General features: G+C 46.3%; 2 protein-coding genes across 2 annotated transcripts; both read right to left on the bottom strand.

Annotated features, from left to right (window-relative positions):
* Nucleotides 1-5,521: 5,521 nt before the first annotated feature.
* LOC144809121 (uncharacterized) lies at nt 5,522-73,792 on the bottom strand. Its single transcript, XM_078673689.1, has 5 exons — nt 73,632-73,792; nt 39,306-39,364; nt 34,141-34,201; nt 23,670-23,743; nt 5,522-12,087 (listed from the first exon to the last, which is right to left on the bottom strand). Exon 5 carries the CDS (start codon nt 10,897-10,899, stop codon nt 9,619-9,621), a length of 1,281 nt encoding a protein of 426 aa, XP_078529815.1. The 5' UTR covers nt 10,900-12,087; nt 23,670-23,743; nt 34,141-34,201; nt 39,306-39,364; nt 73,632-73,792; the 3' UTR covers nt 5,522-9,618.
* Nucleotides 73,793-109,238: 35,446 nt separating this feature from the next.
* Nucleotides 109,239-117,454, bottom strand: LOC144808704 (uncharacterized). The gene is given in 4 exon segments (XM_078673658.1): nt 109,239-113,163; nt 113,166-116,310; nt 116,801-116,854; nt 117,381-117,454. Coding segments are annotated over 2 exon segments (2,064 nt in total). The 5' UTR covers nt 115,132-116,310; nt 116,801-116,854; nt 117,381-117,454; the 3' UTR covers nt 109,239-113,065.
* Between the last annotated feature and the right edge of the window lie 26,725 nt (nt 117,455-144,179).

Here is a 144,179-nt window from a genome sequence, read left to right on the forward strand (position 1 = left end):
ACGACTCATGCATCGTGTTGTCCCCAGCGGCTACCTATTCTGATGACGGCATTCGTTTAGACTTCATCACTACGATTATGTGGCAGTGAAGTACGAGATGAGAGCAGCATCACCCAGGTACAACCTTCAGTGAGCATTGCTGATCCTGACATCGATGATAGCAATCATTCTCACGACTGCACTGTTGCGGCATTTTCAAACTTGGTCCAACTTTCACCTGATGTCATAGACCAATTTTTTGCGAGTCTGTCTGAAATGATGTTTTCCCCTGAACAGAAAGAATAACTTTCTAAAAACAAACGAGCACACAGCGTTCCCTGAACTCTGAATTCGGCCTTCAGCTTTGATAAACAAAAGCTACTGAAAACATTGGAACTATTTTTTCCCCTGAAATCGAAATTATTTTTTTCCCTTCCAAAATATTTACCTTTTTTCTGGCACATGTACTCTGCTTAAAGTAGAACAGAGCTTCTATTTTAGGGACTCTAGAGACAATATTTTACCTCAGCCTCTAGCACATGTACAGCATTTGTATTATTATGTGTGGGAATGGTCTCAACCTTCTTTTCTGTTTTAAGAGCCATTTCATGTGTACATTTTCGCAATTCATTCAGCTGATATATATATGCATTTTTTAACTGAATGATACCACTGCTTGAAAAGCGTACAGTACCAATACTCATTTTCATGTATTTACCATATACCATTTCAAATGCGAATTATGTATTTTGGGGTGGGATGGAAAACACATGCACCATTATATGTTTACTATTGCTTAGTTTTAAGTAATGAGGGACATTAGATCGTGGAGTGTGTGTTGTAATTCTAATTAGGACCCTAATTCGATATTCCTGATTTATGCCCTTATGTGGTTATAATAAATAATATCCTTATAAAGGCATAAGAATCATATCCATATTTAGTCGTAGCCCATGCGGTCCACATTAAGCAAAGGCTACTTCCCCAGGCTCCTAGAAAGTACAACGAGTTCTGTAAACAAACCAAACCTCCAGCAACCTGGGAATTCCCCATGGCTTTTGTTTTGATTTGTTCTAGAACTCCTGTGAGCACTCTAAGAACGGCCAGTTCTTGGTGACATCTTTATTGACGTCTTATGTCCAACCTTACGTCAAACCCGGCACCTTTCAGGTATAAATATACCAACGTTGCCTTAAGCAAACACACAGTGGTTTGGAGCTATCTACTTGCCCGAGAAGCCCAGCTGATGCGGAGAGCCCATGGACGCCGCCCCTCCCTTTTGACGCACTGAGAGAGACGCTGTCTTTTCTCCTGCCGAGAAATCCAGCTCCGGTGTTCTCAGCCACCCTTGCGGGTTGCTGGGATATTGAGTCCTGAGAGAGAGATACCAGTCCTCCTGCTTTCTATTACCCAGGTACGGAGCTGACTAAACCCTTAAAGAGAATTCTTGATTCAGATTCTTGGCAAAACCAACTTAACTTAAACTGCTACTTACTTACTCCTTCCCACGTATTAGGCTTAGGTCAGGTACACCGGGGTAGGCGTATTTAGAAGCACCAGTTGAGTACGTTAGTCAATGTATATTTGTATGTATATATTTTATCCATTTTAAAGTATCATATGGCTAAGAAACCATATCAATGCTTTTACAGTATTATTTTATAATACTCCTTTTACTGTACGCACTTTACTTCATGCTAAGTATTGCAATTGTGGCAATTCATTTCTCTTGCATGAGAAAGAAGACTGCTCATTAATAACACCTTTTATTGAAAACGCCCGTCTCTCTTTTCTCTACACTCTGGTGAAACTAAGTATGCACGATTGACTGAGTAAAATAGCTGTCTATTGTTTTCACACGACTCTAGAGATACACTCTTATTCTGAGGGAGCAAAGTTGTCATGTTTATGGTTGTCAGAAGCTAATCCCTTCTTGTCTATCCAGGGAAGTTAAACTCCTCCTTGTTTATTCGAGAAAGTTTCTAGTGGCCTCTGAGCTAGCTGGCAAAACTAATTAAGTCTAATATAGTCAGTAGAGACCTAGTCGACCTCAGTCCTACGTCTACACTGCTGTTTATATTATTCCAATGCGCAGTGCCTATTGGGAATATAGGAACTACACTACAATAGTCTGTAAGTAGCATTGGTGTACAGTTTTTACTTGCGTTTTGTAAAAAAAGGCAAGAAACCAAACAAACAAACACCACAATACAGGTATCATGTGCTGTTGGTTACATAGTCCAATGATGCATTTGGTTTGTAAATACATGTATGCGCCGTACGGTTTTGTTGGAGGGTGCGGTATACTAACATGCAATGTTAAAGTGCAGGGATTAAGGTATTTGGTGCCAAAAGTAGATCTGCCTCATCCTGCGATTGAATGTTGATGTGGTCAGAATTATGCGCTAATGCTCATATTTTGTAATTTGAAGGGCCGAGTGGTCAGCGTTAGATTTGTAAAGATTGCTCGCTATTACTTAAATTTGGTAGTTTAAAAAGCTGAGTGCTAAGATTAGTAAATTATATGGCTTAGTGACAGTCACCAAAGTGAGAGACTACAACTTATTCAAAATAATACTTTAAAAGCCTATCTGTATGCTTTTGAAAAAACTGTTTTATATTACAAAAACCTAAGTTGGAAACCATATTCCACCCTATGTTCGCTCTCCCAACTTACCTCTCCGTCGGTATCCTGTCGTGGTACAGAAGTTGCAACCAGAAGTACCGACGGGAGGATTGTGAGGCTTATAAATACCGGCAAAGAAACCGGAGTCATGCCATACGAAGACCTCAAGGTGTCCTGTTCTGATGCCTGTTCCAATTAGTACCCATGTGTAAATGCGTTAAGTCTATCACAGCGCATACTCAGTGATATAACATTTTCCGTCTGTAGTTCGCATGTGCCGACCCTAACACTGCCCTCGCTTTAATATTGAAAAACTTTATCAGTGTGGTTTCCCAAGAGGTGCCTTTTTGTTGCTGGTGCCCTACTGACTATACTCCAAGATGGGACTATTACAACGGAGTATTGTAGTCAGATATTTGATTGCTGTATCTATTCTAAATGGATCATTCACATGTAGTTATTTGGCACTGGTCTCACCGCAATATATGAAAACTATATCTGTAAGGTTTACCTAGTTGGTGAGGATTTCTGCAAAGGGTTTTAAGTATACAGGAAAAATTGGCGCACATAACAGGTAGTGGGTGAGAGTAGGAATAAAAAGACAGTGTAAGAACGGTGCTACTAGGTCAAAGTGCAACCCAAAACCCCTGAAATAGAGTGGGCAAAAGCCAACCCTGTACAATTTGAAAACAAAGTCCTGTGCACACGTTTGAGGAAATCAATTCAAGTGGACCACATGTTTCAAGTTTCATTCATACAACAGAAAACAGAGAGCAAGATTGACAAAAGGTAGTAGGTTTTCCTTGTATTTATGTGATAACTGCTCCTCCTTCCAGAGGAGACACCAAGAAATGACCAGTCGACACGTGTTTCGTCAAGCGGGTTGTTACCAGTGACTCTTCAGGGCTGGGGATAATAAATTAAAGACAAGGTGTAGTACAAAATACAAGTATGGTTCAAAGGTTCAAAATAAACAATCAAAGTGGCGGGAAATTACACCTCCTGGTGAGTGGAAACCCTATAAGTAAGGTGGAAAGAACATCATTTGTGACATCACTCTTACACAAAAGACAGGACCTGTGGTGATGTCTGAAGTCAAAATAGAGAGACTCCGTAAAAGGGGAAAACAACATTATTTAAAGGTCTTAAACGATAAGAGGAAGAACCTGGAATAAGAACCTAGAAAAGGAAAAAGTCAAAAGAGGAAATGGCAGGAAAGAGCAAATACGAACCTAGATAACAATACCAAGAATCTACAAGAATGAGACCATGAAGTATCATATCTAAAATAAATATCGCATGTTAAACCCAAGGACGCAGTGACACTAAGTGAATGGTGAGTGCGTATAGAATTAATATCAAAAACATTCTGCTGGTACTTAATGTGCGGGAGATCATACTGAAAACACGAGTAGATCCCTGTCTTAAGAGATAAACGGTACAATAGGTAGAATATCTTGTAAACTGAAAATACACATTAAAAAACACTTTCAGAAGCGACTCAAACCCATATACCGGGTCACAATGAGAAAGAAAAACATGCGCAGAAACTCCTATAACGGTCACCTAGAACTACACAATGTTTATGTAAAGTAGAAAATCTTTCAATTACACAATAATACTGCAATTGGCTTGGCGTGTATATTACCTCCTTACTGTGCATAAGCGGAGAAAACAGCCAGAATATGGAAAAAAATGAGTAAGGAAAGAGCCAGGGCTGGCGAGGATAATCGGAGGGAAAAAAAGGTCAATCAGAAATAGGCTAATAAGTCGAGGAAAATACCTGAAAAGAAGCCAATCTAGGTTGGATCTGTGAAGAGGCACAAATGAAAGACATAAATCAAAAGTGAGATAAGAGAAAACACACGCCTAAAACTGTGTGTGTGCCTCAAGAATTTTGGTTAACACTCACCGGGGAACCGGTGATAATTCCAACCCGGTTTTGTAACGGGTATAACGTGTGGACAAGCGGCCAATGATGGCAAACTGGAGGTAGACTTAAAGACCCTAGTTGGTGCCTTATTGATTGGGAGTGCCCTGCTGACTATACGCAATGATGGCACTCATGAATACTTATGTCAAAAATGGGATTGGGATATCTCTACTTAATGGATCATGCCAGACTCTATAGCGACTATTGTGTCAAGTGTCTCATCCTGAGGTATCGAGGTATATAAGGATTCAAAGTCAAAGAAGACTAATTAATCCTGCTCCAGATCAAAGGTGGTCTCACCTAAGAGGCACAGGAGATCTTTCGTATCCTGTATGTAAGTTGGTATTTTTAATACCAAGGGTTGTAGAAAAAAGACTACGGCGGTAGACAAAGGCTCAAGGATAGACCCAATACCCAAAATGATGGGTCTCCCTGGTGGTGGTAGTTGTCGTTTATGTACTTTTGGAAGTACATAGAAGTAGGGTGTGATCGGATGGGATGTGACCAGAAAGGCTGCTTCATGGGCAGTGATCCAACCTTCCTCATTTTCTTCATCCACCATTTTCTTTATTTCTGTAGAGAGTCGTTTCGTCGGGTCCATCTTCAGAGATCTATAAGATTCTCTGTTTCAGAGTTGACACAGGCATTCAGCTCTGTAGGTGGTAGTGTCTAGAATAACTATCACACCCCCATTGTCCGCTGGTTTAATGATGTTTCGAATTCAGACAGCCATTGGAGTGCTAGTCCTTCTTGTTAGATTGTTCATGTCTTGAAGCACCGCTTTCTCAAACGTGGCAAACTGTGTAGGAATCAAGTGTGCTGGAGGGTTGAAGGTAGATCGTAGTCTCAAGCCTGTGTTCCTAATATCTTCATCTTGGTCGAGGGTGTGGTGAATAAAACACCACATAGCCAACCACTGACAAAACAAATCCCTTAGAAAATAATTGTAGCAGAGACTTAAAAATAGAACCCAACAGGAAATAAAGATACATTACAATTATTTATTTTGCCTACATATAAATACATTCAAAAGAATGTTAGAAAAGTACATATATTTTAAAAATAATTGCTAGGATACAATTTGAACCTTTTAATTAAAAATATATTGTACCAATTTCCAAAATATTTTCAAACAAGTCTATACAGAACAGATAGGTGTATGGCAATTCAGTAATATAACAAATAAATACAACAATTTCATTTCTAAGTGGGATTTGTTTAAACAGATTTTTAAAAAACATTTTTAACACATTTAAATTAATAAATATTCAATTAAAAATAAGGCTCCCTGTTTTCCGTTTTTACTGAATTTTACAGATAAATACAGACAGAAAACTTTTGTTTTCTTGTTTGTATTTCTTTTTAAGTATGGATAAAAATGGAAATTGGGTTGCTTTTTGAGTAATTATAAATACTGTCTGCCAGGCCAGTAGCTGTGTGGATAGATAGGTAAGGAGGCTGAAAAAGAAAGGACTTTTCGTAAAGAGGCTTTAACAGCAGTAGATATGCACACGGTTGATAGTATAATTAACATTTTCTTCGAAGTACATTGATTTATCTTCTACGGGTGTTTACAGCACTGAAACCTAGTTGACATTCAAATATGAGTGCATATTTACTGGTTAAATAAATGTGGAAATATACTATATCAGCGTAGTTTTTCCACAAAACCCAAAATAAATATTGATAAATACAGATAAAATTAGCAAAAAATAATTACAGATCAATACAGATGGAAATGTCTAAAAAATAAATATAATAAAACCGGGAGTCCTAATTAAAATAAAACTAATTTACATTTATATTTAACATTAAGAATTTCATTTTTTTCAAGTTTAATAAACTTTTCTAATGTATTCTGCTGTGTTGAGATCCCTGAGAATTTTTTATATAATTCAGAGATTCAAAATTTTGTAGGCAAGTAAGGTTGAGAAGGACCTTTGGTAGCACTTAAGGAAGACTTGTGGGATCCACTACTATACAGACTCTGCTCCCATTTGTGACTCCCATGGGACTCCTGTGGGGGTGAGGGATGAACTCAGTTTTACACTATAAAAGGTAAACCCTAGTACCAGGGGGGATCTGAGGTCGAGTGACACCTCTATTGCAAGGAAGGCCCTCCAGTTGTTAACAGGAAGGGAAATATCCAAGTTGAAATATCTGCAGTTTTGTTCATGGTGGTCAGTTCAGGGACTAGCAAAAATAGAGCACGTGGAACACAAAAAACCCTCTTAAAATGAGGATAAACGGATTAATAAGAAAGCATCTTTGTCGTACTGGTACATGGTGGTGGCAGAGGGCAAGAAGAATCTAGATCCACCCCAGATATGGAGAAAGACCTGTGGCAGCTGGCTATGGAAGACCTCTGGAAGTATCTCGAAATATTCTGGATAAAACAGTAAAGACTGTGAAACAATCTCTTCACTCTCCACAAAGCCTATTGGACGCTTCACACACTGACTAAGTTCTCCCAAGTGGCCCCAGGTTGGAAGAGGTGTGGTATGATGTGAGCCGACAACAAGCATAAATTCATGGATTATCCTATGCTGAAACATTACTGGAATAAAGTAAGTGACTATGTAGAGGAACTCACAGGCTGTGATGTAAAGGTAAGACACTCTCTGATATCCTTTGGGGTAGACTTGGCTTTGAATAACCTCAAAGCACCAAAAGAACCTTTTGTTCTTACTTGCAAAAAAAGAAAATTGTAAACCCTGAATTTCTCTGGTTCTGCCATCTGAACTAGACTGGATTAAGGCAGCGAGGCATGTGAGTCAACTATAACTAGCGTATAACAATTAAGAAGTTGGAAGGTATAGGTCTCCTTTTGATACCCCTGGCAAGCGAATCCTATTAGTCCAATGATTATACCATAACTTTGCTGAGTTGAGGCCGGACCGTCTAGTGTATAATACCATTCAGCAAGACATGCAGCCGTACCTAGAGCAAGGAGTATCTGAGTCCATCGACTAGGGTAACTAGAGTTGGACAGTGACTGACTGTTGAATGAGGACAGAAAAGATAAATTATACTTTACTAACAATTAATGTTATAAATATTTTCTTTTTAGAAATTTTATGCCATTAAATTACATTTATTCAGATTTTGAACTAGTTTACAGTATTAAATTAAAACTTTATTTCCTAGGAGATTTTATTTGACAACCCTAATGCCATTATTATTTAGGGCGGGTGTTGCAGTTCCAGCAGATGGGTATGTGTGATTTGGAGTACATTTAAGACTGTTTAGGTACATTATGAATGTAGTAACTTTAGAAGTGTGTCTTGTAAACAGAAATGATCTTACTCCTTTGAGGGCGAGTGCTTGTCCTTCCCTAAACTCCTCCCTTAGCCTCTCCCCTTTATTCATAAGTATTTTCCATTTTACAGCCACTCCCCTGTCCCTCCCACATTTACTACTAAAAGGTATACTAAAGTGTGGAAACTGGGCAGACAAGGCCGACAACTCCACACAGAAAAAGATGGGAGAGGCGGAACGTCCACACATAGGTTTGTGAATCAGATTTTGTAGCGCTTTAGTCGTCCTATTGTAGTTCATGAATAGTTCTGATTATGGGTGAGACTCTCTTGGATGTATCTGATGTGATTCTAAAGCGAGTGAGACTGTCCCGGGCAGATAGGAAGCAGGTTCCATTTGTAGCAAAAAAGGAAATGGAAAGAGGTCACTCAAGTGGATCTTTATAATATTAGGCTGTGTCTCCTCAGAACAGAGGTGTTTAGGACTATTTATGGTGGGGCCACGAATGGTTTGCATATTGTTGGCCCTGTCTGTAGTGATACAAAGACTAGAGAAAGATGTGGCCAGATGCTGCTGAGATTAACTGCCAGTCCTTCCATCACCTTTAGTTTTTCTCAATGACCAGCCCTACGGGGCACAGCCATGAACAGACGTCGGTCCCATGGAGACCCATGACAAAGGGACTCCTGCTGCAATCCCCTGGTGAGGATCATTAAGGCTGGAAACAGTTCGAGGTTACTTGCGTTCCAGATCATAGGGGCGTGGCCTTAAAGTTAAGGATCAACTTGACCTTGTGGGTTGATGCCCTGCTTTATTAACACACAGGGAGCAAAACACTCTGAATGGAATCAGGCCACAAATAGTCACTAAAGAATAAGGTTAATTAAAGCACTTCCATCCCTATCTGCGTCCTTTTCTCAGTAGACAGTTTGTATGACAATCAATGGACCGATGTTTTTGTGGCCTCTTCACGTGAATGTTCTGCAATATTGAAACCTCCTCTCCAGGGTTGACACGGAGCACATTATACTCTCCCATACTGACTTTTCATGTCAGTAGAGAAGTGTGGCTCAATGGTTAGAGCGGCAGACCCTGATGCAGTAGTCTGGCCGGGACCAGGGTTCAATTCCCGCCTCGGCGGGTCTCGGGCTCAATTTCCTCGGACCTGATAATTCTCGCCTCGGTTCCTAGTCTAACCATGGGTCCCTCTCTGCAACTCTGGGCAATAGCTTGCTTAATCTCCACAATAGCCCCAACAACGCTGAGGATGCCTGGCCTCCGCCTTGGGGGTGCCCAGGAGTGGGCTCCTCACAGGGAAAGGCCAGGAAGGGTTCCTCTGCGGTGTTCGTACAAGCGCCGAGATGCCTACGGGTAGTCGTGCGCTAGACAAGTGCGTAATCATTTCATCATTTCATTTCATGTACTGAGGTTGAATTTATAACTGAAGTTTTTGTCACATTCAGAGCACTGATAAGGTTTTTGACCAGTGTGAGTTCTCTCATGTTGAGTGAGATGACCTTTCTGACTGAAGCTTTTCTGGCATTCAGAGCACGGATAAGCGTTTTCACCAGGGTGAGTTCTTTCATGTTGAGCAAGACTAGATTTTTTCTGACATTCAGTGCACAGATAAGGTTTTTGACCAGTGTGGATTTCCTCATGTTTAATGAGTTAGAGCTTAGAACTGAAGCTTTTTTGGCACTCTGAGCACAGATAAGGTTTGTACCCAGGGTGTGTAATTTTATGTCGAGTGAGATTACTACTCCTACTGAAGCTTTTCTGGCATTCAGTGCACAGATATGGTTTTAGCCCACTGTGAGTGTGCTCATGTTGAATGAGATATGATTTCTTCCTGAAGCTTTTCTGGCACTCTGAGCACTGAAGAATTTAGCCCAGTGTGGATTCTCTCATGTCTAATGAGACTGGTCTGATGACTGTACCTTTTTTGGCACTCTGAGCACTGATAAAGTTTGTACCCAGTGTGGGCTATCTTATGCGCAGCAAGATTCCATTTCTGACTGAAGCTTTTCTGGCACTCTGAGCACTGATAAAGATTTAGCCCAGTGTGGATTCTCTCATGTCTAATGAGACTGGTCTGATGACTGTAGCTTTTTTGGCACTCTGAGCACTGATAAAGTTTGTACCCAGTGTGTGTTATCTTATGTTGAGTGAGATTACCTTTCTGGCTGAAGCTTTTGTGGCATTCAGAGCACTGATAAGGTTTTAGCCCAGTGTGTGTGCTTTCATGTTGAATGAGATGGTCTTTCTTACTAAAGCTTTTTGGGCACTCTGAGCACTGATAAGGCTTTTCCCCAGTGTGGATTCTCTCATGTCGAACAAGACTGCCCTTACAAGTGAAGCTTTTCTCACATTCAGAGCACTGATAAGGCTTTTGCCCCGTGTGGATTCTCTCATGTCGAGTGAGATTGGTCTTGCAAATAAAGCTTTTTTGGCACTCAGAGCACTGATAAGGCTTTTGCCCTGTGTGGATTCTCTCGTGCACTGTTAGAAGCCAGTTGTGCTTGAAGGTTTCTTGACATCCAGAGCACTTATATGGTCTTTGTCCAGTGTGAGTTCTCTCGTGTTGAGTGAGACCATACTTTTGACTGAAGCTTTTCTGGCATTCAGAGCACTGATATGGTTTTTGTCCAGTGTGAGTTCTCTCATGATTAGTGAGACTAAATTTTGTTTGGAAGCTTTTCTGGCATTCAGAGCACTGAAACCGTTTGGGTTCAGTATGGATTCGCTCATGTTGAATTAAACACGCTCTCTGACTGAAGCTTTTCTGGCACTCATTGCATTGATAAGGTCTTTCCCCAGTGTGGCGTCTCACATGTATAATGAGAGAGGTTTGATAACGGAAGCTTTTCTGGCACTCTGAGCACTGATAAGGTTTGCGCCCAGTGTGGATTTTCACATGTTTAATGAGAGAGGATTTGTGAGTGAAGCCTTTTCGGCATTCAGGACACTGATAAGGTTTTTGTCCAGTGTGAGTTCTGCCGTGTTTAGTGGGGTGGGATTGAGAACTAATGCTGTTCTCACATTCATTACTCTTAATCGAGTTATATGAATCTTCATGTTGGGTTTGCTCCTGGACACCGGCCATGTTAAGACTGAATCGGATTCCAGAGTCTGTACTTGTTTATCTTAAACTCAGCATTAACTTCTAAGATAAACTACAGATGCTCTTCTTCATATTTGTATTTAACCAATTATAGCTTTTATCTGGATGATATTTTCCTACTTTTAAAGCCAGCCTGTCTAACCTGTTTTATAAACTTTCCCTGCGGAGCCCCTTGTATTTAGTGAGATGGATTCAACTTCTCCAAGTTATGCCTGGGTGAGTTCCCTCAAGTTGAATTAAACTCTTTTTGTGAGTCCAGTTTATCAGATTTGATTTAGGAGTTTTAAAAGCCGTGATAAGGTATTTGGGGTTTAGTTTTTGCTGTTTAAGTATATTTGTTTATACAAGTAATGACAGGTAATTAGGGCATGCCAGGGTGGTTTTATGAATTAGTAATACAGAGCACCGACCCCTTTTAAACTTTGTGGCAGTACATGCTATGTCGCTCTATGGCTAAGGCAGGTTCTTGATCAACTTTGGCAGTCCGGGACACTTTGAAACTACTCCGATCAACCCAAAAGACAGAGTTGGTGGGGATAATGTTTCGATATTGGAAATGATAATCCAGCGTATTTGCTGTATTGAGAAAGACCATTTACAATTTGTTTTTTTAACAATATCTTCTCAATACAAATCCCAGGAGACGTAGACAAATGTTTGCTCTGTTAAACCGTGGTTATTAGTCTTTCTTACAATTCTGTCACATCACGTCTATGGATACGATTTTTGGGAGGGTTTTGCGTCTTCAAAGCATTTCTCATAAGACAGAATTTACAACACTGATTATTCTCAATTGCACTGCAAGGGTATCAATTACAGCCAATGTTCTTTGTTCAACCAATCTTGAGATGTTTCGAAGTGAAAATATTTTTACTATTAGTAGATGCAGACTTTCAATTTACTCTTGAGTTCCATTTATAATCCAGAGGCTCCTCAATCTCAGTAACTGACTCTTCGTAAACATGAACAGCGTTTTTCTTTAAATATTTGACAACTTTCACATTCAGCAGGTTCTTCTGCTCCAAATTCATCACCATTCCTGGCACTTAAAATATGTTTCTCCTTTGAGCTCGAGAATGTTTAACTTTCCTTTAAATAATCCTTTTCATTATGTTTCATGGTGTTTCACTCAATTAAAACCTTCTTTTGTCTGACTCATGCTTCAGTCACCTGTAAAAATGGAGATAGAGATTGTAAATGAACACAAATTAAAACATAATTGTGACTTTATACTTTGCAGAAAGAAAGCATTCACAGAAACAAGAGAGGAAATCCGTTTGAGTTGCATTCCTGATAGTGGAGAAACAGCTCTGGGACAATGTGTAGAAAGGGAGCTTGGAACCACTGGAATTCAAGGATGTGAGAGCAAAAGAAGTGAATATTTAAAATAAGAAACACAAGTTGCACACACATTGTAACACAGATTCTCAGAAGCAGCCAACACCATCAATTTACACTTTCTGGTTCTAATTTTTTTTTTAAAGTGTGTTTAAAGATCTTGAAGGCCGCACTGAGTATGTGGATGTATGTGAGGAAAACACTGAGAGTTTCATATTTTTCGATTTGGGCACCAATTTGGGATTCCCCAGGGACCCCAGAATGTCTGAGGAATCAACTCAGTCAGCCCTTGAAATTAGGGGGCATCTACTATTGGGCTGGTCTCAATGAGGGCACAAACATGATGAGATGGGAAGCCATGAATAACCTGACAAAGGGGCAGTTAACAAGGTTTAAATATTACCAATTGAGTTCCTGGTGGGTGACACAAGACTGGGTGGAGGAAGAAGAGACAAGATTCAGTCAGGTGACGAGAACAGACCAGTGGAAAAAGAAATGGCATTTTGGTATTGGGCTTCCTTGGAAACGGATACGGAGTTTGAAACCGAAATTATAAAACTATGGAGTCAGGAGATGGGTGAGGGTGATCCGAAGCAAATGTGGTGTGATTCTTATGATATCTTACGAACAGTAGTAAAACCAGCAACATTTAAATGCAACCACCTATATTATTGATTTGTAGACTATGGAAATCTGAAAATCCACTGTGTTTTACTGAGTGCCTTAGAAATATCATATATACCAGTGAGTCTGATATGGCATGCGATCCAACAAATGACAAGAAAATTTGGGCTCGGTTGGTAAGGTGGAGAGAAACGACAACGTGAGCCCTATTATTAAGCCAATCCCGCTGTCTGCTACGGTATCTCCTCTTTCCTTTTTTGCCGTTCAGTGTGTTAAGGAGATGGAAGTGGACACAGCAGCTCACTTGTGGGTCATTACTAATTTTTCACCTCATGGTCACCGGTCTGGTCCCCCTTGTAAAACTTAGAGGGATTAGAGTATACCCTAACAAGAATGTTGGCAGAATGAGGACACACAAAATATACAAGAATAAAAAAATGACACTCTGTGGCAACGGCTAGCATCATATTTGGAATATTTGATAATTAATTATCAAATGCTATTTACTCCACTGCACACATGAGTGTTCATCTATTCCTTTATCCATTGATCTAGAAAAGGAAATGTTATTGAACTTGTTGTAACCACTACTTAAATGCCATCATATGAGGCATCATATTAGCTCAGTGGAATTCACAATTTAAAATTGGTGATCATAAGGACCAACTTTGTGGCCCAGACCTCATCACACTCCTCCGACAGGACCCGGTCACTGCAACACCTGACAAAGGAAAAACATCACAACTGTAAAGGAAACCAAAAAAGGACAAGAAAAGACAAACACAAAACAAGTAGAGGAACAAAAAAAACAAAAAACACTATCTTCCACTCTCAATACAGGTACCTAACACGACCCCTGAAGGGGCAGAGAAGACAGAAAAGGACTGGATGGGAGGACATAAAGAAGTGGAAGTCAGATCCAGTGCATCCTGACCTGATAAGTTTAATGTTCGATTTTTTAAAATCTTTACACTTAAAACAATTCTAAAAAGAGATCATATAAGAAATAAAGGAAATTGAGGAGCAATTTCATAGAATAAGTGGCCAGGAACAAGATTAAAAATCATTCAAGCAAAGTATTGTTTTAAAAGTAATTTGTGTGTGAGTCTCTGAAGGAGGATGGCCGCCGCTAGTAAAAACATAACAAGAGCAGCCCGGATATCTAAGAGATTTTTGTCCATCAATCAAGGGATGAAGCAGTAGCCAGACTGAGGGGTTGGGGCAGAGTAGAGGAAAGGTAAGTATATGGTATTGCAACAGGTCGATTCCCTTATTGAGTTTTTTCTCTCTTTTTTGCTGCCGTTTTAAGGGCTCTCGACCCCTTGTAAATACTTGACATTTCTGGTTATTGTGCCCTGGTCTAAGGCATTAAAGCAGGACAGGCTAGCGGCCCTTCAAGTGTGCACCCTTGCTGGTTCCATCGCAGCTGTAGAAGTTTCTGCCGAATGCCTAGGAAGTCCTCACAAAAGCAGAATGGATGGACATAATTTTCGGTGGCCTTGCCGAAATGCCTGCAGTTCGCTTCCTCAACCAAGGCATGCTGTGCGGTAATGTTGGTAAATCGCTGTAGGACTTGGCCTTTTTGGATAAAGTTCCCTAACACTTTTTTTTCCCCCCGTAGACCATTTTCCGGACAGAGTTGCCAATGTACAAGTGTTCCTGTGTAAAGTGTAATGGTAATTGGTTAGCCATGATTGGTATGTTTGCCTTACTAGTAAAGGCCCTAGTGATGTGCACTGTGTGTGCCAGGGATAGTAATGCAAAGGTGCGGAGAAGGGAACTCAGGCCTTCAGTGGAGGGCCTGCGCGCAGTTTGCTAAGTTAGCATGTTGTCCTGACAAGTGCAACCACTTGTCAGGCCTTACTTTCCCTGTTGCGTACACAGTGGGCGCCCCTGTGGTAGGTCCCGGGTAACCCCATGGCAGGGTTCAGTGTAAGTAAAAGGCAGGACATACACTGAGGGGTGTGCTATGTCCTAACAGTAAAAAACACTCCATTTCGTTTTGCACTGGTGAAAGGCCATCCTGCCCATAGGACAGAATGGGGGAGGCTGTGTACTGTGTTTTGTTAGCCTAGTTTCCTATACATTTAAAATGTAAAGGTCAAGGTTAGTATGTATGAACTCACAGTGTCCCAACACATCTTTGTTTTGTCACTGTGTTTTCAGAAGCCACTCTTTTAGAAAGTGGCTTAGTTTTGTTCTTTAAGCATTTCTGTGTGTCTCTTCTGAATGCGGATTGACTGGCTGGATCTGAGAGAAGCAGGGGGCGGTCTTGACCGAGGGAGGGGTTGAGATAGCACCAGGTCGACGGCATCTGGAGAGTAGGTGAGGAGAAGAGGCCTGGGTGGCTGCTATAAAACCACTGACCCGTCTCCTGCTGAGGAATTAAGGAGCCAGCCCCCAGTATCAAAGAGAGAAGGGTGACACTGGGTGGGAGACACCCAGAACTGATTTGGGCAGGGGTCAGGGACCCCTGAGCACAACGAGCTTCAAAGACATTTAGGGGTATAACTATGATAGATGAGGCCCCTGAATGTTGGATGAGAAATGGATTGAGACTGTAAAGGCTTAGACTCATTTTGTGGTGAAGAGGAACCTCTGCTAAGGAAGAAGAACTGAAGAGACTGCTGGGAAGGACCGACCCTTGCTTCGTGATCTGGGGCTGGTCTGCTGTTTGCTGTTTCAACCAAGTAAGAGGCTGGTGGGACTGTGCTTCGTGCGCTTGGGTCCCCCTGCTTGAAGAAGACTGTGCTTTGTGCTCTGTCTTGTTACCCCAAGGGCCCGAGGTGAGCTGGATCCCTGTTTGGAAACACAGGAACATAAAAGTTTCCGGAGAAGTTTCAAGTGACGCGGTGGGCGCGTGTTGTGGCAGCCTGAGACCCTCCAAAAGGTGTGCCCTGTGATCTTGGACACACGCAAGTGATACTCGGATACACTGGTCGCGTGTCGTGGTGCACCGGAGGCGCTGGTAAAGAATGCATAGTCATAGAGTGCACCGGAGGGGAAGTGATGCTCGGACACGGTGAACGTGCCGTGGTGCAGCCGAAGGCGTTGATGAAGAGCGCCTGGATATCGGGGCACCAGAGTTTGAGTAAGTCTCAGTGAAGCAGTGTGCGTGCTTTGGTGCAACTTGGGACTGTGGAGGTGATCGGCTGATCATCGTGTGCACCGGAAGAAAGTGAGTCTCTGCAGCATGGTGTGCGTGTCTTGGTGCCAACTGAGACCACACGAAGGAGTGCCTGGTGAACATGCACTCGAGTCGACGTGAAGTACCATCAGCGTTGTGTGTGTGGCTTCATGCCAGAGGAGACCTGGTGGGTGCTGTGGTGAAGGTGCACCCGGAGTAACGTAATCTCAGGGGCGTGGGGTATGTGTGCCCTGCGGCCGCCTGAGACCTTCCTATTAGTCGCAGCCCGGCAGCCCCGGTGGAGCTGAGCTGCCAGGCTGAGCCGCTGAGGCCCATTGAGAAAGTTCTACACGGAAGGCCCAGTTTGCTGAAAGTGGAGAGGAGAGTGAGGTCACACCCCCAGGTAATGTGGATCACTGCTTGGGCGGGGTGCGGGCTCGGAGGGACACTCTCTTGGTCTCTCCGTCCTTCTGTAGACGTGAGCCTTTGCTTCGGCTCAGATTGGGGCCCGTACTGACCAAAGAAGTGGCAGTACTGGAGCCAGAGTGAGAAGCAGTACTTTATGCCATCATTGATACGTGTGGGGGGGCAACTTATCGAAGAGGCTTATTGTCATAATACACATTGCCGATATTGCTGCTAGCGAACTGCCGGACTGTCTTATGACATCTGACATGATTTCTGCATAACGAAGTACACGATTGTAGCGCTACGCCTTGCATTATTTCAGCGGCCCGCATTGCATTATTTCTTCATTGCAAAGTACATGATTGTAGCTACGCATTGCATTATTCCTTAATTGCAAAGTCCATGATTGTAGCATTGCGCATTGCATTATTTCTTGATTTGTAAAGTACGTGATTGGGGTGAGACGCATTGCATTATTCCTTCATTGCGCAGTACACGATTGTAGCCGTACGTATTCAATTATTTCTCCCATTGCAAGGTACCGGTGTGTATCGTTATGCATTGTATTATTTCTCCTTTGCCCAGCTCAGGATTGTATCGTTATGCAACGCGCTATTGTTTGTCTATTGCGACGTGTTTGATTCTAGCATTATGACCAGCATAGCATTTTGAAAGCGGTGGTTGGGATTTGAACCTACCAGCCAGCCGAAACGAATATTACCGTTTATTATATTTTGGCCTTTGTATCGTGTGGTCTGATCGTATATCTTCTTCTATAAAGTTTATACTCATTTTATCAAACTCATGTGTAGTCCATTTGTGGAGTCACCAGTGGGTTGCTGTGCATGTGGTTGCACATTCTGTACACTCGTGCCTTGGAGATAGGCCTGGCTGCTCGTGCCAAGCTACTAAGGGGGTGAGCAGGGTCATCTCAAACGGTGTCCTTACTTGGCCTAACGTTGAGTGAGGAGTTCTGGTTCTCGCATTTGGTGACAGTGGTGCGGGACAGGGACTCCGGCCTCCACCCATCGCCCATTCAATAGATCAAATATTTCCCTTTTAGGTTTATTTATAACTCGTACCTATTACTACTGAACCAAAGTCTCTTAAACCAGCCGGATTTCGATCAATGCATGTTGTGCACTCAAGCATGAAGCTTCCCCAGGCGCGCGCTTGGACTCGCACACCACCATCAAAGGCTTCTACTCCCCCCTCACTCACACCGCATCCCCATATGCTCCTTTCTTCCCTCCCACTCGTTGGCTCGGCCGATTTTCGCAATTCGCTGGCTCGGCCGATTTTCGTTTCGCCGCTATTGCTGCCCTTGTTTCTCATTTCATTTCTTTTATACTCCCTGAAATAGGCGTAAAATATTGCCTAGCTTTATCTATTCTGCAAACCTCTTCGGTCTTTGACTGTGGTCGCAGCTGCATTGCAGCTTTCCATAGCATGAGCTGCTATATTTAATCATTGTGGCTTCTATACCGCGGCCATTTACTAACCTCCCAAAGGTTTCTCAATCAAACTCCTCGTAGTGATTCTATCGACCTTCGTTGGATGAAAGGTTACGTCTGCCCTACCATGAGTCAACATGTTTGACCTACAGTTTACCCACTCTTATCTGCAGTGGACATGGTCTCAAAAGCTCGAGAAAGATTCCAGGAGCTGTTGCATCCTTTCTGCCCTTTCAATCTGGTCTTCCAAAGGCCTTTTCTGTCTTCTGTAACTTCACGCACACACGTCCCAACGGAGCATTTGAAGTTGGCCACAGACAGCAGACTTCCACCCCTAATCACATTCAAATGCGTGTTCAAATCTTTCTGTAAACAGCTTGCTTGTCCGAGCCCGGCTGCAGCCGCAGGCAGCGCGCACATGCCTCCCGCAGCTTGCTATCAGAGTATGGCTTTCAGAGCAATCAAAGGACTGCCTGAAATTGCATTAGCAGAGACTTGTAATTAGACCGGCTATCAGGCTCTTGAAGGCATGATGTCACATTGCCTCGGGCACATCGCTCGCTTGCCACTGCCTCTGACTAGCATTGGATAACAAACGTTGGCAAAGTCAATGGGCTTGGCATGCGCATAGGGTGTGTAGGGATGTATCCTATACATGGCATGAGAAACCCGTCAAGGATTGCAGTGGTGTGAAACTATGAAAAGGCCTGTGGAGTGACTGTGAGTGGTACATTTGTGGTTGTGTTGTTTGGGAGTGTAGTCTGGCTGTGTTTTGTGTTGCAGGTGTAGAAGGTAGGATGGGACGAGGACTAGTGTTGGTTGTGTGAACTGGGGGAATATCTGTTACTTAGGCAGAGCAGATATACTGTGCATTCTATGTGCGCGGATTTCAAGTGGGGCGCACATGTGCACAGTCTGGTGCTTATATGGTAATTGCAGGCTAGGTATCCTGTGCGTAGTCACAGTACGTGCCTAGCAGGTGTTGATTGCACACATGACATGTTTACAAATGGTAAAATCATATAGCAGTCCCAGCCGCGCAACTGGGTTGCAGAATGTATGCAGTGAATGTATTGTATTCACACATGTTTTGAATTCTCGGAGATAAGGGATGTTTGTAGCCACATCATGCGCATCGTTTGACTATTTTACCTTGTATTGTAGCATTCTGTCCACCTGTTTTGGTTTCTAGTCTTCATGCGAGCAGAGGATGTTTTGAGCGCACGTGTCAAATGTTGGATGTATACACATGTCGAGGATGATTTATATGCCCTCAGAAATGTCTCCGTAAACCTGATGTGTACTATGTGATTTTCTCGGCACCTGTGTTTATGCTGCAGGCAGCGCACCTGTACACATTGTGTTGTAAGTCTGCTCTGATAATTGATTTTGTTTGACCCGTAGATACACACCGGCTGAAAATTATGTCTGTAACAAATGGTGACCATATGCAAAATGCGTGTACCCATGCTGCAAATGTATGCATAGACAATGTGTGCACACATTCAATAGATACTTGGAGTGTACAAATACCAATGCGTGCTTGAGCATAACAACTGAAAATGTGGTGTATTTAATCATTCATCAGTATCCACAATCCAATGATCAAGATGGGGGCTCTGAATCCTACTACCAAGGAGTCCGACTGGAGGTACGCCAGGGTTCATCACTGTCTTGTCTCCCCTTCAACATCTACATTTGTCCTTTGACCCAACTTTTGACCTCAAGTATCTGCAACTAACATTGTTTCAAGTATTCACTGAAAGCTCAATAATAAATAGTAGTGATTCCAAGATCTGGCCAGGACCACAAAGCACTAAGGCCCAAATGTAAGAAGCTTCCATTTTACACATCCAAAATAGCGAATCCTGAGAAATGGCTATTTAGGAAATGCAAAATAGAATGTACTAAAATTGTGATTTCCTAATAGCGGTTCCTACAGGATTGCAATCACTATTTAAGAAATACAAGACCATTCGTTCCTGTGGTTATAAGGGCCAGAGTTACAAATGGTTTTGCATTTCCGGATTTACGAAATGCAAAAGCAGTCGTAGCTAGTCTAGGGCCCTCCTTACATAAAAAAAAAGTAAAGTGATGCACGTGTTCAGCGCTCCAAGGCCCTCGGGATAAGCGTGCGCACATGGCACTGCAAAAAAGTGCATTTTGAATGCTGATTAAGCTTATTTAAAAAAATACTTTTAATCCAATAAAAGACCCACACACACACACACACACAACTATACACACACACACAATCACACCCAACCACACATACAACCACACACACACACACCCAACCACACACCCAACCACACGCAGTTAACCACACACACAACCACAACCACACACACAGCCACACATACAACCACACACAACCACACCCAACCACACACACAACCACACTCACACACACAACCACACCCACACGCACACCCAACTACACACATACAACCACACAATCTCACACACAACCACACACACAACCACACACAACCACACACACACACAACCACACACACAACCCCACACACCCAACACACACAACCCCACACACACACACACTCAACACCACACACAACCACAACCACTCACACATACAACCACTCACACATACAACTACTCACACACACAACCACACACATCTATCTATCGCCCTCACTCTATCTGTCGCCTTCACTCTATCTGTGGCCCTCACTCTATCTATCTGTCGCCCTCACTCTATCTATCTGTCACCCTCACTCTATCTATCTATTGCCCTCACTCTATCTCTCTATCGCCCTCACTCTCTATCTATCTATCAATCTAACTATCTGCCTCACTCTATCTATCTATCTGCCTCACTCTATCTGCCTCACTCTATCTATCTGCCTCACTCTATCTATCTGCCTCACTCTATCTATCTGCCTCACTCTATCTATCTGCCTCACTCTATCTATCGCCCTCACTCTATCTATCTGCCTCACTCTATCTATCGCCCTCACTCTATCTATCGCCCTCACTCTATCTAACGCCCTCACTCTGTCTAACGCCCTCACTCTGTCTAACGCCCTCACTCTGTCTATCGCCCTCACTCTGTCTATCGCCCTCACTCTGTCTATCGCCCTCACTCTGTCTATCGTCCTCACTCTGTCTATCGCCCTCACTCTATCGCCTTCACTCTATCTATCTATCGCCCTCACTCTATCTATCACCCTCACTCTATCTATCACCCTCACGCTATCTATCGTCCTCACTCTATCTATCGCCCTCACACTATCTATCGCCCCCACAATATCTATCGCCCCCACACTATCTATCGCCTTCACTCTATCTATCGCCCTCACTCTATCGCCCTCACTCTATCTATCGCCCTCACTCTATCTATCGCCCTCACTCTATCTATCGCCCTCACTCTATCTATCGCCCTCACTCTATCTATCGCCCTCACTCTATCTATCGCCCTCACTCTATCTATCGCCCTCACTCTATCTATCTATCTATCGCCCTCACTCTATCTATCGCCCTCACCCTATCTATCGCCCTCACTCTATCTATCGCCCTCACTCTATCTATCGCCCTCACTCTATCTATCGCCCTCACTCTATCTATCGCCCTCACTCTATCTGTCTATTTCCCTCACTCTATCTATCGCCCTCACTCTATCTATCTGCCTATCTATCGCCCTCACTCTGTCTATCTATCGCCCTCACTCTATCTATCTATCTATCTATCGCCGACACTCTGTCTATCTATCTATCGCTGTCCCTCTGTCTATCTATCTATCACCGTCCCTCTGTCTATCTATCTATCACCGTCCCTCTGTCTATCTAACTATCACCGTCACTCTATTTATCTATCTATCGCCCTCACTCTATCTTTCACCCTCCTTCTAGCTATCTATCACCTCACTCTACCTATCTATCGCACCACAACAGCATCACTCAGGGGCACCACAACATCACTATGCACTACTACAGCATCACTGAACGCCACAGCATCACTCGTCAACATCTCTCCGTGTCACCACAGCATCAATCTGTGCAACCATTCAACAACAACTGGTTCAAATATGTTCTCTCAATGTTTCAAGCTTTATTACAAATGTCACAAAAAGATGTTAATATTTCACTTCTGTTCTTGGATATTCGTCACAATAAAATACACTGAACATAATCTTCACAAAAGGTATTTACAAAAGTTTAAGCTATTGCCATTATAAATTACAATAACTTTTATTCAAATATTAATTTAAAAAAATTAAAAGCCATTGTTATTTGTAATATCAATACATCTAAGTCACGTCAATACAACACATATTGCATTACAAATGCTATAAGTGTCACATTTGCAAAAGTTAAAAGTATTGGCATTGTAAATGACAAAGCTATTAATTTCGCTATTTTCATAACCAAGACATAAATATAAAATGTGTCATTTACAAGACCAATAGCTCAAACTTTCCTAATGCGAGACCTATTGCATTGCAAATGCTTGTTATCCTGGGATTTAGTGCTTCCCCCAGGCACAGCTGAGGTTTCATGATTGTGAAGCTGTTTAGCACTAGCCATTCCTGTGGCCTTTTGGCTTAAATAGCCCCGTCTTCAATTGATGCTAGGATTTTGGAGGATTTTATAGCCATTTTCCTACATTGATCTTGGCTCACAGATGTTTACCATGTTTCCCTCATGTTTAGTTGTTTGACAGTGTCGTTGAGATATTTACATGCCGGCGAGTGTGGCTTCTTTGTTATTTCTTCCCATATGATGCGATTGATGGAATTTGCCACAGAGTTTTTCAATTTGTGGCAGACGTTGACAAAGGACGCCATTCTTGAGTACGACTGCTCTGTTAGCCCAAATTCAAGCCTGATTTGAGCTGGAGAGGTGCTGCGAGGAAGCTGAAATGCTCTTTCCTCTCCTTTATTTAGCTGCCATTTTGGGGGCTTTCTCAACCCCTTGTAAATACTTGACAGTTCTGGCGATTGTGCCCTGGTCCGAGGCGTTGAAGCAGAACAGGGAAGCGGCCCTGCAAGTGCGCACCCTTGCTGGTTCCATTGCGGCCATAGAAGTTTCTGCCAAATATCGAGGTTGTCCTCAACGAAGGCTTGCTGCGTGGTAAAGTTGGTAAATCGCCCACTCGATAGATATTTTCTTTTTATCCTGGGATTTAGTGTTTCCCCCAGGTACAGCTGAGGTTTCATGATTGTGTCGCTGTTTAGCACTAGCCATCAATGTGACCTTTTAGCTAAAATAGCCCCGTCTTCAACTGATGCTGGGATTTTGAAGGATGTTCTTGCTGTTCCTAAATTGATCGTGGCTCACAGATGTTGACCATGTTTCCCCCAGGCTTAGTTACTCGACGGTGTCATTGAGATGTTTACACGAAAGCAGGCGTGGCTTCTTTGATATTTCGTCCCACATGAAGCAATGGATGGAATTGACCTTAGAGTTTTAGTTTGTGACAGAAGATGGCAAAGGACGCCATTCTTGAGTACGACTGCTTTCTTAGCCAAAATTCTAGCCCGATTTGAGCTGCGGAGCACTGCGAGGAAGCTGAAAGATTTGCCGGTATATACAGGTGACTGTTATCGAGTACTGTGGGGTCTCTCCCTCTAAGTGCCTCGCTGCCGTAGGCCAGAGTGAGCTCTACCCACAGAGAGGAAATATAGAAAGAAAAAACAGCGGAAAAAGAAACATTGCAAACACAAGGAGATGGTGGGCGGAGCGCTGAAACTTTTCAGACACTCACCCCCAGTCACAGATCTGGGTTAAATCCATCATCGTTCTTTAGCTCACTTTGCCACCCCAGTTCAGAATAATTACCTGCCAGTTATTGTTTTTCTTCTTCCAAGGGTGTTGGCTGTGCCTCACAGCAAATTCTAATCATCCCAAAATACCTTGAAAGGAAGTAAAGAGAAGGTTTTACATCAGATGACAATTGCACTCCACCCTATCTTCAGAGTAACTGTCCTGAACGAACAAAACAAAATGAAGCATTGTGAAGCAACTATGGGTATTAATATATGGACTTTTTTTAGTCACCAAGACCCATGATCGTTTGCTGGAAAAGGTCTCTGAATATGGAGCGCACCCACAGTCTCAGAGAACAGTCCCCAGGAATACAGTCCCTTCTTCATAACTCCCATTTACAGCCCATAAAACTTACAAAGCATAACAATCTGGTTCACAAACGGCATGTTAAAGCCCTTGTTTATAATTGTGCCTATCCTCCATAAATCAGTCAACCACACTCTTTGGCAGCGCCGGGACACCCCTTTGCTGGGGCAGCTGCGCGCTTTAGAAAACCTATTAACATAACATAACATAACTCTTACACTTACAGAAGCCATGCTGTCTGAGCAACAGTAATTCAAGTTCAAGCTGGTGCAGTGTGTGAATGCTGAGAAATGGAAGCAACAAGGCATCAATGTGTTGGCGCTTTTAATTTATAAATTATCTAAAGGGATGATGTGGAGGGTCGGTGTCTTCTGAGCCCCAAAGTACGGACACTCAAGAGCAGGAATTTGGACTCAAACCTTCGCAGGACAAAGCTTAGTACATTGGAATGTTGAGATCTCCATTGAACACAAGGAGCAGCAGCAGACTATACAACCTGATATAGGCCCGCTGCTCTCAACATTACAATGTCTTAATACACAGCCTCTCTTTCCCCTGTCTCTCCAAAATATATGGATTGTGTGGGGGAAAGCACAAGATGGACCCTGCAGCAGGCCACACAGCAGCCTTCCTCCCCCCCTTACTCCTCTCATAGCTCACAGAGTCACGGGTGCCTCGGAAGGAGGGGGGGTTCTGCTCAGCTCCTGCATCTCCCTGGCTCACCTGAAAGATGAAAAGCCCAGTGAGAACACGGGGCGGACTCCAGCCTCCTTTCACAGCTACTGCTATAAATGTTAAACTATTACACCTTTGTGGACCTGCATGCGGCTAGTAACTACCGAACTTTCCATAACAGCTGCGAAACAAAGGTTTTGAAGCCGCAAGGTTGTTTCAACCCCCTCGGTCTCGGTCACCTTTGTTTTATTAATCAACACATTTTGCCCTCCTTGGGCAAATGTTGTAATAGCCCTATCGTCCGCAGCAGCAGACTATACCGGCTATTAAAGGACCGCTCCCTAGTTAAAGGCCTTTGGAGCTACTGCGAGCCATAGGGCCATATTAAAGATTTAAAATACTTACAGAGGACAAAAACATGGCTACTCTTTCAGAGAAATAAGCATCATAGTATCTGTGAGAGGATCATAAAAGGTATATCAATAGACAGACCAACACAACAACTGTCTGCTAAGAAATGGAAAAAGGTTCTTCTATAACATCAAATTGCAAACGGACAGAGTATGCTCAGTTAAAATCAAAGGAAAGTTCTTAAGTATAAAATCAATATGAGGACTGGCATGAAGTCTGCCTCTAGGAAACGGGTGAAAACAATCCAGCAAATATCGCAAAAACAGTACATTTTATAAGTTTTCAGACAGAGAGAACACACATTATTGACATGATTCAAGATAAGGTAATAATAACAACAACCAATAAACTTTCATGAAAACACAGCAAAACAAAATGGAATTTAACAAAAACACCTACAAAATGAATCAATAATTGTGACTAAAGGCAATGGCTTGACATTGGATATTGCATGTTCGATAATACAACACATCTCATGCTTGCATGGGACCCCTAGTACTCCTTTTAGAATGCCTGCTGAATCATTTTATCAATGACAGGTAAATTCCCTCCTCGACTCCACATGTAAGATTGAACTGAGGAGTGTTGTTGCAGGGATTCTGCCAAGTCACAGAACTTTCGTTGGGGTCGTGGAACCTTACTAGGCAGGGGCTGAGGCATTCTGCCACCTGAGTACCCATGAGCCCGGGGACTGACTCGCTATAGGGTCTCACTTGCCCTCCTACTCACTCACAGAGAACCAAGTGATTAGACACCCCAGAACTACCGAGCCTCTCAGGAATCACGGTTGCAGGACACACCCCTTCGCTCGCACTCTTGTACTCGTCCACAATAAGATCTGACAGACATGTGAAAAGTTAAAAATGTTTATTTTAACTATTGTGCTCTCGTAGAAAAATGCCTAATACAAATATGGTCAGCATAGCAACTAGTCCGTAAATTCCAAAAAGAGATGTCATTATATACGACAGGGTAGCATAATCTCCCTCCCCTGCTATAGAAGCAAATTGAGGTCAGAAGTGGCCAGAAAGGGGGGCCACGCGACCCCCCCTCCATAAAAAGTACATAAAAAGTCTGGCCAGGCCCTAGAGAATGCGGTCCCCGACCCAATAGTGGCCCGAGAGGGGGACCACCCGGCCCCCCTCCTTTATACACATGTATATATATATGACTGGAACTCCTCCCATTACTGAAGAAGTATATATATATATTTTTTTTTTAAAGAGGCCAGGCCCTCGGGGATGGGGTCCCCGGGGCCAGAAGAGGCCCAGGAGAGTGGGGCCACGCGCCCCTCCCCCTGGAAAAAATAAAATAAAATACGAGGCCAGGCCCCAGGGGAGCCAATAGTGGCCCAGGGAAGGGGGGCCATACAGCCCCTTTCCATTGTTTTTTAAATATAATATTAATAATAACAATAATAATAAAGAAATTTGTAGAGCGCGAACAGCTACCTCCAATAGAGGTGCCCCGGCGCTGTAGCAACAGGTGGCACACGAGAGTCATGCAACGTGGAGGATTCCAGGCCATTAATCTAGATTAAAAAGCCATGTTTTTGCTGCTTTCCTGAATTGTGTTTCAGAGGCAATCTGGTGCAAGGCATTAGGCAGGGAATTCCATAACATGGCTGCACCAAGCATTAAAGATCTGCCACCCATCCAAGCTGTCTTCACTCGTGGGGTGCAAAGCAGGTTCTGGGAATTAGACCTCAGTGAGCGAGTCTGCTTGTAGGCACCGAGGCTCTGTTTCAAATAGCTAGGGCACGTTCCATGGATTGACCGTAAAGCTAGGGTTAAGGCCTCACATTTGATTCTATTGGCTACCGGCAACCAATGTAGTTCCTTGAGATCCGCTGCCGGAAAGGTACATGTCTAATCAATCTCGCAGCCGCATTCGGAACCCTTTGAAGTTTCTTAACAAGGTAGGCTGGTAAGCCCAAGTAGAGGTCGTTCGCGTAGTCCAGGCGAGTAGTCACTGTGGCATGGACTACGGCCCGACGGCAATTCTCTGGCAGCAAATGTATACATTGCCGCAGGTTTCTCAAACTGCCGAAGCAGGCAGCTGTCACCTGCTGAATTTGGACCAAAAAAGATAAGTCAGCCTGCGACTTTACTCCCAATTTTTTGGCAATGCCAACTGGAGTGGGTGGTAAACCCATTTCCACCAGCCACCAAAGATCTGCAGCAGGGGGCTGTTTTTTACCCAAAAAAATCACTTCTGTTTTATCGGGCATTCAGTTTGAGTTTGTTCCTATTCATCCAGTGGCCGATATCTTTTAAACAGCTCTTAAAGCTCTTGAAAGAATCTTCTGACTGTTCATTAAAAGGGAATGCCAGCCGGGTGTCGTCGGGATAGGAAATCGCCTTCATACCCCAGTTGGCTATCAGAGAGAATAATGGGGCCAAATAGATTTAGAACAATAGAGGGCTTAAGGCCGACCCTTGCGCACTCCGCACCATAAGTGCTTGCGGTCGGACTGATACGGTTGTAGAGTAAAGTAAAAGTAAAGTCCACATTTGTAAAGCGCACAATCACCCGTAAGGGTCTCTAGGCGCTGGGGGGCCGTCGGGAAGATTAAGCGAGCTATTGCCCAGAGTCACATGGTGCTGGGCTAACCTGCCGCCGGAGCCGGGGATCGAACCGTGGTCCCCAGATTCCAGCGTCAGTCGCCCTGGCCGCGGCGCCACACCTCTTCCGTCAGAGCTGACCTTTGTGTACGCTTACGGAGGAATGACTTCAGCCACGCCAGGGCTGTATACCCAACACCAATGTCCAAAAGACGTTTAACCAGTATTGAGTGGTCTACAATGTCAAATGCTGCCTAAAGATCCAGGAGCACCAGCATAGCTGATGCCCGTGAATCCAGCGCCATCCTTACCGAGTCTGCCACCTCTAATAGCGCTGTCTCTGTACTAAAGCCAGCAAGGAACCCAGATTGGGTGTCATGCAGGATATTGTGGCTCTCGATGAACTGGGACAATTGTCGATGCACTACCTTTTCTAGCATTTTTGCTGGTGTGGCAGCAGAGAAATAGGTCTGTAATTATTCAGTTCCCGAGTCAACATTCGGTTTCTTCTTAAGGGGAAGGAGAGTGGGGTGCTTCCATATGTCAGGGAAAATGCCAGTGGTAAGGGAAGTGTTCCATATTTTGGACAGCACATAGTCGGAAATAGGTGTCAACTCTTTCCACAATTCAGGAGGGCACGGGTCCACCGGTGAACCAGACTTACAACCCTGGATCGCAGCCAGGGCCTCCACATGAGACATAGGAGTGAATACAAAAAACTGAGAGGCACCGGTCCTATCTTTACCATCTTATCTGATTTGACTGTTGCAGCTTTTGCTGAAAACGAATTGTAAACCTTACAGATTTCATTATCAAAAAAGTCCCTGGGGGATGGGGCCCTGAGGGATGGGGTCCCCAGGGTCTAAAACATACTAGAACAAGGGGGGCCACACAGCCCCCTTTCTAAAAATTCAAAGTTCGGCGTAGGGTTATTGCAATGTTCAGAAATAGCACGGCGCTCAACAGATAGTAGGTATATGGTAATTAGTGTAGTTGGTAGTTGTTGGTGCTGCTTGATCAGAGATAACCCTATTCTCTGAGAGAGAAGGGGGAGAGGAGCTCCGCCTTCTATAAGTCTGTGTGCAAGGTCAAGCGCACACAACCTAAGTCTATTCAACAGTTGGTGATGTGTCGTTTGATGGAAGGATAAGACCAAAACTTAACTTTAGTTGTTCATTTCCTTATTTATTATATCCAATGACAGTATTTGTTATACATGAAAACCAGCCGACACGTGTTTCGTCAAAAACGGGGTAGACCCGTGACTCTTCAGGGCTGTTGGGTTTTGTGCAGAGGGCAGTATCGTCGGACCGGTGATAATTCCAACCCGGTCCTAATCGGGTGTTTAGAAAATATGAGTGGACGTGAAGGAGGTGCTCCTTTTGTGTATCAAGGGATCCGTGAAGTACGGGTTGTGCCGCCGTCAGGTATGCGGTCAGTCACAAACGGGCAAGCAAATCCGCTTGGCCCATCCTTTCGGCTTGTTTGCAAGCCAATTGCGAATGGAGAGTTCTGTCGGTTCCTCGGAGTGTTTGGGCCCCACCCTCTCCCTCACAACTGTGCAAACACGCCTCTTGGCGCGTTCTGAGTTGGGGAATTAAGTCCCCTTTAATACTGAGGGTCCCTGGGGGCCAACCAGCACACCAGGTACCTCCAGTAAGCGCCACAGAGTGGGATTGCTGAGAGGTGGTCCGAGGCCACACCCCTTTTTACACCACTCTCCAAACGCACTTCTTGGCGCACTAGTGGTGGGGCGATGAGGTCCTCATCCCCTGAGCAGCAGTGCGCCAGGAGACACGTTTGCAGAGTGGTTTAAAAAGGGGGTGTGGCCTATGACCGCTCAGCAATTCTGATGGGCTTGTTGGTACCCGCATTTTAAAAAAATCAATATTGCACTAGGGAACCTTTTGTTCCATCTTTACGATCTTACCTGCTGGGTCTCTTTTAATGTACTGAGTTCTTTGGCATCACATTGTAATTGCACTCCTAAGATGGCGGTGCCCTAATTCCGCGCTCCAGAGTCACGGGGCACGCCAGACACGCCGACACTCTTGTAGCCTCGCTCGTTGCTCTCGCTACTTTAAATAGCGACCCGATGCAAGCGTGCAGCGCACGCGCAGCGGGTGCGGCAATGGCACCCCTGAGGCGCGCCAGAGGCAGAGGCAAGCCCGTCTGCGCTCTGACGCGACCAGCGGCCAGCAACTATGCCTCAACCGACACAAACCCTCTTAATCAGCTTACGTATGCGGCGGAAGACCTTTTGTTACGTCTCCTCCTCTTACATAGTGTGTAATCTATTCCAATGCAGCTTCAAATGTTCTTTTTGCTTGAATCCCTGGAGTGGGAATAGGGTAATTCCAAACAATGAACATAGATTAGGACTGATCCTAGCAGCACATGAAGGGATAGCCTCTGTCCATGCAGGTGTTACTGCAACAGTATCTTTACTAAAGCAAAGATATTGGTGGCCTGGCATTAGGAAACAGACCAAAAACTATGTTTTGGAATGTGAAATATGCCAACAGATGAAAGTCTCCATAGTGAAACGTCCTCCGCAGACACCCCTGTTAATTTCAGACAAACCATTAGCTTGTGCTTATCTGGACCACTGCGGTCCCTTGCAAAGGGACGGTAACTATAAACATATAATGGTCGCAGTAGATTTGTGCTCAAGGTTCCTATGGATGTGGCCTCAGCGCTCGGCTGACGCTGTTATAAAAGATTTGCGCGTCTTTATCGGCACAGACGCAATTGGCACACTACATTCAGACCTGCGTTTAGCTCTTGGGCTTACAAAGAAGCCATGGCCAGTTTGGGCGTAGCATTGCGGACTCCTCTCCGCAACAGCTAGAGTATTAGGTTCGGGTGATGGGTGGGTCAAACATCTTTATGGGGTCCAACGCTCATTAAATAATTTGTCAAGAAGTTCTCTGGGGGGGTCACTCGATATGAGGTACTATTTGGGACACGAATGTGGGTTCCTGAACTCGAATGTAAAGGCACAGTGGTGGAAAATAAACCCTTGGATATCAAAGATCGTTTGGCGGTTTTACAGGATCTAAATAAACTAAGATCTAAACAAAGCAATGTGTTCCTGAAGCCAAACACCACTGGGGAAAAACCGGCAGTCCCAGCAAGGCCTGTCTGGATCCCAAAAGTTTGGGATCTAGTCAGAGAGAAGATTGTGTACAAGAAGAAATTTGGGCCTTCTTATAGACAACCAGTACCTGTCCTAGCGATCCACGGAACAAGAACAGTACTTCTGCTGCCCCTTGCTGGAAAAAAGGAGAAAAGATTTGTGTCAATCAACCTCATCACACCACACTATATGGCCAAAACTCAATAGTAGGCCTGGTGGACTCCGACCTAGTAGCAGATGCCCTCCTCTCGCTACTATCCAAGGGGTTCAGACTGAAAGACTCATAACCATCTAGAAATCAGTAGTAACAAATGAAGGACTAAGCAACAATGCTATGGAACTCATCCCTCTTGAAACACAAGTAACAGTTTGTCCAGTTACACCTGTCTACACCAACGCAACATGTGATCAACTGGTTCCAGCGATTTCAACAAATTCTGATGCAATTCCAACAATTGACTGAACTGCTTCTGGCTACTTCATTATCTTTGATATGATTTCTGTGGATCCAAGTGAGCCTGAAACAACGCCAGCCCAAAAAACTTTCAGACAACAAGTACAATACTTTTTTCATTTTCTGAAAGAGACTTATCTGGTTTCACCATGGATTGAAATATGGAGTATTTCTGAAATATTTTTCTTTCAGCTTTGGCTAGCTTTGGTAATGACTTTTAGCGTGCTTGTGAGTGGCAGATACTTTGTTTGGACACTGAAAGTAAAAATGTGAACTTACTTTGAAAACCACACAAATCTTCCCATTGTGAAGCAAGAGACTTTTCAGCAGTGAACATCACAGCCGTTCCTATACAGACTGGTATAGTTTGGGACAAAACCGATTTCAATATACTCGGCCCAGACGGAACTTTTGAAGATTCCAAATTTATTTAAAATTTCATTGTAGTGACTTTATTACTTCCAGTACCTATTCTGATGATTGGGACTTTGAAACTGTTAATAACATGATGTCTGATCTAGAAAGGTCTGCTGCGCTCTCTAACAATGAAAACTTAGAGGGTTCATCAGACTACAGACAGCTTTGTTGCTATAACCACTATAGTCATCATTTCTTGCATAAATCTGCAACACCTAGAAATGTTTTTATGTTTAACCGATGGGAACATTGTCCTACACCACTAAAGGATAGTTCAAAAATGTTTACAAATAAGTTTCTATGTTTTTCAGGGTACAATACATCTGATCCAGAAAACATTTTTCTATAGAAATGTAAACACAACAGGACAGCAAAATGTTAACTAATACAAAACAGATTTATTCTGCAGCCTTTATTGCCCAACTGTCTAGACAAGGGTTTGACTTTTGGAAAGACACAATCGACACAAAATCTGTCTGGGGTTCTAAAGATTGGCAAGTGCAGGGGATAGAAGCTTTGTTTAGAGCCTGTATCATCCCACAGCAAATAATGTTTTTGAATGACACTGTGACACTTATGTCAGGACATTTCTTCACACGGGCTTGTAATGGTTCTGTAGCAAATCTGTCCTACCACCTGCAGGGTACACCAGCTGCTGTGATTAATCAGTTTGGCCAACTTTCTAACAGGAGTCACCTCATGTTCAATGAACAAAGTTGCTGTGGCATGTTGCCAGGAATCCCATATCTGGTAACGGTTAGCTCCAGGGTTACTTGATGTATGCAAGTATTGTTCCCCCAAATAGACCCAGTCAGGGAGTCGCCTCTGTAGCCTCCATTGAATGTTTCTTTTATACGTTTTGATACTTTAAGCAGAATGAGAGCAATGCTTTTGCAACAGACCGTGACTTTGACCTCGGCCAAAGAAATCTATTATCTACAAATTGCAAGGACTTCGGCTGAGATCCAAGCTCTAATACATAAAAGCTGCCCTATACATTTCGTAGAAATGATGGGACGTATCTTAAACATGTCTGATACAAGAGGGATTGTACATGTATGTAAGACTTTATGCTCAGGACTGTTAACACCTTTTCAGGCAGTCCTCGGAATCTTTCCAAACTTCATGCAGTCGGTGTTTGGTGGTCTGCCATTAATCTAGCACTCGTTCCAGGAATCCTGTTTTTATTCCTACTACTACGCTATGGCAACCCTATCCACCGGCGTCACTCCCAGCAACTTGGAGAAAGCTCTCCTAGAACGGAAGTGCCGTGAGCGCATAGTGCAACTTTTGTGCATGCCTGGTCTCGGGAACTTATACAACATGGTTTCTGTCATTTAGACCAATCTGGCAAGGCTGTATCTTATCTGTTCTATGCCGCCTGCTTTGCGGTTAAGAATGCATGCTAGACATCTGTCTAACACTCCCATCAGTCATGTCAAAGGATTTCAATACTATGCGGGACCAGAAAAAGGCCCATGCTCTGTGTTGTCCAGAGAGGCTACCAATCCTGATGATGGCATTCGTTGAGATCTCACAGAAGCTTCCTGCTGCTGCTATGGTACGAGATGGATCAGCAGGCACACAGGTAACAACGGACGCGAACATTGCTGCGGCATCCCATGCTGAAGGCAATGCTTCACATCTCTGTGCAGTCAACCTTCTAAACGAGGTGTTCCAACTGTCACTGACATCGGTTGACAATATTTTGTCTACAGGAGAGAATGATTTCATGTTTTCAACAGACCCATACACTGACTGATTCGCTCACAGTGTACAGGGAAAGCTATGAATGTGGCCTCCATATTTTCAAAACAGAACAAGACTTGGAACTCTTCCTAAAATTTTCTTTTTTTTCCTAAATTTGAAAATACAGTGCAATTCAATCTGCTTACAGTAGAACTATTCATATAGAATGGACTTCTTTGAACACCTCCAGGGACACATTGTCACCTTATTTACCCACCATTTCATTTAGTACCATGTTGTGAAATGGCTTTGGTTTTTGAATAATTGTCAACTATATCGTCATATGTATATATTTCTATTCATTCATATTGCATTTATTTCCGGTATCTGCTTAGATTGAAAAACTGCTTTAAAATGTACAGTACCTTTGCATTACATGTTTAGAAAAAGTTTTTTAAACTTCTTTTAGTATACGTTTGCAAATGTTTTTTTTTGCAACATATGGTACTCAGTTTAATGTTTAGCATTTAATGATAAGCATTTAGTATTATTGTTCATTCGAAGGTGGAGTGGGTTTTGTATTCCGCTTTAGGTGTCCGTATATAGGTTTTCCCGAAACATGTCCTTATATAGGCACAATTCGCATTGCCCTTATATAGGCATAAGAGTCAGGGGTTAGTGAAGCCCAGTTCATTTGTAGAATCAGTTTTAGGATAGCTAGCATCTCGTATGAAACAAGGAGTTAGATAGGATATTAATATATTTATTAAATAGGATTAGAGTGTAAATATTGGAGAAACTTGTTCATAGCGAATCAGTTCCACTCACCTGTTCACCTCACAAAGGTCTGCATCAAGGAGTAGAATACAGTCTTCATAACCACAAGTACCTGAAGAAAAAAGATAAAGTTTTAGTTATAAGAAATATTTGGATACTGTCTGATAATTTCAATTTAAAGCATGGTCCCGGATACCTCTGTAGTTATAAGATAAAAAGTACAGAAAGACTAATAGAAGAGAGGCTAAGCCTTAACAAAAGTGGGATAAGCGAATGCATTGAATTAGGGATAAAATAGTGTAAAAGAATAAGTTAGAGAAGCTTATTAATTTGATGTTATTTAATTGCAGTTCGCATAGAAGTGTTACTCTAGAAGAAGCAACAGTGGGTGCCTAGCGGTGCAGAAGTGAAGCCAGAAGCAAGGCAGTCTCTTCTCTGTCCCCTTCCCCTTTCCATCTGCGGGGGTCATGCGAGAGCTTGTAACTAGAGGACTCGTGTTGAGACCTGCAGGGGGACTTTGGAACTTGCATCATTCTGCTCCTGTGAGTTTTCTGAGGACGGTGAGTATAAAAGTAGGGCCTTGACAGAGTGAAGTGCCCAAGTAGTGAACTTACCCGAGTAGAATGGCAGAAGGTTACGATTTGAAGAGTCTGGGGAAAATTCTAGAAGTAATAGAGCAAGAGTTAATGGTGGTTAGAGAGGAGACTAAGACCCTGAAGACTGAAATGAAAGCCTCTAGGAGGAAAGCCTTAGAATTGGCGGTCAAATTGAAGAGTTGTTGTATTCCGCTTTAGGTGTCCGTATATAGGTTTTCCCGAAACATGTCCTTATATAGACACAATTTGCATTGCCCTTATATAGGCATAAGATCCCAGTCCTTATTTAGGCATTAGCCATGCTATGTAAATAAAGGCATGGTCACCTACATCCGTCCACCCTAACGTCACAACGAGTTCTTAGAAACCAGACCCTTAAGATCTTGGGAGTTCCCCCAGCACAGGATTATTGATTTCTCCAAGAACTCATTTATTAATCATGAACTGCTATTCCTTAAGGGTTCATTCCTGACGTCTTCCTCTGCCCGACTTTGCTTCAATGCTAACATTCCAAAGCACCTACCAGGTATAAATATACCTTCCTTTGCCCAAGCAAGTAGGAGGAGACCTTGACTTTAGAGGAGCCCGTGTCCCGGCCTGACGCACTGTCAAGGGACGCAGTCATCCCTGTCCTTAGAGAATCCAGCTTCCAGTGTTCGGACTCCCTTCGGAGCGAGTGTTAGAGTTCGAGACCCGGAAAGAGATTCCCACATCTCTCATTCTCAATGTATGGAGCTGACAAGAACCTGGAGGAACTCTTGGCATACAAACTTAGCATACAGAATGTAGCATAACATACTATAGAATACATCACCTGCTTCTTACCTTGTACTACACTTAGGTTAGGTACACTGGGGTATAACTAGTTAGAGAAGCATCTTATGAGTACTCACATTTTTAGCTTATGTTATTTATGTATATGAATGTATGTGTCATAGCTAAAAGATAATGCTAGCCCAGTATTATTTCTTTCTACTGCTCACGCTCTACATAATATATCTTGCATACTGTCTTACGATTGTAACAACTCATATCTCGTACACAAGAAACAAGACTGTTCAATAAATCCTTTCATTGAAACGCCCGTCTATTCTTTCTGTGTAGCTCTGAAGAAACTAAGCATGCACGATTAGCTGAGTGAAATTATTATCTGTTGTTTCCACAATACTGAGAGTGTTCCGATTCTAAAGGGAAACAAATGTGTCATGTTTATGCGTTTCCCAGAAACTACTTCCTTCTTGTTTATAGTGGCCTCTGAGTTAGCTGGCAAGCAAAGTATTTAGGATTAATGTACTCGATAGGGGCATACTGACCTCACTCCTACGCCAAAACTATAGGGTATATTATTCCAATGCGCAGAGCCTATTAGGGAAATAGGAACTACATTACAGAGTGAGGGCTCTGGGACTAAATTTCACCCTTCCCCTTCTAGTTCAGCTACTTCAAGTACCAGCGCAGTCCTGAATCCAGGCAGTACCACACAAGTAGTGCATTCCTTGGCCCCAGTCATTCCCCTAGCTCCACCAGAACGTTTTAATGGAGATCCCCAATAAGGCTCAGATCTTCCTCGCTCAGTGTTCATTACAGTTCATGTGCTGTCCAACCGTCTTTCCAGATGCACAGTCTCGTATTGCTTTTATCCTCTCCCATTTCAGTGGAGATGCAGCTTCATGGCCGATGCCTTGACGTTTAGAGAAAAGACTCTTCTAGGAGTCACCGTTGTAGGAAGGTGGAATCTGACGGCAGGGGTACCCCTACTTTGTTCCTGGTTTTCGACTAGTCTGGCTGGGACCCTGCTAATCAGGATCTCAGTGTATCTGTTTTCTCCCTAAATTGATTGCATGTACTTCAGGTACACTGCAGATTGGATTCAGAGGTACCCTTATAAGTCCCTAGTATATGGTATCCTATGTACCCAGGGCATAGATACCCCAGAGGCCTCCCAGGGGCTGCAGCATGTACTGTGCCACCCCTGAGAGACCACTCAAACTGACACCACAGGTCTGCCACTGCAGCCTGGGTAAGGTGGTGCATGCACCCCTCACTTAGATATAGGTTCACTATATCTACCTTATATCACTGCACATATAAACATATCAGTCACCCCTTTGTCAGGCCTTATCAATCCTGAAAGCAGGGTGCTGGTTTTATGTGAGAGGGTGCCCATGCATGAGCAGAGCCCCTCTGCACCCTTTGGAACTTATTTCCGGGGTTGTTTGTGATGCAGCCAACCATATATTTTTAAGTGCATTATAACTAGGGCTCCCGTTTTTTTTGGTAATTATTTTTTCACCATTTCCTTCTGTATTTATCCATATTTCTTTTTATGTTGTTTTATCTGTATATATCTGTATTTATTTTTGTCGCGAGCAAAAAAAGAAGTTCCAGCTAGTATTTTTGCACATTTATTTACATAGACAGTGCACATGGTTGTCACGGGTTTAGCTATCTGCTTTAACTTAATTATTAAATTAAAACAGTGTTTTAAATGGATTTTTTTAAATAAAGCACTGCTCTTGTTTTAGATGCCTTGCATAATGCTATGTACAGGCATCTTTAAAAAAAAAAAGTTCCCCCTGACAACAATCCTGATGCCGGTCTGGTTGTGCCTAAGGTGGCGAGCGCTGCCTCTCCTGTGGTGCGGAAGGTAGAGCCAATTGTACATTCAAGGCCGAGGCTCAAGATGCCAAATCACACAGGATCATAGTCATGGCTGCTACGGTCCTGGTTTGTTTATGGGTGATAATTACAGGTTTTCTGTGGACATTCCAAAGTGTTATGTCTGACACTTTGAGTGACACTTTGTTACCAGAATAACAAAGTTTGAATGTCAGAAATTACCAATTTTTTCCAAAAATATTAGTGTTCTTTTAAATTCTGGGGAGAATTGAAAGGCAAAAAATTACAAAAAGGTTTGCGCTTTCAAACTCGAGATTATCTGGATTATTCTGCCTACGTCATCTCCCTTACTCTTCACGGACACATGTGGTGTCCTATTGTCCTGTAAAGCGATATGAGCCTGTTGTTTGGGGCAGTCTTGTGGAGCGTGTTCCCTGCCTCTAATCTGCGATTTCTTGATTCGGGGTATTAAAGTCACTGCTGGGGAAGGCAACAGAGTTAGCGCAGCACACGAGGTTGCCAACAAATGAATTTAGTGCAAGCAAAAGGGAGCCGCTGGCCCAGTGCCCTCCAGGGGTCAGAGAGTCTGTCGGATTCATCCCAGGAGTATAAAAAAGACCTCAGCCTGCCACTTGCATGAGGCAGAAGAAGAAAGGGCTTTACCGGGAGAGTTTTATTAGCTGTTTAGCCCTGCCAAGTTGACAATCTACAGTCCTTGCGGGGATGTGCATATTTCACTAATATGCGTTAGTTAGAGACTAAGGGCCAGATGTAGGTAATTCCGATTTACCGACTCTTAAATACCTACTCATACCGAATCGGTATTTAAGAGTCGATAAATTGGAAGATGATGAAAATCTCAAATAACATCGCTGGCCGAGGGGTAAAATCTGCTCCATTGAAAAAAATCACCTTTCCACAATACACAGAGCGTATTGGACCCCAAAAAAGCTGTCAAAATTCAAAAACAACACAGTAAAGAAGTGTCCCAAATGTGGTGCAGAAAGAGCAGACGACCTACACATGTTCCGAGAGTGTGCGATGCTAGAGGAATACTGGGACCAGATCGGTAAGACACTTTCCAAGGTATTAGAGCAACACATCGAGGTAAGCATTGAATTGATTATCTTTGGGGTTAGAAATAACGCACACGCTAACACATGGTCCGAGGGCCAAGAAAGTATCCTTTTCTTACTAAGCCAGGAGGGAAATTTGTATCAACTGGGTAAAAGAAACACCACCAAGATAACCAGATTGGCTTAACTCAATATTAAGGGTATATAAGCTGGATAAACAGGGGAGGCAAAGTAAGAAAAACAGGTTCTGGAGTATATGGGAAAGATATAATATGGCAACATCTAGGAGGTCCAATGATTAAGGCAATGGATACAACGATTTCAAACCGGATCTTGAACCGAGTAGTCATCATGACTAGCTCCCCTCCTCCGATAATCGTTTACCTAGATATGGACAAAAGGGGGCCCCAGAGGACAAGGTAAACCGCATCTACCGAAAGAAAAAAAGCGGTCACAGTGGACTGGGTGCAACTCAGATAACGGGGCCTCTGACTCCTCCATATTCTAAAACATTTTTTTTTTTGCTTGATGAGGACTAAAAAAAATAAAAAATAAAAAAAATAAAAGACTGTATCTTACATGTTCTATGCCACCTGCTTTGCGGTTAAGAATGCGTGCTAGACATCTGTCTAACACTCCCATCAGTCATGTCAAAGGATATCGATACTATGCTTGACCCGAAAAAGGCCCATGCGTTGTGTATATAGGTTTTCCCGAAACATGCCCTTATATAGGCACAATTCGCATTGCCCTTATATAGGCATAAGAGTCAGGGGTTAGTGAAGCCCAGTTCATTTGTAGAATCAGTTTTAGGGTAGCTAGCGTCTCGTGTGCGACAAGGAGTTAGACAGGATATTAATATATTTATTAAATAGGAGTAGAGTGTAAATATTGGAGAAACTTGTTCATAGCGAATCAGTTCCACTCACCTGTTCACCTAGTCCGCATCAAGGAGTAGAACCCAGTCTTTATAACCGCAAGTACCTGAAGAAAAAAGATAAAGTTTTAGTTATAAGAAATATTTGGATACTGTCTGATAATTTCAATTTAAAGCATGGTCCCAGATACCTCTGTAGTTATAAGTTAAAAAGTACAGAAAGACTCATAGAAGAGAGGCTAAGCCTTAACAAAAGTGGGATAAGCGAATGCATTGAAAAAGAGATAAAATAGTGTAAAAGAATAGGGGCCATATGTATCAAGCAAATTCACATTCGCAAAGGCCGAAATTCGCAGAATTTCGGCCTTTGCGAATGCGAATTTGCTAAATGGTATGTATAAAGCAAAATCTGGTGAAAAACAAGGAATCGCAAATTTAGCGAATCCTTATTTTGCAATAGCATTTAAGGAATCGCAAATTTTGTGATTCCTTAAATGCAATGTATGAAGCTAAAAAAATTAGCAAAATGTCCTTAAGGAATCGCAAATTACCACCAACTTCTAGTTGGTAATAAGTTGTGAATTCCTTGAAAAATGCACATATTTGCATTTTTCAAAGTGCCATGTGACGCACATACATGCCCTTAGGGCATGTATGTTCGCCACATGTGCACCCATGCATATTTCAGGGGTGCAACAGGGTGTCCTTTGGACACCCCTGCACCCTTGAAATTATTCTCAATTTGCGATCAGCAAATTGCGAATCGCAAATTGAGAATAACTTTCCATTCATTCCTATGGGCCTCCTGCCCATGCAATTTTGTACATACATACCCTATTTGTGATTCTCAAATAGCGATTTCTTAAAAATTGCAATTTGAGAATTGCAAATCAGGTTGATGATACATATGGCCCAAAGTTAGAGAAGATTATTAACTTGATGTTATTTAATTGCAGTTCGCATAGAAGTGTTACTCCAGAAGAAGCAACAGTGGGTGCCTAGCGGTGCAGAAGTGAAGCCAGAAGCAAGGCAATCTCTTCACTGTCCCCTTCCCCTTTCCACCTGCGGGGGTCATGCGAGAGCTTGTAACTAGAGGGCTCGTGTTGAGACCTGCAGGGGGAATTCAGAATTCACATCATTCTGCTCCTGTGAGTGAACTGAGGACAGTGAGTATACAAGTATGGCCTCGACAGAGTGAAGTGCCCAAGTAGTGAACTCACCCGAGTAGAATGGCAGAAGGTTACGATTTGAAGAATCTGGGGAAAATTCTAGAAGTAATAGAGCAGGAGTTAATGGTGGTTAGAGAGGAGACTAAGAACCTGAAGACTGAAATGAAAGCCTCTAGAAGGAAAACCTTAGAATTGGCGGTCAAGTTGAAGAGTTGTTGTATTCCGCTTTAGGTGTCCGTATATAGGTTTTCCCGAAACATGTCCTTATATAGACACAATTTGCATTGCCCTTATATAGGCATAAGATGGACTGCCCTGAAGATGGCCGCCGAGTAGGAGCTCTCTTGCAAGAGCTCCAGGGTAGGGGATCACTGCATCGGACAATATCCCTCGTTTTACCCGCCATCCACCCGTTTTCCGTCGACTTACAAGCACCACTAAAAGTAATTGGATTGCATTAAGAAAAGAAAATATTTTCTACTTACCTGGACGACGCTCTACACCGATACGACCGGGACCTTCCTGCCTCATCGACACCCTCCGGGCTGGGCACCTCGAGGACGCAGGCCAAGGGCTTCTCCTTCCAGGACTTCTCCACCTCGCCGTTCGCGCTGGAGACCCGACGCTCCTCCTGGCCTCTGGCCGCCCAACGATTAATCCGCCTGCAGGGGTCCGGACTGGATTGCCACCGAGACCTTAACAGTGGGTCTGTGCTCTCTGCTCAGAGGCTGTGTGTGCTGGGCCCCCCGTCGCATCAGGGATGCAGCTCTGTTCCGATGAGCCGCACGGAAGTTTTTCCCCTGCTCCATGCCGCCTCCCTGCTGATAAATGTGCCGCTTGTTTCTCTCCTCCTGCAGGAGGCCAACAACAATTGACCTGTGACGACCGACCCAGCTGCTGGTTTGTCTAGATCTCCTTCGGCTGAAAACTGCAGTTTCTTCCTTATCTTCCTAATTACCACAGAGTGCGTGGGAGTACACTGCTCATCTCCGCTTCCTCCGAGTGCCTATGATCTGCCGGGCGCCTTGGAACATTCCAGAGCTCTGCTTCTTCCGTGGCTTGCCCAGTTCACCGCACAGCTCATCAGGCCCAGTTCGCCGCCATGATGCTGGATACAGATGTCCCGACTGCCCGACCAACATCGGATTGTGCGAGGACCCCCCACCGGATAAAATTGCTATTGGTGTGTTGATCCCACACCGACACAAGGTGAGACCTGCCTCCCCTGCGCTGCCTTGTCACAGCTCAGCGCCTCATAACCGGCATTGCTCCCGCTCTCCCCAACAAGCCTCAGCTTACTTGACTTTGTGAGTTAGGACTCACGAGATTGGCTGACTGGTTTCCGAGCGGAGATTGCAGGCTGAGCTTTGAAACTCAGCACCGGCACCTAGCGAGGCCTTCCTCGCCAAGCCCTGAAATGCCTTAGCTGTTTTGGCAATCGAATTGTTTAAATCAAGAGAAGACACTTTCTGGGAGCGCTGATTTTAAATTGGGGGTTTATATATATTTATATTTATAGTGGCAGGCCAGGTGGAATTCCAGGAGCGAAACAACACTGACTTGAATGGACTAGTTACAGCTACACCGAAATTGCGTGATCCAATCTAGCCGTACAAAATGGTGCCAAAACCTAGATTCTGACGACTTCGAGGCCCCTCAAGATGGACGCGTTGCCATTAGAATAACAACGCCACTTTTTCAACAGAAACACTCCTGATCTATTTTTCCTTTGAATTCTAAACTGCTCCCTTCCTTTAGCCGGGAGCTCCACCTTGTGGCCTAATCCTGAACTTCGTCCCCCTTTATTTATTTTATCCTACATGTCCTGTTAATTTTTCGATCTGCCCCTCATATGCTTTTTATGGTTTTACTTTTGATGCTTCTAACAAGCGCCAGTTACAATATGTCTTATATGTTTTGTGGGTTTTTTTCCTCCCCCTTTAGTTATCTTTCACTGCCAATCTTGTAGTGATTTTTGTGTCAACCTCGATACAACCTCCTATTCAATTGCCTTCCTAGCCCCCTTTTTTTACATTATGGCCCATGACCTCCCTTTGTGTATTTGTGCTATGATTATTTGATTCGCTGGACTGTTTTTAACAATGCACCCAACTTGAGAATATGTGAAGTTTGATGACCCGGTACTTTTGTTCCTGAGCCTAGCGATCCTCACCTTGTGTAGCTTTGCGGGGATTGATTGTTTGCTTTGCTGGGGATATTTCAACATTGCTTTAATTTTGCTCCCCCCATATGTAGCGGTGATGTGATTTGTTTGTTTTGATGCACTTTATTCTGCTCACTTCCTTCGTACTTCACTTAACGCATATTCTCTTCACTCCTGCCCCTTTCTTTCATATCATCTCACTTTCCCTTTCTTTGTTCTTTTCCTCTGCCTAATTCTCCCCTTACCCTTTACCAATACTGCGTCCTTCCACTCTTCCCTTCCCAAGTCTCTCTCCCCACAGCCTCAACCCACTGCCCTCCCTTGACTACGCACGTGATTATCTGACTCTCCTCTCCCCTACTTTTTCCTTTGCCCATTATGCCTCCTCTCAATATCCCTTCCCCCTCCCAGGATCTCTCTCTATCTAAACATGGTCCCAACTCCTGGTCCATCCCGTACCCCCCCAATCTTTCTAAACACGCTAGAAAAAAACTCAAACACAACCTCCTCATTCGAAATCCGGAAACACTTATTGTTGACAACTACTACAGCCCTACCGCCCCCATTAAAGCGAATTACATCTTCTACTCCAAACGCCCCTCTAAATGGAAAAGAATCTTCACACAACATCTCCCAGTCACTAAAACCTCCAAAATACCCCATGGCGACAAACTTTCCACCACTCCATCTCCAACCTTTTGTGGTGAAATCAACATCTCCATTTTGAAAACTGGTAACATCCTCATCCAAGCGTCCGTACCCCCCTCTTAACACCTTCGCACTCCATTTCAGATCCTTGGCCATCCAACTTTCCAATTCCAGCAACAGCCCCCCATACCCTCCACCTCCTCTCTCCCCACCGACCCTGTCCCACCAGCCCACCTCTCCCGCCCCTGACCTTTCAACATCCAATGACACTATGCATAAGTTGTCACCTATCCCCTCTTTCCTCACTATGACCTCCACTCTCCCCTTGATCCTCCCCTCAACCCCTCACTCCCAATTCCCCTTGCTCCCAACCAGCCCACCCATTCCCCTACCTATTACTCCACCCTCCTGGCCCTCTTTCTCAGTCTCCCCTTCCATTCCTCCTCCAACCCCCCTCACTCCTCCTCTCCCAATTCAGCCCCACACCCTCTGAATCACACTACCCCACACCCTTCTTCTCCCAACTCCCCCTCTCCCCCCCTGAACTACACTCTTCCCATTATCCCCCCTCACTCCTACACCATTCCGCAACTGTACCTCCTTGCTATCCCCAAACTTCTCATCCACAGAGGTCCCTTCTACCCCCTACCCCGACATGCCACTCCTTCTCCCATACAACTACAGCCCTCCCTGCTCTCCTGCCTTCATCGGCTCTTCCCCTCCTCAGATCAGGCCTCCTGCCTGCATCTCCTCAGAGCAGACCCCCCTCTGCAGCTAACTCCGAACCCCATTTGTCCTCCTCCCCCCCACACTCTATTTACTCCCTCACTCTCATCTCAAACTCCCTTCGCAACATCGAACTCAACATCTCCACTCTTACCAGAGATCTTTCTCGTCTTAGGAACGATTTCCTCAACCTCAAATCCAGCAATCCCCGTCCCCGTAGAAACACCGCTAGCCCCGGTCTAATAAACCCCACCACCTCCAAACCGTGGAAAACAACTCCCTTGCTTTGCCGGGCTCAAAGACCACTCCGCACTACTTGCACCCTCTCTCACCGGGAGATCTCCGACCTTCAAAATTCCTACCCTCCATACTCATCTACCATGAACACGCCTCCCCCCTTCTCAAACATCCCCGTCATATTGGGGACTAGTCGTATTCCCTTTTCAGCTGTCTCACCTAGACCCCCTCCTCTTCTCACCTCCTTCCATGCCCTCCCATCTCCCAAACCCACTCCCAAACCCCTCACCTGCATGCTTGTTAACTGCCACTCCGCTGCCCGACATGCCATAGAAATCTCTGAAACCATCCTTAGCGAATCCATCGACATTGCTTCCTTACAGAATCCTGGCTTAATGACCACTCTACAAGCATTCTTGACATACTCTCACCCCCGGGCTACTCCATCATTAGGAAAGATAGACCCATCCGAAAAGGCGGTGGTGTAGCTATCATCTTTAAAGACGAATTACAGCTCTCCCTTATCAATAACGCAGAATATGCCTCCTTTGAATACCTCGTAGCCGAACTCAAAATACAGGGTTCTCCCTCCATACGCCTTCACAATATATATAATCCACCTGGAAATCACTACCCATTCATTGATGAGCTATCTAACCTTCTTACCCAATCCTCAATTTCCAATTCTAAAAACATCTTCCTGAGAAACTTTAACCTCCAGTGGAATGATACTAAAGATCCCTCAATCTCCCTCCTCTCTGACCTTCTCGAAATTAATGACCTCAATCAAATCTGTCAGTCGCCAACCCATTCCAAAGGAGCCACCCTTGACGCTATCATAACCAGCAAAGATCTGGCCCTCCTATCCAACATCATTCGCATTGACTGGTCCGACCATCACCTTATACTGTTCACCATAACCACCTCTGCCTCCCCCCTCCTTCCAAAACTATTAAACCCATGAAACTGATCAGAAATCTCAGTCTCATCCCTCCCGACTTACTTAAATCCAAACTTCATGCCCAGCTTCTCGATATCCCTCCCTCCCGTAACACGAATGAACTAACCGAACAATATAACAAAGCTGTCACTGCTACCCTTGACCTTCTAGCCCCTCTCAAACTCAAAAAACAAAGAAATATCCCCTCCAAATCATGGTTTAACACAGACCTTAATAATGAAAGACGTAGACTCAGACTGACTGAAAGATTATGGAGACAGTACCCCTCTCCTTCTAACCTGGCCCGCCTCAGACTTGCTAGATCGTCCTATAAAAAACACATCTTTAGACAAAAAACTTCCTTCTTCAGATCACAACTAGATCGAGCTCAGAATAGGCCAAGAGAACTATTCAACATTGTGCGCAATCAAACTGCTTCCGCTCCCCCTGTCCCACTGGCCTCGACGACTAGATGTGAAGAAATAGCTCTCTTTTTTTCAGACAAAATTAAACTTATTGAGCAATCCTTCCTCTCTACTGTGATCCCTCCCACCAATCCAAACATCTCTCTTAATATCCCACCCTCCACCATAACTCCCTTACACCCACTACTGCCCATCAAAACTCTGATCTCCCTCACCCCCCCTTGCCCTCCAATTTCCTTGACTCCAATCATCCTAACTCTCTTACTAAAAATAATGCCACGTGGCTTAACTTCCAGCCAGTCGCTGAAAGAGACGTCTTGAACATCATTTCCAAACTCAAGCCTTCCTCCCACACCAAAGACCCTCTTCCCTCCAAACTTGTCCAAAACCTCAAACACATCATCACCCCTTACTGGACCTCTATTATCAACAGCTCCCTTGCCACCGGCTGTGTCCCCACTTCATTGCAACTAGGCCAAATCACCCCCATTATCAAAAACCCTTTGGCAGACCCAAACAACCTCAATAACCTTCGTCCCATCTCCAACCTTCCCCTTCTTTCTAAAGCCCTGGAAAAATGTGTTCTTCTCCAACTAGAGAGACACATTGAACACTTTAACTTACTAGACCCCTTCCAATCTGGCTTTAGGAAAGGATGCAGCACTGAAACCGCCATGCTAAACATTGTTGATGACATCCACCACTCACTTGACAATGGCGAATCTAGCCTTCTGATCCTCCTTGATCTCTTGATCTCTGCAGCGTTTGATACTGTTAACCACTCTGCTCTACTAAATGTTCTTAGAGATCGATTCGGCCTGAATGGTACGACACACAAATGGTTTGTCTCATACCTACAACACCGTTCTCAACAAATCAAAATCCAAAGTTGCCTATCTAACCCCACCTTGTGAGAAGTTGGCCTGATAGGTGATGTTTCCAATTCTGGAACCACCGATTATCAGACCAAACAATCCCTTATGGTGTCTGGTTGTAAGTCAACCTTATTAGACAAGCTATCCTAGGGGTAGCATGGACTAAGCAGCCTAAAGGCTTAACTTAAGAGGTCGTGTTAAGCGAGCTGTTTTACCACATACAATCCTGTAATATCAAATGAAAGGACACCACACAAGTATATATTATAAAAATATATGTGTTTATTACTAAAAACAATCCCCAGTATTCTTTATGAATAAAGGGGCACAAGCGTTAAATCAAAAGCACAGTTTAAACATACAAGTTGCACAATTATGGATGAGGGCGGGGGGCCACTCAAACCATATACTAAACAAGTGGTATAAGAGATACCAATCGAACAGTGGTTAGGCCTAGGGCCTAGAGAATCGCTGGGAGCAGTCAGGACAAGCAGTGCTGAAGTCGGGAAAAGCCCGCGGGATTCGGGTGCAGTGCGGAAAGCGCACGCATGCACCAATGTTAACCAATGGTGCGTAAAAGTTGTAAAGTTAAAGTTTAAGGACACTTCCGCTGAACCTAGAGGAACAAAACTTAAGACACAGACCCTAGAGGTGTGCACCAGTGTGGGAACACCGGCGGAGCAAAGTTACCTCACCCACAGGCAGCGGGTGCACAGGGTCGAAGTTGAGTCGGGTTTCGTCACGCAGGCTCTTGGTGCTTGAAGCTGAAAGGGCTGCAGGCGGGGTGAAAGAGAAGTGTCCGGTGGAGTCCAAGGGTGGACCCGAGTCGAAAAGTACCTGAAAGCAGAGGGGACAGAGTCTGGGTCACTCAGCAGTGACCAGGGTGGAACCAGGACGGAACCAGGCAATGTCGGGCGCAATCAGGTGGTCGTCGAGGAGCTTCTCTCCGCTGTCACGTGGGCTCTCGGGCATCTGCGACGTCCAGGAGCAGGTCACGATCTGTCCCACGAGGGCTCTCACCGTCGGCGCAGTCGGCTTCAAGTTTGGAGCAAACAACACTTGGCAAGAGCAATCCACGCGGAACCGGGAGATTGCTTCTCACTCGAACCAGGAGGGTCAGAGTGGGGGCTCCTTTTCAGGGGAGCTGGTGCAAGTCTGGGGTAACCAGAATCACAAGTCGTCTTCGTGGTTTCGTCGGCACAGGGACCACTAGCCAGCTGGCAAGTGACCGGGCCAACGCGTTGAGCCAAATGGAGCAGAAGGGCCCCACGCAGCACTCGTCGAGTGTGGAGGGCTGAACTTCGGTGCAAGAGTGGCTCAGGGTGGGGGCTTCTCAAACCCCGGTGTACAGCTTCGAGGGTCACTCGGGGGCTGCACGGTCAGCGTATCGTGGTCAATTCAAGATGGCGTGCCCCACGCTTCCGGTCGCCTCCACGGGTCTCAGCTCTGCAGGGACTGTGGATCGGGCGGTTGGAAGGCAGGCAAGCTTGATCTCGTCGATCTCTGTCGCTCGAGTTCCGGCGGGAACTGCGACAAAGCAGACGTCGATGGCTGGATGGTGCCTGTTTGCACAGGGTGGTCACTCCTTGACCACAAGGGAGATTCTTCGGACTTCCACGTTGAGTAGGAGGTCCAAGGGTCCAGAGTTTCGTTTCTTATGTTTCGTCAGGAAATCTAAAGTGCATTGGCACTGCTCCCACTCTTATTCGAATCTGGGGGGCGTGATTACCTGCTAGGTCCCCCCCTATGGGTGGGACCCAGGAAGTGGGTGGATACACCCCCTTCCTTTGATCCAGGCCGCCCTGGCACGAGGGCTGGAGTGCCCCAGAACCGGTTTGGCCGGATTATGCAAGGGGCAGCCTTGTGCACCCCAAGCAGTGTCTGGTTTCTTTCAGACCTCCCTGCTACAATCCACTATCTCCTGTCTGGAGGGTGGTAAAACCCCCCTGCGACAGGAAACCCTTTGTCCAGGCCCCATTTGGCTGAGCTTCGGTCAGCTGCAGGGGGTCAGACTCGTGTCTGTGGCAGAGGCATCCATTTTGTGGATCTAAGGCCCTTTTAGAAATTAACCGTATTTAAGTAAAGTAACATGTCTTACCCCTCTAGAGGGGTGGAATGCTATCCCCGTCGCCAGAACTGGCGAGGGGATAGTATTCCAAATCGTATGACACCTTACACGACATGTTTTGATAAAGCCAAACCAAAGTTGCTATATAACCGCGAGGATTATAAGGCACTTAAGAGTATATGGTATGGCATTATCCTGAAACAGCTTAGGGAGTGGTTCCCGACAGCTGCAGATAGGCTCAGCTCATGCTAGAGCTCCATCTCACATGAAACCACGCACTCTGCCTCCAGGATTGATGAGGCCTTCCATAGGAGTGGCTCACAGGTTAATATGTGTCCAGATATAGGCTTAGATATAGGTATACTATATCTAAGCAAGGGGTGATTACACCACCTTACCCCAGCTGAGTGATCAGCCAGTTGTGTCAATTTAAGAACCAGCCAGGGGTGGCAAAAGATATGCTGCAGCCCCTGGTAGGCCTTGGTGGCCCCTATGCCCTGGGCACCTATAGTGCATTATACAGGGGCTGACAAGGAGTCCATTTCCAATTGTGGTATGTACCTATAGCACATGTATTAGTAATTTAGTGAGAGAACAGCAGGCTGGGGGTCTGATCAGCAGGCCCACAGCCTCAGTAGTCGCAAACCAGTGAAGCAAAAAGCAAAAATTTGGGGTGACCATAGGATAGCAGACCCTACTCTCCTACACACCTCCATCTCCTTAGGAGTTCCGCAAGGATCCATCCTCTCTCTCTCTCTTTAACCTTTTCAAGGAACCCCTCACACTCATTCTTAAACAAGCCGGGATCAACTACCATCTCTATGCCGATGACACCCAACTCTATTATAAGATTAAAACTCATGCTGACATCCTTCAACTCAACAACACTCTCATCAAGATCCAATCCTGGTTCCACAGTAACCACCTCAAACTCAACCCTAAAAAAACTGAAATCATTCTTTTTTCCCCTAAAAATAACCAGCTCCCCATTCAGAAGTGGATCTCTGACCTTAACGCCCTCAACTGCTCCTTATCTTTGTCCTCCTCAGTCAAATCACTAGGGATCTCCCTGGACAACCTCCTAACCCTCAAGGTCCACATCAACAATTCTGCCAAAGGAGCCCTCTTCACTCTCCGCCACCTTAAGAAAATCCAGCCCTTCATCCCGATCGATGATTTCAAACTAGCAGTCCAATCCCTTGTTCTTTCTCGCATCGACTATGGGAATGCCATTCTCACCGGAATTCCCAAGATCCACCTCGCACCGCTTAAATCTGTGCTTAACCTTGCAGCTAGGCTTACCTCAGACTGCAAGCGATTTGACCACATATCCCCTGCCCTTAAAACCCTTAAATGGCTCCCCATTGAAGGTAGATCCATTTACAAAACGGCCTGCATTACACACAAAATTCTCCATCAGAATACACCAACCTACCTCGCTAGCAAACTCACTAAAGCCGGTTGCTCCCGCTCCTTGAGAAGTACTAACACCCTCCTTCTTATCCCCCCCCCTTCTAAAAAAGAAAAACACCCAGTCTAGATCCTTTTCTGGCAACGCTCCTTGCATTTGGAATGCCCTTCCAACTGACCTTCGCTGCAACCCTTCCTACTCTTGTTTCAAAAAAGAACTCAAACTACATCTCCTCAATAAATACGGGGGACCCTAATCCATATCTGTTCTCTTCCACTGGCTACATCTGTCCCACCCTAGATGCATTCGCCCTCCCTTGTTTTGAGCCTTACTCGCCCTTTCTCCTCGTCACTTCCCCCTCCCGGTTTACCGCCTTCACTCCTCCTTGCTCCCCCCTTCCCTTGTCCACCCTCAGCCCGCATCCCCGTCAACCCATTCCCATTTCTGCCCCTCCCGCTTCTCTTCCTTACCAACCTAATGGACCACTAACCTTCCTATCCTGACCCTGCAATTTTCCGCTTTTTTTCAATTTGTGCCTTTTGATATGTTTGATTGTCACATCTTACACATTTTGTTGTGCTTATTTCCCATATTTATCTTTTTGAAATCAGTCAGACGGAGACTTTTATGTTGTTTATTTACATTGATGCTATGTATGTCCCCTGTTTTATTGACCTTTCTTGTCTCTAAAATTGTAAAGCGCTCTGATACCCACGGGTCCAGCCAGCGCTATATAAAACCTCTAAAATAAATAAATAAATAAATCCCAGTCCTTATTTAGGCATTAGCCATGCTATCTAAATACAGGCATGGTCACCTACATCCGTCCACCTCAACGTCACAACGAGTTCTTAGAAACCAGACCCTTATGATCTTGGGAGTTCCCCCAGCACAGGATTATTGATTTCTCCAAGAACTCATTTATTAATCATTGCTGACATCTTCATCTGCCCGACTTTGCTTCAATGCTAACATTCCAAGGCACCTACCAGGTATAAATATACCTTCCCTTGCCCAAGCAAGTAGGAGGAGACCTCGACTTTAGAGGAGCCCGTGTCCCGGCCTAACGCACTGACAAGAGACGCAGTCACCCCTGCTTGCAGAGAATCCAGCTTCCAGTGTTCTGACTCCCTTCGGAGCGAGTGTTTGAGTTCGAGACCCGGGAAGAGATTCCCACCTCTCTCATTCTCAAGGTATGGAGCTGACAAGAACCTGGAGGAACTCTTGGCATACAAACTTAGCATACAGACTATAGCATACCATACTATAGAATACATCACCTGCTTCTTACCTTGTACTACACTTAGGTTAGGTACACTGGGGTAGAACTAGTTAGAGAAGCATCTTATGAGTACTCACATTTTTCGCCTATGTTATTTATGTATATGAATATATGTGTCAATGCTAAAAGAATGCTAGCACAGTATTATTTCTTTCTACTGCTCACGCTGTACATAATATGTCTTGCATACTGTCTTACGATTGTAACAGCTCATATCTCGTACACGACTGTTCAATAAATCCTTTCATTGAAACACCCGTCTATTCTTTCTGTGTAACTCTAAAGAAACGAAGCATGCACGATTAGCTGAGTGAAATTATTATCTGTTGTTTCCACAGTTCTGAGAGTGTTCTGATTCTAAAGGGAAACAAATGTGTCATGTTTATGCGTTTACCAGAAACGACTCCCTTCTTCTTAATAAGGAGTTTCTAGCCTCTAAGTTAGCTGGCAAACAAAGTATTTAAGTTTAATGTACTCGATAGGGGCATACTGACCTCAGTCCTATGCCAAAACTATAGGGTATATTATTCCAATGTGCAGAGCCTATTAGGGAATTAGGAACTACACTACAGAGTGAGAGCTCTGGGACTAAATTTCACCCTTCCCCTTCTAGTTCAGCTACGACAAGTACCAGCGCAGTCCTGAATCCAGGCAGTACCACACAAGAAGTGCACTCCTTGGCCCCAGTCATTCCCCTAGCTCCACCAGAACGTTTTAATGGAGATCCCCAATAAGGCTCAGATCTTCCTCGCTCAGTGTTCATTACATTTCATGTGCCGTCCAACCGTCTTTCCAGATGCACAGTCTCGTATTGCTTTTATCCTCTCCTATGTCAGTGGAGATGCAGCTTCATGGCCGATGCCGTTGGTCACGCAAGATGAGCCAATACTATATGATTATGAAGAGTTCAAAAAATAAGTTTTGTGAATCTTTGATTGAAGAAAGGTCGCTCAGGCAACAGATAACGAATTGATGGAATTAAGACAAGGAAATCATGAACTGCTGACTTATTTAGCGCAATTCAATAAATTAGTGGTAGAGACTGAGTGGCCCGAATGCAAGAGAGCAGCTTTATTCAATAGAGGTTTGAAGGATGGGCTGAATGACACCTTGGCACAAATCCCCAATCGTCCCACTGAGGTGTCCGCTTTGATAGACCTAGTCCTGCAAATTGATTACCGTCTCTGAGAGAAAGGGAGAGAAAAGAAGAGAATTTTGCCCAAGTATTCCTAGATTCAATAGAAGACGAACAGACTTCACGAAAACGTTGGATAAAGAATCGAGAGTCGAACCAATGCAGATTGGTAAAATTAGGGGCCCACTTTCCAAGGATGAGGTATAAGTGGGCATTTTGTTAAAAGTTGCCCAAAAATGCCAAAACTAAACAAGAAGGAAAAGTCGTAGCACCACTAGTAAGAGGAGTTGGACTATTGGAGGCGAATGAGGTAACCGCTCCAAAAGGTCAACAAGTTGCGAATAAGTTACAGTCTTCGGCTCCTCATCTGGTCTTAACTACGACCTTGAAGTTTAGAGAAGAGACTCTTCTAGGAGTCACCGTTGTAGGAAGGTGGAATCTGACTGCATGGTTACCCCTACTTTGTTCCTGGTATTCGACTAGTCTGACTTTTGATCCCACTAATCAGGCTCTCAGTGTATCTGTTTTCTCCCTAAATTGATTGCATGTACTTTAGGTACACTGCAGATTGGATTCTGGGGTACCCTTATAAGTCGCTAGTATATGGTATACCTTGGGCATAGGTACCCCAGAGGCCTCCCAGGGGCTGCAGCATGTATTATGCCACCCCTGAGAGACCACTCACACTGACACCACAGGTCTGCTACTGCAGCCTGGGCAAGGTGGTGCATGCAGCCCTTACTTAGAGATAGGTTCACTATATCTACCTTATATCACTGCACATATAAACAGATCAGTCACCCCTTTGTCAGGCCATATCAATCCTGAAAGCAGGGTGCTGGTTTTATGTGAGAGGGTGCCCATGCATGAGCAGAGCCCCTCTGCACCCTTTGGAACTTATTTCCGGGGTTATTTGTGATGCAGCCAACCATATATTTTTAAGTGCATTATAACTAGGGCTCCCGGTTTTATGGTATTTATTTTTTTACCATTTCCGTCTGTATTTATCCATATTTATTTTTATGTTGTTTTATCTGTATATATCTGTATTTATTTTTGTCGCAAGCAAAAAAAGTAGTTCCAGCTAGTATTTTTGCACATTTATTTAAATAGACAGTGCACATGGTTGTCACGGGTTTAGCTATCTGCTTTAACTTAATTATTAAATTAAAACAGTGTTTTAAATGGATTTTTTTAAAATAAAGCACTGCTCTCGTTTTAGATTTTTATTTATTTATTTATGTAAGGTTTTCTATAGCGCGAACATGACCCAGTGTAGGGTATCAGAGCGCTTTACAGTATTGCGTTCACGTATGGGTAACCAGTGAAGGATGGCTAAGGCACGCTTCTAGGATCTTCTAGGTAGGTTGAGTGCCAGACGAGCAGCTGCGTTTTGAACGCACTGCAGGCGTTGAAGGCCTTTTTTACTTAATCCCATATACAGTGAGTTGCTGTAATCGAGATGGGGCGTAACTAGAGAGTGGATTAGAGTTTTCCTATTAGTTGCGGGGAGGGAGTCCAAGGTTTTGCGTAGAGTCTTAAGGATTCCATAACATTTACCTGCAATTCCTCTGGTATGGTGTTCGAGAGACAGGGTTGAGTCTAATCTGACTCCTAGGTTTTTCACCTGCTCGGAGGGTTTAGGCATGGCGCCAAGTTCAGATGGCCACCATGCAGACGACCAGATGGATGGAGTCTTCCCCAACACAAGAAGCTCAGTTTTATTTGCATTTGGGCATAGACAGTTGGTATTCATCCATCTGGCCAGGTCGCTGAGGCATGCCGAGAAACTAGCTGAGGCTTCCTCGGGTGGTCGAGACAGTGTCACTATTAGCTGGGTGTCATCCGCATATGACACTATCTCGACTCCATATGCCTCAGCTATCTTAGCCAGGGGTGCCATGTACAGGTTGAATAATGTGGGGCTCAATATTGAGCCTGCGGCACCCCATGTCTGAGTGCTCGAATTTCCGATTTAAAGGGAGGACAATTAACTTGGAATTGTCTATTAGCCAGGAATGCGCGCATCCATTCGTGGGCCAGACCATCTATTCCCACTTCGCTAAGGCGTGAGAGCAGTATGGGATTGGAGACGGTGTCAAATGCCGCGCTCAGATCTAATAGGAGGAGCGCAGCTGTCATCCCCTCATCTACTCTGCCTCTCAGTAGCTCTGTGGAAAAAAGAAGGGCTGATTCAGTAGAATGGCATGTTCTGAATCCTGACTGCGTGGGGTGAAGATGGTGGCCTCCTTCTAAATGCTTTATCAATTGGGCATTAACTATCTTTTCCACCACCTTAGCGCAGAATGGTAGGAGTGATATAGGACGATAGTTGTCCAGTTGGGTTACACTGAGGCTGGCCTTTTTTTTTAATAGGGATGACCTGCTCTGTTTTCCAGTCTTGCGGGATGTGGCTCGTTTGGAATGATAATTTAGCCATGTGGCTTATATGGTTTACCAGTAATTCGGCCTGGTTTTTAAAGATCTTAGGGCGAGCTACGTCTTTGGGGGAACCTGATTGTATGCTGCGAATAATTCTCAGCACCTCAATGTCATCAGGCACAGAAAATTGATTTAGATGACAGATGTTAATTGGTTCAACCTCAGTAACATTGTTAGTAGTTATGTTATCCATGAACTTCGGGAAGGTTTTGTAGATGTTTTCTTTTGGACAAAGAAGTCCGCTATCGCTTCACAAGTAGCTGTAGAATGAATATCTGGAGCTATCGTCCTATCAGCTGAAGTAAGTTCTTTGTAGATTACAAAGAGTTCCTTAGTAGAATTTTCAGCTGATTCAATTCTTTTACAAGAAAATTTCTTTTGGCTATTCTAATCTTTTTATGATCATTTTTTATATTGGTTTTGTATTCAAGTTTGGCTATTTCATCGTATTTATTGCGCCAGATGCGCTCTAGTTTTTTGCATTTTGATTTCATAGCTTTTAAATCAGCATCAAACCACTGTGCAGATTTAAGACATCTTACAGGTGTTTTAGTTGTCCAAGGTGCAGTTGCATCTAGCGCTTTAGTTAGCCAATTTTCGAAGTCTGTCCAGGCTTCCTCTATATTGTCTTTCAGAGGAGGACATCCTGCTTTAAGGGCAAGTTCTAAATCACTTTGTTTGAGTTTTCCCCATTGTCTGCGTTTAGATGTTATCTGTTGGATTTGTTGGGGTTATTTATATTCTCCTAGGATTATGAATTTAATCAAGGAGTGGTCTGACCATAGTACCTTAATAGGGGGTTGGACCGCCAGTCCCTCCCAGTTCGCAAAGATCGGGTCCAAAAGATGCCCTGCCTTATGGGTAGATTTTAAGGACTGTAATTTAAGTTTGAGCATTTCTAGAGATGCTAGTAGCCTTTGGGCATCTTTGTTTTTTTCGTCTTCAAGATGGAGGTTTAAATCTCCTAGGATGAGAAGTTTGTTATAACGAAGAGCAGACTGGGTAATGACCTCTATCAGACTTTCTATAAAATTTGCAGCCCCTCCTGGCGGGCGGTAGATTAGGTAGCTATTGAAAGTTATATTGGGGCTATATTTAATCGCAAAGAAAGCGGCTTCACTGTCTTTAATCGTAACCATTTCCAGGGTACATATCAAATCAATTTTGTGGATAATAGCAATACCTCCTCCCTTTTGTTTATTTCGGTTGATGTTTAGTATGCCATAATTTTTGGTAGGGCTTCTAAAATATCTGGGGTGGACTCCTCATCTAGCCACGTCTCAGTCAAGAAAAGAACTTCCGGTTGATGGTCTATTAGTAAATCAAATATTTCAAATTTGTGTTTTCTCAGCGAGCGACAGTTAACCTGAAACATTGTCAGGGGTTTCGTCTTGTGCTCATCATCCTTGTTGTTCTTAGGATTGTATGAACAGGTCCTACAGCTTAAAGGCATCGTTTCAGCCTTCCATGAATGTTTGCATGTTTTCTTAGTAGATGGGCAGAGATTTTCTAGCTGGTATTTCGAATATGTCATTATTCTTGGGGGATCTAAGGGGGATCGGGCAGGGGTTTGTGCCCTTGTCCCCGGTCGGTCGCGCAGGGCTGAAAAAGGGCTGTCTCTGTCTCAGGAATGTTTTGTTTCTTGCTGCCGCACCAAGTCACGGAGGAAAATTTCAATTTACGGCCTGAATGTATATGAAAACGAATGCGGCCTAATTTCCCTAATGTGTTTATACAGCCAGTCTTTCTGACCTTTTGGGGTCACACATTTCTGCCGGTCTTATGTTAGTGTCAAGTACTCACGCTATTAACCACTCCCCACCACCTCAAATGTGTACAGCAGTAGTGGTGCAAATAGCGAAATACGAGTCCACCCCCACCCTTTCACTTACCTGGGACCTAAAACTGAATGGGGTGCTGGCGCAGTGCTCACTAGATAGCCGGCGCTCCGAAGATGTCGAAGGAAGAGCTGATTGCTGGGCAGGCGGCAAGTCCGAGGGGTGAAGGCAAGTGACATCAGCCGTCCGGCAAATGTATTTCCTCAAGCAGGGTGAGCCGATGGGGGTCGTAGTGAAGGCAAAAAGGTGAGAGTAAGGGGATGAGGCCCAGAATTTCCCGTGCCTACGAGAGATTAATTGCCCAGCAGGTGTTAATGTGACCAGGCAAACACCGCAATCGGGAAGAGGGGCGTGGCAGGCAACCCTGGGCTGGAGCACGGATTGCCGAACAACTCTTGGAATCAGAGAATCCAATATGGTTGTATTTTTACGCTTCTATTTATAAATATAGACGGAAGAAAAATATTTTTCTGTCTGTATTTATATGTAAAAATCCGTTTAAATGGAAAACCGGGAGCCTTAATTATAACCTCGTGGTAAATGCTAACTTTAAAATGGCTGCATGGAAACTGGTTTGGTATCAATCACCTTGGAATCATACCTCCACACCAATAACTGGTGTGGAGGTATGAATCCACCCTCCTAGAGGGAGAAATATGACTACACCGGTACACCCGGTACCAGCTTTACAGAACCCTGGCATCACAAGATGGATGCTGCTAGCCACAGACACACGTCTGCCCTCTTGCTGCTGGATGAACCTCCGGCAGGGGAGGCTGGACAATAAGTTTCCTGGCACAGGGAGGTGTCACCACCTCCCATACAGGCTGTAATGTATTGGAGCTAGGTGGGTGCCCTCCAAGAGTGCTTTGATGTCTGCATTGGGGGCACATTTGATGTGTGCATAGTCCAGCTCAAACCGGTTGCAGGAGCCATATGCTCCTGCTCTGGCACGAAACTAGACAAAGGACATGGGTGTTACCACCCCTCTGTCCTGACCTTCCCATAGGTGGGTCTCCAGAGTTTGTCCCACCCCTTACTTGGGTACAAAATAGGAACCCCTGACTACAGGACTTTAGATTTACCTGGACAAAACTCTGCTACAGAAACCAAGTACTTCGACTATCTACACTTCGCTGGATGACTGAAGATTCTGTCTTGGAGTAAAGGAGTTACTCCGCTGCTAAGCAGGCACCTTAAATGCATCTGACCGGTTTGCATCTCCGAAGCTCCTGAGGACTCCAAAGATTTCTGCAAAGAAGGAGGTGGGTTACCAAGTGTCCCCGAGGTCGACTAGTGCTCTCAGCACACCTGAGACCCGCATCCCCCGTGGGGACCATGCAACCCGTACCCCCGGACACCACGTGCATTTGCAGCAGCATATGCTTTTCGGCGCTCCCTGAGGTTGTGCTTTGGACTACTTGTAGTCCTGATCCCGAGCAGTGTTTCCACCGAAGATTACCGGCCTACACTCCACAAGTGTTCCGTGGGCTGGTATTTTGTGATTCCTCTTGAGGTCTCTTCACGATCCCTGATCTGTTGGCCTGTGGGTCCCTGTGAAGGCAACTTTAACTTTCAGTGAGCTTTCCTGGTTGCTCCAGACGTGCCCTGACTCTCCATCGCTTGGGGAGTCACCAGGACCTGGCTGGTCCTCACAGAAGCATATTTCCTCTGACAGCACGGGTTGCAGATGCCAAGTCTTGTTGGTGTTCAATCCGGACACTTGCCCCCCCCAACACTCAACATCTTTTGTGAGACAGCTCGCCTGTGGACTTTGGTCGTCCTCGACTTCTCCTGGTGCCCGTGGCTGCAGAGTCAAGCTTCACGGAACCAGTCGCCCGTGTGCGTGTCAATGGTTGGGTGTCTTCGATGTTCCCCATAGGAAGAGGCACGCGGCAGGGAGGCCCCCTGTTGCCAATGCTTTTCTTGCTTGCGCTAGAGCCGCTGGCCTGTAAACTTAGACAAAGGAATGCAGCGGCGGCATTACGCTTTCGGCAGAGACCGCTAAAGGTCTCCTTGTATGCCCACGATATGCTTTTATATGTCGGTAACCCTGTTACTTTTTTACCAGAAATGCTATGGGGATGTGTGAAATTTGAGCGGCATTCGGGCCTCAGTATTATCTGGCCAAAGTTAATGGTGTTTCCGCTGACAGCTGGTACTAGGGAGATGGAGCTGGATTTCCCGCTGACGTGGACTTATGATCCTGTGCTATGCCTTGGGGTGTGGCTGCACAGAGATCCCAATAAGGTGATATGAGAGAACTATGGTCAGGCTATTATGCGCATTACTGAACAGGCAGAGCGGTGGGCGCGCTTGCCCCTCTCCCTCGCAGATTGGATTGCCGTTATAAAAATGGCTTTCTTACCTAAGCTGCTTTATTTTTTTGTTAACATTCCAATCAAGTTGAAAATTGCGCTGTTTCGAACGCTCCAATCTGCAATCCTTACATTTGTATGGGGTGGGAAGAAGCCTAGATGTAGGTGGGATGTTGTGGTGCAGCCATTTCACCGGGGTGAGTTTGAGGCTCCTGACCTCCGACTATACTATAGTGTGCGCAGGTGCAGTATGCGCAATATTGGCATTTCCCACAGCGGTTTCAACTTCATCTTGCTATTGAATCCGACGCAGTTCTTCCAACTCCCCTGCAGGCAGTGACCCTTTACGGGGGTTCGGGAGGACCTAGGACTGAAATTAACCCTGTGCACAGCACTGCTTGGGCTTGGAGGGTGCTTGCAAAAAGGGCGCAGCTCTCGTATCTATATGCCCCTCTGCTGGCACTGGCTTCGCATCCTGACATTTCTGCGGCAAGGGAGAAACCCGCTCGGCGGTAGTTGGCAGCTATAGGTATCTCCCGGTTGGGGGACCTGTGTAAACAGGGTAATTTAGGTCACTGCAAGATGTACAGGGGGTTGCAGATCGTGGATTCATGTTAACCCCTTGGGTGCTCATGACGAGGTCAGCTCGTCATGAGCCACGGCGCTCCGGTGCTCATGGCGAGCTGAGCTCGTCATGACTGCACCCGTTCCGTGGAACGCGCTCACGCTGGGTTGTTTCCCCTACTGTGCTGAGTGTTCCATGGGAACGGTTGTGGCCATGATGAGCTCAGCTCGTCATGAGCACCGGAGCACCGTGGCTCATGACGAGCTGACCTCGTCATGAGCACCGGGGTGCTGTACGCGCCCCCCCGCCCCCCAGCACAGCGGGGGGAAACAGCCCCGCACAGAAGGGGTTACGTTTCAACTATGTCAGAGTCCGGCAAGCTGTTATTGAGCTGCAACCGGTGAATTGCATACCTGAACTCTGCCTGCTTGGATATGTGAAAATCCTAAAGCCTTGTAATAGACGCATAGTTGCAATTTCCACTCTGTTTGCCAAAAGAGCTGTCGCAGTATGTTGAGGAGCGAAAACGGCTCCCACTGTAAAAAAATGGGTCGTGATTTACTTTATTGTAGAGATCAATTGGGGGGCTATGCTGAAGAATTAACCTTTTGGTGACCTGGGGAGCTTTAGTCGCAGAGGTAGGCACATTTGTTCTTGCCTCGCGTGTGGGATTAGTTGACAGTCCCGAGTGGTATATGTATGGACATGTGGGGAGTAATGCGGATTCCCTCTTGTTTGTTTTTTGTTCTATCCCCGACTACAGGTGGTTCCTGTTGACTTTACCGAGGTTGTGTGATACGCCTAGGTGGTCGTTTAAATACACACCCATGAAATAATTTGCTCTGTACACCCAGAATTGATAATTTTGGAGGTAGGCAAGACTTTCGCATGTGGCATGGTTTCTCTAATATTAGTCTAAGTAGGAGATTTTGTTAATGCACTAGTACCTATGTGTTCTGAGTTTTGCAGTCCATATGCGTGATAGATTTTAATTTTGTTCTCTCCTTATAGTATCTAGGAGAGATCGAACTGTTTGTCCCATAGGAGGAGGTTGGCTGTATCCTTCAGGGTGGTATCCCCTCTTCCTGGGGGGGTCGCTTGTACATCATTTCTAAGGTACATAGACCTCGTGGTGGCTTCCATATTTGAGTCCGATTGGGTTGATAACATCAGATTGCATGCACCCACAGATACCTGACTGGAGGCACGTGGTGGATAGAAGAGTGTGTTCTTGGTGAATGGGTTTATATATTTTGTGTATTCTTTTCACCCTTTGGATGATTTGTTTTTTCGTTTTGTTTTTTCTTTTTTAAGTGATAGAACGATTTTCTGGGCTTTGGAGTGATTTCTTAAGTTTCACATCCTTTGATTTCTGGTGGACATTGCATTGTCACAAACGGGTGAGGTGATTTTTGCGGCATAGTGTGTTTTTAGGAATTGTTTAAATTGCATTATGTGTATATATTTTTCCAGTACCCTTGTCCTGATGAAGCCACAAAATACTACTGGCGGAAACGCGACCGCGACTGCGTCGACAGATAATTAATTGTGGTTTTTTTTCCCTGTTTTTCTTTTTGTTTAGGGTACACATTTGTATATATTCTGTATATATTGCAATTATAAGTTTTGATTACTGTATATATTCTGGTCACCTCTTTCTCTGTGATTCATTATATTGTCCTTCTTAAAAATCATATCATTTATTGCTGATAAAAATATTGAAGAAAACAGGTTAATAAACTGTATCCTGTTTTGAAGTAGCATTTGCTTTATTTTTCCCTCAGTACCTTTCTTGCTACTTTTTCCTCCATGTGATGTTCCTTGACTAGGTATGGGAGGGTAATTTGGGCAGAACCCCTGTTCATTACGTAGAAGAATTAACTGAAGCCTCATGTCCCAAGGCTATTTGGGCCCCGTTTACTGCATATTTGCTCACCCATCCAGATTTGATATGAACTGTTTTATATAGGCCTCTTAATGTTTGTGGGAGGGTTGCCTTATCATGTGAGTCCTATCATTGAATGTGTTTCTGATACTCCACTCATGCTTGTCTATGATGTACAGAATTCTTCCAAATGCACAATGTATTGTCGCCTGTCCTGTTGGGGGGTGGGAAGGGGGGTTGTTCATTACTCAATATTGCTATTTGGCTCATTTATTTGGTTGTCACCATGCTTCCTAAAACCAATAATCATGTATGCAAAAAGGATGCCTTTCAGGAGTGGAGACACTATCTTTTTGGGGCAAAGCATATAGTGACAGTGTTTACGGACCACAGGAATTTGCAATTTTTTAAATCAGCCAGAACCCTGACTCCTCAACAACTAAGACTGTTCCTATACTTCGCGGACTACGACTTTGTCATCACATATCGACCAGGCAGGAATAATGGAAAGGCCGATGCCTCATCAAAAATTGATACTGAAGGGAAGAAAACGTGTTTGGAGGAGATGCGAATCATTCCAGAAAACAAAATAATTGGGGCCACTGTGAAGGTCAAGATCAAGAAAGAAATGACGCTTGAGGAAATGCGAAAATGGGTTGAAGAAGGTCCTGGGAGAGAGATACGCCAGCAATTGCCTTACCACGCAGAAACTTTGTATTTGCCAATTTGTGAATTCCAACAGCAAGCATTGTTTGACTGCCATGACAGGCCCTTGGCCGGTCATCCTGGAATTCCTCATACAGAAGAATTACTTCAGAGGCAATTTTGGTGGCCCAGCATGACAAAAGCTGTTCCAACAATATGTAGACGGATGCAAGACTTGTGCACGAGGAAAGTCGGAGCGGCATGCCCCTCAGGGCCCTTACAACCCTTACCTTGGATCTGATAGTGGATTTGCCCTCTATTCAGAGATACAGTTCAATATTAGTAATGGTGGATGCTTTCTCTAAGATGACTCACTTTGTCGCCTTAAAGGGAAACCCAAATGCCAAACAGTTAGCCATGCAGTTCAATCAGCATTTGATTAAGATTCATGGAAACCCTAAGAATTTGATTACTGATCGATGATCTCAATTCTTGTCTCATTATTGGAAGGACTTTACTACAAAGCTGGGCATAGAAACTTGGTATTCCATACGTTTTCACCCACAAACTGATGGTCAGACAGAGAGAACCAATCAGGAATTAGAAAAAGTTCTTATGGTTGTTTCTGTTATATCAGGAAGGTGATTGGCCAGATCTCCTTTGGGCAGCCAAGTTCGCACACAACCATGCTAAAAATGCTTCCACAGGGTTTTCCCCTTTCTATATAAATTATGGGCTGCACCCAAACTATTCTGTAGCATTTCAAAAGGTGACAGTGCCTGCCGTACAAGATCTAGTTCAACATCTAAAAAAAGTTCAAGAGTCAGCAACTAGAAATTAGGCTCTAGTGAAAGAACATTACAGATTATGTGCGACTAAGACGACGAGACCAGGGGCAAATTTGCAGGAGGGAGATAAGGTGAGGTTGAGCACTAAAAATCTGAGGCTCAGAAAAAATAGGAAATGTCATCCCCGTTTTGTAGGTCCATACTCAGTAGATCAGAAAATAAATCCAGTGACTGACAGATTAAAACTCTCTTCGCAGGTCAAAATACATCCAGTCTTTCAAGTGTCTCTGTTAAAAACGGTGTCAGCAAATTTTAAGGAATCAACACCTCCAAAGCCATAGTTGATTGAAGGCAAGCAAGAATATGAGGTTCAAAAGATTCTAGATAAAAAAATGGTTAGAGGAAAAATATTACTTGATCGATTGGAAAAGCTATGGACAAGAGGAAAGTTCTTGGGAGGAGAGATCTGAAGTTCCTGCTCCTAGATTAATACGAGCCTTTCATCATTAGTATCCTCACAAACCCAAGCCAGGAGGTGTGGCCGTGCAGAGGGGTACTGTCAAGGCTCCCCGTCCGACTGCCGGTGCGGCACACTGTGTAACGCAGTAGGATTTGGGGATGCAGATTTGGCTATGCTTTGTCCAGATTTGAACGCGCCCCCTGCAGTGATCGGAGAGATCAGTGCGGACATGCTTTAAAGACTCATAAGTTGCAGGTCACCGCCTTTGAGTGCGCGAGGAGAGACGCACAGCAGTGATGTGCATTGGCAGCATTAAAAGCCGCGTACTTCACCAACGGTTTGAGACAGAAGGCGAGATCAGGAATTTTCTTAGTCAGGGTTTAGTGTAGCTCAAGTTCATTTGTAGAATCAGTTTTAGGGTAGCTAGTGTTTCATGTGCGACGAGGTAACGTTAGATAGGATATTAATATATTTATTAAATAGGAATAGAGTGTTAATATTGGAGAAACTGGTTCTTAGCGAATCAGTTCCACTCACCTGTTCACCTAGTCCGCATCAAGGAGTAGAATCCACTCTCTATAACCGCAAGGACCTGAAAGAAAAAAGATAACGTTTTAGTTATAAGAAATATTCGGATACTGTCTGATAATTTTAATTTAAAGCATGGTCCCGGATACCTCTGTAGTTATAAGATAAAGGTACAAAGAGACTCATAGAAGAGAGGCTAAGCCTTAATAAAAGCGGAGAGGATGGCAGGGGGGTGGGGGGGAGGTGCCGCAGCGCCGCGGTGCTCGTGACAAGCCCAGCTCGTCACAACCTCGCCCACTGATTGAGTTTCCCGCACAGGCGGGGAATCAATTTCGTGTAGGAGGGCCGCGGCCGTTATGACAAGCCCAGCACGTCATGAGCACAGCTCCACTGTACCTCATGACGAGCTGGGCTTGTTGAGCCCATTGAGGTCATAGCTGAATGCCTGCAACCTTGTGCAGCAAACCTGGGATGACGTGGGAAGCACAAAAAGTCAGCTCTACCACTGATGGCGCTATGAGTCTCAAACAAGAACAAATCTTTAAAAAAGCTCTAATTTGTTGCCCTCCTTGCTACAGGATTCCACAAAATAGTCCATGACCTGGTCTCTTATTTACACTGCACATTATTTTGCAATGCGTACATGATATCTGCTTTAGTCTGTATGCTCTGGAGCGTAAGCATAAAACCCGCCTACACGATAAAAAGAGACTTGCATACCCTGGTAACTAGAAACCTGACCTCAAATTGCTTCTCCGGCTGTTAAATCTGAGCTCTCCACTTCGGTACAACACGCATCATGCGTGTCAAATGCCCCACCCCGGCACATATACACACTCCCGCCACTTCCCTTCCTGAAAAACTGAGCCAAGTGATGCATTTTCTGACCAGTGAATGAAGGGCTTATGTGAGGATAAACTCTACGATCTAAGAGGGAGAAAGTTTCCATAAAGTTAACATTATCCTAACCCTCCCCTAGTCTGAATTTGTAGGTGGATTTCAAGGCAAATGGAAATAAGGAACAAAGATAGCAATTGGCAGCCAAGATGCATCTTGCATCACTCCAGGAAGAAGCAGCAAAGTGTATGTCGTGCCGGCTGAAGGCGTGTGCTTTTATGTATTTTTCAGAGTTTTATATAGCGCAAACTTGACCCAAAGGTATCGGGTATCAGAGCGCTTTACATAGCACTAGTTGCGTTACATGAGGACACATTCATTTTTTTGTTAGGCACGGGGAGATTCCGTGATTTGCCCAGAATCACAGGATGTTCAGTATCACTGCCGAGACTCGGACCCGGCTCCCCAGATTCAAGGTTGACCGCCCTAGCCGTTGGGCCAACTCCTCTCCCCTTGTGTGGGCAGTCCACGTTGGTGCCGTCATGCGTCTCTGACAGGTACATACCTAGTCTTCAACAAAAATCAAAATTAGGGAGTGAAGAGGTGGTGCTGATCAGCACCAAGGTGGACGCACCCTCCTCCAGTAAATGGTTCAGATAATCAAAAAGGTCCAACCTCAAGTAGTTAACTGAGAGTCCAGATATTGTTGGCATACACAGTGTTTGTTAAAATACCCCTCACACACCAAAAGGGCCCTTGGTGTCATGCTTCATCATCGGGGTCTTCCCGTTCCGCTGCGGGACGGGGCGTGCTACGACTAGCGACTACGCTGGAGCACCTTAAACAATTGTGAGTGCTATGTGAGTTGGAGTGAGTGTAGGTAGGGTCAGGGGTGTTTGGAAAAGGGAATCTAAAATGATATCTGGCTTTGTGGAAGCAAAAAACTATTTATTAGTCACAAGCTGGTATTGTTAAAAAAGGTGTAGCGGAGACTGATAGGCTTGACAATGAGCTTAATCTCCTGGTGGCGTCAACATGTTTCGAGGCAGAACGCCTCTTCGTCAGGACGGGGTCTGATCCCTCTGTCACTCACTAATGTTGCTTCACAGTATGTGCAATGTGTATATACAGGTGAAGATAATCTATACCTATGCGGTATGTATTAATTCCTATAGTGTACAGTCCTATCAGTATTGCTGAATAGTGGGCTGTCACAAGCAGGGGTTAATGCCCCACGAGCCGATAGGGACGAGGGGTAAATGGAACTTCCATTAGGCCACAAATAGTTCTCGCATCCTCCCTCGTCCTCAGCTTCCGTGTTGTCGCTAGTCGTAGCACGCCCCGTCCCGCAGCGGAACGGGGAGACCCCGATGATGAAGCATGACACCAAGGGCCCTTTTGGTGTGTGAGGGGTATTTTAACAAACACTGTGTATGCCAACAATATCTGGACTCACAGTTAACTACTTGAGACATACCGAGTCTTGATGTGGCATAATGGCCAGAGCTGCCAACTTTGGAACGAATTATGCTGGAGTCCCAGCCTCGGCTCAACATCCTGTGATTCTAGGTTTGCAGAAATATAGAAAGATGATGAAGGAGAATGATGGGTCTGTGAGTCCCCTCAATGACAGGACATACAACACTTCTCAATATGCTGCCTCAGCTTCTGGTCTGTGTATGTTTATTGACATTCCAATACTGCTGACACGCATGTGCTTTGGGCAGCCAATAAAGTTAATATAAAGAGCGGAGAGTGAGCTGGGGGCACCCTCACAGTGCCTTACCACAGGGTTTGGGTGGGCAGGCGGCACTGCCATTGTCGGCTGTGTCTGCTCATCTTTGGTGATTTTCTGCTGTCCCGCTGCCACTTGTGGAGTTTGACGGACAGCAGTAAATATGAGACTGAATGCAGTCTTCTCACCCTCGTCCCAGACATGCACAAAGTGCGCCTGTTATTGCTTGTTGAGGAGGGAGTGCACGGGCCTGTACTCCCCAGAGCTGTGCTTGTGTAACAAGGCCCACGTACCCCAATGGCAACAGCAGCTGATGAAACCAGACCTCAGTGGTTTCCATGCGTCTGTCTGGGATGAAAGGGGTCCAGGACCGGTGTCAAGGCTCCCCGGCTGGGGGCTCCCCAGGAGCGCGGTGCACATCACAGGAGGAGCTCGGGTTGCACGGGCTGCCGACAGCACACTTGCTACAGGAGACACTGCATGCACAGTAGCAATGCATGGGAGACTTTGTACTCACTGATTGGGATTGAATTACTTGCACTGCTAGTCAGGGAGGCAAGGGAAGAGCCCCGCGCTGAAAAAGAAGGGCGTGTGGCAGACATGCTGAAACTAGCTCAGCACTTGCGGGGACAATTGCTGCTGCTGCGCAACCGCATGAAAGCTTGTTGTGTTTGTAGGCGATCCATAGACATTGAAGATGGACAAGAGAAACAAGCCGGGTAGGCCATGTTGGCCGAGAACAACATTGGCGGCCGTCTTCAAAGAGAAACATTAGTAAGAAAATTACTATACTAGAAACAAGGTTTACAAATCTTTGCTGTTTAGTTTAGCCGCTTAACCAAGGCGGCTATTCCGCCGTGGTGCAGCAGTTTAGCGCAGTGGGCGGGGCCGAGACGGCTAACGGACTGCACAGCACTATGGAGGTAGGGAGTGCGACGGCCATTGGCCGTCAGAAGCAGCGATGGGGTTACAAAGCACAAGACTTTGTTGCCTCGATCTACAAACTGTGTATTCAGAAAAACATTAACCTCCTAAATGAGTAGCCTGCTGCCATAAACGGCAAAGAATGGAATATCCTGGTGAGAACAACAAAGCAGCATGGACGCAGAGGGAATAAACAAGCGGGCCGTGTAGGATAAAAGAAAGGATCATGGCATGGGAATCCGCCACCAGGCGGAACAAGGGAGAAATGGAGTGGCTGCAATGAATCACGCTCAAACAATGGGGTGACCCTGTGTCCCTCAGAACCTGGGTATAGTCTTGCAAAAAGTACAATGGTTCTGTCGGGTGTAACCAAAATATTTCTTATAAATACAATTCAATTTAGGAACAAGTTATTTTATGGACAGGTTAAATGTGAAAACATTTTCTGGAACACACAATAAAAGCAAAGAATCAGGGTTTCAAGGTATTGGGATATTTTATATAAATTGCATCATTTATATATACCCACATATAATAAATTTCATATGCACGGCTGCCAACAAGGTGAAAGTCAAGGTGAGTTGTGATCAAGTGACATTCTGTGCTCGATGACATGTTTGGATGCGTGATATGTACAAGGTGATTAAGATATCTACAAGTAGCAGAAGAGGCCAGGGTATTAAAAAAATACAAAACAATCACCCTGCTGCTCTATTTCATTTCAGTATTTCTGCGAGCAGGGCCTTGAGCTGGACCGGGGGGTATATCGTCGACGTTTCATCCCTATATGCGGCATATTGTGTAGTCAAGGCGGGTCTTTGTCAGGATTGTGGTGGGGGGAGGGATGGCAGCCTGCAGAGTCAGATAGAACGTGCGTTAAGGACATTTAATTAGGGAAGTCACAGTGTGTTACAACAGCCAAAAAACGTTATCATTGTAATGACAAGGTGGGAACAACTCACCGAACGATAAACGCAAGTAAACTAGTGAAGTAGTGTGGCTCACTGGTTAGAGGCGGCAGACCCGAGAGCAGAGGACGGCCCGGGACCAGGGTTCGATTCCCGGCGCGGCAGGTTTCTGGACCAGGGTCAGCGGACTCGATAATTCTCTCGCCTCGGTGCCCACTCTGATCAGCGTTCACACTCGGCAACTCTGGGCATTAGCTTGCCTCATCTTCACTAACGGCCCCACCAGACCGCCGGGGATGCCTGGTCTCACCCTGGAGATACCCATTAAGGGACCATCTCTCAGGGAAGCCAGGAAGGGTTTCGCAGCGGTCGAAGCGCCTTGGGACCCTACGGGTAAGTAGTGCGCTATATAAATGCCTATACATTTACAATGAATCATGGGCTCTACGGAAAACAAGCCCAAACCCCCTTATAAGGAATCCCAAAATCAAACTAACATCTAACCAAAAAAATCCCAACTGACAATCGACATGAAAGATTGCCAAAATAGTAATAAAAAATACGAGCAACGGAGCGGGCAAAGGCGCGGCAGGCAGCGCTAATACAACTGTGACATTAAGAAGAGATGAGAGGGAGGAATTGTATAGTACAGTGTAAGCAGCAATGACTCTGAAGCTGAACACAGGCAAACAGTAACAGAGAAGGGAATCAAGAAAAAATAGTCCCCTAAGGAACAGATACAGAGCAACAGAATAATGATACAGTACTTAGGGCCATATGCATGAACACATTTTCCCATAGACACAGAATGGGCAAAACCCTTTCATGCATCTGGCCCTTAGTCCCTGCTGCTCGGAAGAACGGAAGAGTAAAGGGAGAGTGAAAGAGGCAGGAATGACCACTGACAAGCAAGGACTTTTGAAGGACACTGAAACAAGCCAACATGAGAAATTACAACAGTTCTCAAATGCTCGACCCAAAAAAATAAAAGTAATGTCTTTAAACTGGTAAATTGCTAAGCAGGGAAATGGCTGGTCAAAGGGGCCCTATCAGAAGAAAACAGTCTCATACACATATTTGGGTTTTATGCTGGACTCAAGGGCCTCCTACGCGGCAAAAAAAGGAAGTATTAGAGGGAAAGCAACTGCGCTCAAATTTGCCTTTTAACATTATTGAATAGCGCCTGAGGTCATAACCTTAAATCGTTCATCACAGTGACAAAGTCAACGTTGCTCCCGACTTTATCGTATGGCGGCGCAATAATGCTTGGTGAAGATGCACAGCTCTTGCGTAAGCGCATAATATGGACCTATAATGAGTCCTTCAGTTGCATAGGTCGGCCTCGACTGAACACTTCAGACTTCAGTTTCACTGGTAAAGCAATCTTTAGCTAGACAAGGGGCCTTCTGAGAATGCAGCCACAAAGAGGAGCGCTCCTAATGACTCGATGGCACGTTAGGTTTGAATGAAATTAACTTACAAAGAGTGAAAGGATGCTTCATTATGTATTTACAGGACAGTAATGAGAACCATGGCGATTTATGGCTTCTGGAAACAAGGAGCACGTTTTTAAGAAAGCAGGGCCATATTATCAAGGAATGGCGTTAACCTTATCGCCGCTTTAGCTGGAGGAAACTGATGCTAAAGCGGCGATAAGGGCCTTGATAATATGCGCTTCTGAATTCCCATAGAAGCCCAGGTTCTGGTCTGAAGGACATCAAACGTGGCCTGCTTTGGGAATTCACAAGGGCATATTATCAAGGCCCTTATCGACGCTTTAGCTGCAGTTTCCTGCCGCTAAAGGGGCCATAACGTTATTGCTGTTCCTTGATAACATGGCCCCAAGTGACCAATGTATCCGGCTGAAAAGTCGGTTGGAGGATAAAATGGTGCTAGCCAAGCTACCACATGGGTGGCTAGTGTTAAACGCCTACGATGCCAGACAGCAACAGCCCTATTCGAAGCAGCTTATTCTGTGACCATCAAGAGGAAACTTATGTTAATGAGATTTGGGCTCCTCCCTAGCCTGGGCTTTAAGCCTAAGTGGCCGGAGGACGGACACTTGGAGGATGAGAGGTGTCACTTATGCCACTGGACAAAGGAGACAGTTGTGCCCATCCTCTGCCCGCGCCCACTGGGCCTCGGGGGGACCTGCTACCTCATGAATTCTTAGCCTTAGCAATAAGAACCTGCCGGTCAGCAGTTGTGGGGTCTTTAAACCCCCGAAACATCAAGTTGAACATTGGGCAGGTGCAGTTTCTTGATAATTTTAAAGGCTTGATTAGGGTAAAGGACCTCTCTAAGCAGGGTCTGAGTCCATCTTCATTCTGGAAGGGTGCCAACAACCTGGCACAGATGGGCACAGCGGGTCCGTGAAGACGGGCTGCTAGGGGGCGCATGAGGTCTGAGACGAATTCTGCACCCTCTATCCCGGGTGAGGTGGCCCCAAGATCCTACATGCTCTTCGCTCCTGGGTTCGGGAGGGGAACTGGTAGCACTTTGCACCCAGTCACTTGGCACCCGGTCACTTGGCACCCGGTCACTTGGCACCTAGTCACTTGGCACCTAGTCACTTGGCACCTAGTCACTTGGCACCTAGTCACTTGGCACCCAGTCACTTGGCACCCAGTCACTTGGCACCCAGTCACTTGGCACCTAGTCACTTGGCACCTAGTCACTTGGCACCCAGTCACTTGGCACCCAGTCACTTGGCACCCAGTCACTTGGCACCCAGTCACTTTGCACCCAGTCACTTTGCGCCCAGTCACTTTGCACCCAGTAACTTGGCACCTTATTAACATTTTACTTTAATAAACACTTGTCCATGTTATGACGGAGAGGGACTCTTTGGGTGTTTTAACATGATGAGGCTTAAGCCCTCTCTGCAATATCTGCTGCTCTGGTCGAGCGGATGCGCCCAAGCCTAGGTTTTGATTATGTTTTTGCATTTGTAAATGATTATTTACCCACCTGAGTTAAATCCTGTTATGGGCCCCTGCACGTGTCATGGGTCCCTGCACATGTCATGGGCCCCTGCACGTGTCATGGGTCCCTGCCCGTGTCATGGGCCCCTGCCCGCGTTATGGGCCCCTGCACGTGTCATGGGTCCCTGCACGTGTCATGGGTCCCTGCACGTGTCATGGGCCCTTGCCCGTGTCATGGGTCCCTGCCCGTGTCATGGGTCCCTGCCCGTGTCATGGGTCCCTGCCCGTGTCATGGGCCCCTGCCCGTGTCATGGGTCCCTGCCCGTGTCATGGGCCCCTGCCCGTGTCATGGGTCCCTGCACGTGTAATGGGTCCCTGCCCGTGTCATGGGCCCCTGCACGTGTCATGGGCCCCTGCACGTGTCATGAGTCCCTGCACGTGTCATGGGTCCCTGCACGTGTCATGGGCCCCTGCACGTGTCATGGGCCCCTGCCCGTATCATGGGTCCCTGCCTGTGTCATGGGTCCCTGCCCGTGTCATGGGCCCCTGCCCGTGTTATGGGCCCCAGCACGTGTCATGGGTCCCTGCACGTGTCATTGGTCTATGCCCGTGTCATGGGCCCCTGCCCGTGTTATGGGCCCCTGTACGTGTCATGGGTCCCTGCACGTCATGGGTCCCTGCACGTGTCATGAGTCCCTGCACGTGTCATGGGCCCCTGCCCGTGTCATGGGTCCCTGCACGTGTCATGGATCCCTGCCCGTGTCATGGGCCCCTGCACGTGTCATGGGCCCCTGCCCGTGTCATGGGCCCCTGCACGTGTCACGAGTCCCTGCACGTGTCATGGGTCCCTGCACGTGTCATGGGCCCCTGCACGTGTCATGGGCCCCTGCACGTGTCATGGGTCGCTGCCTGTGTCATGGGTCCCTGCCCGTGTCATGGGCCCCTGCCCGTGTCATGGGTCCCTGCACATGTCATGGGCCCCTGCCCGTGTTATGGGCCCCTGTATGTGTCATGGGCCCCTGCACGTCATGGGTCCCTGCACGTGTCATGGGTCCCTGCCTGTGTCATGGGTCCCTGCCCGTGTCATGGGCCCCTGCCCGTGTTATGGGCCCCTGCACGTGTCATGGGTCCCGCCACGTGTCATTGGTCCATGCCCGTGTCATGGGCCCCTGCCCGTGTTATGGGCCCCTGTACGTGTCATGGGTCCCTGCACGTCATGGGTCCCTGCACGTGTCATGAGTCCCTGCACGTGTCATGGGCCCCTGCCCGTGTCATGGGTCCCTGCACGTGTCATGGATCCCTGCCCGTGTCATGGGCCCCTGCACGTGTCATGGGCCCCTGCCCGTGTCATGGGCCCCTGCACGTGTCATGAGTCCCTGCACGTGTCATGGGTCCCTGCACGTGTCATGGGCCCCTGCACGTGTCATGGGTCCCTGCCTGTGTCATGGGTCCCTGCCCGTGTCATGGGCCCCTGCCCGTGTCATGGGTCCCTGCACATGTCATGGGCCCCTGCCCGTGTTATGGGCCCCTGCACGTGTCATGGGTCCCTGCACGTGTCATGGGTCCCTGCACAAAGTGCTGTGTCTGCGATACTCTGCATAGAGGTGCTGTGTTTATCATCTGCTGCTGGAGTTGGACGGATTGTCTTTAGTTTTAGGCCTGGGCTCGGGTCAGGCCTTTAGTCTTCTTTAGTGATGGTTGAGTGAAGCTTTGATGGTTTCGGGTTCTATAAACCAATGAACTAAAGTGAACACAAGTCCTCAGTAATCTCTGCTTCTGTAACCTCCTCCCTCCATGCTTTTTACATAAACTCCACCTTTCATCCATCCATTGGTCTCCTTAACTCCACCTTTCATCCATCCACTGGTCTCCTTAACTGCACCTTTCATCCATCCACTGGTCTCCTTAACTGCACCTTTCATCCATCCACTGGTCTCCTTAACTCCACCTTTCATCCATCCACTGGTCTCCTTAACTCCACCTTTCATCCATCCACTGGTCTCCTTAACTGCACCTTTCATCCATCCACTGGTCTCCTTAACTCCACTTTTCATCCATCTACTGGTCTCCTTAACTCCACCTTTCATCCATCCACTGGTCTCCTTAACTCCACCTTTCATCCATCTACTGGTCTCCTTAACTCCACCTTTCATCCATTCACTGGTCTCCTTAACTCCACCTTTCATCCATCCACTGGTCTCCTTAACTCCACCTTTCATCCATCCACTGGTCTCCTTAACTCCACCTTTCATCCATCTACTGGTCTCCTTAACTCCACCTTTCATCATTCCCTTAAAGTGAACACAAGTCCATCTTTACTTTTGTGGTGTGCTCACTTGTCATCTTCTCCTCATGCATCATTACTGTTCCTACTGTGAAGCCTCCGACGCCTTCGGGTCCGCGCGAGATGAAAACGCATCAAAAGAAATGCAATAAATAAATACTTATATAAATAAGTGATATGAAGACCGGGGGGGGTCGGGGGGGCTGCACCGACCTGGAGTGCGGAGGATTCACCGGACGCCGCGCGCTTCTGCCGCAGAATAGACCCGCGGGGGCGGCTCTGGGGTATTTATAGCGCCTCGGAGCGAGGGCTCGGGGGTCAGGGCGCTTTATAAGGCAGCAGAGCCGGCGAGGGGGAGCGGCCATCTTTAAAGGGCTCCGACGCAGACATGGAAGACGGACTACAGTGGAGCGGCCATCTTTAAAGGGCTCCGCCGCAGACATGGAAGACGGACTACAGTGGAGCGGCCATCTTTAAAGGGCTCCGACGCAGACATGGAAGACGGACTACCGCCGGAGGCCGCATGGGAGCGGCCATCTTTAAAGGGCTCTGGCGTAGACATGGAAGACCGACTACTGCCCAGGCCCGCGAGTGGAGCAGCCATCTTTAGAGGGCTCCTGCGCAGACATGGAAGACGGACTACAGAGGCGCGGCCATCTTTAAAGGGCTCCGACGCAGACATGGAAGACGGACTACCGCCGGAGGCCGCATGGGAGCGGCCATCTTTAAATGGTGGAGAAAGAGAATAGATGACAGATTGGAAGTCACTCAATAACAATGTTCACGGTGTCTCTTCACGTTTCTATTGAGCTGTACAGCAGATGAAAGACTCGACTCTTTATCACAACACACTTCAAACCTGTGTCCATATTCATTCCAAAGCTCACTTATTCACACATAAAAGAATTATGTTTTTGGTCCTCTGCATCCTCTAGAGTTCTTGTCATCTTAGAGGTCATGACCTGTGAGCTCAAGCAGACTTCATCATATATCAGTCGTCAAATGAGAATTCCCTGTGACATGCGTCTTGTATTCTTCTAGTCCAGCTGTTTAAACAGTGCGCGCTAGTGACGCCATTCCCTCGCAGAGTTCAAACCTTTCCTTATGTTGTCTGTTCCACAAATCCATTGATTCTCCTTCAAGCTGAGGGTTCGGTCTACATTGATCTGCCTGATTGTTGGTTTTATAACCTCCATCGCCCAGCAGAGCATGTCTTTCTCTGAGTGTTCAGTCTGAATATAGTGCCCCACTGAGGGGGCGTTATCCACTGTGCATCTGATGTTGTAGAACACAGTTTTTGACGGTGGGGTTTTGCCTATAAATGAAGGCCACACAGACATTGGATGTAATAAACCACACTTCTTGTGTTACAATTGGAGAAGTGTTTTATTGTGGTCTTTTGCCGTTGATCTCAACGATCTCAGCCACAGACGATGAGAACGGTCCACACATCTTCACATATGAGGAGGACCCCAGCACTCGGGCAGCTCCCAGGTGGATTTGCCTACACCTGCCGCAGCGACTCTACAGATGGCAGATACCCTCATGGAGCTGATTCGTGACTCACCTGTGCTGAAGATTGCATGGAGATGCAACACCTCTCTTTTTAGACATTAATGGGCAATGCACCTTCTCTGTATCAGGCACACGTTTAGCTAACCCCATGATCCACTAGAGCATGCTCCACACATTCTGTTTTGGCGTATCGCCAGTTGCGGTAGGCCCAAAGTATTAGGAATATCCCATCCCCGGTTATTGCGGGTTTACCTTACTCTTCCCATCCCTTCACCATTAGCACTATGGTGGGTGGGTGTCACCAGACTGAAGGGATTTTATTTATTTATTTTATTTATTTATTTATGCGTTTTTATATAACGCAGACTTTACCTGAAGGCGTCAGAGCGCATCACAATAGGAACATAACTGATACATGGTGCACTGGCACTGGGGAACCGTAGCCTTACGTGTCTTCGATACACTACTGTCACTTCGTCATAGCTTCACCAGCTGCCACCCGTCTTCTCACCCTCAACATCTGAGGCATGCACGCTGCTTGAAAATGCTATGCTGTCTACTCCTAAAACAAGCACCTGCAGGCGCACATACTCTTTCTGCAGGACACACACTTTACCACTGAGGTGCTGCACTGCCTATGTAAGCGATGGAGAGAGGTTCTTAGTGCCAAGACCTATTAACCATATGAGCAAAGGGATATAATATGGATCCTCCCTGGGGTAGCATTCCAGGAGACTTGCAGGGTGGTCGTCAAAGACGGTCGGTGCGCCCTCCTTGAGGCGCATCTGGACAGCCAGCCGGGACTCCTGGGTAGCATCTATGCACCAACCACTGATTGGGCACATTCTGGGAAACGCTCTCCGGCACGCTGGCCCACTATACAGCGTTCCCATGGATATTAGCAGGGAATACAATTGCGTGCTTGACATATCCTTGGATGGATCCCACCCTCCACTTCCGCACTCCCCGCCCCACACACAGATGGAGCGCTTCCTCCCCTGGGTTCACCGCTGGACACTTACGGATGCTTGGCGGTCCTGACACCCCAAATCCAGACTGTACTCTTTCTATTCCATTCTGCACAGCCTCGATGTGCGCCTTGAGCGCTTTCCCTACTCACACCCAATTGTACTTAAGTCAAGAATACCTTTATTCGATTTAAAATGTAAATCATAAAAGCACAGTTTTAGCAGACATTTAAAAACATTTACAGACAAATAAGCATAAACAGCTAATACGTTAATAAGATATACAATGACGATTAAGAGCCAATAATCGTATTCCACATTGTTTTCCTAGAATTAATAACACTTTTCAAAAAAGTGACAATGAGAGGTGTAAACATTTAATTTTCCAAAACTTGTAAGGCCACACGACATTGTCTCAAACCCAAGGTTTTAAAAATCAGCACTAGAAATCTTTTTCTTGAGATGGAATAAACCTTACAAAATAAAAGAATGAGCAACCTTGATTGTTGTGATACGTCATCACATGAGCAAACAACCAGATTCTCAGATCAGTCATTTGTAACTGGGAAACTAGCAAGTCTATAAAAAGACCCCAATAAATGCGAGTCAACAGCATTCGATCATAGCTCCCAGGTACACAAACTAGATAGGGCTGGATACCGTGACATGATAACAATAACTGAATATCCAAAACAGTAGGTTTAACAATTTCTTGAGAGAAACTGATTGATTGTAAATGAGCGAGGCAATCTACTGTTAATGTCTTTCTCGAAATTGATACAATCCTATCAGGCCTCCCAAAATATTCAGTGTCCAATGTCCCTCATGTATTGTCTGATATAATTTAGCCAGGGAACAGAAGAAACCCTATGAAGCTTTAGACAGTCGTTAACACTATCACGATTAAAGCTAGTGTGCATAGACGCCCCTACCTTGAGTCATAACAAAACTGGTTCAATTTTGATCAAACCCGAAATGTAAGAAATTTCAATCTCAGAATGACATATAAAATTGGCAGTGCTATTAGGAACAGCCAATAGATATCGTGTAAATGCATTCTCAATCAATTGTAGCGGCTGGTCATCCGTGTGTGGTAAGGCACTTGGCTTTATAAATTTGAACTAATTCTGGCACTGGTCTTCTGCCAAATTTTCTAGCAAAATTGACCAGTGCACCAGTAGCTCTAGAGAACAGCAATTTCCTGGCCACCAATGCAGAAGCCCAAGTTCCCCTATAATCAAAGACGATGCCCAAATAGGCAAATGTCTTGGTGCATTTCACTTTAGTTTTATTAATATTTGGCGCTATTCTTGCCGCATTTCATTATGCAAGTTTTGTCTGTATTCTCATTCAAGCCCCTCGATTGCATAAACATGGTAAAACTAGTTACAACTCTCTGCACCCTAATTGAGTGCGGGCCATTAAAACCGCATCATCTGCGTATAATAATGCTGAAATTGGGTGCTTATTAATAAAAGGGAGATCCTGGCATTCATCTGTTAAAACCTGGCCGAGGCCATTAATATATAATGTAAAAAGGAAGGGGGTGAGCACGCAACCTTGTCTCACGCCTTTTCTAATTGGGAATTTAGCTGTGCATTCACCACGATTTCCATACCGAACCCTTGCACCTGCATCTTTATAAGGTTGTCTCATAAAATGTACGAGGAGGGTCAACCCCCATATCTGCAAGTATGCTCCAGAGTCTATCATATCTCACGCAATCGAACGCAGAGCTGAGATCCACAAAGGCTAAGAATAGCCTTCCTTCCTTGGCCTGGGTATATTTACCTATCACCAGGTTTAAGTTTAGCCCCTGTTCATAGTCCCCAGACCCTGGCGGAAACCATATTGCAGATTAGAGCAACGCCTGTATCTTCCGCCGACGTCTGTACCCTATTTCAAATGACACGCACTGCCACTTTAAGAAAAGATTCCACAAGGGAAATGGGGCAATCACATGTAGGCTAATTGCGATCCCCCATTTTGAATATCGGGTCCCCTACCGAATCGGACCAAGATGGAATAAGGCCATGATGGCAGCAAGCTGTTCGCACATGGGTTAATAATGGGCCCCAGAGCGGGAGGTTAGATTTGTACACATCCACAGGAACCCCACCCGGGCCTGGAGCTTTACCCGCTGCACTAGCATTTATGGCACATATAACTTCATTGAGAGAAAAACATAAATCCAATGGGAACGTACAAAGCTGATCACTCTGTAAAGAAGAGTCCGATTCTACAAGGAGCTTGGCCTGGTTATCATCATGATATAAAGGAGTGAAATGCCCCACCCATGTTTCCTCAAGAATTGCTATTTCGATTGACGGTAAGTCTCTTGGAGCTAGGCAAGGTGCGTTGACCGCCTTCCAAAAGCTGTTGTTATCTCTACATAGGCAAGCTTCATGCAGGGCCGTTACGCATCCACTCCTAATGTCTCCTTGCGTCTTTTAATGCTCACCTATAGGCACCTCTTGCTACTTTTATTTCTAGTTGACTTCTATCCTGCTTATGTAACACTTTTTTTAAATGTATGTGAGCGTCCGTCCAGGCCGAGTCGAACCACCCCTGCTCCTTATGCTGTCTCGCCTTAAGTTCCACAGTTGGGCACCTCTTAATCTCCGCAGAAATAAGACAGAATGGGTCCAGAACCTCTTCATTAGTAGCGGACTCATTAAGACAAACTGTAAAGGCCTCATTGCACTTGGTTATTAGTCGCTTAGCAAAAACAGTCGGGTTGACTTTCGACCAGCTTAAAGAGTACCCGTAAATTCTATGAAGGGAGATGTTCAAAGCAAATTGGTCCAACAAAACCCCCTTACTAGACGCAGAGCTCAATAAGTGTAAAGAAATGCTCATTGGAAAGTGATCACTCATTGCATTTAAATAAGTTACGAAGTTAAGCCCCCTATTTGAGTGACGGTTTGTGACTAGGATAAAATCGATTATGGGGCCGCATTCTCTGCCATTAAATGTTCCTCTAATGGGACTGTTGGGGTGCATAAGTCGTTGGCGACCCCCAAATCAAACTGAAACACAAGAGAATTCAACAGGTCCCTGGATGTTGTGTGTGGAAAATGAGGCTGCTCAACATCTCTTTAGTTACTTAGACCACAAATGCCCCGCGTAGTATGTTGGCACAAAACATGATGAAAGTCCCCACCCCAAATAATGCACATATCTTTAAGCATGTCGTCCTGTAGTTTAGAGAGATCGGTCTTTAATTTAGTCAGTACACACCCTGCCTGCTCTTTAGGAATGTTGATGTAAAAATGTAACATAGCGACACAGTACTTCTTTTCCACATACAGTAATACCACCCCGGGGCTTTCTGCTACCTTCGCACAAACCTTCCCTTGTGTCGGAGACTCCTCAACAGAGTTTATTTGTTGTTCAATAACCCCCATTGCCCCCGTCAAACACTTCATCAAAGATTGCTGTCCACCCACTGCAGAATTAGAAATGGTTCCCGCCTTTCTTTTACCCATCCTACTCCTCCCCAAGTCGGTATATATCAGGTAGTTAGAAGTACTGTACTTAACGTACACACTGCTTATAAAGTATAATGAAGGATACATACCCAGAGGTTATGACCCCTCTCCTATACCAGATCCAATATGTCCGTACGATACGGTACAATGTCAAGCCTCCACTGCGTTCCATCATGCCGGGTAGTAAATAACGTGGCTTGTACCTGATTTATAGTCACTTTTAGTCTATGAATAGTTTCTGTAGATGACCTAAGAATAAATAGATCACCCCCACACGCCGCAGTCAGCTTTTTAGAGAACGTTTCAGGGGGGTGGCCCAGCCCGGCCTCCTTAGGTCTCTGACGGGCTAAGACGGGCCAAGCCCGGGCACACCCCGCAAGTGTCCCGCGCAGGGGGAGTACCGCGCTGCATTTTTGGCGTTCTCTGCCAGTGCCCCCCCTCCTCCGGTCTCTGATGGGCTAAGACAGACCCGGTCTTTGTCCGGGCCGAGCCCGGGCACGCCCCACACGCGTCCCGCGCAGCGGGAGTGCCATGCTACTTTTACGGAATTCTTTGCCGGTGCCCCTCCTCCGCTCAGCAAGGGGCGGGTGTAAAGTGTGCTGTGCTGGCCAAGTCAGGCAAACCAGGTCCAAGGCAAAGTGGCGTGTACAGGTAATTGTACTCATGATCCAGCACACAGATTATTTAGGCGGGGTAATATCATAACCATGACGAGCACATTATGGGCCCGATTCACAGAATGAACTTAAGACTCAATCCTAAACTTACTACTACTTTGGTATTCACAGAATGAACTTACTACTTTTGGCATTCACAGAATGAACTTACTACTTTTGGTATTCACAGAAGTTAGGATTTTGTCTTAAGTTTGTCTTAAGACAAACTTAAGACAGACTTAAGACAGACTTAAGACAAAATCCTAGCTTCTGTGAATACCAAAAGTAGTAAGTTCATTCTGTGAATACCAAAGTAGTAGTAAGTTTAGGATTGAGTACTGAAGGACTGGACTTTTAACAGTACCAGCGGTGCCAGGGAACAACACCTATAACTTTCATGGGATACCTGTTTCGGCACACAAATTACAGAGACACGGGAAACTTCCTTCGGCGTCAAAGATCAGCGTTTACTACTGCAGGGAGGCAAAAGTCACAAGAAGTACAACAGTGTGTAGTTTCTGAGAGTCTGCTTCAAATTGAGGTTGTAGGTCGCTCTCTTTTATACAGAGTGTTACCATTGCATAACATGTGGACAAAAGATTATAATCCGGTTCCCACAGTAGGTTTAAAAAAAAAAAGGTCGCTTTCATGTGTTCAGAAATCCCGGAACATCATTACAATAGCTATGCCGGTTCCCAACTGTAAAAGTACATCTTCCCACCATTAGGCACACCCATTAGAGTTGTAAATGACAAAGAAGAAGAGACAAGAACAGCTGCAAGGAAGTCAGACACGTGTAGAGAAAAGAGTGTGGGGGTAATATCGGAAGCATGATCGTAGGATCAAAGAGTTGGATCCATCGCCTGCAAGGCTGTCACAATAAGCCGGCACGACCAGATTACCCTCAAGCTGAGCCATTTGCCTTTGCTGTGTCATTCCTCCCGCCATAAAGACGCATGAAAGGAATATGCGTCTTCCGTAAGGCTTGGGAACTAGAGGGTCAGGGGGCGAACAGTTATATGCTCGCTGACTACGTGAGGGCAAGAAACAAAATGGATGCCGTATCTAAAATGGAACCCGAGGGTTCAGATGAAGAACGCGTAATATTAGACGAACCCTGGCAGGTAGTGTAGCGAAATTTCGCACACTTGCCGAACTCGTCATTTGCGGTTCGTAGATACCAAACTTATCCATATTCGGCAATGCCCAGAACATCGTAATAATTTTTACGGAACCTCAGACGGTCCTTTTGCCCTCATGTAGGCAAGCACTAGTCGGAATCATAATCGATTTCGATACTCATCAGATCACTCAGATGTTGTTGATACATTATTCGATCCTTCAATGCCTTTTTGGTGACAACGGGCTGTCTTATACACGTCGTAGCACAAAGGCCACATAAGGCAGGACCACATTGCACACAAAGACAACATGAGAACAGAAATGTCACAACAATCCCTATGATCATCAGAATCTTCCAACCCCAAGTCGATATCAGACCCCAAAACCATCCCAGAAGCGTCCAATTTCCTTCGTCCACGTGTATGGACTCCGAAATTTTGTGCAACTTAGAGATGGCTAGATAAACCGTTGGAGCGTTATCAGGTATGAATATGCAGCAGCTCGAATGGATGACTTTACAAACCCCACCTCTATCTGCTAGAACGATATCTAGAACCATACGGTTCTGCAACGTCATCAGTCTATCCGCCTGGACTTCGGCTGTTAAATTTCCAAGGGCATTTGCAGTTATGTTGGCAGTTGATTCTACTACACGAGTTAACTGTCTCAGGTTCCTGCTATTAACCATCGGTCCCCAGAACGGTAGGAAACCCTTAAAGAAGTCTCCCGCCTCTTGTCCGGAAGTATCTTCTTTGCTAATCACACCTCTTACAATTCTATTTCTGTGATAATCAGAGGCCACAGTGAAGGTCGGAGGCAAAAGATTTGCAATATAGCAGGTACCCGAGAAGTCATGAGGTAACCACGTATAGGCTCGATCATAACATACAAAGTAGGTACCCTTGGCAGGTAGGAAGACAGGGGAGGAGAGTGTCGGTAAGACATATGTCTCGGTACAAGCACTCTCCCCAAACTGAGCTCTCGGATTTCGACCAAGACCTTTCAAGCAGAAATTACCAAGGTGAGGTACAATCCATATCGGTGGCGAGCTTTTAAGCTGCCTCTCACCCACTGATAAGCTGTACTCAGCTTCACTTAGTTCCTTATATGCTCGCACCTCTTCCTCTGGGATGAGTGATGCGTCAAAAATATCTCTATCTAAGTCTGCAATAGCTCTCGCCAGAGTTTTGTGGTACGGGCCAGGACCAGAGTTTGCTGAGCGTGATTCTCGATTGGGGTAGGAATCTAGTGCGCTACGGAACATAGTTTGTAATGCTCGAGCTGACCCTTGTGCACTATAAGGCAGAACTAGGTACGGAATACCTTTATCCATAGTATGTGGCATTAACCCACACACCCAACAATTGGTAGTGTTTACCACTAACTGATGCTGATGCAGGAGTTGTATAAAAGAGTTGCTTCTGAATTCCGCACGTCTGATTTGTTCGTGTTGAGGCAGAGGATAAAAGGAATGTGGAGAAACAGTAGAAATGAAATATTGATCATGAGATGGAAGAGTAGGTGTAGCAGAAGACAATAAGAACTGAGACCCATAATATATTCTTCCTACCAATAGCATAGATATGGTGAGAAACAGTATGATTACTTGTGAGAAAAACCATTTTGTATGACATATTTTCTGCAATGTAGATCTTTGCGCCAACATTTCTTCTCTTTTCGACAGCTCAGACAATGATGATTCCATCCCCTAACGACCGTCCACGACGTTCTTGACGCACTTTGTTCTGAGTAGCGGTTATCAATTCCCAGGAATTCCCAGAAATTGATAATAGAAACCAACCTTGTGTCGATAGCTGCTAAACAGAAGGAAGTACCCGCACGGCCTTACGGTCAACCTGGATGGTAGGTTCTAGCTAGATAATGTTCTTGGCTGTACGAAAAAGAAAAAGATACACAATATATATATAATGTCCACTGTTTTCAGAGTAACGTAGAACCTATAAACAAAAAAATCTTTTTATTTATGGCTTGTTCGTGGACGAAGAAAATATCGGCTACTTCCAGGGCGAGTCTGATCTTCAAACAATGGATTGGACGGCAAAGGAGTGTTCAATTGTTCAGGCAATTGTTCAACAGTCAAATTTTCCAAGGTTGACGTGGAGGAAATTGTTTGAGAGGAGTCAGCAACGGTGTCAGATACAAGCCGAGCTTCGCTGAATGGAACGAAACGTGGTACAGTGTCGGTCTCAGATGAAGAAAGACCTCTTCTTATCCAGGTGTCCGATGGCAAAGGAAGCGGGACTCTCTTCGTGTGGGTAGCATGTACCCAGTTCCGACGTCCGTGTAGTCGAACCGCCGTTCTCGTAGCCAGCTGTACCTGAAACGGGCCCACAAATCTTGGTTCAAGGTTTCGTTTTCGTCCGTAGTTTCTGACGAGGACCCAGTCCCCTGGTTGAAGTCGATGACCAGGACCCTCTGTTTGTGATGGCAGAGACTCAAAGACCTGTTGATGAATCAAACTCAATTTAGCAGTCAGATCATAGAGATAATCAATCAACATAGGGTATTCAATACTGTCAACTTCCTTAGGTCTTGGGACTCCCCATATATTAGCAGGACGACCGAACACAATCTCATATGGGCTGAGCCCTACTCGAGAGTGTACAGTTGCCCTGGTCGACAGGAGAGCCAGAGGCAAAGCGTCGGGCCAAGATAAACCAGTTGTTGCCTGAATTTTAGCCAATTTCAGTTTTAGAGTGCCATTATATCCCTCCACCAAGCCTGCTGATTGTGGATGGTTTGCACTATGAAATTTTTGTACTATCCCTAAACCGCGACACACACTCTTCATCACACTCCCAACAAACTCACTTCCGTTGTCCGACCATACGACCCGAGGCATTCCGTAGCGGGGAAAATACTCTTTGAGCAAAATTTTTGCCGTGGATAAAGCCGTATTATCCTTAAGGGGGTAGGCCTCAATCCACCTAGAGAATGCACACACCACAACCAACACATACTTCAAGTTATTACATCGGTCCATGTGGATAAAGTCCAACTGGATAACTTCGAAAGGGTACGTAGGAGGGGCAAAATGGCCAGGTGGAGTGGGGGTGCCCTTACCAGGATTGTGCATCAAACACACCATACAATTTTTAACCACTCTCTCAGCACACTTAGTAATCCCATCATTCTTCCATACATGAGACAACAACTTGCATATACCTTTCGTGTTGATGTGCGCCATACCATGAGCCATTATAACAACAGCGAGCACATACGCATCCGGTAACATCCATCTCTGTTTTTCTGATAGATCAACCCAACATCCATTCTCATCTAATCTTCCCGTGCTCTCTCTCCATTTAGTCCTTTCCGTCTCAGTGGCTTCATTCTGTATTCCTTTCACGCTTTCAAATGTGTCTTTACACATACCAGTCTCTGTTGGCCATCTCACTGAGCTCGTAACATACATTCTGTTTGTCAAATCTTTAGCCGTCTCTTTAGCCGTTTCATCCGCAAACGCATTACCACGACCCACATCGTCCGTTACTTTCTGATGTGCACTACATTTGACTATGGCCACTTGTTTAGGCAATGTGAGTGCATCTAAAAGATCATTTACAAGCTGACCATGTTGAATCTTCGTGCCATGCGACGTAAGGAATCCTCTCTCTCTCCATAGTCGTCCAAAACTATGTGCCACACCAAACGCATACTGACTATCTGTAAACACATTCACCCGTTTATCTTTAGACAACACACACGCTCTCGTCAAAGCGATTAACTCGGCAGCCTGAGCCGAATTCTGACTTAGTCTTTCGCTTTCCACAATCGTTCTCAATGTAACACAGCATATGCAGTCGTCACATCACCGTTCGGCAACTTGAAACAAGAACCATCCACATACAAAGTACCATCGGGATCTGTCAATGGAGTATCTTTTAGGTCAATACGACCCTTAGTTTCCTCCTCAGTTCTGAGATAGCAGTCATGTACTGCTTCACCATTTGATTCTGTGTCAATCGGCAGCAATGTTGCTGGATTCAACACATTACATCGTTTTATCCGTATGTGACTGGCCAGCAACGTCAACTCATATCCAGACAATCTTGCGCTCGTCAGATGTTGAGTTTTCGTTCGATTCAATAGAGTGTCAACTGCATGCGGAACCATTACCGTGAGCATATTATCCATAACTAAACCTGCGGACTGTCGAATGGACGCCGCAGCTGCCGCTGTTGCTCTTAAACAACTTGGCAAGGCTCTTGCTACTGGGTCTAAAGTCGAAGAAAAATAGGCACATGGGCGTTGCTTACCACCAAAAGGTTGTGTCAGAACACTCAACGCACAACCATCCCTCTCGTGAATGTATAGTGTAAACGGCTTACTGTAATCAGGAGTGCCCAACACAGGAGCCGAACACAACGCATCACGTAATTCAGAAAAACTTTTCCGACACTCTTCAGTCCAAGGCAATGGGGATGAAACATCCTTGCACGTAAGGGCTATCAATGGTTTCGCCAACAGTGAAAAATTTGGAATCCATTGTCTGCAATAGGACGTAATACCTAAAAAGGCACGAACTTCTCTTTGGGTTTTTGGCACAGTCATTCGGGTAATCGCTGCAATTCTCTCTGGGGTCAACCTTCTCCCTTCTCTTGACAATAAGTGACCTAGATAGGTAACTTCTTGACAACAATACTGTAGCTTTGAAGGCGATACCTTGTGGTGTAAGTTATGTAGATAATGTAACAATGATACTGTAGCCGTTTTGCAAATAGCTTCTGTATCAGCTGCCACTAAAAGATCATCAACGTATTGAATCAAAGCTGCACCTTTAGGTAATACAAAGGCATCAAGTTGACCTTTAAGTGCTTGGCTGTAGATTGACGGACTCTCACAGTAGCCCTGTGGAGCGCGTTTTAACCTAAAACTGCGACCACCTAATGAGAATCCGAATAGGTCTCTGCTTTCCTCTGCAATTGGGATGCTAAAGAAAGCATTCTTTAGATCGATCACTGTGAACCAGGAGGCAGATGCCGGAATCATTGTTAGTAAAGCCGTAATGTCGGGAACTACAGGAAATTGTGGAACCACTATTTTGTTTACTTCTCTTAAGTCTATTACAAAACGATACACAGGAGGTTTAGTTGGGTCAGTTCGTTTCAGAATTGGTAATACAGGGCTATTACACACGTTTCCACGAGTTTCTTCAACAACACCTTTTCCAATGAGATCATGAACGATTGCTAATAGCGCTCGTTCGCCCTCAAGAGAAATACGATATTGAGGTAAACGTGGTAATCGCGCATTTGGTTTCAATTGAATCACATAGGGTGGAATGTCTAACAGGCCCACATCATTGGGACCTGTGGCCCATAAGGACGCAGGGAGGGAATTCAATTCCGGTGGGAATTTATCGACCGATAAATACATTGGAGAGATCACTCTCCGTCCCAATGTAAGCTCCACTCCTTCGGGGGAACAATACAATGTTGCATATAATCGTTTCAACAAATCCAGGCCCAAAAGATTTTCACCACAACCTGTAGATAGAATCAGTGGAGCCGTTAGCTCACGAGGACCAATCATAAGAGGCAAAGGATTAGAGACTGGGTTGCTAACAGGGGCGCCAGAGAATCCAACGGAAACGTTCGTTAAGCCAGACAAAGGTGCGCCAGGGAGTTTCGAATGCATGATGGAACTTTTCGTCGCACCAGTGTCTAACAGAAAAGGCTCAACTACACCCGATGTAGCCACTGCAACGTAAGGCCCACTCTGATCGACCGGAACTGACACTACTCCCTCTCTTTGTCGTTGGCTGTCCTAGTAATGGTCATTTACAACAGTCTCATGCTCTACGTAATAATCGTCCACATTATACTGTGCAGATCGGACTGACCCTGCATTTCGCTGGTCAAAACAATTATTTGCATCTGATTGATTTTGATAACGATCACTCTGATTGTGGGATGAACCACGACCTCTACCTCGTGATGCCTGTTGGGGACCACTACCACGATTTCCTCGTGCTGACACACCATTTAGGCGGTCCCGTAAGGCAAGACAATCATATTTTAGGTGTCCCTCTTTCTTACAATATGCGCACTGATTATACCCCAGGGAAGATCTATAATCAAAGTTGTCAGAACGCGGCTGTGTCCTATCGGGCTGTGCTCGTGGTCGATACTGCTGTTGTGAATCAGTTTGGTTTGATCGTGGAGGGTATGCTTGCTGTAACAAAACCTTCGTTTTTAGCTCCTTCGTTTTCTTCTCTACACGATCACTTTCTTCCTTTTCCCTATTCTCATAATACTGGGCTGTTGCTAGTATTTGCGCAGGGGTTGAAACTGCCCACGCACTCTCAGAATTTTTCAGTTTGTTGCTTAATTCAGGCAACAAATTCGACACAAATTTGTCAACAAATAACCGCTGGCCTCCCTCAGCTCCCATGTCCTGACCGCTGTGGTCGACAAACGCTTCCTCAAACCTTGTAAAGAAATCCGAGACACTCTCGTCTTTCTTTTGCTTACAAGCTGATAACTTATCCCAGTTCACCTTCATCGCTGGCATGATAGTTTTCATGAGCGTAATGATTTTCTGCGGCAAGTCTAAGATTAGCTGGTGTGTATCACTTACAACGCAACTTTTACGTCGTAATGCTGTTACAACGCAGCTATTACAACACAGGATCCATTACATCGGATGCCATTACAACGCATGGCATTACATAGCAGATGGTATTACAACGCATACCATTACATCGTAAGTATTGGTAAGTATATAATTTTTATTTATTTTATTTAATATTATATAATTGATTTAATTATTATTAATTATAAATAAAAATAAATAAAAATATTTATTTATGTTTTTAAATATTATAAATTAAAATTAATAAATTAAGTAATTTTTTAAATAAGTATGAGTATAGGAGTATATGTTTTGGGGTACTGAGGTATATGTTTTGGGGTGTTTGGGTATTTTTAGGTTTTAGGACAGGGTTTGGGTTTTGGGGTACAGGGGTGTTTTTAGGTTTTAGGGTTTTGGGGTACAGGGGTGTTTTTAGGTTTCAGGGTAGGGTTTGGGTTTTGGGGTACAGGGGTGTTTTTAGGTTTCAGGGTAGGGTTTGGGTTTTGGGGTACAGGGGTGTTTTAGGTTTCAAGGTAGGGTTTGGGTTTTGGGGTACAGGGGTGTTTTTAGGTTTCAGGGTAGGGTTTGGGTTTTGGGGTACAGGGGTGTTTTTAGGTTTCAGGGTAGGGTTTGGGTTTTGGGGTACAGGGGTGTTTTTAGGTTTCAGGGTAGGGTTTGGGTTTTGGGGTACAGGGGTGTTTTTAGGTTTCAGGGTAGGGTTTGGGTTTTGGGGTACAGGGGTGTTTTTAGGTTTCAGGGCAGGGTTTGGGTTTTGGGGTACAGGGGTGTTTTTAGGTTAAATTAAATTAATTATATTATATTAATTACATTTCTTAATTAAAATAATTAAATTAAATACATTATTTTAAATAATTTAATTTAATTACAATCAAAAAAATATTTAAATTAAATTAATTTAATTATATTAATTAAATAAAATTAATTACAATTTTTATTAAAATTAATTTAAATAAATAGATTTAAATGTATTAAATAAAAATAATTACTATTTTAAAATGTATTTTAATTAAATTAATTAAATTAAATTAATTAAATTAACGTAATTACATTTTTTTTAAAAAGGTATACTTACCTATACTTACGATGTAATGCCATGCGTTGTAATAGCATCTGCTATGTAATGCCATGCGTTGTAATGGCATCCGATGTAATGGATCCTGCGTTGTAAAAATTCCGATGTAACGGAATGCGTTGTTATAAACAGCGTTGTAGTGACACCAATCCGATTAGCTGGTCGGGCTTAGCCCCACCAACTTGTAATGCATCAGCCGCTAGCAGTGCAGCCCAATCACCCCCTAATTCAACTGCGTGGTTGGCTTGACGAATTTTGGCCCAAACTGGTTGCGGTACAACATTGCCAAACAACATGTCGATGTCGGCAAGGTTCATAATAGAAGCTTCCACCAGTTGTGATAACTCCTTATAATAACCAGCCGGATTTTTACGCGGATCGGGTAAGGATTGCTTCACTTGCAAAACTTCCGATCGTTTCCATGGAAGATGTATCCATACCCTTCGAAAATGCGGTAGAACCACAGGGTTTGCATTAGGATCACCAGGCACCCACAGTGGCGGAACCTCTCTCATGGGATATTGACCAGGAACCGCTTTCCAATTCTCGGTGGTATCATCTGAGGACACCCGAGAATGTGCTGTGGATCTAAATGCTAATAAGCGTTCCACGGCACGTCGTACATCTTCACCTATGATCATACCGTTGGAAAAGTGACTCTGAAGTTCAATTATGTCGGACGGTACATTATCTACATCATCATTATACCATTCTTCCCTCAAAAAGTTACACATCTCCTCAAACACGAATCTCTGCGTAGGCTCATTAAACTGAGAAAATGTATCAAAGACCACACGAGGAGTGTAATTAGCAGGATGTCTTATCCACCTATGTGCCATGGTTATTAATGTCTCTTTCTCCCTACCACTAGGGATCTGACTCCGTCTCTGAGGAGTTTCAGATGAATCAGACGAAAATAACGGACCAGAAAGAGGTGAATAAAGGGTAGCAACAGAGTTAGGAACACGCTTACGAACAGAAGGGGAAAGAAAAACAGGGGCAACAACACTGGAGGTGAAAGAAGGCATAGTAGGAACTGACAAGATAGTTGGAGTAGCAGAAACAACAGTCTGCGAAGGTACAGGTACAGGAGCAGTAGGAACAAGGACAGGTGGTGAAACAATCGTAGGGTTAACAACGGGCTGGCCCGCAGCCACTGGAGCAACAAGGGGAACTACAGGAGGAATAACAGGAGCAGCTACGGGAGCAGTAGCACCCTGTACATAAGGAGGTGGTGATTTCATCAAATATGATAACAAGGAATCCTCCTTTAAATCTTCTTCTTTCTTTTCTAGATTATTCGGTAAAACCGGGTAACATTTATCTATTTTCATATGATGCAATCTAGTAGAGATTTCCATTTCCTTTTCTTCTTTGTCCTGTTTACATTCTTTTATAGTTTGCATTATCGGAACGAACCCTTGCTTTTGATCCTTTTTAAGTTGTTTGATTTCTTTCTGCTTGGCCTCTTTACGCCATATTCGAAAAGAATCAAACATAGCTGGCCTAGCTTTCTTTAAAAATAATTTAGCCTCAAGATTATCTAAAATCGAAAGTTCAAAAGTTCCATGTGGTGGCCATCTAAGGTCACCGTCTTTCTTTGTATAGCGGACCCAGTAATCATTATATATTATAGGACCCACCCCATGTCGACTATAAAGATCATGTATCGGAGTTCCAACTGGAGGTATCGGACACGAGTCCTCCAACCGGGAATCCATTGCGCAACATTGGAAAATATGAAACAAACCACTATGGCTAGGCATCGTGCACACTAACCTAGTATCAAACTTCAAGGATTACCGAAGTAATTAAACCTCGTGTAAGTCAAAACCCTCGGTTTTTGGCAATTGCAACTGTCAAATAATACTAAGGACCAATACTAAGAACCACAAATGCAATGGATCCATGCAATACAACAAAGCCTTAAGGCTATCACAAAGTTCGGAGAGCTAACCACAAAGCCTGAGGAGGCTATTACAAAGCTCGGTGAGCTATTACAACAAAGCCTTAAAGGCTAACAACAAAGCTTTCAAGAAGCTAGAACAACCACTAAGGACTGGGAGCGACCCACAAAATACTTAACTCAGAACTTCAATGGCGTCACCAGGAAGGCCCGTCTATCGTCTCGCTTGTACGTAAGGTCTACGCCGGGCGTCGAAGACAGGTCGACAGTCAGGGCATCGGTCCGTCGCAGCCGTCAGGAGGCGGGAATCTTCGCAGGGAAAAACTTCGGGCCACTTATTTCGACAACAGGATCGATGAAGCGGGGTGCACCTTCCCTCAGAGATTTCACACGAAGTTCCTCACGATCATCAGGCTTTGGACCGGTACCGCTGAAGTCGCCCCACGTTGGGCGCCAACTGAAGGACTGGACTTTTAACAGTACCAGCGGTGCCAGGGAACAACACCTATAACCTTCATGGGATACCTGTTTCGGCGCACAAATTACAGAGACACGGGAAACTTCCTTCGGCGTCAAAGATCAGCGTTTATTACTGCAGGGAGGCAAAAGTCACAAGAAGTACAACAGTGTGTAGGTTCTGAGAGTCTGCTTCAAATTGAGGTTGTAGGTCGCTCTCTTTTATACAGAGTGTTACCATTGCATAACATGTGGACAAAAGATTATAATCCGGTTCCCACAGTAGGTTTAAAAAAAAAAAGGTCGCTTTCATGTGTTCAGAAATCCCGGAACATCATTACAATAGCTATGCCGGTTCCCAACTGTAAAAGTACATCTTCCCACCATTAGGCACACCCATTAGAGTTGTAAATGACAAAGAAGAAGAGACAAGAACAGCTGCAAGGAAGTCAGACACGTGTAGAGAAAAGAGTGTGGGGGTAATATCGGAAGCATGATCGTAGGATCAAAGAGTTGGATCCATCGCCTGCAAGGCTGTCACAATAAGCCGGCACGACCAGATTACCCTCAAGCTGAGCCATTTGCCTTTGCTGTGTCATTCCTCCCGCCATAAAGACGCATGAAAGGAATATGCGTCTTCCGTAAGGCTTGGGAACTAGAGGGTCAGGGGGCGAACAGTTATCTGCTCGCTGACTACGTGAGGGCAAGAAACAAAATGGATGCCGTATCTAAAATGGAACCCGAGGGTTCAGATGAAGAACGCGTAATATTAGACGAACCCTGGCAGGTAGTGTAGCGAAATTTCGCACACTTGCCGAACTCGTCATTTGCGGTTCGTAGATACCAAACTTATCCATATTCGGCAATGCCCAGAACATCGTAATAATTTTTACGGAACCTCAGTCTTAAGTGCATTCTGTGAATCGGGCCCTATAACCCTTAAGTGGATGCCCCCTGCATGGGAGTCTGCCTGTATTGTAATACTTGCAACCTTCATGAGGGCAACCACCGAAGAGCCCGGATGGGCGTACGCTCCCAAGTAGGCTTCTGGAGGACAATTCCAAAAGGCCACATAGGCAAGTTCGCCCTAGAAACAATTGTCATTTATACCCGCCTCCTATATTACTTCACAAATCTTCTATTTGTATCACCTCACTCTTACTTTAAAGAGCTGGATGCACTCTGTGTTCACTCATTTGGGGGACTGGACGTCAGCGAGTTACCTTGGACAAGATGCAGCTACCGACTGATCGGGGAGGCATTGGGCACCATACTTCGAGGCATATTTCCTGGTGACACAGCTCCAATGGCTCTCACTGGATGCTACCTTGGGAGACCTGCACGGAGACCGGGGCCCCAGTAGCTACTGTCAATCCGCCGTCTGTTTCTATTGGGAGCCCAGCCCGTCCCTACCTATTCCATACAGGTGGCAATGGCAAAGGCTTGTATATCTAGGATACATCGTCTCTCCCTGAACCCTCCGTTCTATACTCCTTTGCTGCCCCATCTCAGCTTGCCTTGGGGCCAGGGCTATTACACGGCCAGGGCACAGCACGCCTTGACCAATGGCTCGCTACTGGAGGTGGTTATCCAGCTTCTCCCCTTCGCTGATTGGGCTGAAGAGAGCAGGCTCCCTCTGGGGCAGTTCCTTCTTCACAGGCAACTTATATAATCCTGCGAGTATCTCTGGAAACTATCCGGGTGTGAACCAGCGACACACACATTGCTTCTGGCCATGCTGACCATGGGATCAGGTCACCATCTTATCACATGGCTGTACAAAGACATACAGGAATTGGCAGCCACACCGCACAACACACTTCGCCAAAAATGGGAGTCGGCGTTCAGGAGGGTGCTTCCTGATAACGAATGGGAAAAGGACTTGGAATTCCCAAAGACGGTCTCCTGAAACTCATATTTCAAAAACATACTGTTCTTCCTCCTACATCGGGCATATCTAACGCCAGCGCAGCTCCATCGCCACTTCCCAGAGTCACACTTTGCTTGCCCACGGTGTCACACGCGTTATGCGTCACTTGTACACATGTTATAGTCCTGCTCGGCTCTTCAACATTACTGGGGTGCCATCAATATTGCGCTGCAGGAAGTCACAGGTCCTCCAGACATATACACTTGGGAAGCCTGCTTGCTAGGAGTTATCAAACCCTGGCTGTTAGCCAAGCAAGCAATCACACTACACTGGCGAGCACCAGCAGCTCCCCCAGTGAACGTATGGACTGGAGCAGCACGCAAATGGGGTGCTGCAGAGAGGGAAGCACCTTGGCATGAGGAGGTACATCAGATGCGTTGACGCCTCATCTCCCCACATTCAACTATCTTGCTCACGCATTTCCGCAAAGATTCTGAGCCCCACAGTTCTAGCGCCCGCTGGAGGTACCAAGGTGGGCACCTTTCCCAGCAGAATTGACTAACCCCAGCCCCCCATGAGTGCTGCCCTGCCCAGCCCCCCATTATTCTCACTCGTGTCTAACATCCAGAGATCCCATTGCCAGTTACCTGTGCCTCGACCCGCGCTCCCTACTACCATCACAGCACTAGAACCACACCCATCCCCCCCTTACCATCCCTCCCAGAATTCACTTCAAGTTAACAGTTTATTTTCATTTGTGGGTGGGATAACACAATGCAGCACTTATCACAACGGTTAACTTAAAGCTCCTAGACTTGCTTCTTGTCACTGCCTGTTGTTTAATGCATTGACCTGCATAACACGTTACACCTTTAGCCTAAAACAGCATATTCCATGTAATGGCACTTTGGTGCATATGCTATAATTTGTATTGCTATTGTACCATTAAAAAATCCAATAAAAATGTTTAAAAAATACACAAAGGGAGGTAGTGGCCAAGGCGTCAAGATGGCGGTCGCACTCTAAGAGTGCTCCAGACCCCTTCGTCATCCGCCTCGAATCTGACCTGTATCGGCAGACATCTCTGATTCCTAACTGCATGTGAGGAGCCCCTGACATGGTGGCATCGCCCTCCTGGGTCCGACATTCTGGTGCGGAGACCGTGGAGGCGGCTGGGACCTGAGGCCTACGGCGGCCTGTTCATCCTGTGGCGGCGCCCGTTGTGTCCTGGAGCGGACCCGATCCCTGTTTGCGGTGGTGGCTGGGTGGCTGCTGGAGCCCTCACCCAGACGGGCGGAGTCGATCCCGTGGAGCTCTGGGGTTCGGCTGAACGCGGGGCTGGTGGCGGCATCAGTGACACACGGATCCTGCATCCCCCCTTTCTGACCAGCCAGCGTCTCGGCTGACATGAGACGCAAGGTGCCTGTAAGGCCGACTGCGGGTGGGCCCTGGACTGCAGGCCGTGGTTCAGGACTTCAGCGGTGAGTGGGGCCAGGGTCGGCTGTCGGCTTGGGCAGCAAGGCTGGTGGATACGCCTTCTCCTGCCCCCCCCTTCCCGTTCCGAGAAGTGCTCCCTTCGTCCTCCCCTGCTACCAGCTCTGTACCACGTCTGAAGGCCCTATCTGTCTGAGGGTACTAGGAGCATCCTGGGTGAGGCAGGGACCGGCTGTCAGTCCGGGCAGCAGCACTCGGGCTAGAAGCATGCCCCCCTCCTCATCTGGGCCTGGTGCGGTGGGCTCAATGACAATTGGCTGTGCAGTGCCTGCTTCTGGACTTGGTGGGGCCTGGTGTTTCCCGCCGCTCCTGTAGTATGAAGAGCGGTGGAGCATACAACACGGCTCGCTGTGGGGTGCGGTTGGGCCTGAATGCTTGCTGCGGTTGTGGGCATCCTGCTGGGACTCCAAGTGGCCAGATCCTCTGGTAGGTGGGGGTGGAGATCGGCTCTCTAGCCGAGCAGCTGCGCGCATGTAACATCACGTGCCCCCTCCCCCCCCTGCCCTGGCATAGTGCAACGCTTTGCAGCCCCCCACCGCTGTATGTTGATTGGGGTCTGAGGTCTGGAGGGAGTCCTGCTGCATACGAGGTGCTGGACCTTTTCCCTTTTCTGCGGCCGGCCTCATCGGCTGGTCTCCTGGCGGGCCTGTGGGTGTCTCCGTCCACGTACTGGTCGGACAGGTGATCATCTGCCGTGTCGGGCAGCGGTGCGAACGGGAACGGAGCGAGACGCAAGAGACTCCCCCCAGTCTGGAACTGTCCCAGGGCCGGGGCGGCTTGGTAGGTTGTGGTACCCCTCCCGTCACCTGATCTGTGAGGCCTGAGGGCGGGCGGCTGTCCCATCGAGCTTTCATTCCCCACCCCACCCCCACGGTCTCTTGTGGCCATAGTGACGTTGGGACAAGCCCATGGGGAAGGATAGGGGCCCCAGGTCTGCGTCGGCCTCCATGCAGACCTATATGGACTGGTTTACTACCTCAGAGTTGGAGCCTCCTGGTAGGGCAGCGTGGGGACCTCCCCCCACAAGACAAGGATCTGGCCACCATCCTCCAGGCTATCAGTTCCTCCCAGGCGTCCATAGAGGGGAATATTGGGGAAATCAAGGTAAATGCGTCCCTCCACAGGCAAGACCTTCGCAACATCACCGCATGCTTGACAGAAGCCGAGTCCCGCATATCCACGGCCGAGGATGACATCTCCCGACTACATCGACCATCATGCTCCGGGGTCACACGCTGATGGGACGAGCAGTGTGCGACCTCATGTGGACTATCTCCCAACTTAAAGATCAGGTTGCCCAGCTTCGCGCTCGCACCGGGGAGCTCCATAAGCGTGCCGAAGATGCTGAATATCGCGCACGGCGCAATAACCTCCGACTGGTTGGGTTTCCTGAGGGAGCGGAAGCAGGACAAGCGTCCACTTTCATTGAAGAATGGTTCAAGTCTTGGATGCCGGAAGATGCTCTGTTGGCATGGTTTTTGGTGGAAAGAGCCCAAAGGTACTTGGCGCCCAAGCCCCCTCCTGGCTCCCCACCATGCCCCATCATCCTAAAAGTCCTCAACTTCAAAGACTGTGATGCCATCTTATGGGCGGCCAGGGTGAGGGGCCCCCTCAGGTTCCAAAATCACATCATCATGGTATTCCCAGACTACACCAAGGAAGCCCAGGACCTCCGGTGCTCCTATACAGAGGTCAAGAAGAAGCTGCGCAACCTGGGCCTGCAATACCAGTTCCAATTTCCGGCATGCCTTTGCAACATTTTTCAGAGCAAAATGCAATTCTTCGAATCTCCCCAGGTGGCATGGACATGTTTGACAGAGGAACGTCCCCTCCGCTCCCCTCACGAAGACCCATTGGAGCACGCGGGGTCGCAGCCTGGGGGGTCAGGACGCCAGCGCCGGCGTCGCACGAGGTCTCGTAGGGGCGCCAGCCGCGTACTTTGACTTCCAGATCCCTCAGTGTGGCGGCTCCCGACAGCCGCGACTCCTCCAGTCAACGAGGCGAGAGGAGTTGGCCTAACGGCTAGGGCGCTCGACCCCGGACCTGGGGATCTGGGTTCGAGTGTCAGTAACGACGCCAAAACCTCCTGTGATTCTGGGCAAATCACTTAATCTCCCCGTGCCTAAAAAAAATGAAAGTGTGTCTTCATGTAACGTAACTGGAAAATATGTAAAGCGCACTGATACCTGATTCGGTTCGGGTCTAGTTCGCGCTATATAAAACTCTGCAAAAAAAAAAAAAACGAGGCTCTCCGCCGCACGGCAAGCGCCGCTCTGCTGACAACCCACCGGGATCGTCCCTACAACAAGCCCAGGTGGACTCGCACCTTTATCGCAGTCCCACCCTTTAGTACCCACGTGGTGGGCTCTGGACACCTGACCGCCGCTGAGTTGTGGCGCTTCACCAAGGGGGTCATCAGACTCTGATGGACTTGCATGCATATTTACATTGTTTTATGCCGATACTCTGCTTATCCGTTCTTCTGGAGGGGTCCTCCACACTACAGATCAGAGCGTTTTAGTTTGGTTTAGTTAATTGGGGGATCGACAGAAGCTTCCGTTCTCGAAGTGTAGGGTGGGGGGTGGGGGAGAAGGATGGGGTTGGGAAGGGTTTCTTCCCCTGTTGTTCTTTCATTTGTTCTGCGGCTTCCGCTTCCATGGACAGGTACATGCCTCATTGGCAAACATAGCTCTACCTCTTAGTGCACATGACCATTCGCACACATATCGGCCCCAGCATGCAATCATACCACCCAATGGGGTGGTGTGGCCCAGCCCCAGACATCACCCGCCATGACCGACGGCTCCGTGCCAGGGCTTCCCTCCATGTTCTGTCCTGGAACGTTAACAGGCTCGTGGACAGGCTGAAGCGTACCGTTGTCCTGCGCTATGCGCAATGTCTCCACATTGACCTCCTTCTCCTCCAGGAGAAACATCTCTTAGGTAACTGCTGCCCATTTCTTGCCCGTTACGGGTACGATAGAGTGTGGCATTCCGGCTTCTCGAGGGGTGGCCATCCTCATGCAACACACCTTACCGTTCGTTCTGTGCCGGGTGATCCACGACCCCCAAGGCACATATGTGATGGTGTGTGGCTCCGTGGCCGGCTCCCCTCTCCATCTTATGTCCATATACTCACCTTCCTCTAGGCTTACCTCTACACTGGCACAGGCCTCTGTCCTCCTGATGACTCTCCCCCTGGGCGTCACGGTTGTGGGCGGGCATTTTAAATGCGGTCACCAATCCAACCATGGACACAACGGGCCCTCCCTCCGCTGTCCACATCGAGCAAGCCAAATAATTGAGGTCTTGGTGCGAGTCACTGGGCCTCTGAGATGTGTGGCGCACGTGGCACCCGCGTACCGCCCGTTTAATTACTCACACAAACGCAGCCCATCACACGCAGGCACGAATTGACATGATCTTTTTTCCTGCGGCTGACTGCTCTACAGTGGTAGACACTCGTATCCTACCCAGGGGGATTTCAGACCACTCCCCTGTGCTCCTTAGTACAAGGACTCCTCACCCCTCAGCCCGCCAAACGTGGAGGATGAATGCGTGGTTCCTCCAAGACAAAGAGTTTAAGAAGGTTGTAGGGAAGGAGCTCGAATAATACTTCCTCACAAACAAGGGCTCTGTATCCTCCCAGGGGACGCTGTGGGATGCTGGGAAGGCAACCATTCAGGGTTTCGCAAAAGGGCAACTCAAGAAGCAGAGGCTAGAGCAGCACCGGGAAATCACCGTGAAAGAAGCGCAGGCGCTCCGGTTGGAACAATTCCTCTCCCTGCTTGACGATGCCGTCCAAAGCCATCAACTAGCCCTTATCCGGTAAGCAACTATCTATAGACGCAGCAAAGCACCTATGGAGGTCCTCGGTGGCAAGAATCTATGGAAGGGGAGATAAAAAAGGCACGATTGTACTATTGTGGTCCTTCCGAAATACCAGCCTCCTTCCTGTCATTGCGCGGACTACCGTGCCATTTCCCTCCTCAATACAGAGATCAAGCTTTACGCCACCATCCAGGCCCAACGGCTAAAGCCGTACCTGTCCATGTTGGTTCATCCGGACCAATGTTGCTTTATGCCAGCACGCACGACCCGTCATTGCCTCTGGAGGGCACAACTGGCACTGGCCCACCGGCATTTACTTACTACTTATTTGGCCCTCCTCCTTAAAGATTTTGAAAAAGCTTTCGAATCGGTGGATTGGGCATATCTCCAAGATGTGTTGATTGAGATGGGAATCGGACCCCATTTTAGGGCATGGGTCTGAGTACTTTATGTGCGGCTGCGGGCGCGGGTGCTGGTGAATGGTGTCCTGTCCGAGGCCTTCCCCATTGCTAGGGGCACACTGCAGGGTTGTCCTCTTTTGCCCCTGTTGTTTGCCCTGGCAATGGAACCCCTGGGGGCCCTGGTGCGGGCTGACGTCCGTTAGGGGTTGGGAATGGCCAAACACCAACACGGACAAGATCGTTCTCTACGCGGACGACGTCCTGCTCTTTCTGGCCGAGCCCGCTTCCTCGGGCCGCACTGTCCTCAGCTGCTGCAGGTGTTTGAGCAGGTGTCGGGTCTTCGGCTGAACCCCGGGAAATCAGTACTGGTCCCACTCCACCTGTCGAGGGACTGTTACAAGGGTGGACTGTTACAACCACTGGAGAAGCGTGGCTCAGTGGTTAGAGGCGGCAGACCCGGTGAAGCTGAGATCGGCCGTGGACCAGGGTTCGATTCCCCGCCTCGGCGGGTCTCGGGCTCAAAATTCCACGGACTCGACAATTCTCGCTCCGGTGCCTACTCGACTCACGGGGTCACACTCTGCGACTCTGGGCAATAGCTTGCTTAATCTCCACTACGGCCCCTCGCGGCGGGATGCCTGGCTTTCACCTTGTGGATACCCTGCCGGGGTATCTCACAGGGGAATACCAGGACGGGTTCCCTAAGCAAGCGCCTTGAGACCCCTGGGTGATTCGTGCGCTATATAAGTCGAAATACATTTACATTTACATTTACAACTGGCAATCCAGCATCCCGATAAGACATCATTCCTTTAAATACCTGGGAATATGGATCACCCTTCTCCCGGAATTGGGCTGCTCCCTCAACATAACCCCACTGGTCAAAAAGGCCAAGGAAGATCTTCAGAAATGGAAGACGCTGCCTCTGAATCCTGTCGCCTTGTTCTGTTTCCCTAGATCTTGGTTTCAGGAGTTGGATGGCATAATCAACAACATTTTATGGGGCGGCAGGAGGTCTTGTCTGGCTCTCCCCACTTGCTGGATCCCTTCCTTTGACGGGGACATGGGCATGACGCATCTGTACCTCTACTATATAGCCACACGGTTACTGGTGGTCCATGACTGGTTCGTTGGGGGATGGTCTGACCCGGCCTACCGGCTAGAGTTGGGCGAACTGGGATTTTTTAAGGTACAGTCCTTGTTGTATGGGGGGCCCGCCTCGATCCAGCTGCCAGATGTGACACGTTCCGTATTTCTGGCTTGGCGGGCTTCGCTGCGTCATACCGGCTGGACCGGCAAACTGACCCAATGCACCCCCCTCTGGCAAGGGGCTTGGCTCCGGGAAGTGGGTGGTCTACGGGGATTCAAAACCTGGGACCTCATTGGCATATCACAGCTTGGGGACATCTGGGATAGAGGCCACAATCTTTCCTTGCAGGATATGCGCACTAGGTACTCCCTGCACCCCTCCCAATTTGATAAATATTTGCAGCTAAGACACGCCCTCCTCATGCACATCACGGACAGCACTCGGCTCCCGGAATACAGCCCCATGGAGGCCCAGACGTCATTGAGGGACTTGGGCAGGGGGGGCATCTCCCGTATATACCGCACACTAATCAACAACACTCCCACCTCGTTAGACAGACTGAGGGACCAATGGACAGATTGGGTGGGGCCACTGGATGAGGTGGACTGGTGCGATGCGCTCATGGCACCCAAAACAATAGACTAATTCAACTATACTACTTACCTCCCACGTACTTCACTCTAGTACGCCTTCACCGTGTGGGCCTGCGCCCTGAGGCGTCCTGTGCCAGGTGCAGCCGAGCCCCAGCTGACTTTTTTCACGTGGTCTGGACCTGCCTCGGTCTGGCAAATATTTGGGGTGCAATTAAAGAAGACGGCCCAGAGGGACGCCCGGAGTACCGACGGACAGCGCGGTGCTCTCTTCTACCTGAGCCGTGGCCAGGTGAGGCGTGGAGCTTAACTTCTATTTACAAGAGTTACAAGGAGTATGAGTACCTGTTAAAGGACTCCCTGGCTTACTACAAATACATTTAAAGTAAGGTTTTCACTCAAAATTACTCTCACTTCTCATTCTGAGATTAAGCAGTAGCGAAATTGGTTCTGAAGAAAGCAGCTGGACACCCGTCTGGGTCCCGAGTCTGCAGAAACATGTCGACCATTTAGATCATAGTAGTTATTTGTTATCACCTACTATACTTCCGCACTGGTTTTTAACTTTGGAAACTCAGGAGATACTATATTAAAATTTTTCCTCTCCTAGTTCTCCAATTTTATATTTTCACATCACTTTTTCTAGTTTTGCACGCACTGCTTTTTTCAGTCATCAGTCTCTTGAGTATCTGCCACATACCTCCATACACACTGAGGCATCTACTTTTACAGATTTAAAGTAGTTACAGGATTGTTTTCGTCTGTGTGAGGAGGCCCAAATGATGCAAAGGGCGGAACAGACCGATGACTGATGGGTACTTTCACGAATGTGGAGTTATCCTGTGGTACTTTAGTTACTTTAGTTCACTTTTTCTTCTTGTAAGAGTTGAGTACGAGACACAGTACAGCAGACTGGACTTGTAGACCCACAGTTACTCTTGGTATTATAATTGGTTGGGTCAGCACCAGGCTACCTTGGTCTCCTATTTCCCAGTCACCCTATCCACTACGTTGATTATTTTGTAAGTCTCGGGTACCAGCCACAAGCCTCTATTTTAATTCTACCTCTGGTTCTTCCTCGATGAGTACCCTCTTCCTAACGATGCTCTCTTCATGTGGTGGGCACGTGGCTCTGTTTTCTCACTGTGCTTCCTCGATGCACGTTTTTCCTCACTCTTCCTTGATGCACAAATGTGAATCCCTCCGGGCAGGGTCCCCTTCCTTCGTCTGCAGTCAGGTTCAAGGTACCAATTAGCTCCTATCTGGCGCACCAAAATGTTTGAACATAAAATACCCTGGAAAAACAAGAGACAAGAGGTATTTGGCAAGCCAGAAAAGATACAGCCAGGAGAACTGTTACCGTCATAGGATCTAAGGACTGTCTCAACTTACAGTCGATCTGACATGGGTTTTTATACAAAACATTGAGTGCCATAAAATAGTTCCAGCGATCTTTATTTGTTAAGGAATGTGACCCTCTGTCATTGGAGCCATGAATTAATGTATTTGATGAGGGATTCCAGGTGGGCCTCGACCATGCGTGGACACAGTGCGGCCAGTGGGAAACATGTCCTGATGCCTGGCATGAGTAGCGCGCGATCACTGCAAGTACCGTGTCCTGATTGGCTATGTTTTTCAAACTTCATTAGGCATCTGACTTTATGGTGATTTGGGAATGCGCATACCCCTCCGTCCATGTGTGCTTTATTGAGGCCCAATCTCCCGTGACCATTGTGGTGTTGCTGTGCATATCTATGGGGCTGATCTGGGGTTTCCTGTAAGCAAGTTTTTCTGCCAGCTACATGCCACCCTAACAGTGACCTCGGGCACGGGTCTCAGCTGCTCCCTGACTACGTATTTCTGAGTCGGGGTTCAGGTGGATTTTACAACAGGTGAATTTGTCAATAAAGATGTGATTTCCCTATTATACATTGTCACGGATCTCCCACAGGACACCGACCCGGATGAACCAGATGAAAACCTGTTACCTCCTCAAGCTATAGATCCCGACTGTTTGATGACGGGACCAGGGGTTCTGGCACTGGGCCTGGTCCAGGCGCGGACGGGCACAGACAGGCTTGCCTTTGGCGTGCCGTTGGCGCGCCCGCTGCGTGCGTCCGCTGCGTGTGCGCACTATCTCTGACATTTATACAGGGAGGGGGAAAAAAAACCTAGCCCGCTACCTGTTTGCTCGCCCCAAGATGGCGGCTCCTTCGATCGGCAGTCTCTGTCCAAATGACTAGTAGAGCAAGAGGTGTAGGTCAAAGAAAGTGGATATTTAAGGGTGGTTAAATGGTAATCCTTGCAGGTGTCATGCTTCATCATGGGCAATGCTCCTCGTTGGGTGGGCGGTGCAATACCCAACGGGCCACACCTCAAAGAGGGGCTCTTTGGCGAAGATCTTTTTCCAACTGCCCGTGGGTGGAGTGTGGGTGAGGGGTCAGGGTAATTGTAGACGGGAAGTGACACCTGCAAGGGTGTGTGAGGCCACTATATCCAACAAAATGGATACCCACTGGATGGTTACCATTTAACCACCCTTAAATATCCACTTTCTTTGACCTACACCTGTACCCCAGGAACAGCCCAGTCCTCTCTTTGCTCTACAGGTTACCGAGGGCTTATACTGTGGCTTGGACCTTCCACTTTTCCTAAGTGGTAATTCTGCCCTCTTGATCTATCCAGATCTCCTCTCCCTCCTTTTTGCATACAATCTGTCCAAATGACCCCCCGGACAGTGCCTACTCGGCTGTGTGGTGAGTTCCAGATGGTATAGTGCAGTTTTAAAAACGAACTCAGTGCTACTTTCAGATTAAGCGCGGTGCAGAAAGCGTGAGCAGACTGAATTCAATTGACTCCCGGCTTCCGTCTCAGGCGTCATGCAGTTCTGCGCGGGCGCTGCTGACTCAGACTTTTAAACATAGAGGGCAAAAGAAACTAGCCCGCTACCTGTTTGCTCGCCCCAAGATGGCGGGTTACTTCATATAACTTATGTGGATCGCTAACCCTGGTATCTGCAGTTTTAACTTGTATGTAATCATTCAAGTCCACTGTCTCAAGATGATCCTTCAAGTTCTTGCGAGCTATGGTGACTTCTGCTGCGCTGTCCAACATTGTCTGAGCCCACTCCCCATTCTTGAGTTGTGTCCTCAATCCTCGGCATGTCTGATTTCTAGACCTGCTACGTCCTTTTTGGTGAATTGAGGTTTCTTGTTTTTCTGAACGTGTTGATCGTCTTTGAGCTGCACGCGTTCTTCCTTGTGTTCTGACTGTCCTCTTCTTTCGGATTTCTGTGACAAAGTCTGAAAGGTACGAGAGGAACGTGTATCAGTATCTTGATATCTATCAGGTATTCTCAAATTATCCCTATTTTTGAGGTTATACCTCCTTTCAGAGGGCTCCTTTTGAGGAGACCTACCCCTGGAATGAGAACACTTCTCTTTAGTAGTTTGTTTAGTGTTCTCTCACTTCTTTTTAGGAGGAGTAGGAGTGTTTTTAATAAAGACCTTTTCAGGATTTTCAGACAGTTGGGGTTTCACTGGTTTCCCACCCAAGCTGTCTCTACCTAATTCTTCATAGGATTTTTCAATTATTCTGGCTAGGTCTTGAGGTTGCTCAGTTACAACGAACTCCCTTAATTTCTAGCGGATCGCCACGGATGATGCTTCACCTTTCATATTAGCTAATATTATTGTTGAGACCTGTTTGAAATCCTTCAGTAATTTCATACCCAGATTTAAAGCAGGCTCTGCCCCCTATTCATTTTGAATCTGTTTCAGGACATCTGGTATTACCGCCATAGACGGAACACCATGTGTTTTGGTGTAGATTGCAGCAAAGACTGTACCCCAAGTGTCGCAGTCCTCCAGATGTGGTGCGATCCCCATTGGCAAACTGATTTTTAGAATTCTGTGTTTCTCATGAGGGGTAGTATCAGGAAATACTGCTTCGATTTGAGTAATTTTTTGAGCTATCCAGAATGGAATTTGTTCCCGTTTTGCGGGTAACTTACCAACGACTGAATGTAGAGTCTGTGGTCTAATTTTATTTGTGTTCACCTCATAAAGGGATGTTGTGGAATCCTTATTGTAGGCTGAACTGTAAGAGTCCGCATGACATATTGAACCAATAGTCTATAGATTATAATTAGCTCTTTGAGTTGAGCTAATAGTTCCGCATCTGACATTTCATCAATTTCTGGATGTGGTGTATAGCTGGCTAAAACCGGCCATGTTGCTCCTGGTCTACCTAGTGGACGGAGCCTGTAATGTGATTTATATGTTTTAGGGCGCCTTTAAACCAGAGCGCGTGCTCTTGGTATGTGAGTGGAATTTCAATATCCTCGAAAGGAATGTATTCCATTGGTGGGTCATCTTCTTTGCAGAAGTGAAACACTTTAGTTACTGGATTTGCTTCAGGGAAGATTATCCATGAATAGAATACCTCTGTCTGGTGATATTCATGTGCCTCTATTACAAAAACTACCCTACCACCACTTGCTGATAGGCCATTTCGTATAAGTTTTATAGTGATGACTTTTCTTAAATTTTCTGGAATGCTTACAGCACCTTGTCTGTTTCTTGGAAACTTGTAAAGTTAAAAGCTTTTTCGGCGTCATCGCCTGTAGCTCCACCGGCCTTGGTGTTATTGCCGTCCGTTCGTTGCCACTCCTCCGTCAAACAAACACATTGGACGAGTGCTCTGGTGTTCGCGCCGGAGCCTTCCTTTCACTCTAACAGCCCAAGTAACCGCGTCCACTTTAGCTTTACTACAAAAATTAAACACTCGGTCGAGAGGGACACCTCGAGGGCTATTCACAAAAGTAAAGTCCACAAAGTCCACATTTGTAAAGCGCACAATCACCCGTAAGGGTCTCTAGGCGCTGGGGGGCCGTCGGGAAGATTAAGCAAGCTATTGCCCAGAGTCACATGGTGCTGGGCTAACCTGCCGCCGGAGCCGGGGATCGAACCGTGGTCCCCAGATTCCAGCGTCAGTCGCCCTGGCCGCGGCGCCACACCTCTTCCATACAAAGGTATCTTACACCTGTGAATACACTACACATGCAAGGATGCTCTCTGAGGAGGAGCTACGCTAGCAACCAAGATGGCCGCATAAGCTCTCGGCTCCGCCGACCTCTGCCAGTTGCTCACAAATCCTGACGATCATCCTTATTTCTCCCCGGACTCCCGTGCAGCTGATGAGTTCCTGACTCTAAAGGTGCAATCCCGGAATTTCTAGCTGCTTGAATAACGAAGATACGCCGTGTTCCATTCTCGGCCTAACCCAGAGTTGAAGCCGGGGCCTCGATTTCTAACCCAGCAGGGTTGGAGTTGAATAACATCGGCCGCGGGACGTGGGTGGCGTCCGGTCTCCCAGAGTAGAGTGTTTCTTGTCCATTTCGGATGGTGGATAGGAGGCAGTCTTATCTCGCAGCTATGGCAGCATGACACATTGGTTGCTGTGGTCGGGGATCCGTCGCCGGGAGGCCCCGTTGGGCTCCCGGGGTCGATGGGCTTGGTTCCTCGCTGGAGGCGACGGTGTTCAGACCGCGCTTTTGAGAGTGCCTACAGTTGTCATCGGATTTGCCTGTGCCTGGTGCCCCGGAGTAGTCGACCTCCGGGTTCAGAGACCTGCTTGGTCGCTTCGTGAGGGGCGATGGAGCGGGTGGAATGTATACCGTCGCTGCATACTGTAATGGCCGCCATTGGGGAGCTCCATTCACAGGTCACCGCCATCATCCAGAGGATGGTCGTAATGGTTGATATCATCTACCGGAGACCGGACTCCGACCCTTTGTTGGTTCTGGAACAAGCTGTCTTTCCCGTGGAGCAAGAAGCATCTGAGACGGAGGGCCCCGTGCTGAATTAACCTGGCATATAAATTCGCACTTTAATCTGCGATCCCTCAGACGCAGAATTGGGAGTGAATGTAGTATGTATGGAGAGAGTTGAGTGGATGTAGTTGTAAGAATGTTAATGTTTTCTTATGTGTTTTCTCTGCATGGAATGGCTTTTATTGATCTCATTGTAGTACTATGTGTTTTATAGATTGTGTTTCTGGAAATGTAGAAGTTGACATGACAAATTGATAAATGATGAAATTTTGTACTATGAAATATAACTAAATATAAAAAAATAATAAAACTATAAATTCAAAAAAATGTTGATGTTGCCACTATGTACTAAAATATAAAAGTATAAGTGTTGGAGGCATATCGTCAGAATTGTAAAGGTCAAGGGGGAATATTTCTTATAGGGCCCCGTGCTGAAGCCAGGCTTGGTTTCTTTTGTTGACCCCCGAACGACTGCTAGCGAGCCCCGGACTATCGAATCTACAACATGCTCTATGCCGATATCGCCCCAGAAGGACATGGATGATCTTATATTTCGGAGCGAGTTCCCCAGTGACTGTAGGATTGTTACCTCACCCTTTTTCTCCTGGATGATTCAAATACGCTCTAGCGATTTATCTTTGGTGAACTGTGGATATCGTTTGACTCTAAGACTTTGTGTACTATTCTCCTGGCCTCAATCCTTCCGTACTGCCTTTGAACTTTCTCAACATTTTGATACTCTCATGGGGATGGCGGATCGAGCGGTCAGGGCTTGCATGAAAAATCGCAGCGGCCAGGGTTGACTTTGACTGGATGGGTTTGAACAATGACTTCATTTGATACGGGATTGTAACCTATACTAGCGCGGGAGTTGGGTGGTTCTTCTACGCTCCCCCGTCTGATTTTAATCGTTTCATTGTATTATTCTGGATACGTGTAGGGGCGGGCTGCTACCGGCGGGGGGTAAGGGAGACCGGGGGCCTGTTTGATATTTCCTCCTCCACTCTTTCTTCTTCCTTCTTTTAGGTCCAGTTCCGGGGCGACAGGCACACTACTAGTGGGGATGGGCCGTAGCCATTGCAGGGGTGCAGGGTGGGGGGATTGAGGAGGGGTTTGTTATTTTGCCTTAGTTTAGTTCTATGGCCTTTTTTTTTTTTCTTTCCTTTTTTCTTTTACGAGTGACGAGTTTTTTATCCTGTATTGATTTTCTTATGTATCGGGGTGTCTGACTTGGTCTTCATTATCCTGAACTATGGGTGGGTGAGCCCTGCTGGCTGCTACTTCGCTGGATTGTTGATCGTACTTCTTCTTATTGATGTACCGAACTAAGTTGACATTGCATACTCCTTGGAATTGAATTTTCTATATTCAATTAATCAATCATTGCATTTATATAGCGCGCTACTCACCCGGGAGGGTCTCAAGGCGCTGGGGGAAGGGGTGTGTTACTGCTCGAACAGCCAGGTCTTGAGTTGCTTCCTGAAGGAGAGATGGTCTTGGGTGCGTCGAAGGTGAGTGGGGAGGGAGTTCCAAGTCTTGGCTGCCAGGTAGGCGAAGGATCTTCCTCCGGCTGTCGTTCTGTGGATGCGAGGTACGGTGGCGAGTGCGTGGCTGGTAGATCGTAGCTGGCGCGTGGGCGTGTAGAAGGTCATTCGGTCGTTGAGGTACTTGGGTCCCAGGTCGTGTAGGGCCTTGTGTGCGTGGGTGAGGAGTCTGAACGTGATTCTTTTGCTGATGGGGAGCCAGTGCAGTTCTCTCAGGTGTCCGGTGATGTGGCTGTGTCGGGGGATGTCCAGGATGAGTCGTGCGGAGGCGTTCTGGATTCGTTGGAGTCTTCTCTGGAGTTTGGCTGTAGCTCCGGCGTAGAGGGCGTTCCCGTAGTCCAGTCGGCTGGTGACGAGTGCCTGGGTGACGGTCTTCCTGGTTTCAGTGGGGATCCATCTGAAGATCTTACGGAGCATGCGCAGGGTGTTGAAGCACGAGGAGGAAACGGCATTGACTTGTCTGGTCATTGACAGGGAGGAGTCCAGGATGAAGCCCAGGTTACGTGCGTGGTCTGTAGGTTTGGGGGCGGTGCCCAGGGCCGAGGCCACCAGGAGTCGTCCCAGGCGGAGGGTGATGATCCCAGGATGAGGACTTCCGTCTTGTCTGAGTTCAGTTTGAGACGGCTGTTTCTCATCCAGTCGGCGACGTCATTCATCCCTTCATGTAGGTTGGCTCAGGCGGTGGTGGGATCGTTGGTGAGGGAGAGGATCAGCTGGGTGTCGTCGGCGTAGGAGATGATGTTGAGGTTGTGTTGGCGTGCGATGGCTGCGAGGGGGCTCATGTAGACGTTGAAGAGGGTCGGGCTGAGAGAAGATCCTTGTGGTACGCCGCAGATGACTTCGGTGGCCTCGGATCTGAACGGAGGGAGGAGGACTCTCTGGGTTCTTCCGGTGAGGAACGAGATGATCCATTCCAGTGCTTTCTCTCGGATTCCGATGTTGCTGAGGCGCTTCACTAGGGTTCGGTGGCAGACTGTGTCTATTGATTTACTCGCTCACCTATCGCAATATTGTATTCTATGTATGACACCGGATATATGTAAATTTCTCTTGCTTTCTTCAATACATTTTTTTTTTAAAAGGATGCTCTCTGAGACTTACTGTGCTACTTTTAGCTACCCACCATTACAAGCGTAAACATACTAAAATATGTAGACTTCGCGTCTCTACGCCATGAAACTGAGGTGGGGCAAAAATGGACAAATGTAACTTACTACAGCTAAAGTTGAGCAATAGAAAGTGCAGCCCCACACATAGCCAGTCAACGGTAAAGCAAAACCCTCCCTTGGAGACAGAGACTTAAAAATAGAACCCAATAGGAAATTAATATACATTAAAATTATTTATTTAGTCTACATATAAATTCAAAAAATGTTAAAAACAAGTTACCTCATGATAACATTTTAAACTTTTGATTTTAAAAATATTGTTACTATTAAGAAAATAAGTTCAAATAATTATATTCATAACTTTTTCTAAACAGATCTGTGTAATGCAATTTAAATATTCTGAGTAGATAACAAAAATCTACAACAATGTTATTTTCGGTGTGATTTTTTACAACAATCTTTAAAGGCATTTATATTTAACACATTTAAAATTAATGAAATATTTAATTAAAATACAAATTACAAGTGTTGTAGCATTTTTTATTTTGTTCTACATTTAACTTTTCAAAATTATCTTATGTTTTTACAGAGAAAGCACCGCCCAAGTTGGATATATAAAAAATTATATCATTACTTAAGCTTAGAGTAAAAGTTTTCTACCTAAAGGAACATTTGCATTATTTAATAAGAACCATTAAATGAGTTGTAGAGAGATAATGATAATACATTTAATTATACTTTACGAAGAGCAGAAGGAAAGGGGAACATGACGACAGGTTGACGCCAGTCGCAGGGAGCTCCAGGGATTCATACTGCTAGTCTCACACATTGCACTATCTACTACTGCTGGAGACCTACCTACATTACCCTCCTCTAGACCGTTCTCCAGATCCTCACGTCTTCCTGACCCATCAACTCTTAGAGGCTGTTGTTAACGTAATTTTCCTGATTAATTCATCCGCATCCTCTCCCCTCCCTAAGATTGGGCATCTCATTATTCCACATAACCTTCAACTTGGCGAGGAATATAAACTTAACAGAGGCTCCCAGAGCTCTTCGCTCCTTCATTTTCACGCCCAGCTTAAGCCTCGCCCAATTGACAGATCTCCTGCTTTGCTTTTCAGTTTAAAAAGTTTAGATCTTTAGCTTAGCTAGGACACTCAATCAGCAGCTGGGCCATATATATTCTGCTATGTTGACATCCCTGAGTGCTGAGAATCTTTTATATAATTTGGAGAGCCTAAATTTACTAAGTAAGTAAGGGAAAAAAGTCCCTTTGGCAGCCCTCAAGGGCTGGCTGCACTGAATGAAGGCTCTTGGGATCCACCTCTATACAGACTAAGCTCCCATTGAGGACTCTCCTGGGACTGCTGCGTGGTTGAGGGTTGAACTCAGTCTCCAACTAAAAAGGTAACTAAATAGGTAAACCCTTGTACCCGGGGGATCTGAGGTCGAGACACACCTCTATTGCATGGTAGGCCCTCCAGTTGTTAATGGGATATGAAATCTCCAAGTTGAAATATCTGCAGCTCTGTTCATGGTGGTCAACGAAAAGACTAGCAAAAATAGAGCCCTTGGAACACAAAACCCTCTTAAATATGGATAAATGGTTTAAAAAGGAAGTATCTTTGAGGTACTGGGACATGGTGGTGTCAGGGGACAAGAAGAATATAGACTGGCACCAGATATGTGAGAAAGACCTGTCGCAGCTGGCTGTGGAAGATCTCTGGCAAGTTTCTAGGAATCTTCTTGACAAAACAGTAAAGATTGCAAAACCATCTCTTCACTCTCCCCAGAGCCCACTGGACACCCCAGAGACTGGCTAAGTTCTTCACGGTGGCCCCAGGTTGGAAGAGGTGGGGTATAACGGGAGCAGATGACTAGGCCTGGGCGGTAAATTCCGTTCCGCTCGTGGAATTTGCGGAATTTGGGTAATTTCGCGCTCTGCGGCGAAGGCGAAATTGCCCAAAATTCTGCGTTCCGCATCTTCGTGGAATCTTTTGCTTGTTCTCATTCTCAAAATGCGTGGTCGCGAGATATTTCCCACCCCGAGCACGCAAACAGCAATTGCGAACTGGAAAAAAGCATTGCGAACAAGCAATTCCGCGTGTTTGCGGAATTTCTGCGTGTTTGCGGAGATTTTTTACCGTTTCGCGGAGACTTGCGTAACGCGATTACGCAAATTCCGCTCACCATACGTTCATGGATTGCCCTATGCTGGAACATTAATGGAATAAAGTAAGTGGCTACGTAGAGGAACTCACGGGCTGTGACGTCAAGGTAAGACACTCTCTGATATCCTTTGGGGTAGACTTGGCTTTGAATAACCCCAATGAGCACCAAAAGGACCTCTTGTTCTTACTTGCAAGAACAGAAATGTGCAAACCCTGAATTTCTCTGATTCTGCCATCTGAACTAGACTGGATTAAGACAGTGAGGCATGTGAGACAACTAGACCTAGCGTGTAAAAATAAAGAAGCCGGAAAGCTTAGGTCACCTTTAGTAAACTGGCAAGCATATCATATAAGTCCAATGATTCCACCATAACTTTGCTGAGTTGAGGCCGGACTGTATTGTGTATAATACCATTCAGCAAGAGACGCAGTGATATCTACGGTAAGGAGTATCTCAGTCCGTCGACTAGGATAACTAGAGTTGGGCAGTGACTGACCGTGGAATGAGGACAAAAAAAATAAATTATACTTTTAAAAAAAATGAATGTTATATCAGTGTTTAATTTAACAAAACTTCTTAAAACAATAAAATACTTTCATTTTAGTTATTTTGGCAATTAAATTACATTTATTTAGATTTTTAGTTTACAATATTTAATGTAACATTATTTCCAATGGGATTTTATTTGACGCCTCTACCTCCAATATTATTTAGGGAGGGTGTTGCAGTTCCAGCGGATGGCCGTGTGTGATTTTGGAGTTACTCCAGCTCGGAGCTGGATTACATTTAAGACTGTTTTAGGTACATTGTGGCCGTAGTAACTTTAGAAGTGTGTCTTGTAAAATGAAATGGGCTTACTACTTTGTCAGTGATTCTTTTGCCCTTCCCAAAACTCCTCCCTTAGCCTCTCACCTTCATTCATAAGTATTTCCCATTTTACAACCACATCCTCCTGTCCCTCCTACATTTACTACTAAAAGGTATGCTAACATGTGGAAACTGGGCATTTGAGGCAGACAACTCAACCGGAAAAAGATGGGAGAGCACGGAACGTCCGCACATAGGTTTGTGAATCGCATTTTGCAGTGCTTTAGTCGTCCTATTGTACTTCATGAATAGGCCTGACTATCGGTGAGACGCTCTTGGATGTATCTGATTTGAATTTAAAGCGAGTGAGACTGTCCCCAGCAAATGGGAAGCCAGCTCTACTTATAGCAAAAAAGAAATGGTAAGATGTCACTCAAGTGGATCTTTATAATGTGAGGCTGTGTCCCCTCAGAACAGAGGTGTTTAGGACTATTTATAGTGGTGTCAAGAATGGTTTGCATAGGGTTGGCCCTGTCTGTAGTTGCACAAAGACTAGAGAATGATGTGGCGGGATGTTGCAGAGATTAACTACCAGTCCTTACATCACCTTTAGTTTTTCTCAATGATTAGCACTTGGTGGCACAGGCAGTAACAGACGTTGGGCCTATACAGACCTACAACAAAGGAAGCCTTTTCTTCAGCTCCCCGTGAGGCTCATTAAGGCTGCAGACAGTTTGAGGTTACTTGCATTCCTGATCATGGGGGCGTGGCCTCAAAGTTCAGAATCAACTCGACCTTGTGGGGTAGAGCCACAGCTTATTATCACACAGGGAGCGAAAGACATGGGATAGAATGAAGCCACAAATAGTCACAAAGAAATTAGGCTAATAAAAGCATTTCCATCCCCCGCTGTGTGCTTTTCTCAGTACACAGATTGTTGGACAATCAATGGATTGATGTCTTTGTGGTGGCTTCATGTGAATGTTCTGAGATAGTGAAACCTCCTCCCCAGGGTTGACACCTTTTATTCTCCCGCATTGTCTATCTCATGTACATAGGTTGCATTTATAACTGAAGTTCTCATCACATTTAGAGCACTGTTAATTGTCTTTCTCGTTGTGGGTTCTCTTATGTTGAATCAAACTGAATCTCCAGCAGACACCTACCTGGCATTTAGAGCACTTACAAGGTTTTGTCTCGTGTGAGTTCTCTCATGTTGAACAAGAGTAGATTTGTGGCTGAAGCTTTTCTGGCATTCAGTGCACTGATAAGGTCTTTCACCAGTGTGAGTTCTCTTGTGTTGAACAAGAGTAGATTTGTGGCTGAAGCTTTTCTGGCATTCAGTGCACTGATAAGGTCTTTCGCCAGTGTGGATTCTCTGGTGTTGAATGAGATCGAAATTACAAACAAAGCTTTTTTGGCACTTTGAGCACTGGTAAGGTTTGTACCCAGTGTGTGTTCTCTCATGTTTAATGAGAGAGCCCTTACAACTGAAACTTTTTTGGCACTTTGAGCACTGGTAAGGTTTTTCCCCAGTGTGTGTTCTCTCATGTTCAGTGAGATAACTTTTCTGAATGAACCTTTTCTGGCATTCAGTGCACTGATAAGGTCTTTCACCAGTGTGAGTTCTCTCGTGTTGAACAAGAGTAGATTTATGGCTGAAGCTTTTCTGGCATTCAGTGCACTGATAAGGTCTTTCGCCAGTGTGGATTCTCTGGTGTTGAATGAGACTGACTTTATAACTAAAATGTTTTTGGCACTCTGAGCACTGGTAAGGTTTTTCCCCAGTGTGTGTTAGCTTATGTTCAGTGAGATTACATTTCTGACTGAACCTTTTCTGGCATTCAGAGCACTGATAAGGTTTTTGCCCAGTGTGGATTCTCTCGTGTGCAATGAGATTGACTTTACAACTAAAACGTTTTTGGCACTCTGAGCACTGGTAAGGTTTGTACCCAGTATGTGTTCTCTCATGTCGAGTGAGACTATTTTTATGACTGAAACTTTTCTGGCATTCAGTGCACTGATGAGGTTTTAGCCCAGTGTGTGTTCTCTCATGTTCAATGAGAAAGGATTTCTGCCTGAAGCTTTTCTGGCACTCTGAGCACTGATAAGGATTTAGCCCAGTGTGGATGTTCTCATGATAAATTAGACTGGCCTTATGACTGAAGCTTTTTTGGCTTTTTGAGCATTGATAAGGTTTGTACCCACTGTGAATCATTTCATGTTGTTTAAGATGACTTTTCTGACTGAACCTTTTCTGGCATTCAGTGCACTGATAAGGTCTTTCACCAGTGTGAGTTCTCTCATGTTGAACAAGAGTAGATTTATGGCTGAAGCTTTTCTGGCATTCAGTGCACTGATAAGGTCTTTCGCCAGTGTGGATTCTCTGGTGTTGAATGAGACTGACCTTACAAACAAAGCTTTTTTGGCACTCTGAGCATTGATACGGTTTTTCGCCAGTGTGTGTTTTCTTATGTTGAGTGAGATAACTTTTCTGACTGAAGCTTTTCTGGCATTCAGAGCACTGATAAGGTTTTTGCCCAGTGTGGATTCTCTCGTGTATAATGAGATTGCCTTTATTACTAAAACGTTTTTGGCACTCTGAGCACTGGTAAGGTTTTTCCCCAGTATGTGTTCTCTCATGTCGAGTGAGACTATTTTTATTACTGAAACTTTTCTGGCATTCAGTGCACTGATGAGGTTTTAGCCCAGTGTGAGTTCTCTCATGTTGAATGAGACTGGTCTTATAACTGAAACGTTTTTGGCACTCTGAGCACTGATACGTTTTGTAGCCAGTTTGTGTTATCTTATGTTGAGTGAGATGACATTTCTGACTGAAGCTTTTCTGGCATTCAGTGCACTGATAAGTATTTTCACCAGTGTGTGTTCTCTCATGTTGAGTGAGTTGACCTTTCATTTTGAAGCTTTTCTGGCATTCGGTGCACTGATGAGGTTTGAGCCCAGTGTGGATTGTCCCATGTTGAATGAGAGAGGATTTGTGAGTGAAGCATTTCTGGCATTCAAGACACTGATAAGGTTTGTGTCCAGTGTGAGTTATCTTGTGTTTAGTGGGGTGGGACTGAGAGCTAAAGCTGTTCTCACATCCATTACTCTTATTCGAGTTATGCGAGTCTCCATGTTGGGTTTGCTCCTGGACACCAGCCATTTTAAGACTGAATCTGATTCCAGAGTCTGTACTTGTTTATGTAACACTCAGCATTAACTTCTAAAAAAACTACAGATACTTTTCTTAACATTTGTATTGAACTAATTATAGCTTTTATCTGGAGATTATTTTCCTACTTTTAAATGCAGCCTGTCTAACCTGTTTTATAAACCTTCATTTAGGAGCCCTTTGTATTTAGTGAGCTGGATTCATTTTCTCCAAGTTCTGCCCGGGTGAGTTCTCTCAAGTTGAATTAAACTCAGTTTGTGACTCCATTTTATAAGATTTGATTTAGGAGTTTTAAAGGTCTTTGTGGTTTAGTTTTTACAGTTTAAGTATATTTGTTCATGCAAGTAATGACAGGGGATTAGGGCATGCCAGAGTGGCTTTATGAGTTAGCAATAGATAGCACTGGCCTCTTTTTGACTTTGTGGCAGTGCATGCTTTGTAGCTCTTTGGCTAAGGCAGGTACATGATCGAGTTTGGCGGTCCGGGACACTTTGAAACTACTCGGATCAACCCAAGCGACAGCGTGGTGCGGATAATGTTTTGGTATTGGAAAGAATAATCCAGCATCTTTGCTGTAATGAGAAAGAGCATTTACAATTAGTTTTTTCAAACAATGTCTTCTCTCAAAGAATCACTTGAGACGTAGACAAAAGCTTGCTCTTTTAAACTGCGGTTATTACTCTTTCTGACAATTCTGTCACTTCATGGTCACGGATACTGTTTTTTAGGAGGGGATTGGGTCTCCAGGGCATTTCTCATAAACCGTCAGAAATAATTTACAACACTGATTATTCTCAAATGTACTGTGTAGGTATCAATTGTAGCCAATGTTCTTTGTTCAACCAAACTTGAAATGTTTCTTTTAAGTGAAAATATTTGTACAATTAGTAGATGCAGATTTTCAATTCACCTCTGAGTTCCATTCATATTTCAGAGGCTCTTCAATCTCAGTAACTGACTATTTGTAAACATTTATCGTCATTTTTCTTTAAATATTTGACAACATTCACATTCAGCAGTTTCTTCCACTCTAAATACTTCACCGCTCCTGGCACTTAGAATATGTTTCTCCTCTCGAACTTGAGAATGTTTTACATTTCCTTGAAATAATCCTTTTTATTGTGTGTCACAAAATTAAAATCTTCTTTTTTCTGTTCATGCTTCAGTCACCTGTAGAAATAGTTAGATATTGTAAATCAACACGTAGAGAAAATATTTATGACTTTGTACTTTGCAGAAAGAAAGCATTTATATAAGCAAGATAGGAAATCAGTTTGAGTTGCATTTCTGATAGTGAATAAACAGATCTGGGACACAGTGTGGAAAGGGAGCTTGAAACCAATGGAACGCAAGGTTGTGAAAGCAAAACAAGTGAATATTTAAGAAAGAATCACAAGTTAGACATATATTCTCGCACAGATTATCAGACACAGCCAACATATTTGTAATACTGTTAATGAATTATCAGATGCTATTTATTCCACTGCACACTGGGAGTGTTCATTTATTCTTTTTTCCAGTGATCTATGAAAGGACATTTAATTGAACAAAGGAATTGGCCTGTTGTAACCACTGCCTAAATGCCACCATTGACTGAGGCCGTGTCCAGTTAGCTCAGTGGAATTCACCATTTCAAATTGTGGGGATGATAAGGACTTACTTTGTGGCCTGGAACTCATCACACTCCTCCGACAGGACCCGGTCTCTGCAACACCTGACAAAGGAAAAACATCACAACATTAAAGGAAACCAAAAAAGGCAAGAAAATAAAAAACACAAAACAGAGAAATGAGAGAAAAAAATAGACTATCTTCCACTCTCACCACAAGTACCCAGCATGACCCCTGAAGTGGCAAAGAAGACAGAAAAGGTCAGGATGGGAGGACGTAAAGAGGTGGAAGTCAGATCCAGAGAGAAAAGACACAGAAAGAACAGACAGAGGGAGGATAGTATCACGTGGTGTAGAGGAGGAGAGAAATGCACCAATTGTAAAGGAACTGCTGGGCAAAACAGGAGGCAAGTGCTCACAGTCCAGTGCATCCTGACCTGATACGGAACCTGACCTGCCCTAGGCGCCCAACATGTTCCATCAGGTTATTATCGGACGTCTGATAGCAACAAGAAAAGTGTATGGAGGGAGTCAAATGCTGAAGTTGGAGAGACATAAACTGAGATCGAGAGAGGGAAAAGAGAAAGAAGAAACAGGCAACAAGGAAACTTAGGGTGCTAGGAAACACTACCTGACAGTTATGTGTTCCTTCCTCCAAGGGTGTCAGCCTCACCTCACAGTATAGCCTGATCGTTCCAGATTACCTTGATAGGAAGTAAAGAGAAGGTTTTACATCAGACGACAATCGCACTTTATCCCATCTTCTAAATAACCGCCCTGAACTAACAAAACAAAATGAACTGCTGTTCTCTGAAAACCAATGTGAAGCAACTATGGTTACAAGGAGCTCCGCTGATGTGTCCAAAGAAAGGCGGCCCAGGTTGATGATACTTTCACTATATCTATTTTTGTCAATAGGACTTATTTTGCATTTGTTGCAGTGCATGACTCCTCGGCCCCCAGCTCAGGTGCATGTGCCTCACAATACCAATCCAGTTCATTATCAGGGTGGTAGTTTTCAGTGACAGATGGGCACAGTAATGCAAACTCCTCGGCCAGAAGCGAAAAGGCTACTTCTCCAACTGAGAGGGGATGGGCAGTGTGTGGGAGCCCCGTACCTCCTCCTGCCCATCCCAGCGAAACAGAAAGTCCATTTGGGATCACATGCCTCAGAGTTCTCAGACAGAGAAGGTTTCACCCCCTCCCTCCTCCCTTGAGTCTACCCCCCCCCACCCTGCAAACAAAGTCGGAGAAGGGGGCAGCTGGCACTTGAGTGGACTGTGCAGCTCCAGGGTTTATGGGCAGGTCCCTTCTTTACCTCACTCGGTGTCTAGCTGGCGCCGTGCAGGCAGAATGCGGGGACTAAGACTGCTGCTTTTTGCTGTCAGATCTGTGCTGTGCTTGGGTCATCTCCCTGCTGAGAGGAGGGGGAGCCCTATTCATCCCCCATGCATCTCTGGAGAGCTCGGCTTCCTCGGAGATGGGGGTATGGAGAGACACATCCTGCACAGCCACAGAGAAGTGACTGGGTGCTGGCACTGGAGTGCTGTGGTAGTTTTGGGCTTGGAGCTGGAGTTTGTTTCCATGTCACACATTGTGCTTTCTCCATTCTGTCCGGAAGTCAGTATCTTTCGCGGGTTGACATTTTCTTCTTGAGTGGGTAAGGCTTACAGTGGTTGGTAAACATGGGGTGAGAATTTCTTATTTGGGGGTGACCTTTCGTTGAGGTTTATTTTCCTTGACTCACATGGGGCTGTTGTTGCCAGTGCCCCTAAAGTGCAGTTTGTTGACATTTCTAGGCCAGGAAGCGTGAAAAAGATTTTTGTTTGTAAATCTCACTGCCCTCATGTTAATCTTTGAGGTTTTGCTTCCAGTTCTTAAGGGTCAGTCGTGCAAAGGTGAGGGGTGTTAGTAGTATAAATTGTGAGGTTGAGTCGATGGTATGCATGCTTCTGTTTAATTCGATGTAGAGTGCTATTTGAGCTCCGCCTCACGGTTACAGAATTATTTCTGAATCCTGAAGCCCCCACATTGGCACCAGCATGTGTTCTTTGCAGAGAGACTAAACTTTCTTGCCGTTTGAACCCATCAGAAAAGGTTGGAGTCAAATCAAATCAAAAGTGAGCTTTATTCGATTGTTGACAAGCAATCATAAAAGCACATTAAGCATATAATTACTACAACATTACATGTGTATTACAAAGTCAAATTCATTATATTAAGAAATGTTTAGCATTCCATGGGGAATAAGTCGTTATTAAATTGTCAGTTCATCTCAAGTTAAGAAGTAATAACGATACTATACATGAAGCAGGTTCATATTAAAATCACTAAAACAAACGTATCTACTCCCACTGTAATTTAAAAGAACATTTAGATAAGGATTTGTTTCCTTAAACTAAAAACCTTTTTCAGGAAAAAAAGTCATCATATAAACGCTATGTACATTATCTAGATAATGTAATGCCAAAAGGGCGGGACGACACTGACGGAACCCAAGAATTTTCAGCACAGGGAGCAGGCACAATTTCCTCACAGAAGAATAACATTTACAAAAAAGGATAACATGGAGCAAAGTTTGTTCAGAAATGTTATCACAAGGGCACGGCTGGTGGTTTTGAGACCAGTCATTTACATTAGGAAAAGTGACTAGCCTGTGGAAAACCCCCAATCGAAATCGGATTATTTATTTTATTTATTTATTTATGGGTTTCTAAAGCGCTAGAATCGACTCCTGAAGGAGTATCTCTGCGCTGTAGACCGCTGGGGAACCCGTCCTGGTTTTCCCTGTGAGATGGTCCCTACTGGGTATCTCCAAGGTGAAACCAGGCATCCCCGGCGTCTGTGGGGGGCCGTTGTAGAGATGAGGCAAGCTAATGCCCAGAGTTGCCGAGTGTGATCCCTAGTTAGAGTAGACACCGAGGCGAGAATTATCGAGTCCGTTGACCCGGGTCCAAGACCCTGCCGCGTCGGGAATTGAACCCTGGTCCCGGGCCGTCCTCTGCTCCCGGGTCTGCCGCCTCTAACCAGTGAGCCACTCCACCTATCGTATGCCCCCAAGACATAAGTGAGATAGGGTTGAATATTTAAAGTAATTAAAATCGTCTGATTGTGTAGGACAGTGGGCTTTACTATCCCAGATGTCAATCCGATAGTATCCAACATAGATAATTTTTATAGGCCAATTTTTTGAGATCCTTCCTAGTTATGTCCCCAATGGAGCTAGGATTAGTAAAATATTCTGGGTGGCCAAGATCTTGTAGAAAGTTACGAACGTAATTTAACCATGGGATCCTCAGGGCCCCGTCCAAACTCAGGACATCCAGGAGTATATTTTTGCCTCTTCTTTTGTCCAGAGTCTGTGCCATAACAGCACAGGCTCAAGTTTAAGCAAATCAGAAATAAAAGTGAGGCCCAGCTCCGCATGACATATGTATGTTGAGGTACCATTTGGAATGGATAAAATATATTTAAAAAAATAAATTTCTACTTTTTGAATGGGAAGCAGGTCAACTGGCGCCCATACCCCAGTCCCGTAAACAGCTGCAGAGACACATTTTGCTTTACAAATCTTAATAAGTTTCTCCCGGAGGCCTCTTGCCTAGTTTATTAGCAAAGGAACTAATAGCAGATGTACTACGTAATAGTACTAGTTTTTTTGCAGCCACAGCCTGTGTCCATAAATCATTGTTGGCGAAAAGGATACCCAGATAAGAAAATGTTTTTAACCACACACACAGCCACACACAACACACACAACTACAAACCCAACCACATACACAACCATACAACATAACCACACACAACCACACTCACAACCACACACACAATGACACACACACACAACCACACACACACAACCACAACCACACACACACACAACCACACACAACCACACACACAACCACACACAGACACACACACACAATCACACACACAACCACAACCATACACACAACCACACACAACCACACACACACCATACACACACACAACCACACACACACACCATACACACACACAACCACACACACAACGACACTCACAACCACACACAACCACACACACAACCACAGACACACAACCACACACAACCACACATCCACACCCACAACCACACCCACGCCCACAACAGCACCCACGCCCACAACAGCACCCACACCCACACACAACCACACGCACACGCAACCACACACACAGAACCATACACACACACACAACCACACACACACACACAACCTGACACACACACACAACCACACCAAGCATTGGCATAGCCAATAGGTCTCGCCTTTGGGACCTGAGGGAGAGGTGTGGCGCCGCGGCCAGGGCGACTGACGCTGGAATCTGGGGACCCCTGTTCGATCCCCGGCTCCGGCGGCAGGTTAGCCCAGCACCATGTGACTCTGGGCAATAGCTCGCTTAATCTTCCCGACGGCCCCCAGCGCCTAGAAACCCTTACGGGTGATTGTGCGCTTTACAAATGTGGACTTTACTTTATGTGTTTAGCCACACAACAGTTGATGTGATTGCACCAAGGATATTGTGCTGCATGACTAAATACTTAGAAGGTCTCAAAAGCGAGACCTATTGGCTATGCAAATGCTTGTTTGCTTTTTACATGCGTGCTGCCTTGTGCAGCACACATGGAAAAAACACAATGCCATGGTTTGTTTATGCCACCAAATAATGTACAATACCGAGTCATACTCTAGTAGGGACAAACCGGTGGGATGATCTTGTGACCACAGTTAGGTATTTTTGGAAGCCAGTACTGACCACGTTGGAGTAATAAAACTGTGAGATTGGTGGCTGCCTATTAGTGTCTCTACTGTCATGTATTCCTATAGGTTCTGAATCGATCCCCCTATTCCTGACCCTATTCTAGTTAAACAAACCAACAAGTTAACTAGCAGTCAGCCCATGAGGCAGAAAATCCCCATGATGCAGATACCGTTATCTGACGCAGTCACACTACGGCACAGGAACGTGTTATCTGATTAGGTCATAACGCTTGCGATCTAATTAGACAAGCGATATTCCTCCAGCCCCTGATAAGGCATACGGAGTTCTCATAACAAATCAAACCTATGACAACCTGGGCAAAACCCTGCGGCCATTGTTTTGATTTCACCGAGAACTTTAGTAAAAGAATGTGCTAACGAGCAAGTCGTATGACATCCTTATTGACGTATCTATGTCCATCCTTACGTCAATCTCGGCACCTTAAAGGTATAAATATTACCGATCTTGCCCTATGCAAACACACGCGTGGTGACGAGACGGAGCAGCCATACTTGCCGAAGCCAAGAGCAGAGCAGACCCCGCTGGCGCAGCCCCGCCTTCCTGACGCGCTGAGAGACGCGCTGCTTTCTCCTGCCGAGAATCCAGCCCCGGCGTTTCTGGGTAGCCCTCGCAGGCAGCCTGGAATATCGAGACCAGAGAGAGAGATACCATTCCTCATTCATCCTAACTTCCAGGTACAGAACTGAATAACCCCTCACAGAGAATTCTTTAGTTATTCACTTGGCAAAAACAAACTTAACTTAAACTGTAACTTTCTATTCCCGCCCACGTATTAGACTTAGGTCAGGTACACGGGGTAGGCGTATATAGAAACACCAGTTGAGTACGTTTAGTCAAATGTATATGTGTATGTAATATATTTTATTAATTTTAAAACATCTTATGGCTTAGAAACCATACCAATGTTTTTACAGTATTACTTTATACTATTGCTTTTAATGTATGCACTTTACTTAACTATAAGTATTGCAATAATATCGATCCATTTCTCTTGTATGATAAAAGAGACTGATCAATAAATAACCCCTTTTTATTGAACACGCCCGTCTCTTCCTTTTCTCTACAATCTGATGAGACTAAGAATGCACGTACTGACTGAGTAAAATAAATTGCCTTTTGTTCACACGACTCTCGAGATTTACTCTTGATTAGGGGAGAGCAAAGTTGTCATGTTCTATGGTTGTCAGAAACTAAATCCCTTCTTGTCTAATCAGGGACGTTAAGTCCTCCTTGAACATTCGAGAAAGTTTCTAGTGAACTCTGAGCTAAGCTGGCAAACCCAAAACTTTAAGTCTAGTATCGACAGTAGTAGACCTAGTTAACGTCTGGCCTAGGCCTTTACTGCTGTAGGTATTATTCCAATGCGCAGAGCCTATTGGGATGATAGGAGCTACACTACACTACGTGCTTGGGCTTTTTCACCCAGGTAGATCAGTTTGATCTCTTTCTTGGGGATGTCAAAAGCCCTATCCGGGTTATCCTGGATGTTCACATTAAATATGTCCCTAAAGGTTGTCACCACATAATTAATCCAGGGGATCAACGCACATTTGTCCAGGCGAAGGCAGTCACTGATGATACTTCTGGTAAAACCGGTTTCTTCCTTCCGCCATATTGATCTCCATACCATCACAGGTCTTAACCCGATTAAATCTGTCAGATATTCTATCCCTACTTCGTGATGTAATAACTCAGTAGAGGCTGACATGGGTAGGCAAAGAAGTTTTAAAAAAAACTATGGGGCATATTACCAACAACTAGCGATATTTTTTGTCTCTAACTTGTTTAGAGACAAAAATTATCGCCGCACATCGGCGATTTTTATCGCAGATAAACCTTGCTATTAGCAAGGTTTATCGCAAATGCGATAAAAAATGCCCGCAATGCATGAATATCGCTGAAAAGTCAGCGATATTCATGCATTATCGAGCAAATGCTCTTAGCCATGTTATCCACCTCCCATTGGATAACATGGCTAAGAACTGCTCAGGGCAGGTGTTAGCTTTTGGAGATATTCGCGCTTAGCGCAAATATCTCCAAAAGTTGGTAATAGGAGATAGCGATGTTAGCGACTGTTTCCAGTCGCTACCATCTTGGCACGCCCACTTTGCATATCATTAGTGATAAATATAACTGACATGCAAAGTGGGGCCCATGATGGTCGCTATCTCCTATTAGCTGTCGCTAACTGGTGTTAGCGACAGCTTGGTAATAGGGAGATAATTTTATCTCCGCTTTCTTGGCTTTTAAAGCCAAAAAAGCGGAGATAAAACCCCTTGATAATATACCCCTATATTCCTCGATTTGCATGACCCCAAACACCAGATCCATAGAGTGCAATTGAGATGCATCTATGATGGTATATATGCAACATATCATAGATGCGACGGTCCCCGAGCTTAGTAGCAAATTTAAATACTACAAATTCACTTTTTGCCATCTTTGCTCTAACATTGTTTATCTCTTGTGACCACCTGCCATTACTGCTAAAAATTATGCCTAGATAACAAAATTAATCTACTACTTGTATTTTTTGTTCCTCAATATAGAACGATCTCAATTTCCTCATTTTTTGACCACATGACATAATGAAAGTTTTGGTGTTATTGATATTCAGTTTCCTTCCCTTTATGAATTCTGAAAATCTATTCATTAATCTCTGCTAGCCGAGGGGGGTTCTTGATAAAAGAACCGCATCGTCTGCGTAAAGCAGCACAGGGATATCTTCACCATCAGCTTGCTTGTGGTGCGTCAGAATTCACCAATTTAAGCTCTGCATCAATAGCATTGATAAAAAGGGAGAAAAGGAGAGGCGCAAGGACACAACCTTGCCTTATGCCTAAATGAACCTTGATTTTATCGGTACATTCTCCTGCTTGACCATAACGTATACGTGCAGATAATTTAGTATAGAGTCTGGCCAAGAAGTAGATAATTGCCACAGGGGCACCTAGATCTAGTAAGATTGGCCATAGTAGGGCATGGTCGACTAAATCAAACGCGCTACTTAGATCGGCAAAGCAGAGAAAGAGCGAACCCTGCTTTGCGCACGTGTATTTCCCTATTATGAGGTCCAGGTTGATGCACTGTTCAATGGTCCCAAGGCCCTTTCGGAACCCAAATTGTGACTGTGCAAGAATCCCGTTGTCTTCGGCCCACTCTTCTAACCTAAGCAGCAACACCCTACTCATGGTTTTCAGGGATGAGTCTAAAAGGGAAATAGGTCGATAGTTTTTTGCTTCGGACCTATTTCCCTTTTTAAATATGGGGATGATTGTAGACTCACCCCAAGTTGATGGTGCGCTTTCCATTACTGCTGCATTAAAAACTTTGGTCAGGAGGGGACCCCAGAGTAGAATATCGGCTTTATAAAGGTCAATCGGCACCCCGTCTGGCCCCGGAGCTTTCCCTCCTTTGCTACACCTAATGGCATTTTCTACCTCTACGACTGTAATATTAAGGGGGACAATTGGCCAGCAAACGTCGACCCGCGTAGACGGGCTAATTACATCCACAGGGTCAAAAATGCTAGTAAAATGGGAGACCCAGCTTTCCTCACTAACTTGAGCAGTCAAAACTGGAGCATCATCTCTACTAAGAAAGGGACAGTTAACTGTATCCTAAAAGAGCTTGCTATTGGATAACTCTACAGCCATGGTCAATTTGCCCCAGACATCCACCTGGAGCTCACGCTTCCTACGCTTCAACTGTTCTTTGTATGCTGCCCTGAGGATTGTAATAGTTGGCTTATCCCTGGGGCTATTTGATAGGGCTTTCTTTAGCTTCCGTAAGGACTCGGTACAAGCATTGTGAAACCACCCTATCTTCTCCTTCTTTCTATTGACTGTGGTAATGGTCAGAATGTTGTTGTCAGCATTCCCGTCTAAACAGTTATGCAGTTCAGGTAAACAGGCCGCCACAATTTTAATCATGAGCTTTTACGATCCTGTGGCCGTTAGGTCTACAAGGGACAATATCATCAACGACATTTTGGACGGTCTAGTCCTTGTAACCCCAGATAAATGATGCTAGCGTAATGCAGTTATGATCGCTAACATATAAGTCCAATATTACCGGGGTATCACAATGAAGACTAATAGCCTCCGAGATCAACAGGTGATCAATAACTGTAGCGGCATTTCTGCCGGTAAAAGTTGGGACAAAATTGCCCTCCCTGTCTTTAGCACTCTGCAGTGCTACCAAATCAAATTTAATCAGAACTGAATCCAACAATTCTCCATAAGTACTGTGGTAAAAATGAGTACAATCCTCGCCTCTGTCTTCATTAAACCCACAGGCCTTGGTTAGTGAGAGTGGACACATGGAAATATTAAAATCTCCTTCCCAGATAAAAGCAAAATTAACACGATTATCCAGACATATCTTATCCAGTACATTCTCTAATTCATTGACTACAGTAGATCGTGAAGAATCAAAAAATTATTGTAGTAGTTAATTAACAAGACGTTACGGCCATTCTTGTGTTTTAACCATAGTACTTGAGAATGACAACCCATCATTAAATATGTTTTAACATGCACAGGAAGTTTTACAGAGAGTAATATAAGAAGACCACCTCTAGCTCTGCCCATAATAGATCCCTGGGCTGGTAAATTAAAGGAGACGAACTCCTCGTAATTAATGGGCTCCGTACACCAAGTCTCTTGTAAGCACAGTATGTCATAGCTATTGATGAAGTCCCTCCACCCAAGAGAATTTTCCTTCCTATTCCACCCGGCAATAGTCCAGCTGGCTAAGTTATACCCTTTACCCTGGGTTTCTGTTCCGGGGGCTTCATTGGATAGCAATGAGGTAACGTCTGGTGTCATTATGTGGAAAAGTAAATTTTGCCATGTTATATGTGCCTACGTGTTCCCCATCTTATGCTATATGTGCATGATCGATATGCATGTATCCCCTTATGATCGATTAAAGACGCAATTATAGTTGTGTCCAACTCTAGTATGCCAGTTTCCAGTTCTCGTGAAAGCAACGAGTATTAGGCCTATGTAGCCACATTTTACAGTGTGCACGTTAATTCATTGAATTGTCCCCGTTTCTAGGCCTCAAAAGGGCCCGGACACCAGATTCAAGCTCCAGTCTCCTGAACCCACTCCGAGGAGCGATACAGCCCCCACCTGCATCCCTGACCCTTCACTTACTTCTTGCCTCGCAGTGCCCGGCCCGGCCTGGCTCTGCCTCCCAGTCTGCCAAGAGTATGTTATGCTTCTAGTTATCAGTCCAGCCCTCCTTCTCTGCATTCCTAAGTTACTGAATCGCATCAATAGTTTCAGCCATGGTCTAGCCTTTCTGTCTCCATGTAAGAGAAATACTGTATTAATATTCATAGAATATTCCTAGCACACGCAATACATGTAGAATTATGTAGTCACCAGTCTTAGTGTCAAGTAGCCTTTGCCCTGATAACTTTTGGATTCTATCAACATGTACTCCAAACACCAGATACTAGATATGCCATAGGTACATGTCGTTCTGACACCGCAGACTTTAGTCTCTTCTTCTAGCGCAGAAGTCATAGCCCCAGTCCTCCCTGGTAATACGTCATTGCCCGTTTGCGCGCACCACTAGGTTAAAGGTCCCAGCTGCTCAGGTAGCCCCCTCCATGTTTCCGCCCCATTCATGACACTTCTGTGACGTTTACATCACATGTCTATGTATACGCCCTGTACACGCCTTCTTGTTACACCATTTTGTCCTTATCTTTCGCGACTGCTACGAGTTACGCCTACTGCTACGCCTACTGTATTGAATGTAATGTAATTGTTTTAGTATATATACTATGTACTGTTACTGAAAGTTACCCCTTACCCCTTACCCATTCCATGCCATTCCCCTTCCCTGGCAGCTGCCATCCATTCTGTTTCCGTGCAGGCTATCCCGTTCCTGTCCCTTCCCTTATGCCTGATTAAAGCCTGTAAGACTCTGATACCTCGAATCCTGTCTCTTATTTATTGAGCTATCTGTTTTATTCACTGTATTCAAAAATAGTACCGGTAATTAATTATTTATTTACCACAATTATTACCCCTGCGTTGAAGGTTGGTGTGCCTCTGACGATTGTAATGATATTGGGCCGAGAATCGGCCCCTAAGGAGACCTCGTTTTCTTGTGCCACAACACCATAACCCTCTGCAGGACAGCAGTCCTGTAATATATGGGCCAGCTCTCGGTCAGGCCCCTCAAGGATCTCTAGGTGTTTTCCACTACACCCCTCCAATTCGGGGCAGACCCCTGATGCCCAATTTTTTCGGTGTAGTCAATCTACCGCATCTAAGCAGCTGAAGCGGTTGTAGTTACAAAAGGTGTCAGGGATATGCATGAGACCTGGTCTGCCTAGATTCCCCCTGGTCCCTCGCCTGCATTCCACTCTAACCCATTCATCTACCCCCCCCCTTGTTCTCCCCCAAACAAGCCTGGGGGTAAAAGAAGGACAGTGGGAGTGACTGGATAGTAGTGTCAGATATACAATTAGGCCAAGCGCATATATGGGAGACAGTTTTAGGATCTCTAAAGTTCACTAATATGCAGTCACCTTTTAACGTTTTGGCTGTTTTACCTAACCATGGGAATCTTCTTACCATTATAATCTCACTTGAGATTTGAGGGGACAGTGGTCTGTTCGAGTTTAGCCAACTGGCTACTTTGTTTTTAAGTGAAGCAATAGATTCTCTAACCTGTTTCTCTAGAACTGGGACTCCTGCTAGAACGACCACCAGAGAGTTAGCTTCAGGGGGTAAATCAAGTAATAATAACTTAATCTCCTTGGTACTAGCCTCCTGCACCTGTTGTTTCGCTGGTGTGGCGGGCTTGCTAGCTAGTACCAGGGCATTCGCTAAAGGGCCTACAACCGTACTCGGGGGTTGCTGTGAAGCCGAGGTTAAGATAACTGAGGTGTAAGTAATAGGTAACTGCCACCCCGACAAGTGTCTTTCCCACCTGCTTCCAACTTATTATTGACCTTGCTTATACTTTCTACAACCCCAGTTGTAGACTTCTCGATACTTGCCAATCTTGATTCAATATTAGCCAGCCTTACTTCTAGGGGATGTAGTAGGGTCTTAAGGAGTACACCCAAACTTTCAATCGATAACTCGGTGCCTATCTGTACCGAGTGTTGGTTGCCCATAGTAAGGGGGGCCGGTTCAGCACCCGGCGGGTCCGTAAGCTCTCTCGTGTCTACAGGGGTCCTACCTTTAGAAATGGTGCCACTCTGTTGCTTGGCTTGTTTAGCCTTCCTCTCATCGTGTTTTTGGGCAACACGTTTCCTTTTAGGGACTGCCCCCTCCCTATTCCCTCTGGCCTGCGGATTATTAGCATTTCCCTCACTATCACTATCACTATGTCTGAAGCCGTGGGCGTTAAGTAACAGATTAATATCCGGCAACATTTCATAAGTCAATATTTCGATGTCCTGTGAGTCATGCTCATTTACTGTTAAGATATCATCAGGCACAGATACAGGTAGTTCGTAAATATTTGTAACCACACGACTCTCTGGGGTTTTGGCATTTGCAATACCGCCCAGTGAAGATCTCTTAATTGCAGAGATTTCCTGCGATAGGCGCTTTTCCAAAACCATAATTTCGTTGGATATGAGGGAATTGGCTCTAACAAAAAACGTATCCATGGTGACCACCCTGACCTCCTCAGAAGTGGACGCTCCCCACGCTCCCTGACCTCCCAGACTTACTGGTTACTGCTATCTGCTGCTTGGTATCGTAGCGCTTTACTGCTGCCTGCTGCCTGATACATCGTAGCGCCACACTGCTGTCTGCTGCTTAATTTCATAGCGCTATACTGCTCACTGCGCTTTGGCTTAATTTTGATTGTGCTTAGATCGCTTTGCCTGCTGCTTGATCTGTGCCACATTGCTGCCTGATATCATAGCGCTATATTGTGATTGTGCCTGCTTGATATCATAGCGCTATACTGCGATTGTGTCCCAATCTCGTCGTGTTTCGATTTTGGTTGTGCTGCTGCCATCTTGTTGTTGAGCCAGTCCCTCCCCCCCGCTACCGCCTCCCAGCTGAGCAACCCTCGCTCCGCCCCCTCCATCATCCATTTATGACAGACGGACCTACGCGCAGGGGTCGCGCCCCATGCGCGCCGAAGGTGCGCCAAAGGTAAGCCCGTCTACGCCCGTCCGCGCCTGGAACGCGCCCAGCGCCAGACCCCCTGGCCCCCGCAACCCCATCCCCTCTCGCATCACATACAACGCCGCAGCCCTCTATGCCCTTAATCCCGGCCGCCTACCAAACTGCCACCAAGCCACCCCCGGACACACCCATGGCCCATTCACCTGCCACTCCTGCAAGTTCGACTCCATCAAGAAACCTATCTTACGCCCAGAACACAAACAGAGCCCCAACCCCAACCATCTAACGTGCATACTGCTCAACACCCGCTTGGTCCACTGTCACGCCATCGAACTATGGAACCTACTCGACACCACAGCACCGGACATCGCCTTTCTCACAGAAACCTGGATGAACAACTCCTCTGCTCCCGTCATCACCATTGCCATCCCGGACGGATACAAGATCACCCGTAAAGATCGCGCCAAGCAAACAGGAGGAGGCATCGCCATCGTCCATAAGAACACCATCCGCATTTCTACCAGCACCGACGATAACTTCGCGGCAGCCGAACACCTTCACTTCCAGATCCACACCGACCCCAAGACCACACTCAGAGGCACCCTCATCTACCGACCACCAGGACCCCGAGCACAATTCTGCGAAGACATCACTGATTTCATCACCCCTCACGCCCTCCCCTCCGAGGACTACATTCTTCTGGGAGACATCAACTTCCACCTAGAAAAGACTAATGACAGTAACACCACCACCCTGCTGGACAACCTCGCCAACCTCGGACTCAAACAACTTGTCAACACCCCCACCCACTATGCAGGGCACACGCTCGATCCAATCTTCACCTCCAGCAAGCATATCTCCTTCGACCACACCACAGCTCTCCAGTGGACAGACCACTGCTGCGTTCACTTCAGCTACAGAAAGACTACGACCCACAACGTCCCACAACCGATTCCATGCAGAAACTGGAACAAAATCACAATCGACCAAATCTTTACATCACTACAACAAAACCCCCCTGCTAAATCATCTGACCCAAACCTTGCAGCAACCAGCCTCACCCAATGGATCACCCACAGCGCTGACGAATTAGCACCCTTGAAAAAACAACAATCCAAACAAATTAACAAAAAAGCCCCTTGGTTTAATGAAGACCTAAAAAAATCCAAGAAGTTCTGCCTCTCCCTCGAGAAAGCCTGGAGAAAAGACCGAACCACCGACAACCAGGCAGCCTTCAAGAACGCTATCCGCAAACACCACCAACTGATTCGATCCACCAAGAAATCTACACTCAAAGACCGACTCGACATCAACACCCAAAACAGCAAGGAACTATTCAACATCGTCAAAGAATTCACCAATCCTACCGCCGGCACGAACGACATCACCCCTTCACAAGACCTCTGTGACTCCTTAGCCTCATTCTTCCACAACAAAATAGCAGACATACACAACAGCTTCGCAAACGAAGCCGGAACCCAGCCCACCCCACCCACCTCCGAACTTAAACACCCCTCTAACAACCTCTGCGCCTGGGACCCAATCTCCACTGAAGAGACCATCTGCCTGATGAACTCCATCCACTCAGGATCACCAACTGACCCATGTCCCCACCACATTTTCAACAAAGCAGACTCCATTATCGCACCCCATCTCCGAGATGTCATCAACTGCTCCCTCAACTCCGCTACCTTCCCGGAAAGCTGGAAACACGCCGAACTCAGCGCCCTCCTGAAGAAACCCACAGCGGACCCCACTGAACTCAAGAACTACCGCCCCATCTCGCTCCTCCCTTTCCCTGCCAAAGTCATCGAGAAAGCCATCAACAGTCAGCTCGCCGCCTTCCTCGAATCCAACAAATCCCTCGACCCCTCACAATCTGGCTTCCGAGCCAAACACAGCACCGAGACCGCCCTCATCGCAGCAACAGACGACATTCGAACACTTCTGGACAACGGAGAAACTGACGCCCTCATCCTACTCGACCTCTCCGCAGCCTTCGACACAGTCTGTCACGGCACCCTCATACAACGCCTCAGCAACGTCAGAATACAAGGAAAAGCACTGGACTGGATCATCTCATTCCTCGCCGGAAGAACCCAAAGAGTCCACCTCCCCCCTTTTAGATCAGAGGCCACCGAAGTCATCTGCGGCGTTCCACAAGGATCTTCGCTCAGCCCCACCCTCTTCAACGTATACATGATCCCCCTCGCCTCCATCGCACGCCAACACAACCTCAACATCATCTCCTACGCAGATGACACCCAGCTGATCCTCTCCCTCACCAATGACCCAAAGACTGCCAAAACCAACCTCCACGAAGGGATGAAAGAAGTAGCCGAATGGATGAAGGACAGCCGGCTAAAACTGAACTCGGACAAAACAGAAGTCCTCATCTTAGGCTCATCCCCCTCCGCCTGGGATGACACGTGGTGGCCACCGGCCCTGGGAAATGCACCCAAACCAACGGACCACGCACGTAACCTGGGCTTCATCCCGGACTCCTCCCTCTCAATGACCAGACAAGTAAACGCCGTCTCCTCATCATGCTTCAACACCCTACGCATGCTCAAAAAAATCTTCCATTGGATCCCCACCGAAACAAGAAAAACGGTCACCCACGCACTGGTTACCAGCCGACTAGACTACGGAAACACCCTCTACGCCGGAACAACGACCAAACTACAAAAGAAACTCCAACGCATTCAAAACGCCTCAGCCAGACTCATACTAGACCTCCCCCGCCGAGCTCACATCTCCGGACACCTGAAAGACCTCCACTGGCTCCCCGTCAACAAGAGAATAACATTTCGCCTCCTTACCCACGCACACAAAGCCCTCTACGACCTAGGGCCCGAATGCCTCAACACGCGTCTGTCCTTTTACAACCCCTCCCGCCAACTGCGATCATCGACTCAAGCCCTCGCCGCAATCCCACACATCCACAAATCAACAATGGGAGGAAGATCCTTCTCCTACCTAGCGGCCAAAACCTGGAACTCTCTCCCCACCCATCTCCGCCTCACTCAGAACCACCTCTCATTCAGAAAACAACTGAAAACTTGGATATTCGACATATAATAGATTATATTTTACCCCCTCCCCCCTCCTCCTCAAGCGCCTTGAGACCCCCTGGGTATATGAGGCGCTATACAAATGCCGAACTTGAACTTGAACTGTAGAGCCCACCGCCAGAGTAGACTTACTTCTCAACTCCCGCCCAGACATGGTACTTGAAGTTGGCTCCTTGATAAAGATGTTAATCCGGAAGTGCAAATGTCAAGGGGGTAGCCCGGTCCGGTCTTGCCCGGTCTAGAACGGGCTAAAATGGACCCGTCCTTGGCCCGGGCTTCGCCCGGGTATGTCCCGCGAATGCGGAAATAGGCGTGCCTAAATGGGAAGAGGTAGGGGCGGGAAGAGGACCAGCTGCGGCAGATCAGGGGCCACAAAGCACGCTGGTCCTCGCAGTCCCGCAACTGCCTCAGTGTCCAGCCCCAAAGTCGGCAAAACTCCGGCGTGTGTCAGCAGTCTCAACCCTCAGCAACGTCACCAAACCAAACGCCCAGCAGGTTTCCACAGTCTTGAGCCATTACCATTTAAAAAAACCCTAGCAATTCACTGAAAAAACCATATGTTACAGGGACATTATAGTTAGTTGGACATTTCACTCATACAGAACCAGAGAAATTCTGCTGTTATAGTTCGTTCAGCTAACTATAACTCGCGCACCCGCAATGCACTGCTGGTGACGTCACATATTACATGCTTCATGACATGGTCAGTGGGATCACTGATGACATAATCCACGTGAAAATCTGATGCACCTCCTCACACCCTAATATAACCTTTGATACACCCACTCTAAAATACAGACTACCTTTTTCAAACCATAGACACACCAATACCAGTTACTCCATACCCACTCACTGATTCCTAGGTCTACATACACATTAACTCATTCACCCATACAATCACTCTTACATGCAGTCACTCATCAATCAAACACTATCATATGCAGTCGTGCACCTATACAGGCACTCACACACCACCACTCATCCATGGAGCTACTCACATACCTAGTCAGTCATGCAAAGAATCAATCACACTCCCAGTTACTCACCTATACAGTTATACAAACACCACCTCACTTATTCATACAGATACTAACTGTTAGACTTGGCACCTTGGCGTGAGTCTCCCTTCCAATTTTTGCTGATGTGCCTCAGATGTTTTGCTGGTGTTAGCTGCTCAGAGCACCGTGCCACTGCCAATCAGTGCCACAGTGCAAGTGCTCCCAATGTAAAGTGTATACATGTAATTGATTTCCATGATGGGTCTTATTGGATTTACTGTCAGTCCCCAGTAAAGTGCACCCGTATGCCAGGGCTTGTGAAGAACGATACGGCTAGTGGGCCTGCAGTACGGGTTGCGCCACCCACAGAAGCCACCTTTTAAAATGTGTCTAGGTCTGCCATTGCAGAACCTGCGTGCAGTCTGGTACTGTCATGCTGACTGGGCAAGTGCACACACCTGCCAGCCCTAAAACCTTCCCTTTACTTCATGTGAGTCGCCCCTATGGTAGGCCCTAGGGAAGGGTGCATTGTAAGCATAAGGTAGGACAAGTCCTGATGAGTGTGGCATGTCCTAAATAGTGAATTACAGCCATTCTCGTTTTTCACTATTGCAAGGCTACCTGTTCTCGTAGGCCAGAATGGGCTGCTGGAATTATTACACTTTATAATCCCAGTAGACTCAGGGAACATGGTAGGAAGTCAAGTTTAGTATGCCTGAACTCAGACTAATAAAATACTTATTTTAGTCAAGTTTATTTTAATATCCTGTGTTTGCAAATGCTAGTTTTAGAAAGTTAGCATTTGCTTGCATAACCATCTCTGCTCGCCTCTGCTCTTATGTGTATTTGCTGTCTGGTTTGTGTGAGTGTCAGGGCTGGGGGAAGACAGGTGGTGAATAGAAAGATTACACCAGGATGGGTGGGGGGAGTGCCCCTTAACTCTGAATAGGTCGGTGCTCTGCCACCTCAATGCCGGCTCTGCCCACTGGGGAGCGGCTAATGACTCTGCCCTACACCTTGTAAGAAGAGAGGGGAAGACGTCAACAGAGTGCTCCTGGACTGTACTTGTCATCACAATACTGACTCCACCTCCTGCGGAGCGTCTGCAAGCCCTGCCCTGCTCACTGAAAGGAAAACCCAGACTTCGCAAAACAAAGTGCTCAAGAGCTGCAATGGACTATGCAAAGGCCCCCCTGGCCTGAACGAACAAAATAAACTGTGTATAAAAAGAGGAGCTCTGCTCCTACCAAATCAGATCCTGTTTTGGCCACGAAGAACCTCTGCCCGACTAGAAGGACCAGGAGAAGCTGAAGGAGGAAAGACTGTCTCTGATCTGGGAGACTGGCCTGCAGTTGGTGCCTTGCTGAGAAAGGAGAGAGAAAGACCAGAAAGGACTTTGTAAACTTGTGCCTGAAACTATCTCCAAGGGCTTGATCTGAGCTTGCCCCCTGAACTGAACCCTAGGACCAGTGGGTTCAATTCTGCCTGTGCTAATCTGCTGCTGGGCCCTTGTGTTCTATTCCCTCGCCGGAGTCGTGACTTGGGTGCCCTCGCCCCTCCTAAGGTCGTGACAGCTCGGAGCCTGGCCGGCCCTGCCCACTGAGAGCCCCGCTTGAGTTCGAGTCGCTCTCTCTCCGCCGGGCCGGGCCGCCCGCTCTCCTGTCACCTCGCCTGTTACGGAGCGCATTGTGCACCTCTCACCCACTCACGCTGGAATCTGCACGGAGCGCATCTGATAGCCTCGGACGGTCCATACGCCGATACATACTTGACTATCTCGCTTTGCCCTCCTGCATTCTAAGGTCTGTGCCGCACCTCAAGAAGAGCCTACCGTACGCCCGGTACCGGAGGCCCGGTGCTGCACCCGCCTGCCTAAGAACACAACGCCCCACCCAGATGTACAGGTACGACCCGGCGTACTAAGAAGAAGTACGTCCCGCAGGCCTGATTGGCGCCTTGCCCCGTGAGCTGCTCCAGACCCCGGATTGCCCGCAACCCTCCACATCGTCCCGCTCACCTGCCTCGCACCTCAAGGGGGCTTCGAGTCAAATCAAATCCTCGGAGAACCACCGCCCTGTCCCGGATCCGCCCTCACCTGAGGCCACGCCTGAAACGCCTCGGACACCCGCAACAAGGTACACTTGAAATCGATCCCGAGTTCACATCGGATCCAGGGTCCGCAACGTTTTGTTTTCCCTGTCGTCCGTCATTCACCAACGGGTAGCTTCACCAGCGCGAAGCGCGCAGCGACCCCCAGCGTACCTTGCTGACAAGAACACTAAAAGAACTTTTGTATATTTAAATCTGGTGGCTTCATTCGCTAAACATTATATATGGTCTTGTGATAATTCTGCAACTAAGTATTTTTATATAAAGCTACGTTTTTTTATACAAAATTTACGACTGTTGTCCATTTGTGGTGGGTCATTACATTTTACTGTATGTGGTCATAAATGCTTAACTCAGCTATCGCCCTGAAGACCTTGCCTGCTCACGCCACACTACCTAGAGGGTGAGCAAGGGTTATTTCTAAGGAGTAGTTCTCTTACCCTGACTAGAGGAGAGGACCCCTGTTTGTCACAAATGCATACCTGTGCCAACCATAGACCCCCGAGTCTAACATTGGTGGCAGCGGTGAGGATTTTCGGATTTGCATTTATGATTTACGTACAGTGAATTATTGATCACCACGTAGTGAGAGCAGACCTATAACGCAGCCACATATTTATTGTTTTTTTTAAATTTTGCTAGGAAATCTCCACTCATCGACATCATGCCTGGCTCACTCCCTGCTGAAAGAGCGCTCTCCATAATCTCTGGAATTGACGAAGTCGATTGGGAAGACCAGGGACTGGAACGGTACACAGTGGACCAGATGAAGGGCTACTGCAAGAAGTTCAGAGTTGCCCACTCTGGATGCACCCGGAAGATCCAATTAGTAAAGGCGCTGAGGGCCTGGAAGGAATCGAGGGATCCCGAGAACGCGGCGGTCGTGGAAACGCCAGAGAGCCTTGTCGATGTGACCAGGGGCCTGCCATCAGACGAGCTGGCGGACAGGGCAGCAACGAGAGCACACGAGATGGAGATGGCAACATTAAATGGACAGATAGAAATGAAGAAACAAAGATTGGCAATGGAGGAGAAGACACTCCAAATGGATCACGATATGAGATTGAATGAGTTGGAGCTGAAAGACAAAAGTTTGGGCCCAACTCCCTCTGGTGGCAGCACAACACCGGTGCAGGTAGAGTCAAGGGTGTACATGCCTAAGGATGTAGTCAAGGAATACTTTAAGGGGGATGACATAGGGCAGTGGTTTCGGGCTTACGAAGTAGCCATGTCCTCCCACTGGGTCCCTGAGAGAGATTGGGGTGCGGGGTTGTGGGGGAAGTTCCTTAGCGAGGGACGGGACACCCTGCTAGATTTACCCTCTGAAGTCTACAATTCTTACACCCACATGAAAGAGGCCTTAACGACCAGGTTTGGGTTAACCCCTGAGATGTATCGACAGAGGTTCAGGGGTTGTACTAAGATTCCTGGGGGTACCTATGTGGAGTATGTAACCTTTTTCTGCAGTGCACTGGATGGTTGGGTGAAGGGTAGCAAAGTGAATGATTTTCTAGGGCTTCTTGATTTAATGGCATGGGAGTACTTGTCCAGTAATTGTTTTCCTGAGCTACGCCAGCACCTGATCGATAGCAAGCTGTCCAAACCGAGGAAGCTTGCTGAGGAGGCGGACCGCTGGCTCAGCACCAGGGTCCACAAGGGTCACGTGGGAGACTCAGCCAAACGTGGGCAGGGTCCCCAGCAGAATAGTGGGGGGGACAGCGGAAAACAGAAAAGGTTCCAACGAGGCCCCCAAAGTAATCCCCAAGGGAACCAAGGGAAAGGTTCTCAGCCTCCCCAAACCCCCGAAGCAGAACGGGGCCCGACAGGTAAACCTGTTCAGAGAGGGCCCATCACCTGTTACAGGTGTGGCGACCTGGGTCACTTTGCCACTGATCCTAAGGGTCGCCTGTTTGGAAAACCCGCACCCACTGGTGCTCCACCCCAGCAAATAGCTAGTGTTAATTTTGGGGAGGAAGTAGCCGTCCAAGGTTGGGGGGATCCCGTTTAGATGACCCTCGTCTCGCTAGGAGACAGTGAGATGGTCCCCGAGAACTACTTACCCTCTAACACTAAGAAATATGGGCAGGTAGTGACCATCAATGGGAAGAAAGTAGAGACTCTTAGAGACACAGGAGCCAGTGTGACTGCAGTCCGGCAGTGTTAGAAGGGGCAATCTCAGTGGGCCAGGTTATGCTCACCCGACCACCCCGGGACCCACCTCTCCCACAAGTACTGCCGAGTCTTAACGTGAGGTCCTCACCGGGGAGGACTCCGAGTCTAGGATCGTACACACTGAGCTCATACCACACTTACGAACGGACACCACACCGTAGGTTTTCAGTAAACAAGTTCTTTATCAACAGTAAATGAATCAGCACTCTTATTTACAAGCGATCGAGGCATCGTAAAGTCTCAGGAATTCGGGAAGAGGGAAGCGGGACAGTCTCAGTCTTTAGGCCAGTACGAAGCGTACCCTGCGCACAGCTCTCAATCCTCGAGCCGGGGGATACGGAAGATGATGGTCGTACTAGCAGCTTCACTCACTTCGAGTCGACTCGGGTCGTGTTGGTAGCGTCGATGGTCCAGCCGGACCAGAGTACTTCTCGAGCCGCAACGAGGTCAGCAGGGCTCGATACATAGGTGTTCTTGAGGAGCCGCGACAGCGTCAGCAGGGCTCAGGAGGTTTCATGAAGATCTCTTCAAGGTCGAGCCGCGACAGCGTCAGCAGGGCTCCGATGTTCTAGTTCTGTCTTTATGAGGACGAGCCGCGACAGCGTCAGCAGGGCTCCGATGTTCTCGTCGGTTTTTGCGAGGACGAGCCGCGACAGCGTCAGCAGGGCTCAGGAGGTTTCACGAAGATCTCTTCAAGGATGAGACGCGACAGCGTCAGCAGGGCTCCGATGTTCCAGGTCCGTCTTTACGAGGACGAGCTGCGACAGCGTCAGCAGGGCTCGAAGAGTTCGTAGGTTCAGTTTTCCCCAAGGGTCAGCCACGATCAGATCAGCAGGGCTTTCTTGTCCAGGATACAACTGCCCGCTAGTTCTCGGGCAGGCCTTGATATAGTCCAGTGGCCCTTTGATGTCCGGACACTCGCAGGCGGAGGTCTCATGCCTTGGGGGCTGGTCGTTGGGGAGGTCGGGCGGTTGGCTCTTTGATCCTTTTGAAGATGCGTCCGGGAATTCCCAGACGCCCAGCAGGGTCTGGAGCCAGCACTCGGGGAGGCCAGAGGTGTGATCGAAACAGGCCCCAAGGGGAAGGCCAGAGGTGTGAGAGACACCCGTCTCTCGGGAGAGGCCGGAGGTGTCGAAACTCCCTGTCTTATCTCACTCGGGGAGCCCTTTACCCCCCAGCCGGGACTGGGGTCGGGGTCATGCTAGGCCCAGGGAGTCAGGGACCTCAGGAAAGGAAAATGGCTGCCTGGCCCTGTGGGGTGATGCAAGTTCTGGGAGCTCGGTGCCGGGAAGTAGGACGGGGGCATGCGGGGCTGGTCGTCGGTTGCGGGGTCGTGCAGGGGGTTTTGGTGTACAGGGAACAGGACGACCAGGGGATTCTGGGTGCAGGGCTAGGCTACCGGGGTGTTGAGGAACAGGGGGGAACCACGCCACGAGGCCAGGTCCAACACGCAGCAACTGAAGTCTCAAGAGCAGGTTGTACCCAATGCCTGCTATAGGGTTGTCAATGCTGACAATTCCGAGAGTCGTTGCCAATGGCTCAGGTTCCCTTTGAGTGGGGGGGTCTCTGGTACTCTGCAGGTCACTGTGAGAAATGCCATGCCTGTAGACTGTTTGCTAGGGAATGATTTGGAGAACTCCCCTTGGGAAAAGGTGGAGAAGACAACCCATCTATGGATGGTGGGTTTACCCGATTGGGAGTGCGTGACCACCCGGTCAATGGCAGCCAGTAGGGGTGTTGAAGAGGTCCTGGAGCCTGAGGGAGAGGCCCAAGAACCGGCCTTAGAGGAAGTTCCCTCGGCGCAGGAAGGAGCAGACCTCGAGGGGGATGCCCTGGAGCTGAACTGGGGGACCTGCCTGAGCTGACCCATTGGCAGCAGGACGGAGGCCCCTCCAGGGAGGAATTCTGCCGGGAGCAGAAAGAGTGCCCTTCGCTCATCAGTATGCGGCAGCAGGCTGCAGACCAGGCCAATGGTAGTCCGTCCGGGACACACTTCGTTTACTGAGAGAACAACCTCCTGTATTCAGAGCCTAAGGTTGCTGAACCTGGGTCAGCCCGTGCGCTGGTGGTACCCAAGAAGTTCAGAGCCTTCCTACTGGGGCTGGCTCACGATGTACCCTTAGCAGGACACTTGGGGATGGACAAGACCTATGACAGACTTGTCACCCACTTTTATTGGCCTCAAATGCACAGAAACTCCGATGCTCACTGTAGATCATGTCAAACTTGCCAGGCAAGTGGGAAGAGTGGGAGGAAGCAGAATGCTCCACTCCAGCCCTTCCTGGTGGTCAGTACACCATTCCAGCAAGTGGGAATTGACATTGTTGGGCCTCTGGACCCCAAGACAGCCATGGGCAACAGGTTCAACCTGGTCTTGGTGGACCACGCCACCCGGTACCCTGAAGCCATCCCTCTGAGGACAGTGACGGCCCCTGTGGCGGGACGAGCACTGATGGGAATTTTCTCCCGAGTGGGATTCCCTCTATAGGTGGTGTCTGACAGGGGCACCAATTTCATTTCCAAGTACATGGAATCCCTTTGCCAAGAGTGTGGTGTAACCTACAAGTTCACCACCCCTTACCATCCACAAGGAAATGGGTTGGTTGAGAGATTCAACCGAGCCCTGAAAGGCAAGATTATGGGTCTGGAAGAACCCATGAGGCGTAAGTGGGACGTCCTCTTGCCTTGCCTTCTCTTCGCATACCGCAAGGTACCGCAGAAGTCTCTAGGGTTCGGCCCCTTTGAGCTTCTGTACGGTCACCCCATGGGAGGACCTCTGAGTCTGGTAAAGGAAGGCTGGGAGCAATCTCCCAGGAAACCTCCCCAGAATATATACAGTTACATGCTGGCCTTCAGAAACCAGACCAGGCGATTCAGGCAACTTGCTGAAGCCAGCCAGGAAGAGATGAAGCAGTGGTACGACCAGAATGCCACTCTGGTAGAGCTTCAACCTGGACAAAAGGTGTGGGTCTTGGCCCCAGTGAAGCCTTGTGCACTTCAGGATAAGTGGACAGCTCAATTTGAGGTTGTGGAGTGCAAGAGTCCTGTCACCTACTTGGTGGACTTGCAGTCTCCCAGGAACCATTTGAAGGTCCTGCATGTTAACCGCCTTAAGCCCCACTTGGAGAGGTCCGAAGTTGGCATGCTCTTGGCAACTGATGATGGGATGGAGGAGGAGACCGAGCCTCTTCCTGACCTTTTGGTAGCCTCGGAGCGAGATGTCTGAACAACAGGATGACTGCCGCCAATTGCTGGGGCAGTTGCCAGATCTGTTCTCCCTGGTTCCTGGTATAACAGATTGGTGCGTCCATGATGTGGATACAGGAGACAGCTTACCTGTTAAGCATAAGGCTTACCGAGTAACTGACAGGGTCAGGGCCTGCATCAAGGAGGAAGTCTCAAATATGCTTGCTCTTGGGGTGGTTGAGTCCTCCAGCAGTCCTTGAGCCAGCCCAGTGGTCTTGGTCCCAAAGGCTGCAGTGCCGGGAGCCACACGCGAACTCCGGTTCTGTGTGGACTACCGAGGACTCAATTCAGTAACCAAGACTGACACGCACCCCATCCCCAGAGCTGATGAGCTCATCGATCGGTTAGGGGCTGCTCAGTTCCTCAGCACCCGGAACCTAACTAAAGAATACCCGCACTGTCGGCGTTCCTCCCCGTACTATGGGGCATATTCCTCTGAAGTCTACACAGTGTCTGCATTTCTTACACGTGGACGAGGACTCAAACTCAATTTAACGATTGTGGATATTCCTAAACAAGCAAAACTACTAAATAGAGTATTTTTACACATTGATGCAGAACTACACTTCGCAACTAAGAAAGTTATAACTGAACAAAGACGCAACCCGGTCTCGAGCGGAGCCGGGTCGGAATTATCACCGGCACCGCGACCTGGGGTTTCTACTTGATCACCTACAGCCCTGAGGAGTCGCGGAAAAAGTGTTTTCTCGCGACGAAACACGTGTCGGCTGGCCATGTATGAACATTAAAAGAGGAGCCGCAACACTGGTGTTCCCTCTTTTTTGGATCCATGAAAACTTGAACGTTTATGTCCATTGAGACATCCATTGTGCTTTACTTTACATGCAGTGTGCTGTGGGTTTTTGCTTACACGTTTGATTTAATGTCTGGGTACTGGCAGATCGCCTTGACTGATGGGGCCAAAGAGAGGTCAGCATTCTCCACATCAGATGGGCATTTCCAGTTCCGGGTTATGCCATTTGGGATGAAGAATGCCCCTGCCACCTTCCAGAGATTGGTCAGCCAGGTGTTGGCTGGGCTGGCCGAGTTCAGCGCCGCCTACCTGGATGGCATTGCAGTGTTCAGTAGTACCTTGAAAGAACACTTGAAACACCTCTGGGAAGTGTTGACGGCACTGCGCAAGGCAGGTCTCACGATCAAGGCAAGCAAGTGTCAGATCGGGCAGGGTTCAGTGGTATACTTGGGACACCTAGTAGGGAGCAGCAAGGTGGCGCCCCAGCAACCAAAGATCGAAACCATCCTGGCTTGGGAGCCTCCCAAGACCCAAACCGCTGTGAGGGCCTTCCTAGGACTCACAGGGTACTACAGGAGGTTCGTCAAGGGGTATGGCAGCATTGTTGCACCCTTGACTGAGCTGACTTCGAAGAAGCAGCCCCGGAAGGTGATCTGGACTGACATCTGTCAGAAAGCTTTTGACACCCTGAAGACTGCTATGTGCACGGCGCCCGTGCTCCTGACTCCTGATTTCTCCAAAGAGTTCTTAGTGCAAACAGACACTTCAGAGCATGGTGTAGAGGCTGTTCTCTCACAGATGACTGAGGAGGGCTGGGACCAACCCGAAGCCTTCATCAGTAGGAGGTTACTTCCACAGGAACAAAAGTGGAGTGCAATCGAGCGAGATGCATTTTCTGTGGTCTGGGCCTCGAAGAAGCTAAGACCCTACTTGTTTGGGTCTCACTTCCGCGTTCAAATGGACCACAGGCCCCTCAGATGGTTGATGCAAATGAAGGGTGAGAATCGAAAACTGTTGAGGTGGTCCATTTCCCTACAGGGTATGGCCTTCACGGTGGAACATCGCCCTGGCACAGATCACGCCAATGCTGACGGTCTGTCCAGGTTTTTCCGCCATAGGGATGAGGAACTCCCTGGGATAGGGTAGTTCTCCTGACATTTCAGCTGGAGGGGACACGTGTTAGACCTGGCACCTTGGCGTGAGTCTCCCTTCCACTTTTTGCTGATGTGCCTCAGATGATTGCTGGTTTTAGCTGGTCAGAGCACTGTGCCACTGCCAATCAGTGCCACAGTGCAAGTGCTCCCAATATAAAGTGTATACATGTAATTGACTTCCATGATTGGCATATTGGATTTACTGTTAGTCCCCAGTAAAGTGCACCCGGAGTGCCAGGGTTTATAAAGACTGATACGGCTAGTGGGCCTGCAGCGCGGGTTGCGCCACCCACAAAAGCCGCCTTGTAAAATGTGACTAAGGTCTGCCACTGCAGAACCTGCGTGCAGTATGGTACTGTCATGCTGGCTGGGCAAGTGCACACACTTGCCAGCCTCTAATCCTTCCATTTACTTCATGTAAGTCACCCCTTTGGTAGGCCCCCGGGCAGGGTGCATTGTAAGCATAAGGTAGGAAAAGCCCTGATGAGTGCAGCATGTCCTAAATAGTGAATTAAAGCCATTCTCCTTTTTCACTATTGCAAGGCTACCTGTTCTCATAGGCCAGAATGGGCTGCTGGAATTATTACTCTCTATAATCCCAGTAGACTAAGGGAACATGGTAGAAAGTCAAGTTTAGTATGCCTGAACTCAGAATAATAAAATACTTCTTTTAGTAAAGTTTATTTTAATATCCTGTGTTTGCAAAATGCTACTTTTAGAAAGTTAGCATTTGCTTGCCTAACCTTCTCGGCCCGCCTCTGCTCTTATGTGTATTTGCTGCTGACGACTCTGCCCTACATCTTGTAAGAAGAGAGGGGAAGACGTCAACAGAGTGCTCCTGGACTGTACTTGTCATCACAATACTGGCTCCACCTCCTGCGAAGCGTCTGCAAGCCCTGCCCTGCTCACTGAAAGGAAAACCCAGACTTCGCAAAACAAAGTGCTCAAGAGCTGCAATGGACTATGCAAAGCCCCCCCCTGGCCTGAACGAACAAAATAA

Source organism: Lissotriton helveticus, chromosome 1_1, assembly GCF_964261635.1.
Source record: "Lissotriton helveticus chromosome 1_1, aLisHel1.1, whole genome shotgun sequence".
NCBI classification, from domain to species: domain Eukaryota; kingdom Metazoa; phylum Chordata; class Amphibia; order Caudata; family Salamandridae; genus Lissotriton; species Lissotriton helveticus.

Coding starts and splice junctions, on each gene's coding strand:
- LOC144809121 (XM_078673689.1), bottom strand. CDS start 10,899: ATGGCCGGTGTCCAGGAGCAAACCCAACATGAAGATTCATATAACTCG.